Source organism: Nyctibius grandis, chromosome 25 (genome assembly GCF_013368605.1).
Source record: "Nyctibius grandis isolate bNycGra1 chromosome 25, bNycGra1.pri, whole genome shotgun sequence".
NCBI lineage: Eukaryota > Metazoa > Chordata > Aves > Nyctibiiformes > Nyctibiidae > Nyctibius > Nyctibius grandis.
The window spans coordinates 1,561,013-1,705,191 of record NC_090682.1 but is presented as its reverse complement, the minus strand read 5'-3'; the positions used below and the strand labels follow the sequence as shown (position 1 = coordinate 1,705,191).

Genomic DNA, 144,179 nt, shown 5'->3' with positions numbered 1-144,179 from the left:
TCACTCTAAGTAGATACGCTTCAAAACTTCTTTAAAAATAAAGTCATTGAGATTCTTATTTTTCAAGCATAGCGTATTTTCCAGATAGTAAAACCATTAGAAGTTTAATTTTCTACTAAACAATCTTGTCTAAAAATGAAAAAATATGTTTGATATAAATTTGTACGATCTGTCAGTTGTGGAAAATGTGAAACAATATGCGAAACCTTCAGCTTTCACGTTTTAGTTACAGTTTTCTCATCTCTTAATTCACCAGCTTAGCTCTCACTTGCAAACAAAAGTCAATTCTAATTGAAACCAGAAAAAAGTTTGCACAAAGTCCTAAGCAGATGCACCAAATTTTCAATAAAGCTGGAAACCAGTTCCAGGCTTTTTAGAAAAGCTGGAGACCAGAGGACTGTCTCCTGGTTTCAGGTTCTGCAATAAACATTTCGTAGAGGTTTTAATGATAATTTCATTATAGCAGAATCGTAAGAAGTGGATTTTTTTTGTCTGTTGGCTGGAGTCACTGCATCACAGGATCAATAAGAGAGTTTGTGCGTGTTCCTGTTTAAGGCAGCCATAGATGCCTTCCTAAACAGCTCGTTTCTGGCTTCCAGTAGATGAAAAGATGCAAAATATATTGCTATGTGTATTAAACCAGGTGTTTCATTACATTCGCGAGCAAAGAGTCACCGAGGAAAGACTGGTGTGTAAAATAGGTGTCAGGGAAGTCTACCAATAAGGCACTTTTCTGTCATCAAAATCAGCTGGGAGCAAGCAGCTTAACATCCCTTTGTCTCTGATAAAATGTAATACGTGCTGACAAAAAGCAGTTATTTGATGGCTGGCTCAGCAAGGAGCCTGGTTGTTCTGCGGCGCGCTCGATGGGAGTTGCAGCTTTCAGAACATTTCACTGCTCGCAACGCCGCTGATTATGCAACTGGAGCAGACGCTTCTGGCTCTGCCACGCTGCTAGGAAAAGTGGTGCTTGCTCCTGATTTCCAGGTCTTGTATACCCTTAGGTTAGCAGTTAAAATCAAACTTCATTATCACAGGGCAAATCTAACCGCATTTGCAGCTCTTTGGTGATCCAGATCCAGTCTCTCTCCAGCTGGTGGAGGATGAATATTTTCATCAAACATACCGTCACAGCCAGGACCTTTCCTGGCAGTTTAACAGCAGAGGGCAAGGGCAAGAGGACCACAAAGCATGATCCACCACCCCAAGGAATTGCCACAGGCTTCCATTTGATCACATCAACAGTATAGTTGAAGCTTTCAGTGCTGCTACACAGCCTGGACTTCCTCAGTGGGCACAGACAGCCCAACCCCTGGGGCTGTCGAGACAACATTTTTCATCAGCCTAAAATTAACTCTCCTCATTTAAATGCCACAGAGCTCAGTGATAATCTGCTGGCAAAATGTCATGGGGATGCTGACTGTATGGTAGCCATATTTGCTAGGTTCTCTCTGCAGCTCAGACACAGAAATTGCTGGAAGTGATTTCACTTCTCTGTCCTTGCTTGCATACACTAGGAGACTTTTTCCCTCGTACTGGACACACATAAAGCAGCATATTACACATGCCGCTCCTTCAGCTGAGCTCCACCTACACCACGAGTACAGAGAAAGACCCAATGGACTCAGAGCTATAGTGACAGACTGATCTAAGCTAGGATGGCAAGGAGTAGTTATGAAAATTTTAAGTTCCATCACTCTAATTAAGTAATACATGTCTTTAGCATCAGCATTTGGATAGTTATAAAATTTATTAGTCCCTTTGGGTTAATTAGACCAAAGAACACTGTAACCTCCAAAATGTCAATATTCCTCCAACTTGAAAAGGAATATTAGAAGGTAGGAGCATGGTCCTCCAATTATTTGTGCTTGTCTCCTTTAGAGGAGGACATGTCTGGGCTTGATTCACTTTGATTTTTATGCCAGAGGAGAGTAATAGGATTTTAATTTATCTGAACGCTCTCCAGGCATGCAAAAACTTGTAGGCACTGGAAATGGGGGAAAAAAAAAAAAAGGACCTTATGATTTAAAGATCTTGGATTCAATTGCCATGTCTTTATGAGGCAGGACCTGAGCACCAAGCTCACACCATGGAACGTTAGTCCCCTCACAAAGGTATTTATAGTGACTGCAGAGGCACCCAAGATGCCTACCCTGCCAACATGCACCTCTGGAGGGCAATTCAGCTCATGACAAGAGTGACTGGAGATGTCCCTTCTCTTCCCTATAATTACATAAGCAGTTTCTGTAACAGTCCTGCAAGGTCCTTCTTGCAGCAAGCTCATTTATATGCAAAATGCAAAACAAACCAACAAGACAACCCAAACCAGGCAATGAATGCATGGAAACTCCGTTGACTGATTTCACCCTCCCTTCGCTCTCCCATGAAAAGCATGATTAATTTCAGGATATCTTATGTTGTGGCTACCTCTTTCTATCCTATATTTACAGCCAGGAAATTTTACTGTGTCCTGTGTAAAGGTGGATAAATTGAGGTGCAAAAAAATTGCTGTTTGCCCTCACTCTCACAGGGACAGGATGAAGTAAATTACTTCGAATCCTTAAACCACTTTTTACCACACAGACTCTAAGCCAGAAATACACACGCTGGCCTTTCCTAAGAGTTTACTAAAACTTCGTTTAGTGACTGGACTAATTAGGCATCTGGACTGTCTCTTGTGGCTTATTTAATGGTGATGGGAAAAAGAGGTCATGAAAACCAGTGAGGACCAAGAGTGAGGTAACAAGACAATAGCAATGCTGGACACTGTAGATACAGAATGATGTTTTCAGGACAGAGACTGATAAATCAGTTTTGGTTAATTGTCAGTAAATAGCAGCAGAAGAGTAAAGCTGGAAGAGAAGAGAGCGTCTTCAAATGATCTGCCAGAAAGTCTTGTAGGAGAGACAGGCTGCGTCATCACATGGAGTGATGGCTTGCAGGGGAAAAAAATAATAAAATTGGACTCTCCAATGTTCTCTAATTGAATCAACCAAATTCATCATAACTCAGCTGACTCTGCATGCACATGGAAGGGGGGTCTGAACCTCTTGTACCTTCCAGCAGCCTTGCTTTATCCACTGTGTTCAATTCAGGATGAGGAGGGTAAGGGCAAGAGATCTGGCCAACAACAGCCTAGACCTATTCTGTCAACAGGACGGCTCTAGTTTTTTGTTGCCACTGTGGGAAGCAGAAAGGCAACGAAAGCAAAAATTGTATTCACTTTGCAGACAGATTTTCCACCTTTACTTTCTTCCCTTTTATTGCAGGTCAAATTTGGGCCAGCTGATCTTGACAAGTGTCCCTTTCAGATAGGGCAGAAGAGAATTAATTCCCTAAAGTAATCTCTGTGACCAATTCATTAAGCAGGCACTGTGAGTGATGCTGCTGCTTTCAAGACGCCCACGAAGCAGCACTGGAAGTCAGAACACTTGTCATCTATATTGATTTTGCCTTTACAGTGCTCATTTCACTCAGCAGTGATCACAACAGATCTGCCCAGAAACTTAGTCTCCCTTTGGTGTTTTTTAACCTCTCGTGGAGTCACAGTGCCTCAACCATACTAAAATATGGATTGGAAAGAGCCTGTCAGTGGGCTTTCTGCTGCAGCTGGCTTTGAGGCTTAGTTAGTGGGTCCCTGAGAGCTCTCACTAGAATAATACAATGTTTATTTTCTTTTTCACCAAAAAAACCCCATTGCATTTTAGGCTGGCTGGCTGGTTTCTTGTGTGTTGTTATTCTTCAGTGTGTTGTTATTTATCCTTTTAAAAATTCAAGTCAACTTGAAAACAAAAACATGGTTTTAAACCACAATGTTTCACTTTGTAAAAAAAAACAGCTTGGAAGTGTTTAGGAAATTCGAGTCTACTTGAAAACAAAAACATGGTTTTAAACCACAATGTATCATTTTGTAAAAAAAAAACCCAATGACTTGAAGTGTTTCAACTCTTCAGAATTTATTCGACACTTTTCATTTGAAACTATTTACCATCTTTGCCTTCCACTGGATCAGAATTAAACTTAAATGTCACTAAGAAGAGTTACTTGTTTGAGAGGAGATGATACATTACATTTGTGATATGCGTGTGGTTGGTTAAAGCTATTGGAAATAGTTACAAAATCGCTGTCCCAAACATTTCAGGGAAAAATATTCACGCTTTTAGTCAAGACATTACACTTAAATTTCTTTAGTCATTTGTACATTGACGATCGCCATTTTGACCTGCTTTCAAAATACCTTATGAAAAAATATAGGTGTCTTTCCCCCCCCAGTGCAGGAGGTATTCACAGTCCGATTTGCTGTTGTCTGTAAAGATGGGATAAGTTTCCATTCATTTTTCTGCCTGCCAACAACTGCTGAGCCGCCTGAGACAGCACTCAGGACTCGCCTGCCCCATGAACAGAGCTGTATGTGCTGACCAGTTGTACCTCTGAACTCTGTGATGGTGGTTCCTCATTTTTCATAGGGGTTACTAAGGGAACAAACGATCTGTTGCATTTTTATACTGCCCTGAACCTGACCAGGTCGTAACAGTGTCATGATTTAATAGAAGTCATGCTGCAAGTAAATTATACTATTCCCGAAAGCAGATGGAGCTTGAACAATACAACAGGAAGAAAAGAACCTACAGAATTTGCTTGGGGCAAATTTTAAGGTATGGAGATAGGGATTAATATCCCCCAAACTGCTTTACTAATATTGCAAAGTGTGAGGACAAAGCAGGGAAGCACAAACACTGTGTGGCAAAATATCCCCCCCGTAGTTACCATATGTCATTCAGAAAACCATCTCAGCCTCTGAATCAGGTAACAGCAGGTCCTGAGGTCCTCTCTGCTCTGAGTTCAATGCAAACTGGCTCTTCTAGCTCCAATTTTGGCATTTCACAGCCTGCCTTCTGAGACCAGAGTAATTCATTTCCCCAGATGCATGTTCCCTAATGTCATTGCACACTGGCCCATACAATCCCTCTGGGAGAAGAGCCCATTTGTAAAGCGATATTATTCCTATGCCATGCTTTTAATTTTGAGGTTGTTACTGATAATGACTTCCTCTCACGCACATCTAGCAGAGGCTGAGCTTTCATGAGAGGAAGGCAGTGCGGGAGCTGTTCAAAGAGAATTTGATGGTGTCACTGTGTGCTGAGGAAAGAGGCTTTGGACAAACAAGGAACTGCATTCAGTGCTCAGATTAGGAGGTTCTAGTAAATGTTTAGGCTACAAAATAAGCTTCCGTTACAAATCCTTCTCTTTGATAGTCTTTTCCACCCACCCCTTCTTTTGCTACATCTCTACAGTACTCTGCTGGGAAAGAATGTTTGCCAAGTCATGCCAAATGAATTCCTCTTGTACAACACAGTACTCTAACTCAGGTACAGCACAGTCTATACATAACCTCCCATTAGCTCTGCCTGGACAAGCCAGCTACTGCTATTAACCTAATGACAAAAGGGAGATACTGGGAAACTGAATTAGCTCTCTAGAGAGCTGTCTGTAAGAGTGAAGGTCTGGGATGCAGGAATTTGAGAGACTACTTCCCCTTACATCTGGCTGTTAGCAGACTAACAAGGACAAATCTCAAGAAGGGACAATATTAATAGTAAGCAAGGGCCAGAATACATGAGACAGGACACCGATATCACTGAGTACTCAAATCAAGCTGAAAACCCTTGCTAGTGTTTCAGAGAGAACCCATGCTTCATCAAGGTGGGAAAAAAAAAAATCCAAACATCACCAACAGAAATAACCTGGGTTCACAGTGCCATCTCATAACTAAAATCCTTAAACACCAAAGGGCAAAACTATTTATAAAAGCTTTTTTGCACCTCTGACTCTATGTTTCCACATCTCTAGATGGCAATTCTCTCCCCAGTGCTGCCTGCAGCCTCACTCCCCTTAGAGGCCTGGCTTCAACTGAGGCATGCCGCCAACCTCAGACTCAGCAAGCCTGCCTGAGGCGAGTGTCAGCATCTCAGGGTGCTTGAACACACTTGCTGTGCTAGAAGCAGAGCAGACAGAGCCTGCCAGCTCCTCCTCAAGGCCTAGGATAAATGAGTTAGCTGCAAGTGGTAAAATGACCCCATGGTGCCATGTCTTTTAGGTGAGGCTCCAGAGTAAAAGCCTCCTCCTCCCTAGGCAGACCCCTAGGAGACACAGTGCATCCCAGCTGTGGAAAGAAGCCCAGAGGCCCTCGTGGCCACCCATTCACCCAGCGGGAGAGGCACGCTGCCACCTCCCTTTCCTACACTTTGGAAAGCTGAGGCACAGAACTTTTCCAGATTTATTTTATATGGACATAGGCTGCTTTCGTCGCTTGCCACAAATACACCCATAGGAGGAAACTGGGAATCAGCTGAGTCTATCCCCTGATCTACCCATTACACAGCATTGTTTTATGCTGTTAAACAGCTGCTGGGTTCCAAGAGTCACAAAAGCAGTTTCTGTATTTTTCCTCTTTGAGCTCCTTTTGAAAATATGTCCTGCATCACGTGCAAGTCATTCCGTTTCAGCACATGCTGTTTTATGGGATACAGGAATACTTGGGCACTTCCTTCATAGCCTCCATTAAAAAGCAACACCACAGCAATACCTAAAATAGCACAGTTACAGCCAATCTTTAATACAGAGGAGAAATGGAAAAAGATTTGCACCATGAATTTTGATTACAGAAAACGGGACCATAAGAGACCTCAGGAATTCTTTTAGCCCATTCCTTTTTTCCCTATGGATCAATTCTAAGCGATTATGGATAGCTTCTTGTCTAACCCCTTTGTCTGAATCCTGGGCTTGTAAAAAGAGCATGAAACACTACAAGATGGGCTAAAGCACCCATCTTTTGATTGCTTGCTATCTCAGGCCACAATATCCCACCTGAATCAGTCACTAGAGGAGGACAACTCCCAACATGTTCTCCATTCAGAGATGTTCAGACGTTGACAGTAAAATCTTAATGCCAATCTGCCCTCCATTTTTCCCCTTCCCCCCTCAAAATTGTGACTGACTTTTGACAAGTCCTTACCTGTTGCTTCCACCATTCCTTCCAGGATGACCACAATTTCAAACTCCTCCTTCTCCAGTTGGGTGCGGGACATCTCCCAGAAGGGGCTTTTCTCATTGATTTCGTGCGAGATGATAAGAGGTGACACCAGGAACAATCTGTCGTCTCCGGTGTCAAATCCCACGTTGATGTCCGTTTGGTTCAAAGGGATAAACTCGCCTTCTTTGGTCTGTTTGGACTTAATCAGTTTGGCTCTAATGGAAGCCTCAACAATGTGGGAATTGCGGAGGTCTCCAACACGGAACATGAGACAGAGCTTCTCATCCCTCATGGAAATCACTGCGTTGTTAGAAAACATGAGGGTTTCGGCCCTCTTCTTTGGTTGGCTGATCTTGACAAACATGCATCCTACCATGAATGCATTGACAATGGAGCCCAGAATAGCCTGGATCAGGAGCAGTACAATGCCCTCTGGGCACTTCTCCGTTATGACCCTGTAGCCGTACCCGATCGTCGTCTCAGTCTCGATAGAAAACAGAAATGCAGAAACAAATCCACTGAGATTTTCGACACAGGGGATCCAGTTCTCATCTTCAAGGTGGTCCAGGTCTCCCCGGATATAGGCAATGAGCCACCATATGAACCCAAAAAACAACCAAGTGATGGTGTAGACCATCGTGAAGACAAGAAGATTAAAACGCCACTTGAGGTCCACCAGCGTAGTGAAGAGGTCACTAAGGTATCGATAGGTTTCTTGGACATTTCCATGGTGCACATTGCACTTGCCACTTTTCTCCATGTACCGCTGACGTGGCTTCTTACCTTCTGCTGCTATGAGGCGGGTTCGGTCAGTGGCAATGGGGACATCATCCCGAGCCTGTTTGGGAATCTTCTTAGGCTCTCTGGATGTAACTCCGATGTCCATGTCCTGGTTCATGAAGATCCTAGAATCTCCGGCCATGGCTGGGCTGCAGAACAGAGAAATAAAGTTTAAGATAGGAGATAAGAGGAGCTGAGACAAAAACTGTTTCATTTTACTCTCTGAACCATTATGACAGACCAGGAGAACAAACGCTGCAAATATTAATGCTACACTGACAAATGTTGCTGGGCTGGATACAGGCTGATTCTACATCAGGAAAGCTTCTCGCCAGGGCTGTGTCTTTCCTCCTAGTATTGTTTTGGGAAACACTTTGAAAGGTTTCAGCACTTCTCTCACAACAGCCACTTGCTAAATATAATGCTGCGCTGAACTGGATGTTAAACACTGATTCATAATACTCAGTCTCTTCAAGCATGAACCAGCTGCCAGTGACTTAATGCACTACTGGAACCTCGGAAAATATGGTGATGAGCATGGTCTGGAGTCATGAAATAGGTAAACCTTGTTATGGTGTTGTGTTTTGTTTTGCTTGAGATCACAACTAGGAGCAAAGTAAAAATACATCAACGTATATTTTCAAGAGGAACTGGAGTTTTTTGGTGCCAGACACTTTTAGAAACATAACAGAGAGCTATTAAAAAGCCCACTGTTGACATGCAGAACTGTGCTTAACAAGACACAAATAAATAACACCAAATGATGGCTGCAATGATTTTTGCAGGTTATAATGTAACATCCTGTTTACCGAGATTATTAGATACTCCTTTAAAAAAAAAAAACACACATGCTCTATTGAAAAATGAGAGTCTTGACTCTGAATGCAAGGCACAGACAAAGTCTCTGTGAAAGACTACCTAGGAGGCCTTAGGGATATCAAAGACAGAGCAGCAATATTCTCTGTGGCGTTCATTCTCTGCATTGTCCTCTGCAAATCCTATTAAAACCTAACTAAATCTATTACTGCTCCCTCTATCTTTAATCTTCTTATGCGTCCGTGAATGAGAAAAGGTGTAGAGATACAATTAAGAGTATCTTGGGAAAGACAATTTTAAGACTGAGCAAAGTAGCTTCATCTTTTCAGTATTAAAAAGCACAAAGGGTGGGCGGGAAGGAAGCAGAGGCAGGATGAATAAATGAAGCAACAAATTTCCACTTCCATTCTGCTGTAGCCAAGTCTGGTTAACAGCAAAGAATTACTCTTAGCCCTTGTATAAGTCACCATCAATCATTACTCCAGTGAAGCAGCCAGAGCCTGTTGCTGGAACCATACCCACTGGCTGTGTTCACCAGGGAGCCCAGCCATCTGTCCACAGCACAGCCCCAAAGCTGCTTCGTGCTGGCAGATTTGCCCAGTTTGAAGGGTTTGGGCCGGGGCTGAGCCAGTGCAGCCACAGGAAGGGGTAAATAATAGGGATTAATGACGCTGGGATGATAAGTCAGGAGGAATCAGGTTTGCTGCCCCCATTGCACATGACCCTGGGACATGGGATAGATGAGCCCAGCACTGTGCTGTTCCCTTCCTCAAACAGGGCTTTGGCAGAATATTAATCCCTACCTCTATTTCTTTCACTTCTGAAGGTAGGACCTCCTGAGAGCTGGCTCGTGGTATATTTAGATACATCTTCAGCCATTTTCTACTACCTGTTGCAAATTCAAATCTCCTGAAACGTTGGGCTGGCTCTCTGCTGCCTTATGGTGTGTGTCTATTCACACGCGTGCAAAGTGTCTGGTAGATGCTGTCAAATTATGAGGGCACATATTGACTCTCTCTTCACAGCATGTGAAAGCATATGCCAAGTGTAAGTCAGAACAATCACACGCTTTTTTTTTCCTTCTTTATAGGGAAAAGCACATCCCATCCACCGAGTCAAAAAGAATTAGCTACAAAGAACCTCTTCCCTTTCTTCTTATATTACTTTTGATCTCTGTTTGCATTGTTTGATTAATCTAAAATTACTCCACGTGGACTAAAATCTTTTCATCAATCTATGTGTAAAAATGTAAAGACTGGCAAGTGTTGCGTGTTTTCAATTTACAAAAATTGTTTTCAAGATAATTTTGTTGTAAAAGTTCTATCTGAAGCTGAGTTTCACTTACACTGACGCTATGTAAGAAACAATTTCAAGACATTAATCTATAGTGTAAGTTTTCATATTTTAGATTCATACCAAAGAGACCAAAAGGATGTTAAAACATATTAAAAAGAACAGAATAGAACAAAAACAATCAAAAAGCTTAAATCCCTAGAAATATCACCCTGGTGAAGCAGGCTAGAGGGACTGCCCATTAATGAAAGTACAGAGAGACCTGCTTTAACTGAAGCACCCAAGGGACTGGCAACATCCCTTTTCTGATGCTACTGATCTTTAACAACAGATCAAGTGAAATCTTTCTGGAAACCTTCAGGAACACCTTACAAGGGGTCCATTAAAGCAGAAAAATTCCTGCTATATATAAACTTTACCGACAGCTTCAGTGGCATTACAATTTCTCCTAATATTTAATCTTAAACTCTCCCAGCATAGTATAAGCATAACCTCAGTATGTGGTTATTGAAAATAATTAGCTAGATGAATCTTTGAATTAGGTTCTTCAAAAGGAATAATATTAGTAGCAGTCTGAGCACAGGTGTGGATGGCTGAAGGCTAGCCAGCTTTCTGTTCCAAATGATCTCAGTATTTTTTCCTCTAATTCTGAGCAAATCACTGCTTTTCCTCTGCTTCGCCAACTGTAAAACTTGTCATATGGATGTGACTGGTCTGTGAGATCCAAAGCACAAGAATCTTCTAGGAAATTTGCTATCATTCCCTTATTATTTTAACTGCTCTGGGAAACTTTAGCACAGGTGACAAAATATTACAAAAGGAGCACCGTACCTACGTAAGGATTTGGTTAACTCCATAGCAGAATATATGCCACTGCTCTCAAGCATACACATCTTTTCCAGATAATGGTAATTATGTGCAAGCATCTCACAGAGATTTAGACTCCAGTTTGTAAATCACTGCTCCCTCCAGCAGAGATCTGCGAGATGAAATTGCCTCTTATAGTCACACGCACCATCCTGTTTCATTGGCTTTTACCATCTTTGGTTAAACGAGGCCAGGATAATAAAAATGTCACTTCTGTACAAAGCTGCTTTCCTTTTGGACAGGCTACTGCAAAAGGAGATGTGAGTCAGTGTATTATCAACCTTGCAAAGAGGCTTTTTATCAGACTTGCTGTTGCTCAGCTTTTGCCCAGATGACAGACTCGGGGCGGGCGGTGACATTTAAGGCTCTTAGATTTGAGAAGAGTCGTCAAGCTGGGGTTAGCTGAGTGTCTTGAGGAGGCATTGTTTTGCAGAGCTGTCTACAAGCCCTGCCTGACAGAGCTGATGGATCTCCGGATAGCTCCAAGTCTTCAAGACAGAAATTTGCTGAAGACATTGCAGAAGGCAAACCAAGACAGTCTGCAAGAAATGTTTTCCCCTGCTGACTGGGGTGACTTTTTCAATTTAAATAAACGCTGTTCTTGCTTAAGTAAATGCCAGTTTCAGTGGGGATAGGATTTGCTTCTGGAGAGGTCTAAACTGGCAGGCAGGAGCTTGAAGACATGAATTTATCATCAAGTTTGTGTAAAAAAAAAGACTTCTTTTTGTTTTAAACCTGACGCCCATGTTTCCTTGCATTATGAGAATAAATGAGCAACTGTTTAGTAAACGCCTCACACCTTCCCAAATCAGGATTCTACTTAATTCTGTCATCTCTTTTCCCAGACAAAGTGTCCTGTGCTACTCAACAAGCAATCAATACAGCAGTAAATACTAAAAAGATCATGACTGAAAAATGTGAGCTGGTTCTTTTGCTGCCTGTTGGCCCACACCACATAAAACCGAGCCTAGGTTACTGTCCCCACATTCCTCTGGGGCACATATTCTCCTTTGGGTTACACTGCTGCAAGGGAATTAAATTCTTAATTGACAGATATTAACAACAAGGGAAAGTTGGTAGAGGAATGTGCATGTGAGAAAGAAAGGCAGGTAGATTTTGTACAAATTATGTCAGCTTTCAGTTTTCTGACTTATAAATAGAGATTGTGGTGGCTGCCTCTTTGGAAAGTGCTTGGAGAGCCATAGGGGGAGGGAATGATACAAAAAAGTTATGCTGTGCAAAACCAGGGCAAAACATTAAAGGAAACTGCACATGAAGGGAGACCCACTTCACTACTAAACATGTGGTTCAAAAGCTCCCTCATCCAAACAACTGCTTTTCAAAGTGGAATGTCACTCAGCACTGAAGGAGGGAGATGCCTCTCATTTCCTCTTGGAGTTTTCATTAAGTCACAGCACTGCTTCCCTAACATGCTGACAGCATGATTTTACAAGGGAGTTCCTCCGGGGCTAGAGGAGACACCCACCCACCAGCACACAAGAATGGGTGACTGATGATTAACTAGGCAGCTCCTAAAGAAGCAGGATGACTTTGTGCTTGTTACAGAGCTGGGCTGGTGACGGCGCCTGCCTGCTTTAGAGTTCATTATGCTCAGAAATACCTAAACAGAAAGTGTTCAGTCTTGCAAAAGAAAATTTCTGTGGATAGAAAGCTAATATGACACAAAGACAGAGTTTATAGACATTTGCACTTTACTTTTATCTGCTAATTACCTCCCGATTTATCCTCTAACCAGCAATGCTGGATAATCACAGTTCTAATATCCCTGAGCTCTTTCATTGTCAGTTGTGAGGGAGCAATGTGGCCCCCCCCCCATTCCCAGAGCATCCAAATGTTTCACAGTGTTCAACGCAGGTATTGCATGCTTTAAATTTTCATTCATTTATTTAAGATCTGTAAAACAAGATCTATTTCCCATATTTCAAGATGGGGAAGTGAGTTACAAAGACACTTGCTTCTTCCACACTCACACATTGAGGAGCCTGTGGCAGGGCAGGGAATTAAACCCAGAGTTTCCAAAATCCCCAGTGAGTGCCTGTAATCACTGCACTGCTCTTCTTCCCTTCCACCAACCCAGCAACGGTGAAAACAGCCCCTGTCTGCTTCAGGTGTGTCTAAAGATCACTCTGAAAAGCCTACATAGCCTGATCTATCAGCATGAATAACCTAGCAAGATGATTTCTAATGCCAAGAAATAATGTTTCTGTTCTCTCAAGTAGCTATGAGTTTCAAATAGATTTTTTCCCCCCCCAACTTTTTCTTGATTTTGAACAGTCAAATGATATTTTCTTTACCAACCAATAAAGCCTGAAAATAAATCAATTTGATCCTTCCATCTCCAAGGAACTGACTCTCTTCCTGAGGCACACCGCAGCCTCTCTGTCTCCATCCTTTTACCCCAGACTATTTTTAGGGAGACTTTATGGCATCATTGAAAATTTGACCGTTATCTTTCAACCAACACAACTGAACAAAGAAGAAGAGATACTTTTGTCTTGATAAGACAGTCCTGTTCCTCCTGCTACTGACTGTTTACACACAGCACACACCGAATATTGGGGAAAGCAGAACCTCAATTCTAAGAGAAAATCCTGCCCCAAGAGCACCAACATTCCTGGTCTCTGTTGTTTAGATATTTCACCATTATAGCAACTGGGAACCACTATGTAATCCTAGGAAGGATGTTAATACCACTTCACACTTCTCCAGTAACTTGCATCCAAACAGTTCAAAGATGAACTGATCCAATGCACGTTCAACAGTGCTATTGAACCCCCTGTGCAGACAGGAGATGAGTCACAGACAAACTGACCTACCTAATACCAAACTGACAGTTAATTGCCAATGCCCACCCCAAACGTCCGAGCGGCCCTCCTGACCTCAAGCTGAACAGAAAGTGGCTGATTCACATAAAAGAGTCTGCAGATTTGTCTCAAAACATGACTCCAAAACTCAGGTTGCCTTTTTCAGAGTCTGTAAATAATTGGGCTGGAACCTTCCAGAGATGGAGAACTTTCTCTCATGGGAACCAGAATTGATCCTGATCCTTTATCTCCAATTGAGTAGCAACAGTGGGGGAAAGAATCGAACCTCAGAAGTGAAATAACTCCCCCAACACAAACACTGCCAGGCACACTTCCCACTTACTATAGAAGATACTGGTTGCTTGGATTGGTCAGAGAACTACCGAGAGAAACCAGTTTTGCTTCTCTCCAAGCTACTCTACTATAAATCCAAGGTGGTTGCCTACTTAAGAGGAAAAGGGTGCAAGAGGAAGGACCTGTTTGATTACACAATGCCCAAAAGTCAGATGGCAAGTTTTTTGGGACAGGGACAGTTTCTGCCAATTCTCAATTGGTTCCTGTATCTCTCAGGTCAAAACCAAATGAGAGACACACTGTATAAAAGTTAGCACGTTACTCCCAACCAGCATGTGCCAATACAAAAAGGAAGGCTCCGGGTGCCTTTTTGACTGATGCAGCAGGACGTTGGTAAGAAAATTAGTCATGCTTTTACCTCTCAGAGCCATAAACACCCCTAGGGATTCCCAACACATTAAATTGTCCCCTCCAAGGGCTGAACGTGCCACTTCATTGTCTGGAGAATACACTGCAAGGGCTCTTTAAACCCCAAGCTGACTAGTAAATATCCTAATTATAAAAAAATTTAATCTTTGACTCTAGGTGAGGATTATGGAGTCACTCCATGCATTTCAGGGCTGCTTAGGGATCAGTCTCCCCCTACCCATTGTATCCAGTGATAGCTAATCATCTGGTACCTGAGCAGTTCATCATTTTTAATGTCTTTTCCTGCATAACACCTTCACTAGATCTGACAGTGCTTTGCCTAAGATCAACATCTAATCCCCAGCTTCCCAAAGAGTTCCCTAGCAGCCGGTAAGTTAGACAACAGCCCATCTCTAGCTCGCACCCTGTCAGGTTTGGGCACAGAAACCTGGTGTTCTGCTGACCTAATACCTCAGCCACTTGTCCTCCTGATCCTTTGCAACCAGACAAGAAAAGAAATGAACTGGAAAAAACAAACCAAATCAGGTAACTTACTTGCTAAGAGCGGCTCTGCATCAGTCTTGTGCCTTGGCACTTCGAGGATACTGGACGGTGAGAGGACTGAGAGGTAGGTAAAACAGCTGCTGGAAAAGTGTCCGATCCATGCCATCACCAGAGAGCTGGGGGCGTCTTCTGATCCCCGGGCTGCCTCCTTCCTTCCTCCCTCTGCCTGTTATTAGAAAACATGGACGTGGCACTGAAGATTTAAATGCACACACCTCTGTCCCTGGGTATCCCCGATTCCCTCGCTCTGTCGGAGCTGACACGGGGTGCTCCAAACCCTCACCCTCCACTGCTGCAGTGCTACTTTCAAATGCCTGCCTTGCCTTGCTCCTGCTCTCCCCTGTACAAATAAATTCTTGTCGGTATAAAGCTTTTTAAAGGGCTGGGGGAGAGGGGAGGGAGAGGAGAGGACTGCGTGTGATGGGGAGCATCATCTGTTCTGAATGAGCAGCAAAGGGAAAGGTGGCAGGAGTGAAAGGAAGGAGGGGAGGGGTTTAAGCGGCTGCTTTGCACAGAAAGGGCTGGCTGGGGAGGGGGAAGAGAGGCGGATTCAGTGCCTTGGGAACACGCAAGGCACCGCGCTCCCCTGTCACCACATGAGGCTTTGCCCTCCTCGCCAGTTCCCCAAGCGCTGTGTGTTTCCTCCTCCTCCCTTTGCCTGGGTTCTCCCTTCCTATGGGCTCTCATTTTTCTAGGGGGTGGGGGCTGTGTTCTCGTTTTAAAATCACACCAACAGAAAGCAGTTCCTAAAAAAATAGGAGGGCAGGGAGAATGCAGAAGTGTACACGCTCATCAGCATTGTGGAAACTCCCTCTTCCAGGCTGGACCAAGGAATTGGGGGAAAGTGGGGAGAAGGAGGGAGAGCATCATTCCTCTGGCACTCTCCCCTTGCCTGTCAACCACCAAGCTGCTGAAAGGGTGTTTGCTGACTGAGTTGTGATGTTTGCCTGTGATCCAGTCAGTCCCAGGGATGCTCTCAAAGCTCTTCAGTGGTTTGCTTTATTTTTTGTCTTTCTCTTTTTTTTTAAATCGTTGGTAATACCACACTGTCTCCCTAGCTTAGGAAAATATTCCCTCTCCTGAAAAGCAAATGTCAGGCCAGCTGCGGGTATGAGCTAGATCTGCCTGGTGACTACAGGTTCCCGTCAGGCTTTGTTGCCTTGCTCCCCTATTTCTGTCCCCCTGTCCTCCCTAATTCTCTGTTCCAGGACCACACACGTTACAGCCCATCACAAAGGCTTTCACACAAGATTTTCTGGTCAGGAAAAAAAGAACTTGTCAAAACTAAAGCACCGTACAGGAATGTGTCAGTATTGCTGGAATCTGAAAGCTATTTTTTCCACGTTCTGCTTTGAATGACTTTCAATTTTTTGTTTTTAAAGTTACACTATCGCTAATAAAATACAAGAGGATTGGAATGACATTTTTATTTTATTATATGGACATTTTGCAACTTATTTCCATTCTTGTTTTAGAACAAGAAAAAAAAGTGAGCTAGTGGGACTTCTTGTAGACCAGAAAATCTGATTCCTAACCATCTTAAATCTAGGATACGTAACACCTTATTATGGAAGCTAGACTGGAAAAATTCAAAGACAGACAGGCTAAAGAAAGGGAAATAGCGACAGCTTTGAATACCATTAATAGTCATATTGCACAGGGGGCTAGGCTAAGAAAGCACATCCCTATACACGTAACACCAGTGCTCTTGTTCCCTGATCTGTCCATGGAAGTCGGATCTAGCCAGACTCGATAGGAAACTGGAGCCAGACCAAGGACTCAGGCCATTAAAACTTAGTTTTGCAGATGTAATTTTGCTTTTCCACTTTTTATTAGTTTATAGTTCCCACTTCACCACAGAATGGGCAATGAGATCAGACCAGCCAGGCTGGCTCCGGTTTCCCACGCATTACAACAGTGCTACCCCATCTAGGTGGCAAACAGCACAGAGGACTAAATTCAAATCAGTGAATTTCAGCAGTGAAACTATTTTCAATGAAAGTAAAAGGTATAGTAATAAACTGTTGCTCAACTCCTATGAAATCAGGTTAGATCTGCCTGCTCATAACTGTTTGGAATGCTCTTTACAGCAATATTTATTTTACCTTTTAGGAGTATGTCTATGATATATGAAGTATCCTTATAAAAGTGCTGTTTAGGGAGGTACACTAAGTTTTATTTTGTTTTAATAAGCATTCAAACTTGCTTAAAAAGTACTAAACTAATTCATACAGCACGAGAGTCAGTTCCCTCTATAAATCATAACGTTGGCTTTCAGGGCAGGTTAAGTCCCGATGCTGCTTCACCAGCACTAAGGACAGTGTCACCTTCATAAAGGCATCAGCTCTGCTGCTTCTTTCATTTAATCTCTTTTAATAAGATCTAGAATTAATTTTTGTGCTAGGAAAAGCTGTCCAGCCCACAGCCTTGGAGGAACAGAGTCTCTGCAAGTCCACAAAGCCAGCGTGACATGGTCAACGTCAGGAGAAGCCTTTCTTCCCACCTCCTACACACGCTTCTCTAACACATCTCAACTATCACAGAATCAACCAGGTTGGAAGAGCCCTCTGGGATCATCGAGTCCAACCGTTGCCCTGACACCACCATGGCAACTAGACCATGGCACTAAGTGCCATGTCCAGGCTTTTCTTAAACACCTCCAGAGATGGTGACTCCACCACCTCCCTGGGCAGCCCCTTCCAATGGCTAATGACCCTTGCTGAGAAGAAATTCTTCCCAATGTCCAACCTGAACCTCCCCTGGTGAAGCTTGTGGCTGTGTCCTCTTGTCCTATGGCTAGTTGCCTGGGAGAAGAGGCCTGCTCTAAGTGGACTGAGGTCTCCCAGCCGTGCAAGAGGAGTGGGCTCACAGGATGGTGAGCTACACCATTGCACTGCTCACATGTGAGAAATGCCCTTGTGTTCCATGCAGTGTAAAAATAAAAATGTTTTTATGTCTTTTGAGCAGACTCCTGTTTCTCCAGGCAGGAGTGGGACTCTGCTGCCAGGCACTGCCACCTGCTGGCACCACATCCTGCCGCCCGTTTCCCTACAAAAAGTGGGGCACAGACAGGGTTTAAATCAGAGGCTGGATTTTTACAGCACCCCACTGCTTCCCCAACACCTCATGTGTATTATTTGTCAGTTCAGGAGCAGGCGTGTCATTTTGACCCTCCTCTCTCACACAGTGCTGCGCTCACGCCTCTGTCCAGATGTCAGCTCAGAGGAGAGACTGGGATTGCAGCACTGATACACCAGACACAGTAAAAAGCACAGTAAAGGCCACAGAAAAGAGGGCACTTGAGATGTAGGTGCTTCAATCAATGTTAAAGGCCTTTTAGGAGCCATTTATTTAATCATTGGAGGGGTAGTACCTCCTGCACGGGTCTGTATGAGCACATGCACCTTAGGCAACACCATTTAGGATGCGCTGGTCTAAAGAGACATGTGCTATTTCCTTCCTAACTGATGCAGAGAGACAGGTAGTATCAGAAGGCATCTAAATTAGACCCTTATGCTAGAATGGGATGAATGATCTAATTCCAGGAGCATGTGGATGCAAATCTCACTTCAGTGCAACATCTTGATTTTCCTGGGGGTGCTCACAAGCTCTAACAGCTGTGCTTCACTGTTCAGGGGTGAAATTATGGCAACCGTGGCATGCTTAGCTCCTGGATTTGCAAACAGAACAAGAAAATGCAGAAGAACAAACTTTAATCTCTTTATGGTATAACTAAAGAGCTCTCTGAGGACATTATGCATATAAAACACTTTCATAAAACAAACTGTTTGGATTTCTGCTGGTTCCTACAGCAGGGCAGTCCAATTTTTGAGCTTCCATGAACCAAATGGGGAGTAACCCTCCATTTCCCTGAGGTTTCACTGCGCATAAATGAGGCACCCCGCTGATGAGCACAGACTGGCCCACGACATTTATCACCCAAAGGGACAGTCTTCAATCTGAGCACCAGTGACAGAATCTATAGCTTGTTCTGAAACCAGTGGGGGCTGTCCTGGGCTCTACATGTATTGAGAGGAGAGGGAGAAACGGTGCCTTCAGGGAGTATTTTAATTTGTTGTGCAATTTGATCTCTGGAATGAGAGATGTCTCTTTCCGTTTGTCAACCATTAAACCTACCATCCCACTGGGAGAAAACAGAGTTGTAAGAGCCAGTGCTTGATACAACTTCTAAGATTGTCTCATCCACCTCCAACTCCTCCTCGACTAAACAGGATCTGAGCTTTCAAGTAAAGCTCTGAGAATCCAGATGTGACAGGCACCCACTCCGTCTCGGCTTCCTTTTGTGTTTTGGGGTTTATTCAACCCCCAACCTCAAAATGAAACTTGGGAAGTAGGAACAGAGGCAGACAAGGGGAAGGAAAAGTTTCTGCAACAAACCCAAACTCCCCCGCCTCTGTGAAGCGTGTGTGGAGGAGTCTGCTTGCCATCTCCTTTGATATGATAATGAGGAGCTAATGCTAACCTAGGGAGAGACAGCTCTTCTCACAGCTCTGTGGGGCCATTGCCTAGCGCTGATTTGCGTCAGCCAACACACATCCCAAGTCGGTGCTATCTTTTAACTTCTGGCTTGCCCGCAAGTGTGCTAGTCCAGTTCTTAGTGAACTGCTGTTGTAATTAGCACTAATTAAGCCCTTGTTTTGCAGGTACAGCAGCAGAACCTAAGGCTGAAGGGCACCCAGAGAGAAAACTTCCCACTAAAGCCCATGGTAGCTGCATGGCTAGAAAACACTGGCAAGAGGCACTGTTTGGGTGGGTGTGAACTTGACATTCCACTCCAGCTTCCAGAGTGCCTGGCTGTTCCCTGTGAGCTCAGAAACAACAACAAAAAAACCCATGCAGTCGTCCTAGCACAGTGCTAATAATGGCAAATTTATGAAAGCAATTTCCTTGCTAGGCTGTCAGAATACAAAAAGATTTCTGACAAAAGCAAATGCCTTGGTTCTTTCAGGTGGGAATCTTGGTGCGTTAACTTTCCTCCTACAAATGGACAACCTTCCCTTGGCAGAGAGGGATGGGTGCACACGGGATGTAACCAGGAAGGTACAGGCAGCTCCTGAAACTCAGCCAGTAGACCCTTCATTGAAAAAGGATCTCACCTCTAGCTTGTGTTTTTCCCAGCAATGGTAAGAGATTAGCCTGGAGAAGAGGAGGCTCAGAGGTGACCTTATTGCAGTCTACAACTACCTGAAGGGAGGTTGTAGTGAAGTGGGAGTCGGCCTCTTCTCCCAGGCAACTAGCGATAGGACAAGAGGACACAGCCTCAAGCTTCACCAGGGGAGGTTCAGGTTGGACATTAGGAAGAATTTCTTCTCAGCAAGGGTCATTAGCCATTGGAAGGGGCTGCCCAGGGAGGTGGTGGAGTCACCATCTCTGGAGGTGTTTAAGAAAAGACTGGACATGGCCCTTAGTGCCATGGTCTAGTTGCCATGGTGGTGTCAGGGCAATGGTTGGACTCGATGATCCCAGAGGTCTCTTCCAACCTGGTTGATTCAGTGATTCTGTGAGATAGATAAGAGGCAGAGCCAGCAACTCCTTCATTTAACTATGAGGCATCTACCAGGGTATTTAGCTGATTCCAAGGGATTCCACAAATGTCTTTTTGTGAGAGTGTAACAGACTAAATCTTGCTTTTGGGCACCCGTAGGAGCTCAACCAAAGCCCAGCGTGCACACTTCAAGTGCTGGATTGTCACCCTCTGTGAAACAACAATCCACTGAACGTCACAGGTCAGTGCAACATAAAACAGTCACTTCCAGCATATTCTGGGGTTACTTAGCAGAAAACAATCTATGGGGCAAAAATATCCTGAAGATAGATCTTAGGCAATGCACATCAGCACATCTAGTTTATTTAACTGGCGTATTTTAATGCTATTTGCAATCTACTCTTAGGAATTAAAAGCAACTCAGCATTTGTTAAAGCAGGTCTCACACGTCATTGCTCCGAGTTCACTTCAGGATTCTTTTCAGCCCTACTCTGGCTGCAGAAAAAGTGACCCCCACTGATTCTAATGAAATCTTTTTATTACTGTTTAATCTCATGTGTGTGTCGCTGGCACCAGCCTAGCGGCCCTGGGGACAAAAGGCCTCTATGTAGCCACAAGTGGGTACTGTGCAGCCAGCCTTTCCCCAGTGCTGCCCTTTCGTTATACCCCAAGTGTACTCAGGTGACTGGACAGAGCAGCTCTGGAGCCAGAAGGGGTCTGTTAGAGAGACTAACCATCACGATGCATGGTAGACAGATTAGCTGGTAATACGCAGGCAATTAACCCTTGGCTTCTCTATTTCAATTAGTGTCAGTGGTGGTGGAGCTCCAAGCCTTGTCCCTTAGGGTCTGACGGACATCATGAGGGATATGAAGCTTCAGTCATGGCTAACCTAGGCTAGATTTGAACTAAAGATCTAAAGGTGAAAAATCTTCAGACCCCATTTTAAATTCACAGTTTACACAGCTCTGAGTTTTACTAAAAGACTAAACTGTACCTTGCACTAGGATCCTTTTGGTGCCAGAAGGGTAATGGGAGGGTCCATAAAGGAACCAAAACGTGAATTCCTGCTGCCATAAGAGTAGCACAGTGGTTGCTGACCACACATGACCACAGCAGACCCTCCCTGCACACTCTTTTCCCCTGCGAGGGCTGGAAGTGCTCTACCAGGGGAATTGCTTTGTCAAAATTCCAGCACTTAAGCTGGGCAGTGGATCTCCTCTGCAATTCAGTTTTCTTCTTTTACACGCAACAGACCTTCAAGACAATTTCTGAGATGCATCTTACTACAACAACTTCGAGGGAGTCTTTAAGAACAACAAACCCAATTGTTCCATTCTTCCCCAAGTGTCTATGCCCAGTAAGCAATCTGCAGGGACCAGTTAAATTCAAGAACTCTGACTGTTTATTAGAAAATCCCAGTAACACTTAGGTAACTTCTGAGCTCTCTGATTTCCACATAATTTGCTAACATTAGGAAGATTTTCAGCAGTTTTTCAGTCATTTGGGAGCTTAAGAGAACCGTTTTACATATTTTTTTTCCAGACCTTGCAGCAGCATTCAATATTTATAAGGAATTCCCTGCCTAGGTAGCAACAACTGACTATTACAAAAAATAAGTACACTATAAAACGCATTAATGTTTTAAGCCTGCCAAAGACTGCTAGATGAAGCTATTTCCAGCTTTTGCCTGACTGGTTGATATTTAGTTCAAGCAAATAACTGACAAAAGGAAATATCTAGGAGGGAAAGGAGAGGGCGTATGGGAACTTGCAACAGCTACAGTAAAAGATTTTTCTGTGTTTACACAATAAATCAGCAGCAGAATCAGGAAAATCTTCTGGTTTCTACTGCAGCCATGTATTCAGTGAACAACATTGTCTATTATGAGCTCAGATATTGCTATAGCATGAATAAAACCTTTCCACATCCTCCAAATAAAATGTTGAGATCCTGCTGAATCTAGGCTTTTCCACAAAAATGCAAATAACTCACGTTTAATGATGCAATGGAGAGAAAAGATAAATCTTGGTACCACTGTAATAAAGTGCCTTTTTATGAATACTCCTGTATGCTCGCTGACAATGCTGGACACGATCCAGGTCTGTTTACAGTGCCAGCATGTCTGTGTCCCTGACTCCTGGCGCATCTGTACAGTTTGTTCTTGGCATATTTGTATCTATGGAGCCAGCTGACCTTGAAACGTTCATCAGAGGGGAAAAAAAATAATAAAAAAAGCAGCAGCCAGAAAGCCTACCACCTCCCATATATTTCATAGTTATTATCAGAGTATTTTTCCTCTGTTCGGTTTGCAGAGAGATGACATTCAATAACACTGCAAATGTTCTTACTATCCCTGGAGAGGCCTGTTCAGAGTAAAACCAAAGGAAATTAAAGGCCTATCAAGCAATCCCCTGATACAGGTTCATAAATATGAAACTGCAGGCAGTGACTGGCTGGAGCACTAAGGATAAAATGTGTTAAAACTCTGACTTGGGTCCCTCTGGTCCTGCCTTCCCCTATTTCCTACTCTGCGAGGAGATGGGGAGAGAGGTTCCCCACCGCTCGTTATCACTCATACTCACATCAACCAGCGGCTGAAGCGTTTGCTGTGGGACTGACATGCCACAGTGCACCGTGTCTGTGACAGCAAAGCTTTGCAGCCATCTAAAAATACACCCCTGCCTGCTGTAACAGCTCCCTTCCTTCAAGCAGTGGGTTGGTGGGTGATGGGACACACTCAGGAAGCACTCTAGGATGATGCTACAGACTGTGGGATCCAAATCCTCCAGAAAACCCAGGGAGGCAGACGCCTGCTATTGAGTCCTGCCAGACCCTGTCCCTTTACACAGTCTGCAAGTGGCTGTCATGCCTGGAGCACAAACCACAGAATGACTTTGGAGAGCCCTTAAATTGGAGACCCTCCTTCCTATAAGTGTTTCCCATCCTCCTGAAGAATGAATAGATGAGTTTTGCCGTGACCTGCTTTACAACTGCATGAAACCATGATGCAGATCAGTGATGAGGACCTTTCGGGCAGTCCTGAGAAAGAGACTACACTGCTGAGAGACAGAATCACAGAATCACAGAATCAACCAGGTTGGAAGAGCCCTCTGGGATCATCGAGTCCAACCGTTGCCCTGACACCACCATGTCAACTAGACCATGGCACTAAGTGCCATGTCCAGTCTTTTCTTAAACACCTCCAGAGATGGTGACTCCACCACCTCCCTGGGCAGCCCCTTCCAATGGCTAATGACCCTTGCTGAGAAGAAATTCTTCCTAATGTCCAACCTGAACCTCCCCTGGTGAAGCTTGAGGCTGTGTCCTCTTGTCCTATCACTAGTTGCCTGGGAGAAGAGGCCGATTCCCACTTCACTACAACCTCCCTTCAGGTAGTTGTAGACTGCAATAAGGGACAAATTGGGTCCTCTCCAATCTTCAGACTCCTCTGGAAGTACCCTGAATTCGGTTATGCTACCACACTCAGCAGAGTGCTCCCTTAGATGCTGTAATTTGTACAGGAGCCCACTAAAGTTGCAGCAAGACCGTTGGATTTACCCTGCAGCCATTCAGTGACTCTTCCCTTTCTGGTTGGATTTGCCTGAGGCTTATTCCTTTGCTACTCGATGCACCAACTCAAAATTTCAGCTCTGCCTAGTGCTAAAAAAGATGCTTCACCCAAAGGGATGAAATTTACTTTTCTGTTAGTCATGAAATGCATCCACTCTTTGATATATGTGAGCCTGAGATGAAGGAGATCAGCGTAATCTCAGGCCATTATAAAACTTTCTCCGAGCGCAACAGCCATAGAAATAACTCAGATGACTCAACGAGTCACACTGCTCTCTGTTGTAACAGCAGACATAAGGAATTATTGACTAGATTTCCCAGAATGTACCAGTGGAAATGAGGCAGAACACCAGCATTGTAGACATGTCAAAAAGCGTAAAAATAAGTTTTCCCAGGAAATATGCTGCCATATGGACACGGTCTTTGTTCTGGTGAGGCTTCTTTCAGTTCCTCAGGCTTTTCTATGTCATAACATTTTCTAGCAAGATGACTGGGCTGTGTCATCTCAGCACTTAAATTGCCTTGGGTTGGAGTGTTTCTACACTAACGATGCCACTGGAACTTGCAGGTTCAGTACCGTCCCGTTCACAGAGAATTGATTCATTTGTGCTGACAGCTTGCATACACCTTGTCATACAATAAAGTTATTGAAACTGAGTCGCCAGGAAGGCTCCGATCATTGCTTTGGGTGATTTATCAGGGACATATTCAGCACTCTGAGCCACCGCCAAGAAAATTCCCTCATGTACCTAGACCAGATGTTGTTCTCATCTGAACTATGTTAAACCTGAGATAAAACTACTAAAGCCAACAGACATGTAGTGCTACTATCACCCTTGTTTCAACTCAGCACTACACTCCCCTCTGTGTCCACCCCATCCCCCAAAAAATCAGCAAAACAACCACAGCTGGCCAAAAAGTTCAGCCTCTCTGATTTCACCTGCTTGCTGTGCAAAATGATTTTGGCATATGAGATTTTTTTTCAAGCAGTCCCTGCTCAGGCCAGTAGAGGGTGATGGGCAGCCACAGTGGTTTTTTCACTATCCTGACCATTCCCAGGGGTAAAGCCACACATTTCTGAATCATTATTTAACCATGCATCCCATTTGCAAGTACAAAAGGTTAAACATGAAGCAGAAGCTTTATTGATATAATAAGGTCTTTCCCCATAGCTTTTTCATGGAAATGATGCATGCCAAGTTAAAGTACTTTACCCATATATAAGGACTATATATGAGTTTACAGTTTTAGAAAGTATTTATGAGTTACTGTGAAGGACAAGCATGTTTTGGCACATCTACCATCTGCAGCAAAGGCTGTGCAACACTGAGGTTCATCTCAGTGTGGGTGATGGGGACCTACAGAGAATCTTGCTACAAGAGGTGAAGGTGCCTCTGTGGGCATAAATCAAGCTCCTCATGGCTCTGTGGAACTAGACAAGACAAAAACACATTGTAAAGGGGAAACTTCAGCACAAAGAGACTTCAGTATATGGACCTACCTAACCTAGTCATTGAATCTGTTATGGCACTATCATGTTAAGAGAGATAAGGAGCCAACCTTATTCAGAGTTGGCTAAATTCCTGCTTCCCATTCCAGCACTAAGGTAGAGCCTCTAAAGGCAGCTGCCTCTTGAAGGCAGCTGTGTATCACCTACAGCAACTTGTCCAAAACTCACCTAGGAACCATCCAGCGAGAGCTGTGCCCACTGTATATCGCTGCCCCTCAGGGACCATGTTTTCTCCAGCCTGCATATTAAATCTTACGTACATGAAGACACACCACTGACCATTTTCACTGCTCAGGAAAAACTAGCACTGACACTTCAGGCTGCTTTCTATTACCAAATGTGGTAGCAGCTCTCTGCTATCAAGCCTGTTCTTGCTGCCCTCCCAAGTGACTCATTTTGATGGGTTCACTCACCTGTAAAACAGTCATTCTTTACATGGCTATTTCTAACACCTTGACCTTCAAAAGCAAGGCCCAGGATTTCTGTGTGGTGGTCTAGTAAACGTATGTCTGTAAAGAGAACACATAGCCAAAGTACCCGCAGCTCTTTTGCAGGGCAAAAAGATCAGGATGCTTCAAGTTTTCTTCTTTTGATAACAACAACCACACACAAAATCAATGGCAGATTTTATGGGTACGACATGAGTGTCAGCTCACTCTGCTGCCCTTAGAAACAAGGACAAAGTTACCACCCAGCTCTGTTATTACTGGTGGTAAAGGGTCAGCTGTGGGTTTACCAGAGGGAGGGCAGGAACCACAGGGGCTGTAGTTCCCATTGGCATTGCCTACATGGCACACATACTCTTCAGTCATGCTTGCAGCTGCTCAGAAGTACAAACGTGGCTCCTAGATCCAGCTTTCCATATACAGGCACTGCCTAAATCTCACAGGGCCAGGCTCCACAGGACTGTGAACTAAACTCAGACAACAACCCATGGTAGCCCTTTTCCCAGTGAAAGAACAGAACAAAGAGCATAATGCATGTCAAGAGGATGTGCTGATTTCTTCACTACCCTGTCCTATGTCCATGGTGCCTCTGGGACCATATTCCTACTCTTGGGAAATAACTAAACAAACAACCACTCCACAAAACTTGCTCACTTCCTACTCTAACACTGTGGGCTCCCTCCAACCCATTAGCTGCACAGGGAACTCAACAGAGCTCTAATTCTTTCAGGCTATATGCTCTCGGCTTTCTTCGTGACTCCCATGAGAGATCAATGCCTGACTTCAGTGGGTCAGGATATCAAACCAGGCTTTCTACCTTGCTTTGCCTTTGTCTGCCTTGGTTATCTGTGAAAGATAGGATGACGACTGCTTCTTGTATCTCTCTCCCTCCCCTGCAGTCCGAAAGAGAGGGTGAATTTCATTTATTAATGCTGATAGAGTCCACGGAGACTTGCAGATAAAAAGACTCAATGTGAAGCAGAATATAATGTTCTACCTTGCAGAAAGCTTATGCTTGACTATTTCTTTTCAAAGCACCTACCAACATTGCTAGGCAACTGGGACATTGTCCAAAATAAAAACAGCAATAATAATCAAACAAACAAAACCTGAGTCTAGTAGTCTATAAAGTGCAGCTGAGGGCTGTCAGGTAAACAGGCAACAGATGGAGTTAATTCCTAAAGCTGGAAGAAAGAGAAGGCTAAAAATGGTCAATTGTCAGTTGACCTAAAAAGTAGGGTCATGCCTCAGAGGACACCAGAGGCATGGTGAAATTTGGGAGCTTCTGAGGCACAGCAAGATCAACTCATTGGACTGGCAAGGGACCTTAAAGAATGGCAGTACAGGGGATGGCTACTGTTGTACAAAGAATAATGCAGTGTTGTGTCTACATAGCACTCCTCCTTTCTTCATCTCCAAAGTGAAAAGTGTGGAAAAACTGAAGCACAGACTTACCTAAAGTTCATATTTTGTTCTCCAGAACCTTGTTCTCTGTTCTCCAGAACTAGAGTTCATATTTTATTCTCCAGAAGCTGAATTTTGCTGGTGATATTTAACACAGCCCCAGAAAGGCAACTGCAAGTAAGTACAATATACCCTAATCTGCTAACTCCTGTTCATACAGCTGCTTTCTGGCAGAGAGGAGACAGTCCCCACACAGGCATGCCTGGCTCTGCAGCGTGTGCCACCCTGCTCCTTGTCAAGCCATCAGGTTTGCTCAAGCAAGCAGGCTATCACATGCTCCAGAGAAAGCCTTGGGCTAGACACATCTGTGCTCCCAGCCAACCTGGACTTGATAGCCTCAGGGGCTCTCAAAGGTTGCTGTAGGGACAACCCCTTGAGACGAGCATTTTAGAAACATCTCATGCCCTTGAGAACAACTATAACTTCCACAAACACCTTCCTAGACCTTACAGAAGCATGTTTATTTGGAAAACAATGAGAGAGTAAACACAGAGAGGATGAAACGAAATGTGATCCCATTTTAAAGCTTCATATCATTTGATCAACTGCAGCTCAAAAACCCCTTGTTAGAGCACAGTACCCGAGACATCTGTGCTTCTTATTCTCTCATTGTTCAGAGCCATCACTAGGTTTGTAGCATCACACACTCGTATTTTCATCGCAGATTGCTTTGCTTAGGAGTGCTGAAGAGAAGGGGCAAGGTGACAAGGACACAGCTGCTGATGTAAGAATATGGTGCTTTTTATCAAGACAAGTCTAAGTTTTCCTCCGTGTGCTTAGCTTAACTTTTTAAAAGGAGGATTCAGTGACTAGAAAAAGGGAAGTGACTCATGACTTAACATTCCTCGCTGCATTCTGCACAGGCAATTACACACCCTCTACCCAGCTAAGGACTACTCAGAGGTGCTGTTACTCACTGATCCTGCTGCCCTGCTCCATGCCCTGTACCGTGCTGGCAGCTAAACAGCCTTGTGCTAAACACCCAGCTTACTACAACCAGGAAGGAAACAAGTGCCTTTGTTGCAGTCCACCCATGCCCTACATTTTCAGGGGAAGTAAGGACTTCCCTGGCACTAACCTCGTCTGCCAAGCAGCTGAATTACAACTAAATACAAGTAATGAGCTTTACTCCTTCCAGTGAGAAGTTGGCATAATCTCCTCCATCAACAGAGTTGCATAAACCCCACTTTCGCCACGTGGCATTATCCACAGAGGTGTTCTGGGCTTGCCAGGGGACTGGGGGGGATTCTAGGCCACAGTTTCAGGAAATCTTTCTTGCACCTACGCTGTTCTAGCATAACAACTTAAAGACAACGCTAAGTTCTTGTCACCAATTCTCTGGGCTTTCTGAAAAGCGTGTGAACGCATCTAAAAGACACAAAACTACTCCTCAGTGGGCAGCCAAGTTCTCTCTCATGCTATGAAGTCACAAGTACTGTTTTCCCCTCTCCCAAGCCCACCTGCTCTGTAAAGAAGAGGGCAGATAATACGAGGCCTCTGTTGCTGTTCAACTACTATGACTTCAAGGAGTTAAATAACACAGGTCTCTGCCTTTCTGTATTTCCACATGCATTGCCAAGCCAGCACTACAGCCAGCTTTGTTCCCGAGTTTAAATAGCCTATGCATTTAAATTTTGTCATTACAGTTAGCAGAGGAGGCCAAGGGCTTCAACTACCTGCTGTCTAAGAGTAAGGAAGGCTGAAGTGATTAGGAACCTTTCACTTTCATTAGTAGCAATGCTTGAAGGTGCCGGAAGGGATGAGGGATATAATCAACTTCATCTGTTACACTGTTCTTCCATTTCAGACACTTGCTGTCCTAGAGATTTACGCTTCGAGCTTATCTGCGTGCTGGCATGCATGGCTATTTATTTAAGAGTGTCAGTGACACTCCCTGCTAAGAAGGGCAAAAAACCAGTTCTCATATTTCTCTCTCAGTTATGATGGTGCTCGTTGACAGAAAAGAAAGTTTTGGAAATTAATCACAACCGTACATACATCAGCCTGAATATTCAGTCTCCAGTTACTGCTCCACACATCGCTACAGCACTATCTAGAACATGCTCAGCATTTTATTCAGAGAATGAGACGTAACTGGAAGGACAGAATCACGTCTCCTGGGACTCAGAATAAAATTGCAATGGATTTCAAATCCCTCCCCACGGTAAGCACAAAGTAAATAAGTACTGGGAGGCTGCCAGCCGAGCTAGACTGAGGTTAATGAATAAACAACTGCCTGCAGTACTGACTTGCCTACTATACTTCAAATATGTATCTTTGATTACATCTTAGGGAGACAACCTCTTCTATAAATAAACCTTCCAAAAGATAAGGGCATTAAATCTCTTTTCCTTTGAGAAAACGGAGATTTATCAACATTTATACAGAAAAACTACTATTAGGCAAAGAGGCTTTTCATAGAGGACTTGCTTTTTAAAGAAATGTTGACTTTATTGTGGAAAAAAACCACACTGAAAAACAAGAAAAAATTGCAAATCTACCATGGGACTTTCTGAAAATGTTATTTCCCCATTTCTTTATGGGAGATGCTCTCAAAGCACACATTTCCAGGAAAACAACGAAGCAAGGTCAGAAAAGGGGAGAGCGTTGTGAATTAGGAGAGGTGCTGGCATACCGAGGTCACTTCTGAAATCAGGATTTAATTGGTTGTGCATACTTTTTTACAATATTACCCTAGGTGAATAAAATAATCAGTTTAACAAACACAATAGGGCTAGATTTCCAGGAGTGTCTTGGGTGATTTTGAACATCCAACACGAAAGACAATGAAGATAAGTCATTTTGCAGCGTACTTTGCGGGAATCTCTGCCATTTAAGGGGTCTCAGACAGAGCACCTAGGAGTCATTTGTCACTTGTGCAAATCTAGGTCATTTGCTCCCCTCCTCCTGCTCTGCTTTTTTCATGCCAAATATAGAAAGAATTTTCTGGCTTCAGACTGAATAAAGTTGATAATTACACTCTTTCCTAAAAACCTGCAATTGAAATTCACTTGGGGAGTTTCTGAAAGCTGTGGAAAGCTATTCTTTTTTATAATATTCTTCTGACATGTCTTAGAGGAAAAAAGGAAGAAAGCTCATTTGCTTTTAATTTCTCAGTTTTGAGGATAATATTTAACAGAAGTAAATCCCTTTAAGGGCTCAGCTATGCTCTTTGAAGCTAGTGGGAAAAAATCCCATTGAGTTTCATTGCAGGAGAACTAGCTTGGTGCTTTGAAAAATTATATGAAACAATCTACAGTATGTTGTGTGATGCAAGAAAGTTAATTTGTGCCATCATAGGTGAAAAGGACAGGATTCCTGCATGTACTAGGCTAGTATAAAAATAACCAGATTATTTCAGAGTGTACCACATCAATTAGCTCCTGGTAAAAGTATCTGGAGTAATTCCATCATCAGTTCCTGGTGCTATAAAAGCCTAGATGTGTTGGTATCACATACCTGCCTCCCAGGGATGTTGAGGTGTAACAGATGGATTAACATGCTTTGGTGATGAAAAGTGCTGCTTGAGTATTGCCAAATTTATTGTTAATGACACAGCTATTAAAACAATGGGATGGCTAATAACAGAGCTTAATTCCTTATAGCAGTGCCTTTTGTCTTCAGGACACTCTGGGGCAAACGCTTGCGTCACTGAGTCACAAACCTCCCGTTGGTTTCAACTGTGCGAACAGATCTGGCTCAGCCCAAGCGTTAAATAACTGTAACACACAAATCCTGTTCCCAACGTCCTCCAAGACTCAGAGGAGCCTGTCTGCAGGATGTCTTCCACCCATTCCTGGTAGGCAGCTAGAAGCACTGGGTTCTTATTGCTGTATAACCAAGGCAAGATCAGCTTCCAGACTGGGGATTTTAACTGGGATGGAGGATAGAACTCATTTATTTACAGTAGGACCCCAAAAGATAGGGATATAAACTACTCCAGCCATCTGCTGATGAAGAAGGATGGGCACTTCTACAAGGCAACACATCCTATCTTAAAGCAAGAAGAAATGCCTTCCAGACTCAACAGGAAACCAGAAGAATTAGCTTGATTAGACATTAATTTTTATTTGTCTATAGGTAAGTGGGATGAATCCAGGCTTCCATCACTCATACCCTCATCAACAGGATGCAAAGGCACTCTACCAAAGGACTGAGAAATACAAGAGATGCACATTTCTGTCATGCAGAGAGAGTATCAGATGGACACAGGGTTTCAGCTCAAATCTAGGAAAGTCTAAGCAGGAATTTGGGCAATATAGTACAGACCAAATAAATCAAATCGCAGAGAGTTCTGCAGAATAAGGGAGGTACCAAGAGGCATCTGGTTCTTTCCAAAACCACGCTGCCCGTGCAAAGAAAAGGCCTGATCCTCACAAGCAGTCAAGACACTTCTGTGGGGCTTGTACTGGTGGGATGGGACAAGAGACTCAGATGTTGGTGACAAGTAAGAGTAACATCAGCTTCTTCAGGTAATATTGCACTACTTTCCCTAAATTTGGCAGCTCAACACTTCTGCTGTATTTTTTAACCATCCAGCAGCCATTCCTCTGCCTTTCACTTACAATATATAAACTGAGCCACAATGTTAATGAGCCATTGCATATAGATGAGCTGGCAACCAGTCTGAGCTGACACGGCCACACATAAAAGCCAAAGAGGGCCTTGGGCTCTCTTCTTTTGATACAGAAGCAGTACCACAGCACTGTGGAAATTGCATGGTCTAGGGGACACAAAGCCGGGCAGTTTTTTCCTCCCACCTCCCTTCTGCAGTCACCTTTACTGCTTAAGACACAAGGTAAGAGGCTCGGTCCATACTGTTCTCTTGATAGCTGATGGGAAAATCCACGGTATTTCCAGATAGACTGTCCCTTCTGTTTCCTTGCACAAAATTGTCGCTTAATAACTACAGCAAGGGAACCGGAGAGTCCTTTTTTTGTGGAACAAAATGTTTGGATTCTAGTCTGCTTCCTCACTGGCTTACTTTTCCTTGGGCAACCCTCTTGATAATTCTCTACTTCAGTTTCTGCTCCCCTAAACCAGGCTACTGAGGCTTAAGAAAACATTGTCAAAGAAAATCTCTGCATTTGCAGTAGTCAGATACAGAAGGCAGAAGATGGCAGTTCAGGCATCGCCCTTCTCTGGGAATGCTGAGGGGTATTTCTGGCAGTGACATGGGGCTGGAAGGGCCTTGAAGTGTGGCTGTGTAAACAAATAGGGTGGGATAAGCTGATACAAGTTCACAGCATATTAGCTGTTGTGGGGTAACTGCCAGTACTGTTGTTCTAACCCTGTATTAGTAGCAGACAACCTGTCTTCACCTCATAGTTACTTACAGGTTAAGCATCTCTACCTGCTCAGTTAACAAGTAGCAGCTAACAATTTTCAGAGCTATACCTTAAGTTCAATGTGTTTCAGTTTCGCTGCTGTAAGGTGCACAGAGCAGAAGCTCCGTACATTCAGCTGCACCGAGATGCTCAGAGGCTACAGTAACAAGTCTCTCAAAGCTACTCTTAAAAAAAGTAACCACCCCTAAATTATCTTCCTTTTTGGGCATGACAACGTGTAGTGCATGGCTCACTTCCTTAAGCTCACAGTCAATTACTTTGCTCAGCTCATATAAACATCAGCAGGGAAAAAGAAAAATCTGCATACGTGTTAGTAATAAATTTAAAAATCAGGGAATACCACTTAAGGGTTGACTTGTCAGAAAATGGTAATTAAAAGTGTTCCAGCTGACAGTGCCCCTTTAATGAATTATTAGTAACATTCTCTGAGAACATTTGATGAAAGACACCGTAAGAGTTCATAGTTAAACAAACCAATTTTCTGCATGATGCAACTTCAGTGCACAAGAGGGGGAAAATCTCCATTATAGAATCAAACGACAAAAATAACAAAGTAATGGTTTGAATGATCGGGAAGTAACAGGTGCCCCTTCTGATTGCCTCTATTTCCCATACCACAGCCTTTTTGTAGAGGTGCTTATCTAATAACTGCCACTGTTTTCTTAAATTCTGTTAAAAAAGCCCAGTAAGGTGTAGCATAAAAGTGTTTTGGTCATCAGCTAAGTGTTAATATGTACTACAGTGACTGACCAGCTCAGTTTTAATGCAGATACAACATTGCCCATGGACTGATCCATTCAGCTAATACCTTGGGCTGGGTGCTCAGGTTGAGAAGCAGGCAGCAAGCAGTTGGGAGGAAGAGTGCGAGGACTTGGAAACACAGCCCTGGTTAGCAGGAGCAATGTGTGGAGTGGGGAAGGATGAGGACAAACGGCACTAAGTCTTAATTGTGGATTTGTATTTGGGTGGGAAGGAGACAGGGGGTTGGGAGGTGGCGAGACAGGTGGTGGAAAGGGGCTCTCATGCCTCATTTCCTTTCACTGAATTTCTTGCTGGTTTCCAGCTCCATCCAGATCTGGTGTTTGTCCTTGACTGTTTGAGGAGAAATGTAACAGAGAGCAGCTCTGGGAATTCACATTTCTTGGCAGAAGTTCTGTGGACACATCCCTGTAGCTGGTAAGCAGGGATATTCTGGGGTAACTGGGTGGTTCTTGAAGGGGGGTGGTCACAGTGCAAGCACTTTCCAGCCACGGAGTTCAGAACATCCTGCACCTGAAAGCTACTCTTGTGTTTCAGCTGTTATCAGCAGCTCACTGTGACACTCAGTAACTAAGGTGCATCCTTAAGTCTCTGGACTACAGTGGGAATGAGGGGAGTCTGACACAGGAATGTAGGTTTACCTTCCAAGCCAAGTTGCTACAGAAGTGCCTGTTGTCTATTCCCTCAGCAGCACAATCCACCAGAAGACGTACTAGCACTGTACACCCTGAGGCTCTGTTTCTTGTCTGCGAAACAGGACTGTAGCTCAGAGAAAAGGAGCTTTATAGTTAAGATTCAGAGTTTTTTGCTAGCCCACCCTGAATATCTTCACAAGTCTTTTCTACAGAACAGGTGACTTGGAGCACATTCAGGCTGTGAGTGGCTGATGAGTTTGCACACCCCGTACTGAGCGCTCACAGAGGTAAGATGGTTTTATTCCTTTCTTCATTCCACAACGCAGGGTTTTGACGTGTGAGCATACTTTCTCTGCAGTATTCCATGATAAATGCAAAATAATTTAGTTGGCTCATACTTTAATAAACTCTCTCAACTACCTTATGTGCTATGGGGAGAAATGTACACAGAGTAACCACGAAACAGGTAACAAGCCCTAGGAATTTCTGTCCCAAAGAGAAAAACAAGCAGTTATAGAAGTGACACTTGCATCATAGGATACAGCTACTGCAATCTGAATGGCCACCCTGGATGTGAATGTTTGCTAATATCCAGAGATAAACCAAGGAAGTTAATCTCACTTTATTCATCTCAAATTTGGAGGTTATGTCTAATCTTGTCACCCAGGTTGCTCACACAACCTGGTGGTGGGCAGGTGAGATGAGATGCCATGAAGAACAGCTCCTCCAGTCCTCATATTCACTCTAACTCTAGTCTCTCTCTTAAATTAGCTGCCTGGGCTTTTCTAGCATTTTGAGGGGTAAAGTGAGGTGAGAGTAAATGCTTCACAGGGTTTACACCACTTTCCTAGGACTCTGGAGATGCCAAATGACATAGCTCTGCTACCTAATTGAATTCTTCATGAACTAGAGCAACCGATACAAGATTTTTAAAAGCTCGTTAATATCTGAGGTAAGAGCTTCACTTTTGGAAGTAATTTAGTCCCATGTTCAAATGAGGCACTTAAGCAGAAACTTAACTCAAAATAGGAGCCTTGGCACCTAGTGCTGCTTGTGTAGCTGAAGATACAAGTAAGTTTGAGAGGAGGAATCAGATGGAAGCAATTCACCTTGAGATGCCAGTTTCTGACGACTGAGAGGAACTCTGAGGCACCTGAGCTACTAAAGTGGGCACTTCAGTGAGTTCCCTCAGGTTGGTGGAATGAACAGACACCACAGAAAACTCCAACAAGACTTAAGCTCCTAAATGAAGAGGAAAGATGTAAGACGCCTGTGCAGGTTAAACTATATTTTCCACTGGAAATGAGACAGTAGGGTATTTGTGAAGGGTTTCTAGGAATTCAACATTCTTCCCACTTTTCTGTCTGGTTTTCTTTGGAACATAAGGACCTCCTGCAGGAAATGCATTAGATGCTGAATAACAAGAGGCAGAAAGAGCCACTGGGCACTTGGTGATAGTGTAATTTAAATACAACGACTTGCACAGTGTGAGAACTCATAACAAATCTAAACTTAAGACTTTCATTTGCAAAATGATCTGCAAATCAGCTTAATATTTGTCCATCTCCAAAAGCCATAGTATATTCCCCTCTGTTTCACTCCTTGCTGAGAAAATTAAGATATTATGAACACAGCTTTTCATCTTCTTAGATAGTAAACAAGTTTCTGCCAAGATAGCAATTGGGCATCTCTCATTTATATTCTCCTAAAATCTGAGCTCTATTAAAATTCTGACTGCAGCAAGATGATGGTGTGTTGCCAGTCCACAGCAATACATCCAAGAGGTCGCAAAGCTTTTTGCAGTCATTGAATTTATCCACACAACACTCTAGTTTCACTCCCATCTTATGAGTAGATGGGGAAACAGACACAAAGGGGAGAACACTTGTCCCATAGCACACAAAAAAAATGTGAAAAGCCAGGAACTGAGCACAGATATTTGGACTCTCCACAGAATGCTTTATCACTTGACTATGCTTCCTCAGTCCTGCAGCCAGAAGCCTTCTTATTAGGGCAGATTAGTTGTTTATGAGTTGAGAAACAATATGCTAAGTTTACTCTTCGCTGCGAAATAGCGAGGAACAGAATGTGCTGAATACTGGTCTCTGACCTTGGTAATAAGTTGATTTAATTGGATTTGATTTTTCAAATGTAACATCTCAAGTCAGCCATGAACTCTGGAATTAGCATATCACATCTCAACACGGGAGAGATTTTAAAGTAGCATAAGGAGATGAAGTCCATGCCCAATGAATTTCAAATTACACTGAGGATGAACTTAGCCATATGCATGTCAAACTAAAATTGTGGAGGCTCTGAGTGCATCCAGCAGCGAAGTTATTAATGGCTTACATTTGCTATTAAGAATGCAAAGTAGCTATTTTGCACCCAGCTTATTCATACGTCTCTTCACATCAATGACCCATGAGATGGGTCAATAATTCACTCACTGCATACTGAAAGCCAAGAATGTCTTGCAAGTCAATTACACTTATATAAATAATTAGGAACACAAAAGTAACTGAAGGATTGGGATAGAAAAAGCTCTGCTGGTGAAATACTGCATACTCCAGGGAAAGCAGACTCTGTTCCTGTCTTTAGATTTGCAGCTTGTGTTCCTCAATACCTTCAAAGGGCACCGTGCATGCCCCAGAAAGCAGAAATTAGTCTTAAAAGAGGCAATTTTGAGTTTCAGTATTTCAGGGAATAATCGGGTACTCGTGTAACTAAAAGCTATTTGCTTCCTGCAGGAGATGGGGAAAAAAATGTAGGACATTAGGCAAATAGCTTCCTACTGAGATTTGATCCTCAAGATTTGCTCCTGAAATTTGTTTGGCTTTCATGGCTTTCAATTGTAATAAATCACAGGAACATTTTAACCAATTTAATTCAGAGGGACAAAATTTGCTTCATCAGACCTTGTATGAAAGAACACCAAATGCCTTTAACACCTCTGACTTTAGCTGGAAATCTCTGAAGTCAGGCTTTTTCACAACCCATGTCTTGGGACCACAAATGGACTTTAAAAGCCATGGCAGGGGCTGCAGGCTATGCTACACATCCCTATAGAAGGCACTGGAATAATGGCTGTTACCGACGTCACGATGCAGCAGGCAGAAGGAGCTGAGGGAAGGAAACTATTGAGATGAGACTGTAATGGGACAAGATGTATCGAGACAGCTTGGGACACCACAGAAATCAGGCTTCAGGAACCAGAGGCAGGACAAAATCTGTCAGTCAAAGCTTGCAGTGCTGCCTGCACTTGTGATCGGAGCACTGTATGATGAGCAGAAATCTTCCAGACTACTGGTGTCTGATGCTCTTATTGTTGAACCTCAACTGATTAAACAAGCAAGTTCAAAAAAATAAGTCCAAAATGCCTATTAATGGGGAGCAAGTCTGGAATGATATTCCTTTCAACACACCTGCTGGAAAACTTCTGACAGACAGAACACAGTCAGAGGAACCTAACACATACTCATGAAGGAAATATGCTGTTAATATTCCTAAGAGAAGCTACAATCCTCAGCACAGAAATACAAGAAACAAGGAAAACTTGATTGCAAAACAATGACAAATCAAAGCAACTAGCAGAGAACCAGTGAACAGAAAAGTAGCAAAAGAACTAATAGTAGAAAAGACCTCTCTGAACTACCTGTGTGGGATTACCTTATGAGTACTAGTTATTAAAGTAAGGGGGATGAGAAGGGCTAAGTAATAAGCAGTACAGAACTTAATCTGCAACGTAGCATGCCTTTAATTGCTGGCAACTGAGACATGCAAAGACAGAAAAACTACTTTACTCACAGTTCAGTGATATGAGCTATCCAAGGAGAGAGCTACACGTACACACACTTTCATCTTGAGAGAAAGCCTTCCTCACTTTGTTCTTCATCTTAGAAAGCAATAAAGTATGAAAGAACTGCCTTCTCTATGGAAAAAAATAGCAATAATTTGTATTTATAGCACACCATTGCTCCTGAAAGATCTCAAAATACCTTATAAGTGACAGCTGTGTTCAGGGATCATTTCAGTTACTACTGAAGCAACATGCTACCCTAACAGGGCAGAGCAGTCCAGTCCAAAAGTTGCTTTGTAATAAAATATACCCTACATCATGAAAAACAATTGTCAACATTAAAATAGCCTCACAGTTGCATGTAAAGTAGTGGAATTATTCTTATTTCCTTTGCAGACAGGGAACATGAGTTAGAAAAATGGAAACAGTCTGAGAGCACAGAGTCAGGGCTACAGCTCAACAACTGCCTGTTTCCAGACCAATGCATCCCACTTTCTCCTCTTCACATCCTTAACCATTTCAGATGGAGCTGCAGGGTACTGCTGCAGAACGCAGCTACCATCTGTCATGTCATCTGCTACACCTCCAATACTTTTCTCTCACAATCCTGCTATCTCAGAAACACTCGGGACTGGGGTTCCCAATGGGAATCTGGCAAAGCAGGGATTTGAATCTGGCTTACCAAGACCAACGTGACAGTCCTATCCACGCTGCTATGGCTGGCTTATTGGCAACAAACCAGCACAGCCCGGTGTTTTTGCCAGTTTAGAAATCAAAGTCACCTTGATAACCACAAAAGACTGGGATATTGAAATTACAGCCTAGCTGAAGGTAAGGACTGCTATAGGACAGTGCTCTTGACACTGCATGAAACTATTCCCAAGGTGCTGACTAGGATAACCACCCCTGACACTGTTTACCCTGGTGCTATAAGCAGGTGAAAGATTGCAGCAGAGCAGTGTGCAATTCAGACCATGAGTTAGAAACATCTGGTTGGAGCACCAGCAAGCTATGTACAGTCTATATGATAAAGTAGCAGAATTTTAAGGAACTCTTCCCACTGCAGCACCATCCAGGTTAGGTGGTCATTTGCCTTTCCCTCATCTTCCTCAGGTTCACACAGAGGGAGTATCACAGACCTGACAAATACACATCGAATCCTGTCTCTCAGGCTGACTGAAGATGCAGTGTATGAGCACACAGCAGGGCTAGCAAGGCTGTTGTAGTCTGTTCTGAGTATTTACTGCATCTCTCCTCTGGAGCTGGAATATGCTATTCCCTGTGAACTACTGTGAGAAGATTTATATCACAGCAGCATTCGCTTTCTTGCCTTTGCTCCTTCAGCACTGCGCAGAGCACAGACAGCAACTTCATGCTTTTCTTGTGCGTTGAGTAAGCCAGAACCTTTTTCCAACTGCACTGAAAGAGGTTGCAACAGTGCTACATGTTTTCTGCCAGCAATCTTCCCAGAGCTGGCTCCTTTTCGGCGTGGTAGGAAACCACTATCAGTGTAAATTTACCAACACTTTGGAAAGAAAGAGTGTAGGTGAACGGAAGCTTTTATACGACAAGGTAATGGTGAGCACTGAGATACCTTGAGGTTAGATGCTGAAGCAGGGTCAGAACTGTCAGAGCGTTCCCAGGGGGTTTTGCCTTCTAGCTGTGTCGCTGATGCCCGAGTCAGCTGCCTCTCGGCCTTTGGGGCTGCTGCAGAGAGCCCTTTTGCCGCGCCACGCTGGTGACTGAGACTTGACATTGCCAACCAAATTGTGAGTTAATGATTCAACTCCTTACATACTTCAGCAAAGAACAACAAAATGAGAGAACACGACTCGGCTCACATGACTCTGTCCATTTTCCCTGTGACTTTTACAGTCGGTGTTTATGCAGTGGTGCCTCCCCAGCCCACATCTTACTGCAATTAGTTCTTTGGTTATAGAGAGCTTCTGCTCTCAGGTGTGCAGGTGAGAACTTAAAGTCTGCCTTTTCCACACATTGAGAGTGTAATGCCTTTTTCTAACAACAAAGAAGAAAAGTGACTAGGCAAAACCTGCCTTTCTGCTTTAGAAAGTTTCCACAAAAAGCAAAATATTTTATTTTCAAGACTTCTCTGTAAATCAAAATTAATTCTCTTAAAGTAGAAAACAAATCTAGCATAACACTGCTGGCCAGTTAAATCCCTCCTTTTTTTCCTCTTGCAACCACAACATATCACACACAAGTCCACAGCAATGAGAATTCTTTTTTTTTTCCACCAAATAAAAATCCCAATAGATGTAATTTCCTTGAGAAATAATTTTTCCCAGAGAGCCACTTCCTGTTGAAAATTTAATATTTTCAGTGGAAACCTAATTGTCTGAAAATAGAAATAGTTCTGTTGGGAAATCCTGCTGCACAGTGAAGACAGCTTAGCTCCCAGTTCTCTGTTCTCCACAGGGAAGGTACCCAGCACGAGCGTGTATCTCACGATGCACTTTGAAGGTGAAGCAGATCATCTGCTGTATGGGGATTCTCTGTCACAGCAGAAGGTGCTATGGGAGATACAGTCTAGTCGCAGAATTAGTCTGGCACTGCAAAAACATCCGATAATGAAGTTTTCTTTAGTCCCTACGAAGTGATCCTGCAGGGGAGAGGGCTGGCAAATGTTTTTACCTTGACAGAGCCATTTTCAAGTGCTGTGTTTCTGGTAAGCAGCAGAAAGGGGTGACTGTGGGCCAGGGCTGCCCTCTTGCCTCCGTGGCACACAGGGCAGGAAGAAATGCTACTTCCACAAGCTTACCAAACCCTTAACGGTGTTTGCTTGTACGAGACATGTCATTTGCTCTCCAGCCAGTTGAAGTCTTCAGACTCTCTCTCCCCCAGTAACTGCAGTTAGATTAATTTTTTGTGCAGCATTAATCACATTATTATTAATTGCTGACAATGACAGTAATGGCTTTATTGCTGTAAATCCTTTATTCATACACCTGAAGTATTTTAACCTTTGAGGACCCCAAACACTCCTCTGCTTTCAGGAAACATGATTTGCTTGAGTCTCCACTGCTGCAGTGCCTGTTCTTTCACTTATTCATTTGCCTGTGATCTCATGAATGAATTATTTCTTCAAGTCAGCTTTGTGAGGGGAAACTGCAGCCTATCTTTTCAAACCATGTATACATGGCATAGTGTGAGCAACATTCCTGGATGCAAATTACCTACTGTTTGTTATCACTGAAACCTTATGGGAGGTACAACTCCAAGGCACACTCAAGTAACACTAGGGTTGCCCAGCAGCAGGTCACATCAGGTAGTAAAAACTCTATAAAACATACACAAAGCATCACGAGAAGATCCATTTTGAAGGCAGAGGGTTGGAAAACCCCTCCTATAGGCTGGCAAGGTGTTACAGCAGTTTTCCTCAAGTGTCTTAGTCCCCTAAGTAACCAAGGGCTCTTGTAGAGTCCATACATCCCATATGTCAGAGCATACATGTTTCCTTCCCTTAAAAATCAGGACACAGGGGAAGCAAGGAGGGGGATAGTACACGCCCTTGTTATATCACTGTTGGGGTGGCTGGGACAACCCTGGTTCACCCGGTTTAAAAGACAGAAGGATGAAACCTCCCTCACCCCTATCTAAAGAGGAAAGTTAGGCACTTAAGAGGACTTCTTCATTAAGTACTCACATAAAGCTGATTAGATCATACCTGTGTGCTTACAGTAATCTGAGATGAAATACATCTACTGTAAAGACTTTTCATATTCACAGTGGATATTATGAAGTAATGCACAACCCCCACGCAGGCAGGTACCACGTTGCCTCTCCTGCTGAACAACAGCCATCACTGCAAGGGAAGAGGGCAGCTCTGACATCTTACAGTAATTCTACTTAGCAGGAGAGAGGGTAAGGCAGGGGATAAGATCCTTTGGTGTATCCACTAGAAATTCCAGTTGGACTTTATGTTGGCAAAACGCACTCACTTGGGCTGGAGCTGTGACAAGATTCCCAGATCAGCACGCTAAGCCAGACTGAAGTGTCATACTTCCCACATGGAACTGGCATTTCAGTCAACACTGGAGGCATAGTCACTGTGTTCAGATCTCTTATCAGGAACAAATGCTTAATAACAACATTGCCAGGTCCAAGAAGAAAGCTTGCCTGTGTCAGCTCCCAGTACGAGCAGGACTGGTCCCTTTGCTAACGTGTCCATCAGAAAGATGAAGTGGACATGGAGAATGGTATAAATCAGATTCTTTTTAGCCATATCCCTAGGGCTAACTAACTGGCTGCTTTGGGCAAGCTTATATTCTTGCTGTACTTGCAACTGATTCAATAGAGGGCCAGCTCTCTGACACTCCTTAATTCTGGTATAATTTTGATATAAGCAGCAAGACAGAGAGATGGGATGCTGCAACTGTCATCACTTCACAACAGGAACATTGCTGCTCTACCCAGGGCAGCTAGCAAAGACCAAATGAGCTATACTCCCCAAAGGTCTCGGTAGCAAAGCAGCCAGCAGATAATACACCATGAGACTAAGTGTTATATTTGCTTTTCTAATAAGAAACTATTTTATAAGGTATTAGGAATTGGATATTTCACATACTTTGTTCAGAGAAAGTTCAACAAAAACACAGAAAGGACAAAGAAGATCTGAGTTTTGAAAAGACCTGAACAGGACTGAAAGAAATAATCCTTTAACTCTGCATCCCCCTTTCTTCTACCTAAGCTGCTTAGAACTTCATCTGAATCCCTAACAAAGATGTATTTCTAACAAAAGCTGTGGGTTCAGTGGGCTGGTTTTCATTTATGCTGTCTCCTCCTAATGATTCAGTTCTGCTGCCTTTGCTCATACATCCATTGCTGCGAGGGAAGAAATAAGTGTGAAGCCACGGATATCAGAACCTCAGTGAAACAGCAGGCGACAGGACTTTGTTCTTGTCAGGCCCCCATCAAACGTTAAACACCTTCCCCTTCCTTCACTCGCTGATCTCCTCAAGCGCTGCACGTGGCTGAGATTAAAGCCATTTCCCTGGATTAATGTGCTCTGCACACAGCATTGCACAAAGGAGTTACCCAAAGAATAATTAAAGCGCCTGGTCATTATCCCCCACATTCAAAATTTTTCAAATCGAAACAATTGAAAGCAAGTGAGAGCAAAGAGAACCACTCAATTACATTTCTGGGTGAGCAGAGGAACTCCAGCTGGTATGTAGCAATCAGGAACTGTAATGATTGTTGTTACCTGCTTGCAGGAACGAAAAGAAAAGGTAGAAATGTATCTGTTAACAACTAACTTTCTGGGCATTTATCAAATATTCTGGGTGGAGGGACTGGTAGATTAGTTAGGAAAGATCAGGAATTTAAGAATGGAAATCTGAAATTTTCTGCTTACTCTAGTGGTCACTGAAATATGAGACTGGAACAGGGAAGTGGAAGCTCCTTGTTTTCATAGCTAACCTTGACATGTCATCTTTATTCATCGAGTAGTTTTATTGGCAAATGCCCCCTTGGTTAAGAATACAAGCAGAGCACCTTCTATAAACATATTACGCCTGGGGACAGCAGCAACTTTGCTAACTCCTGCAACACGGAATTTCACATGCAAGACAGACAGCAATACCGTGTTTATTTGGGCCCAACACCAAACATATCCTGGTAAATATTAGCTAAGATGTAGCTGGGTTACCTTTGATTTAAACCGAAAGGACTTTAAATGCTGTATTATATAACTTGCTTTATATAATCTCCTCTCAACAGTATATAGATACTTGCAATGTGCTTATATAGGAGGGAATTTTTCTCCTGCTGAAGCAAATCAACACTTCAGTTGTGTGTGGGAGCAAGAAAGATTTGTTAAAGGGAGAATTCCTTTGTCATCCAGCCTGAAGAAGGGTGTAATTCTTCTGCCTCTTTGATCTATTTGGGGGTAGCTTAAGCAGGGCTTGTAAAACAGCCTCTGAAGAGGCTATGTGAGATTTAAAGAGGCAGAAAAAGAACGATAAAGTCGGGGATGAGGAGCACAACTTATGATGCACAGGGTGTGACAGCCCAGTGTCTCACACTGATGACAGTCAATATTCACATCATTGCAGAAAAGGACAAAATGAATGCCAACGACAGCTGAAGCTGCACATTTTTGTGCAATAAATAGGGCTGTTAGGAGTTAAATACTGGAAAACTTCTGGGAATGGTGTGTTGCACAGGAATATATTATTTTTGCTCAAACTATGCATTAACATGAACATATTAAAAGTGCGCCAGGAAAATAAAACTCGAGGATTGTTTAGGAAGTGACCTCGTTCCCCCCCTTCCTCGGATACGTGCTTAAAGTTTAACCTTTGTCAGCTACATTCTCAACCAATAAATTCAACAGCAAAAGTTTAAAACAGCGAAAAGCTGCATTACAACAAGAGTGACCTTCATTTTTTTTCATTCTAATTTTAATGAGCAGAGGAGAAAGGTGATTTCAGTCTAAGTGCAGAAAGAAGGCAACTGTATGAGACAAACAAATTCATTCTCAGGGCTGTTGATACAAAGAAGGAGATTAAATAATAGAATTTACTTCTGGCTTTACAAAATGTAATTAACTTGTACAGAGTGAAGGAAGGAGGCTTTGCCAAACAGCAGTTCGTTCCTTCACAAAAGGATTGTGGTGACAAGACAAGGGGACCCTCAGAGGGTGCCTACGCTTCCTTCACTGTCAATGTGGGGTCAGATGTACAACTGCATAGGCAATGATCTAACAGAAATGGCTGAAGTTAAATGAGTTGGACTCGATGATCCTTGTGGGTCCCTTCCAACTCAGGACATTCTATGACACAAATTTCATACTAAATAACTCTCATCAGTACATCTAGTCCACTGGATGCCTATGGATTATCCCCAATTTGGATACATGAAATTAAGTCTTAAGGGAGCTAAACAACTCTTGCCACAGATATTGAAGCACATTATTAGACCCTGAAATCAAGTGAAATTTGAGCAGTCTGACAACAATTTGAGCCTAAGCATTTTGCTCCTAGCCAAAAAGGAATCACTGTCTCACCCAGGCTATGATGCAGGATTTCAGGTAAGTGCTGTAGCATATTTGGCTTGCGTCTAAAAAAGTAACTCTTAAGGGTTGTTTTAGTGTTACCTTCTGTTGGGAAGGGTAATGCTGCAGAAATATGATTACAGTACACAGTTCATTTTGGCCACATGAGAAGAATTTTGTTTATCAAGGGCTAAACAAATAGGCACACAAGGGTATGCTTTCAGGGTGGGTTAGGACTGTGCACTAATCGAACACATCCTCTCTGGCAATGAAACACATTTTATGCTTGAAGGGTGATAAACTCTGAGATCAATTTTTTCTAAGAACATTCCTAAGTTTTGGGTCAAAATCAAACCCTAGATCTGTCTATGAACGTAGCAGGCAATCTCTAACTCTACAGCAGATCAACCTCTCCCCACTCCTGCATGTCTGAATAACTCCAAGACTGGGAATTTTCCAAGTGTAGGTTGATCCAAATTCCAGTCTGAACACATCTGTAGCATTTTCTCCATCAGTGACTCTTATTCCCTGGGTCTCTCTTTAACATGGCCAATCAAAAAGGACAAAATTAACAGGGATGCAGAGCTATACTTTCCTTTAAGAATGGATTTCTGAGTCTGATCCTTTAGTCTCAGCCTTACCTTTGTGGTAAGTAAACACCCAGTTCTCCTGCTGCTGAAATTTAATCTTTTATTCTCACCTAAAAGTCCTATTGGAGATGTTTTTTGTGATTCCAGAGTTTGAAATTCACACCTTCAAACCCAATCTATAACCATGCTGAAAATAACGGCATATCTGGCTTAATTGTGCCTTCTGCATCTACTCTTATTTCTTCCTAAATTCGCTATCCACATCACATCCAGAGTCTCCTAATGCTGACGTACACACACGTATTTGCACAGACAGGCCCCACTTCATCTCCTAAAAGGCAAAAAGACCTCCTCAAAACCCAGCCACTCCCCACCAGTTTTCCCAACATACGTCCACGATGAAGTCACCTGCTTCTCTATGCCTCCACTTATTCAACTAAGCTGAGGACAATATTAACAGTTGACTGATTCAAAGTTTACTGAGCAAGCCAAAATGATTGTTCTTTGCTGGAATGCTCCTTAGGCAAGAAACTGTTAGTTTCCTCATATACTTACTGGAACTTTTCCCCATCAGCTGAGGGAAAATATGCAAATTTCAGAACTTTTTCCTACACAAGTGTCTTGAGACTTTGTCAGAACTTACTTCTCACCTGCAGGTATAAACAAAACCTGCATTACCTATAACGTTTATTATTTCTTACTCTCCAGAACACTATCAGCAGAGGGAATGTTCAACTACCTCCGGAAACGCTTTACCAGCCACATCAGAGAACGTAGCCGGCGAAGAGCGAGGCTTGTCTCTAAAGATGGAAGGTGTAACATAGAGTTTGGCAATGTAGAACAGTCAAGGTTTGTCTTTTTGATTGATATATGGACAACTATCCTGGATCTCAGATGGAGATACAAAATGACTATCTTCATTTCAGCATTCTTAGGCAGCTGGTTTCTATTCGGTCTCCTCTGGTACGCTGTGGCATACATACACAAAGATCTTCCAGAATTCAATCCTTCCATAAATCACACCCCCTGTGTTGAGAATATCAATGGCCTGACTTCAGCTTTCCTGTTCTCCTTGGAGACCCAGGTAACCATCGGTTATGGCTTCAGATGTGTCACAGAACAATGTGCCACTGCCATCTTCCTGCTCATCTTCCAATCTATCTTGGGGGTAATCATCAATTCCTTTATGTGTGGTGCCATCTTGGCCAAGATATCAAGGTCCAAAAACCGGGCTAAGACCATCACCTTCAGCAAGAATGCTGTCATCAGCAAACGTGGTGGGAAGCTCTGCCTCCTTATTCGGGTGGCAAACCTCAGGAAGAGTCTGCTGATTGGGAGTCACATCTATGGAAAGCTTCTGAAGACCACCATCACCCCAGAAGGAGAAACAATCATTTTGGACCAGGTCAATATAGAATTTGTAGTTGATGCTGGCAACGAGAATCTCTTCTTCATTTCCCCATTAACTATTTATCATGTCATAGATAAGAACAGTCCATTCTTCCACACAGCAGCAGAAACCATTCTGCAGCAAGATTTTGAACTGGTGGTGTTTTTAGATGGCACTGTTGAAGCCACTAGCGCTACCTGTCAAGTGAGGACATCCTACATCCCAGAAGAGGTGCTCTGGGGTTATCGCTTTGCTCCCATCGTGTCTAAGACCAAAGAAGGGAAATACAGAGTAGACTTCCAGAACTTCAGCAAGACAGTGGCTGTGGAGACTCCCCACTGTGCCCTCTGTCTCTACAATGAGAAAGAAGCTAAAGCCAAAGAGAAGAAAGGCTATGACAATCCTGGGTTTGTCTTGTCAGAAGTTAGCGAAACCAGTGACACACAAATGTAGTTCCAGATCTTCATGGGACTGTACCTTTTTTCATAATGAATTCAATCTTGAGAGGATTAATAACTTAGTAAAACAAAAAAAAAAAAGAAACACAGGTTTGTTTTTACTCTAAAACAGCATTTATCTTCTCAAAGCCTCAAATCAAAGAGGAAGAGAATACCAGTGATCTCCAGAACGCTATTTAACTACACTACATATGTATTTCATAGAATTTATATTTTTATACCTATGGGACATTTTATGAAGCTGCTATGTTGGAATGTCCAACTCACTTAAGTTCCCAGAGGCATGCAAGTCTTAAAAAGGCTGAAAAGATGGGAGAGAAATTTAAGGACATGTTAAAGATACACAGCTGTTGGAATGAGAACATGAAAAGAGGAAACAAAAGGCAAAGCTAAAGAAACCTAAGGGACTTAGGAGCCAAAACCCCCCAAAAAAGGTATGTTTCTGGTTGCCAAAGTCCTCTGTGAAAGCAGACTCTCCGGCTCCAGAACACTTGAGCACTTTTGAACATTTTGAAACAATTCCTTCTGTTGAGGCTGATATATGTACAGAAATGGAGCATTAGGGGATGCTACATGCTTAGGAAGCTAGAAAAGATGAAGCTTGGGCCATCCTGCTGCATCTAGAACTCTGTAAAATATGACTGCTTTCCTGTGAAAGCCTTTGATTCCTTTCAGGGAAAACCAGCCAAATGGAAATGAAAAGTGAAAAACCAAGGAGAAGCAGAGACCCACTATGGGAGAAGAAGAATTTTGCAGCTTATTCCCATCTCACCCTTCAGATACTCCACTTCCCCAGGAGCTGACTAACTGTGAAATTACAAAATATCTGAAGACAACTGTCCAGAAAGAAGGTGAACCACACTGGGGAGACGAACACATTGATTGCTTCACACCTGGCAGAAAAGCAATCCACTGGGAGAAGAGAGGAAATTCCCAGCTCTAGTTGTATCCTTCAAAAAAATCCCAACGCAAACACAGATTATCTTTTCCTTTGAAGCATGAAGGTCTTGTTAAAACAAAAACACAGCATAGGAGCCTCCCACCAACAGTGGGCTTCAGATTTAGTTCCAAACTGCTCATCTCACCACAGCAAAATGTGCATCCCTACAGGAAACAAGTTCTGCTCAGTGGTAGCTAAGTAATAGTGAACATTTTCCAGATTTGATTTTTGACGTTTATGTTTCAAGCGCAACAAGAAGCTCCAGTAACTTTTTGGTGAATTTCTACTTTCTCACAGCATTTTTTTTCCCCCCAACTAGTTCTTTTGCTGAGAGTTCAAGTAGCAGACCAAAGAGAGGTTTTTTTGGGAACTCTTCACAGTGATATAACTCAGCTCATCTATTTTCAACACTGTGGTAAAATGGAAGCATCTTTAAAAGCTGCTGGACTGAGTGGTTTTAAAAGAAGGGGAGAATTAAGCAGGTCAAATGATGACAAGACAAAGTTAGTTTGCAAATGAACATAATGTGAGTATGGAAATCAAACTCTGGGATCCAAGAGTGTTTAGGTCTCAGTCCCAATGTAGCATCAGCTCCTTTGTTGGTTCAGAACAAATCACTTCAGTATGTATCTCAGATTTGCCATCTGTAACACGGGACATAAAGTACTTACGCTGTACAAAGAACAATGTTATGAACAATTACATCACTAAAGCACTTTAAAAGCCAATTCTCAGCTGTCTCAATCTTTCCTCTTTTCAGCACACCATTGTAACACCCTTCTTCACTTCAATTGGAAAGGTCAGCACAGAAAGTTCTGTTCTCATCACACATTAGATGTGCTAATAACGGCTGCGCTATGGCTAGAACTACATAATGCTGGAACCACCAGCCGATACCTCCAAGGTTAATTTACAGATGTTGTCCAATATCTTAAGTGTACTGGTTTTGCAACTTTGCAAAATAACATTGTAAACTGTAAAAGTATTTTACAGTCCCAATCACCACAGCATCTGAGCCCCTCCAAGCATTAGTGCATCTCAGACTGCCTGTTTGGAAGCACAGTTGTTATATCCTCCACTCAATGGCACACCAAAGCACAAACAGCGAGCGATTAGTGGCCATCCACAGAACTCTAGGAGGGAGCAGGGAAGCGAAATGAAGTCTCAAGAGTCACAGACTTGTCTGAACCAAAAGGCTACTGTGCTGCTCAGTCCTTCCGTGGTTGCTGCTACATTTCCTTTCTAGGCTTCCTGTACAGTTGCCCTGTGTATGACTTCCCTAGAAAGCAGTACTGAGTATTCAAGGCTTACAAGGTATCCTCCTTAGCCCTGGGAGAAGAGATGCACCAAGGTGCCCTTAATAGAAGCAGAAAGATAGTCTTCACCATACAAAAAAAAGCACAAGTCAACAGGAAATCCATTTAAAAGGTCAAACCCAGCTACGTAACAAGGAGACAGGAAAGATTCCTGTTTTCTTTAAGTAAAGCTGGTTTGGCATGTTAGTGCTAGGGCTAAAAAAATAATTAGGTACTACTCCAGTACCTGTCCAAGTGGTAGTATACATCCTCCAAAGTTTAAAGGGTCCCTAAACACCACGCTTTCGGGCGCTGCCCTTGGAAAGCCCTCTCAAAATCCTAAACCTCTAAGTTCATAACAGCTTTTCTAGCCTCTTACCCCATGTCTCTACAGCACAAGCGTGAGGAGGCATTATTCCTGTCTAGAATAAGCACTACCACAACTCAAATAGTAGATACTTGATCTCACTGCAAGGATGATGACAGTTACACCACCCTCAAAAGCTAGCTGTGCTGCCCACAGTAAGGGAAAGGTGATTGTATTCTTTTGCATGTTGTGGTGTTCCAGAGAGGGGACTGGCTACTGCACAAAGATGTGAGTGGGGCATATCCAAAGCTGACACGGCCATGGCTGAGCTATCAAGCTTAGACGGGGATCATACTGGGACCTAAATGGGAATGTAGCAGTGAAAGCCTCCTCCCATGAGCCTGCTGCTGATTGTCACTTCAGGAAACGCCTGGCAGTCCCCTCCTGCCAGCGGTGCACCCAGCAGGAGATAGAGCACTGTAGTCAGAGCCCAGCAGCAGGGGAACAATGAGTGGAATTTCCTCTTTCTGTCCAGAGAGGGCTGTTTGTCACCAGAGAGATAAAGGCCCCGGGCAGGGAAAAAGGGTTATCGGGAGACACGCCGCACGCAGTGCCACTCAGGACAGACTCCGCAGGAAGTCTATTTTGGGGGCTGTCACCCTTCTGCCATTAAAAGAAAGTTCAGTTAAGAGGATGAAAATAAATTTAATCTTGCTGAGCAGAAGTGGCTGGAGGGAACCTCAGAGCTGATACTGGAAAACAAAGACTGGTTTCTTTACACGTGACAGTTTCACTTTTACATCTCCACAGCACTCAAGCCTTATGGTTCTCTTCTCCCTCCAGTCTGGAGACTGCCTGTCACAACAGCAATTAGTCCCTTCCACAAAGTGGAACACGCTATGGAGGCCAACAGCCTAGTCAATACAAAGCAAAGGACTGAAGAGAAAGTTCTCTCTCTTCAGGAGCACAAATCAGACCATGTACTTATTGCTGGGTTAAGGCCTAAAGGATTTAGCTGTGAAAGCGTTAGCCAAGCAGCTAGGCTCAGGAATAATGTGTCTGCACTAAACTTAATTTATCTTCTCATTTCACAAACAACATGTTTCTTCTACTGTATTTATTTTAAACATTCTTTCAAGCTGTGCATAATATTTCAATCATTTTGAAATAGATTTACCCTCCTGCTGGCAAATGAATAAGGCATCCTGCTGACTGCTGGAGAAAGGGCCATGAATTAAAATAACTGCTTTTAGTAAACTGACATGTGCTAGTTAGCTGTCTCCACACACTCTTTGGTAGTAACTGGTGAAAAGAGACCCCTAAATAATAATAATAATAAAAACAACAAACCCTGGCATGCTGTTTAGATACTCACACTGACTTGCATTGTTGCAATGTGGCAGACCACCGCTAACTAGCTCACAGCAACTGCCTGGATAACTTCTGCACGTACATGCTTCCTTGTAAACTCAACTACTCGCCCATAAACAAGTCAGCAGTGTGCAAAGCCCCGACACAAGTGAGAGCAGCTGAGGTGTCATATCCTCTTTCCTCACACCCCAGGCAGCAAACTGATGTGGTTAGACTCAGGCAAGTTCATCTGGGAAGAGCCTTTATTTCCCCTTCCCTTTCATTTTACCCCCCTCAATTCACCCCTGCCTTGAGCTGCCATAGCACTGACCCAATTCCTGTTCCCCACACAAGCAGGGAGAAACCACAGCACAACACAAGGGATGCGAGCAGAGCCCCTGCCACAGCAGGGACAGGGGAAGCTGAGCAAGTTCCTAAACCTTCTGCTGAATCTGCGCCTACAGCTTCTTGCTGCGGCCTGTAAAACCTCTATGACAACACTGTCACCAACCCTAAATCACATATCACCCTGTGACAATGTCACTGGAATAAGAGTGAGGAAGGCTAAAGCCCTCTCTCCACGCCTGCTAGAATACACAATATGTTTCCTGAGGCCAAGTCGACATTCCTGTGGTGGAAGCATCTGCCTGGGGAAGCTTACAACTTGAACAAACTCACTGCTGCACTTGAGAGACATAAATCCTCTCTGCTCCAGGGAGGTGGACAAGCAAGGGGAGGCTGGAAATGAGACAATCTCACTTTGCATCTCGATTTGCATGCTGCTAGCCAAATTTAAGCACGGAAAGTATTGAAGCCCTTGCTCTCCTGAGTGACCACATCCCAAGCAAGCTCTGCAGAAGCAAAGTTACTGCATTATTCTGTTATGACAACCCACCACAGAGGCAAGCTAGGATGCTAGGGACCACGCAGGGGTGCTGTCAGAAGGATCCCAGCGATCCCCTCAGTGTCTTCTGTCTTGCTGCCGCTGGATGGCATCCCTTACCTCCAGATCAGCACCGCGAGCTCCCATCTCCATACAGGCAGCAACCCTCAACTTCGCATTGGCAGTGCAGCAAACTTAACAGTGCGAACCACGGCAACCTTGAAAGCGTGAAGCTAGACTTTATTGAGACTGTTCCTTATTTTATTACACAAAGTTTAATGCCTTTAGTGACTTATTTTTGGCATGAGCCCTGCTAGCTGAATATATTTAGCCACTTCACAGAAGTGTTGGGAGACTTAATTCACTGCAATGAATTCAGAGGTGATGTGTAAGTGGAGGGTTGGGGGCTGTAAAAGTCACCTCTGCAGTGGCATCTAAAGCACCCTTAACAGAGTCTGCACTGGGTGGGGTAGGTTAGTAACAGCGAGGCTGGGTCTGGGGAGACCTATATTCTGTCTGTAACTTCAAGCAAGTCACCGCTCCCTGCTTAGAGCCTCAGTTTCCCCAGCTGTCCAAAAAAGCAACACCACAGGCTACCTCGGGAAAGCTTTGAGCTTGAGCTCTGTTAGTTTTGCAACAGTGCCCAAAAGTGTCTGTTCAGCTGAAGCCCCCCCTCTGCTTTGGAAGTGTTCCTGGTACATTACAGAGCCTACAGAGGCTCACACAAAGGATTCACTGCCACTGTAGCAGTGTTTGTAAAACCATCATATCACTTGACACTATCTAGCAGTTCAAATTACATCCTTTCACACTCCTGTGCCAGGAGCTTTGCAAACACCACCAGAGGATCCTTAGCCTGTTAATTCCTGAAGGGCCACTCTCCCAAAACACAAGGGCAGACCCCCAGCCCAGAGCCTTGCGAGGTTTCCACCCACTCCCAACCTCAGGCAGGCTCAGCCCCTCACCTGTGCCTCCAGCACACACCCCCACTTCAGGCATCTGAGGCCTAACCCCCCGCTGCAAATTCAGAGGCCTCACACCACATGCAAGCCCCCAGGCGGGGCTCCCTCCCCCTGGGGCAAGTGAGGAGAGGCTGGGGGGGGGTCACTAGAAGGGACCAGTCACCCCTTCACGGGGCATGGGGGCAAGGGTGGGGGGGCAAATCCAGCTGGCCACAGCAAAAGTTTCAACCCCTTCACAGTAACACCGACCCTAAACACAAACCGCTCTTAATTTATTTCAACTTATCTTAGCTCTACAGACCTTAACAGTGACAGAAACCCCTCAGTGGGGGGTTCAGGTCATTACAGGTACCATCTGCCAACATTCCCAGCACAACCTCCCTCCAGTAGCCACACAGGGACACTTGGAAAACCAACCTTGTGCTCCCCAGGGGCTGGAGCTGCTGTTCGTCCCCAGCACGGGCCTACAGCAGAGGAGGCTCCTTTGGCTTGTGCACAGGCCTTTGCAGCAGCAGGGAAGGTAAAGCAGATCCAGCATCAGACTTTACAGCTCCGGGAGCAGAAAGCAAACAAAAAGCCAAAGCAAATAACAAGCTTGCAGCAGTTCCTGGAAAGGAAGAAGCAAGCTCTTGTGTTGAAATAGCTGTGCATCAAACTGCCAGAGTCCCTGGGTCATTCCTCCTCCTTCAGCAACTAGAACTTAAAATAAGAAATACCAATCTTCAGCCTTTGCTGCCTACTCCTAGATCACTTGCCCAAACAAACCTTCTGGGGTGTTTGCTGCAGCTATTTTTACTGGTTGAAGCAGCAGCTCAGGTGCAAACACTTCTGGCCATCACTGACACACCTGCTTGCACAGTGCCTCGTTCAGGGCAGCTCATCCCCACTGCCCAGGTGCCAGGGATGAGGGATGTTGTGGTGGCCTCAAAGTTGCCTTTCCTTCTTGTATTTCTTTTTAGTGGGGTTAGTATTGGGGTCTGTTTGCTACTCTCAGAGCCTGAAGAGCTGAATTTTGCCAAAGATCTCTAATTCTCTTCTGATAGAAGAATCTGAGTTTTATGGGTAGGGATTTCTACCTCTGCAGATGAAAAAAATCATAACACACAAGCTAAATTATATGTTCTGTGTCATCCTTCGCCTGACCATAGTCTTAATTCTTTTCTAATACAATAGAAAAGTCTGAGCAAGGAGTTCTGCTTTTACAGTTGAAAACCATAATATACATGTTACGCTAGGTATTGTGCAAAAGTACACAAATAGGGTCTTTGAAGTGACTTTATAAACCACAGCCCCTGATGTGTCTCTAGACTACAGCTCTAATTAACACCAAATGCAGCAACAACTCAGTCTGATGTAGGAGAACTTACTTTGTTAGGAAGCGGGCTGAAGTCTAACACACTAATTTCACAGAGGTCATTAAAAATACTGTATCAGCAGAGCAAAGCGGCCTGTAAAAAAAATCTATTATTGTAATAGTATAATAAAGTGAAGCTGGCTCCTTTAACCCAGAATTTACAGACCGATGGCTCTTTTCTTCTGACAGGAGGGGTGGGAAACAGCAGCTGGGTTCATCAGTGCTTTTAATACACAGCTTCAGGCACAGTCATTGTGAACAGTAAGAGTGCACATGAAATATTACCAGATAAGTCCAGCTTCACATCCAATATTCGCACCAACAGAAGTTATGGCAAATTTCCCACGTAGTTAATGTCTCATTAGGACTGGAGTACGCTTTTTGGGTGGTAGTATGAGAAATACTTCCTTCTCTTTACTAACGGGAAGGTCTTAACAGGGGGAAATCCCTCTCCCTTGCAATAGTATTAAGTGTGTGTTAGAAATCCACTGTTGTTTGGAAATTCATCCTCGGGGTTGAAATGCGATTCGTAGGCATATAAAAGCAGTAAGCCACTGGGGTATACAGAGGATTATAGAAAGGAGTAATCTCAGATGCTTGACACTAGAAGGATTTGGCATCTCCTAACTTAGAGCATCTAACAAGTGCTTAAGCTGGGAGCTCCATCCTCTAGACCCTAAGCAGTGATTTAGTGGGGATAAAAAGCCTTCTTCAAAATAGAGTTGAGAGCAGGTTCTAAACCTGATGTCTGTAATTCAGCAGTAAGAATACCTTCTCGTTCCCTTTCTCTGCTCTGCAGACGCTGAGGCAGGTACATCTCAAATAGAGAAAAACATCACATAGATCCCAGCTAAAGGAGCCAGAGCTCTGAGACTGTAAAGCCATCGCTGATTCTAGTCAATATACAAGCTGCAGTATCTATTTATAGAAGGTGAAACGTAAAGCTAATTCTAGTCTGGCATAGTTAAGCTAGATCTCATTCAGTGTTTGAACTTGGGGAGTAGAACAGAAATACTGGACGAGTACTAGATCACTAGCCATTAATACCTGTAACCACTGATTTCAATGGGAGCTGGGTTTCCTGGTGAGGTTTGAATTCTGAGCTTCGATGCAGAGAAGATTTTCTGCTATCCCTGTTGACTCACAGCTCACAACCACGTGATCCCCACCATCTGTTTGGTAAACTTTCTGATTTAAGCCTGAAATACTTGAATTCCATCTGCCTTGTCCTCCTGGGAAAAGCAAAAAGTAGCATTAGTACTGTCATATTCCTTGTTTATTTTCTCTCAGTGTGTCCAGAAACTTGGGTTGGGAGGGGAGATCCCCCTGTTATCACCCCTAGAGCTTCCAACAAGGCAAAGTCAGGCTGATATCGGGGGGTACAGAGGGGCTACTCCGATCTGTATGTTATTACTTTTTCTTTACCTGAGGAATGTAAACTGTTAACATCTTATGAAAATGATAAAAGGTGCCTGGGAAGTGCCCTACCAGTCTGAGGCTGTCTGACACACTGGTGTGAGATCTCTTTACTCCAAGATCTCTTTATTCCATGGGAATGCAGCCTGCAGTGGGTGGCAAACTCTGTCTAAAGGTAAATGTTAGCAAATCCTAGCAAGGATTAATATCACGAAGTACCCTGAAGAGAAGGATGAAAGGAGACAGAAAGAACCTGAGCTGTGGATGCTGACGATCACTGTCCATCTCAATCTGGGCTCCTTTGAGATGTTGCAAGTTGGACAGTCAGACACAGATTCTTCCTTAATTGCTGGTTGTTTTCAAAAGCCCTTTTTCCACCAAGGATCCTGCTGGCCAAATTTTGCTATCACGACATCTTTGCTCTCTGACAACCTTTAGATTCTGCCTTTAGATGTTTTTTGTGCAATCTCAGTCTTCAGATTTTCCTATTACTGGCGACTGGGCAAGCACACTGTATTAAAAGAAAATACTTGATATTTCTATTGATTATGCATAGCCAGAATGAATCTGGATTGCACTAAAGTGGAAAACAATAGAGATAAGCAAAAAACCACTCACTCTTATGACTAAATTGAGCAACTATGGTTGAATACACAAAGGGAACAGCTCTGTGGTGGTTGAACACACTAACATGGCTCTTTTTCAGAGCCCAGGCTTGCTAACCAAGCCGGTGAAAGCTATTGTACCAGAACCTTAGCAACAAAAGGTTGTGTGCGGAGGAAGGAAATGGTGTGCTTGTGCAGTTATGTATTTCTAAAGGTTTATCGAATCGGCAGAAAGATCAAGCTATCTCTGAGGACCACTGTGTGTCTGCAAAAATACAGGAAGTGCCTTTGCCTGACCTTTATACACAATCAGAAGATTCCTTGGCAGTGCTTGTTTTTGCAGCCTCTTACTCCATCTCAGGAATGCTTTGGAGCACTGGCTTTCCCTGGGGTTTGGGGATAGGTGAGAAATATGAGCAGGCAGGCAGGCTGGGAATACATACAGCATTGCACATAGACATTCTGTCAATGACTTCTTGAGTACCCTAAAGAGCAAACAGACGGAGATGTCTATTAGGTCGGTTATGGGTCTCGCGGGGAGGCTGCGTGTCCTGGCACTCAGCACGGGGCTGTGACCCCATCGCTGGGGTCTGCTCCCAGCCCTGCCACCGTCCTCGTGCCGGACACTTCACCTCCTCGAGCTTTGGCTACTCTACCACTTTCTCTCTCTCTCTCAATCTCCATGGCCAAAAGATGGAGCCTAGGGTTCTGATTTAGACACTTCAATAACTAAATTGGGTCTGATAAACACCGGCTCCAGAGACACAAATTTTCTGCAATGAGGCCGATATTGTTTTCTGATTGCCACTGCTATGGAGCTGCTTTGTTTTCCTTTTTAGCTACATTTAATTTAGAGGCAAAGTTCATGCTTTATCTGCAGGTATGAGAGGGGAGGGAGAGAGTGGGACAATATGATGCCTTAGAGAAGAAAACTACCATTTATTTTGTCACATTTCTTTACATCATCTTCTTCATACAACAGTTTCCTTGTAACACTTAATACATTTTTTAAAAAACATCAAGATTACTTGCAAAATTATATATATTTTAATATCCAAAAAGTACATTGCATATATATAGTAGCAAAAGCCCCATTTCCATGGGTAATTTCTTCATACTTAAATTTTGCGATTATTGCAGTAATGTTACTTATAAACATCCCGAGAGCACTAAGACCTAAACTGATTAGCTTGATCTTCTTTTTCCATTTTGTTAAATAATGGCATCAGTGCTTCTGTTTAAAGTTACGAGCAGACTATAATGTTCTGGTTTCAGGCTCTCATCCTGCAATCGGATGCACATGGACCAAATCTTGCACCCACACAGAGTCCCAGAGGTTATGTCTAGACTAGATATTTGTGATCCTGTTAATTGGTTGCCAGTTAATACAAGTTAGCTAATCAGTTGTACATGTAAGTCTCACCCCCCTATAGACATCTGCTCTAAAACACAAATGCTTGTGGTTTACCCTTCCGTTTACGGCACCAAACCGCCATTTGTGGATCATCAAATTAACATGTGCAAAATCAAAGATGGCTGAGAATTTTCGAATGTTTAAAATTTAAATTAAAACCTCTAACAAAAGTTTTCAAAAAGATGTTATGAGAAGTGTTTGATAATTTTCTCTATGAAGTGGTTAAGATCTTTCCAAAGTTCAAGATTTTGGTGAAAAATAATCACAAAATATTTAAATAGTTGCTTTAAAATGCTGGTGCATGTTTTCAATCGGCTTCAATGCAAACATGTTAGCTAAGTGGAGTTAATTTGCAGACAACTATGACAGGCTAAAGAAAAAACTCTACTCTAGACAAACCCAGGGAAATCTGGAAGGCTTCTGACTACTTTGGAGGTCAATTATGGATCCAATTGCAGGACCAAGGCTATCTCCAACAGATACATTACTCATGTCTTATTTTTTAATTTTTTTAGCAAAAAGTACAAAGCTACAGCCCAAATGTACAGATTGAAAAGATGTACAAATTACATTAAAAAAACAAAAACAACCCACAAACAACTGAGCTGATAGTAAAAAAACAAACCTGCATTTGTGACCGAGGTCAACTCGTTTTATTTAATCTTTCTTTTAAAACTGTGAGATATAGGGAAAAATAACTCTGCATAATTTATACAGTAATTTGCCTTCTGATTTGTTGACCCTTTGGATGACGGTCTGACAAACGCACAGCGTTCGCGAATCGGTAGCATTTAGCGATCCCTAAGACTCCGGCAGAGCTCAGGGGTCTGCTGTCATTTATTTTACTTCACTTTTGCTTTCAAGGAATGTCTGTGCTCGACATTAGGTTACTTTTTGTTCTGGTTTCTGATGTTTCTGGAGTTAATACACAGTCTAATGAAGTTGTACAGTCTAGAAAAGTTCCTTCAATGCCCTTTACTTCTTAAAATATACATGTACATATATATATATGAATATATATATATATATTTAATTTCCAGTTGGGTGAAAATCCTCATCTGCCTTAAAGCTAAGATTCCAGTTGCGGTCCCCTGCAGCCCAACGTCCTCCACTTAATGGTCAAATTGCCTACCCTCTCCACAGCAAGAAAAAACCCCCATGTAGTCATCTTTTGCTATGACCCACAGTTGGATCTATGTCTTGTCAAAAGCCTTTGAATCCTTAAAAATTTCTCTCATCAAGAAGCTAATAATCATTCCAGGTAATGGTGAACAATCTTCATAGTCAATTCCTACAGAGGACATAAGCGTTAAAAACCAAAGAAAATGCAGGGTACTGGCCCAAAGAAGCATCATCCATCTCTCAGTTCAAGACACAAGAGGCAAAGTTACAAAAGTAAAAGGTTTGATCCAGAATAACCAACATCCAGTTTTAATTCTTCCCCAGAAAGGCCACAATTATCCACTAAGGGTCCCCCAAAACAACGTAAAAATCCCAGAAGTAAAGAAAAAGTCCAACCAAACTGATAAAGGCCACTTGAAGATAAAAGCATCTAGTAATAGCTGCCCAAGTGTGGTGATACGTGGGCGTTGGGATGGCGGGGGACATTGGGGTTTGGATAAATGCTTCCTGCAGGGGAGGTCCAATAAGGTGAGGCTGCTCCAAAGAAACTGGATGATGTGACAGGCATAGAAGAAGGGTGTGGGGGTACAAAGTTCACCTTCTGCTGATGGGCATGGTAAGACGGCATGTAGGAGAGATCTGATGGATACTTGTACATTGACGATTCAGTGGGGTGGGGCTGAAGAGCCTGGGCAATGCCATGAAAGTCAAATTTGTAGGCATACCTTTTGCCATGCACTTTGGTCATAATGTTCTTATCATAGTAGTATCGGAGGGCTCGGCTCAGCTTGTCATAATTCATGTTGGGCTTGCTTTTGCGTTCTCCCCAGCGCCGTGCCACTTCATCAGGGTCCGTCATCTTGAATTCCCCATTGGTCCCTTCCCACGTGATACAGCTGGCGTTGGAACTGTCCGACAGCAACTCGAGGAGGAACTGCCACAGTTGGATCTGCCCGCTCCCTGCGAGAAGCAAGCCAAAGAGGAAAGGAAATGACATTGTGTTTCCTGCTTAAAAGCAAAGACAAAGGCAGGAAACAGAAGGACTATCTCGATCTTTACTTGGAACTGCTCCTTCAAGCCTTAGAAAGTCTTATGTAGGAATGGATAAACTGTTCCCAGCAAACAAGTTAGTCAGCCCTTTGTTCTGTTCGTGAGTTTGAGGTCAGATTAGATTTCATAATGGTCGCCTTTGGCCTTAAAATCTTCAGGCTATTCATAAACAGGCTTTTTCCCGAGCATACTGTTCTGCAAAATTTTTTACTGAATAGTTAACACGGAATATTTCAACTCCTAATTGCTTACTGTTTACCATGGATATTGTTTTGGATACCTACAGTTTTCTTTCCAGTTGGTGATCTGAGTTACATAAGATTATTTCTTCCCCATACTAGATGACTCCTAGTTTTATTCCATTTGGTTATACTAACAGTAAAGAGCCTTATGAGGATGTTTCCTTACAAGCATTTGATACATACAAGTGTCCTACAAAACTCTTCTTAGGGAATGCTGGTTTTGGGTAAGAACATTCAGGATGCTGATCTTGTCCTGACAAAGATGATGTTGCACCACTTTCCTCACTTTTCTGTAAGGATTTTTGCAAAAGCACTTGTGAGACCACAGCTACTAAGGTCAATGGCTCTCACAGCCCACCCCGATCGTAGAGGACAACAGCTACTCATCCAGTACAGGCTGGAGCAGTAGACCCGAAGGAAAGCTAACCCCTTTGATAATGATGGTCTGAAATTTAAAGATGAACTCACCTGGATTGGCAAGACGGCTACTAGTGGGCCCCAGGATTTGATAGGGATCTAAAAAAAAACCCAACAAAAGCTATTTTTAAAATTGTTTCATCAAAAAGAAACAACAGTTCGTTATTGTTTATTCTAGAAACCAGTTCAAATTTTCACTTTCTTTCTTTACTCATACTGCTGCTTCTCCTAGGGCCTGGAACAGACTTGGTATGTTCCTTATTTCTTTTTTAGCAAACAACCACCAATTATTTGTGGAATCCAAAATGGCACAGTGGTTCTGGCACTGATTTCAGACTTGCCTGCTTTCAAAGATCGTAATCTTTTTGGACATACCCTACACTTACATGTCAACTAGAAAACATGAAATGTGAAAAGAGAAGTGTGGGATAGTAGAGCAGTAACAAATCAGGAGAGTGTATATTTCTCCTAATAAAAAAAGGGGGACAGCAGATGAGGTTTTCAAATTCACTTATTAGCAGTCCAGCTTGCTTCTCTTTGAGGTCAACGAAATGTTCACCCAGCTCTCACTTATTGAAGCAAGCAGAGCATTAGACAAATGGGAGTAACAAGAGTTTTGTCACTGGCTCCAATGAGGCTGAGTGTTTCTTGAAAACCCCATGATGCATTTATTGGGAATGAATTCCTTCCCTTTTTGTGGGGCCTCCTCAGTCCTAATCTCTACACTTCTCCTTTGCTTCTCGTTGGTTTTGGTGATTTGGATCTATAGCATTTGTTCGTGGATTGAATCAATGCCAAAAGAACCAACCCCCTAAAAAAAAAGGGATAGAAAGCAGCTGTGCAAAGCAGAGAAGGTGGTATTTGGCTTTTCAAAGGCCCCTTGGGAAACTAGCAGGAAACACTACTGCTTGCTGCCCAACAGGGTTTGCTTTTCTTATTTGGTTTTCTTTGACGCAGGGGAAGCCTGGTTGGTTCTGTTTGCGGATACTTCCCTTGACCATCACTGCAGCAGAGGTGAAGAGGTAACGAGCGGACGCTCCGCCGCTGCAGCACGAACAACCCCGTGCCCCTAAACTGCTTCACAACCTATTACACGGCCTGTCATGATGCTTCAGAGGAGATGCAACTGATGCTAGGCACTGCCCGTGGCTCAGCTGAAACAAGGATGTTTCTGTTGAATGGGGAAGGACCATGCAGTAAAACAGAAACCGTTGGGAACAACTGCTGTCACTGCTTGGTCACAGTTGACTCATTATTCTGAGACTTCCCTGTTTGTCCTGTGCCCACGATTGGTGCTGCTTGACACATTTATTCACCCAGTCTAGTACAAGTCTAATTACTTAGCAAATGCAGCGGGGACAAAATCAAGTTACCTGGCTGGGGCCGCTGCTGTTCTGTTGTCTTATTCACATTTTGCGTCCCTGCAACAGGAGGACCTGTAAAGACAGAGAAAGATCTTATACGTACTAGAACAGAAGAGGAGGAATGAACAGACAACAAGACAAGATCCATGTTTTGAACAGAAAATTGGATTCTTTAAAATGTATCATTTCTGACCTTCTTCCATGTTGAAACTTTTTCAATGTTTTTTGGAAATGGGAATTTTTTTTTAAAGCAACCTTTTAATGCAAAAAGTTTTGGTTTTATTAAATCAAACGTGTTGTTGAAAATATCACAGCCATTTCTATAAATCGCTTCAACGTTAACATCTGTTCCTCCTCTTCATATCGTTTCTCATAACATAAAACTGTAAGTCAAAGAATAGCCTTCACTTTTAGAGTGTGCATAGCTCAGAAAGCTGCAAAGCAAAGGAAGCATAATGTGCCAGCCAGGTTCTGCCACATCTATTTACACCTGGTAGTATCTTGTTGAGAGTTGAATGTGCCCGTCTTCCACTGGGATATGCACCAGCATTGGGAGCAGAGGAGAGTGTGGCTCGGTATCAGCTGGTTATGTCAGCTAGAATACAGTCTCTAGGGACAGGGAACTGGTATTTCTAAGGAGACATCACGCAGAGTGTACTGGGAATTCAGGGACACTATAAAACCAGTAAGAAACAAGAAGAGTTGTGCGAGTAGGGGCTCATGTAGTAGGGGCCCTAGGTGCCTGCTAGACATTGTGTAGAATCTTACTTTCTGAAAAGTTGTAAGAAACTCTCAGAATCTGCCCAAGCTGTCTATATCTCTCCGTAAAAAATATTACACTAGACTACAGGCAGGTGGTTAACATGGAGTCTGTGTTTGTACAGAGGTTCTGCTCCTGGCCCCTTAATCAAATCCTGAAAGTATTAGAGGTTCCTACTGTCGTCTTCAATACACAATTCAATAATAAAAATATTGGTGTCAATTTCTATTTCTTTTCAGAACATAATTCCAGCTCTTATCTTACTGACTATCCCCAAATCTTCCATCTTTCTGATGCTCATAACACAAGCCAGCCATGCCCGTCTTCTCCCACAGTCTCATTTTGATCTTCCATTGCAGAATTTGTCATTCCCACTGGGACAACTTACTTTTGGTGAGGCCAGAATTCATATTACTGCCCCATCCTGTTCTCCTGACTGCCTCATAGGAGGGATCTAATGACAAAAAACAGGCACAGAGGGGTTGAAATCAACTCTTCCCAGAAAAAACTTGCGAGACTCTAGCTTTGTATCTTGGTCCCAGCTGGCTTGGTATTATGCAGGTCTATTACTTTTCCTCTCCTGTATCTCCTGTGCTCCCTTGGCCCTCTGGAAAAGGGGAAAAAGCATCCTCTCAAGTGGAATTCAAAATGCCCCTCTGACCACGCCGCTGGAAAGGAGTGAGCACTGCCTCGTGCCCCGTTGGGCTGCACAGCTCCCCGCGGAAACATCCCAGGCACTTGCACATTCCTCCCGGCGCTGGGAAAGCCGCCGCAGCTTTGAAATTACAGCCTTCTAGTTATTGGCATGAAAAGGAAAACAGAGAAGGGATGGAAGAAGGAAGGGGAGGGGAAGAGAGGGAGGGAAAGAGGAGGAGGGAAGAGAGGGGAATGGGGGAAAATAGAGCTCATGTAATCTGCCTGGTTTTATTTTTATTTTACTTATTTGTTTTTGCCCTTTTTTTACTAGAAACCACAAACCCCACTGCAAATAGATCAGACTGAAAAACAAACCACTACGGTTTCAGCCTGGTACAAAGAGTGCGACGGGACATCTCTGAAAGAGGGAGGCGGCAGCCCCAGCCGTGCTGTCCCCAGAAGGGAGCCCTGTCCCCGCTCCCGTGGCCGGGCAAGGAGCTGCAGGGCTGGAAACTGGCTCACAGCCTGGGGAACTTTATCCCCAAGCTCAGTCCTCAGCGGTTGTCGTCGTTGTAAATAAGCTGCTGTTTGCACGGGTGGCATTTTCCGTGCTGGAAACTTGTCATGTAAATCCTGACTTCATCAGAGTGCACCCAGAGCTTGGGATCAGTGGCTGAAATGGGGAGAGCAGAGATGAGGTCTGAAGTAACCGCTGGCTTTTCCCATGTCCTCTTTGCAGCCAGTCTCTGACTTTCATTTCTCCCCTGGGATACCCTTCAGAAGTATTACAACTAGAGCTACTAGAGTGATGTTTTGGGGAATATTTTGAAAAAAACAGAGGAGTTTTGCATTGAGAGAGAAAAGCAAAACCTCCAAAATTTCCACCAACTGAGACGCTAACGTACATTTTGGTTAACTCAATCAGAAACAGTTTTGCCATTATGTAATTTTAATGGAAATGTCACTTACATGGTGGTCCTGTTAAAAAGAAAGGTAGCAATTAATTTTCCGACAGAGAAATTCTTCTCAAACTGAGGAAAAAAAAATCCTTTCCAAAAAGTAGCAGAACTCACTGAAAATTTTCCGTTTTCTCTGATTCTTTTGGGTCTGATCATTGACCAAAGTGAATCAACTGCTACAAATAGGTTGGTTGTTTCAGATGCATCAGCATGTTTGGAGTAAACAAATAGGCCATCATCTGGAGAGATGGTCATCCTTCTCCTCCTCCTCCTCCTCCAGATGAGAAAGTTTCTAACAGATGAGGAGCCTGCTTTGCTCATGGTGTCACAAAACCAGTGGGAAATGCATCTCCTGAGGGTTTTTTTAACCGATAAGGGACACTTACAATCAGATGTGCTGACCAGGTGTGTCTTGCTATGGCTGCTTGGGCTTTACAGGATCAAGGCTTGGTTCTCCAGATAAGTTTGGCTAAGCCTGGTCAAAATTATCACTCAAAAGGTCTCTGGAAGGGGTTTCCTTCTAGTGTATGTTTTAGGTTGCAAAATGCCAGCTTGGAAGGACGGTGTGCATGTGACTCAGCCCAAGTTTAACCCAGGCTTAGCGTCCCTCAGATGAGTTACTTTGCCTCAGTTTTCCCTATATAGTATGGATTAGAGAGTAAAGTGTGGGCATACATAGGGGCAGCCACACTTGTGTTGTTAGGATGAGACTTAGCTCTGAGTGTGACTTTGCAATGGTAAGAAGGGTTAAATATGGTAGTTAGCCATACAGGCATTGCTATTGAAACAACGTGTTCACTCAGCTAGTGCAAGTTTCCACTTCTTTCTCTCCTTCTCAGAAAAAAAAAAAATCAAATCCACTAAGCTATTTTTGTTTTGTTTTCACAAAAATCCGTGCAACGTGAAAGAACCACACCAGCCCTCCCAGCTTCCAGGCCCAGACTCTTAAAGCTGAACGTGTTTAAAACAAAATGGCAAAGGCAGAGCCAGGGAACCTTTCCAGAGACTCGGGTTTCTGCAAAAACAATATCGTTCCCAGGACCTGACGCCCAGTGGCTCGAAGAGATCCTACAGAACTCCAGCCAGATGGCTAGTTACAGAGAGAGTCTTATCTGTCATTAAAACCACTTGGATTTTACACCAAAACTTGCCACGTTATGGAAATTCAATTAAAAGGCTTGGACTGAGATCCTCTTCTGGTATAAATAGCTACAGTGAAGTTAGGGGCAAATTTATACCAGCTAAGGATCAGGTCCCCAAGTCTGTTTTAGACTTAAAAGGCCCAGTGGAACAACAGTCCTATGACAAATGTGTGTTCAATACAAAATGGAATTAAAGAGCAGAAAATAAATCATAGATGCTTTCAAGAAATGTCATTCCACAGCTGTCTGGTTTATGTCCAGAAATTCCCCACAATGAATGCATACTCTTATGACTAAGGTAAAGGATATTAATAATGCTTTGCACTTTCACAGCACCTTTCAACTAAGGATCTCACAGCTTTGCAAGCATTCACGCTCACAGCGTGCCTGGGAAGAAGGTTAAATACGATTTTATTTATTTACATGCATAAATGCGCCTTCCTCAGGGTTTAGCTGCCTATTTCAGATGAAGTGGCTTTCTCAGAAGTCAGCCTGTGTGGAACAGACTGTGTAGCGTTGGTCTCTGGACCTTGACTAACCTTGGTCTATACTTTCTCACCTCAAATCTCCCTCGACTCCTACCTTGCTACCCTCTATGCCATTTGGACGTCCTCATCCTCTGCTGTGCAATTCCCCTTTCAAAGTCTATTGAATCCTCTGGAATTAGATGTAAATCAGAAATAACACAGGAGTGAAACAGCCTGCTAGGCTATGCAGAAGGCTGAGAGAAGGCTTAGAGTATGGCAAAATTGGTGAGATATGGCAAAATCGGTGAGATCAAGACTGGGCATTAGGCAGGCTGTCCTGTAAAGTTCAAGATATGAGCTAAATTATGCAAATTTCTGCAGTTTCTTCTCGTCAGACTGTCTGGTGCAATAAAGGAAGGACATGACATGGGGAAGAAACTGAGGAGTGTGTCCCAGGGATCCCCTGGATGAGACTGAGGGACGTGGAGGAGGAGGACGGCTGCACGTTGTGCTGTGTAAGTGTAGGAGCTATGGCATCACGTCGGGAAGATAAGGCAGGCTCCCCTGAACCACCAGCCCACCTTTACAGACCGACCCCCCCTCATTGAGTGCTACTTCGCTCCTGTTCCCCATACCTCTGGGTCATATTTAGTCTAAACAGACTAATAGGATCAAATATTGCTGGGTGCAGATGGACAGACACGCACAGACTCATTTCCCTAGGAAACAGGGCTTAAAATCCCCAAGCAGATTTCCACACCCCAGCAAAGACCATCCCAGCTGCCCAGCAGTCCTTTCAGCTTGAATGCAGTCCAATAAACAAGTCATTAGGGAATCTGTGTTTAAGATATGATGTATTAGAGAGCAAATCCTCTCTGATAAGCTTTAAAAAGTTCTTTAAAATTAAAAAAAAAAATGGTGTTTTATAAATCTGAAAGCTTGGGACAGAGGGGAGAAGCAAGTGGGGGGGATTTCAAGTGAACAATAGTCTCACAGTCCCTGTGCTTCCTGAGCTGCTCGGTGAGTGCTGACAGCCCCTTCATCCTGCTCTCTCCGTAGGAGCTTTTTCAGTCAAACCAAATTCAGGCACAGTTTTGTGCTACCAGCCTTGATAAGGCTTTCCAGGAGAGCAATGGACACTGAGCCTGTAATATCCTCATTTTTCAGGCCTTTTTGTTCTAGGATGGATACAGTGGGGCTGGGTCTTTTGTGGACTGAATGCTTTATAGGCATTATAGGGAAATATTATTTGAAATGCTGTCTATGCTGGCATAGTCCCTTTAATGGCAAGCAAGGCTGGGAAGGAATAGCACGGCATATTTATCGTATTCATGGCATCACTGGCAGCAGCAGCAGCTATCCCCATCACATCTTCCTTGCAAGGAGCCCTGTCGCAGAGCTGAGTGTGGCTTGAAACCTCCCAGGCAGTTTCGTCCCCTGAGATGGGATTTCTTCCTGGAGTCAGAAGATGTCTGGGGAAACGCATGTGCAGCAAACTCGTGGGGACATCTAGATTCCCCAGCGTGGCAGCAATAGAAAGAGCCCACCAACCTCTGCCTAATGGAGCTGATACCTCCAAGGAAGCCAAAGGATGGCAAGTCCTAAGTCATGGGGGCAGAGCCAGAAAGAAAATAAAGGCAAATGTCCTGAGTCCCTGTGAATTATCTGTCTCCTTCTCCCTTCGAAACTCCCTGGCAGCCTCTGACCAAGTCTGACTTGCTGACACAGATCAATAACAACAGTAATGACTGCAGTCATTTAGCCATTGTCTATTGGATTCCTTACCACAGCATCTTGGGGTGCTTTACCAAAAAAGGTCGAATGTCCCCAGTTCACATGATGGAAAACCCCCCAAACCTGCAATACAGAAGGAACTGCTCCTGAATACCCTGTCTCATTTGGTTAGGGAACACAGGCACTATATTTCCAGACAGGACTTGGCCTTACAGATTTCAGTGAAGCAAATCAGGGGAAGAAGGCTGCGAATTTGAAGCGGGCTATGGGATCTACAGGCTTCTCCTTGCAGAACACAGTCTGGTTTTTGCAATGAGTCCTTCTGCTTCAGTAGGAAGAAAGGATCCTGGCTTGGTGGCTGGAATTTAAATTAGCTTCTCTAAATGGGGAAAGCAGAACCAGGTATCCTAGGGGATCCAGACTTGTGATTAATCTAAGTGGTCACTTGGGGACTATTTTGCAGCAACTACTTTAGAGAGAGAGAGAGAGAGAGAAAGGAGGGCGCAGGACCTCACCGCTTTTCCTCCCAAAGTGAGGTTGCGTGTGGTGGCACTATTCTGGTATCCTGGAAAAGTCCCAACGTAGGCGCATGGGAACAAAAAACACTACTGCTGCAAACCAAACATGTAAGCAAGGGCTGCCAAGCTGCTGAGCGTCCAGCCCTCACACTCCCGTCATTTAACCTCCTGGAGATCGCATTGAAGAGGTGGGGTTGTGTTTAAAGCCAGTTGGAGAGAAGAAACCTAGACTGTGGGTTTCTGGAGGGGCAAGAAAGCCAAAAACACCTCCAACTCCTCCTAGAAACATTAGACACATTGTTTTAAATGATGGCAGCAAACATAAAGGTTGTAGAGTCTGTAAGGTTCCTCCCAGGCCCACTCTGGCTCCAAAAAATGCTCGGTACATACAGTGCAAAACCTTACAACGTCAGCAGCGAGAGATTTGCTAAGTTTTTCTCAGCACAAAGCTGTGCAGGCTCTGGACGCTATCATTTGTCTGCAGGAGGTTTGACAGTGTGTGGCAGAGATGGTGGGACAGGGCTAGAAAGCAGAGCAGAGTATGAGGAGTCCTCTGGCCTTTTCAAACGGCTACAAGAGATGGCTCATGCAAGCCCATAATTAGCTTTCCTTAACATTTAGCCCTATGGCACACACCCAGGTACGAGTTACACGTGTGTCAGAGCTGGGTACACTGAGCCCTTGAAATCTCACCCACAGTATCATTTGGTTTGCAATGAATTACTTGTCAATTTACTATTTCTGCTAATTAAAACTTATCACGTATGCCATATGTCATCCTGTATGTCTTTCACAGCCAGTATTGCTATGCCTGTTCTCATGCCTACATAAGACTTTCCAGTATCTTCAAGCACCAAACTCATTTGTTGCTGCTTCAAGACCACAACATCCTGCTCCTTGTGCTAAAGAATCACCAGTTCAGGGATCACACGCGGAATTAAGCAATTCTAAGTCTCTCCACTAAGAGGAAGCAACTAGCTGAGTGCAGAAGTATTTCAAAATAACTTGTATTCTACATTATCAGACTATTTCACAATTTAAAAAACAATATTGTCAAACATCTCTACATTGCTCTTAACCTGTTTTACAGATAAGGCAGTAGCTGAGAGCCCCGTTATGCTTTGTTATCCTTATGGAAATACAGATCAGAGCAATCAAACATTTCCAATTTAACTCATATTCTAGATCACAGAATCACAGAATCTTCCAGGTTGGAAGAGCCCTCGGGGATCATTGAGTCCAACCGTTGCCCTGACACCACCATGTCAACTAGACCAGGGCACTAAGGGCCATGTCCAGTCTTTTCTTAAACCCCTCCAGAGATGGTGACTCCACCACCTCCCTGGGCAGCCCCTTCCAATGGCTAATGACCCTTTCTGAGAAGAAATGCTTCCTCATGTCCAACCTGAATCTCCCCTGGCGAAGCTTGAGGCTGTATCCTCTTGTCCTATCGCTAGTTGCCCGGGAGAAGAGGCCAGCATTGGATTAAAGTACTGTGGCTGAAGCCCACTTATTTCCAGCGTCAGACAGGATCTGGAGCTTAACATAGTGCACGCCCAGAACTAGGACTCAGGATTTTCAAAGGGGACTCATTCAGCTTGCACACACAGGGACAGGGTAGTCCCTTCTGAAACAGGTCACACCAGCTTGAGATCTGTGATCCCTCTCCCTCATTAGACTCAGCCTGGCAGGGTGATGTGAAGGAGCTCCTACGCACCACAGCTCCAGAGCCTGGAGCTCTGCTCCCCTACTCAGAGGAGGGCTCAGGCCTCCAAAGTGTGGAGTCACTCCCTGTTGGCTTTGAGCCATAGGCGACAGCCCCCAGTTGTGCGAGCGTGGCTAGAAAAACATCCCAGAGCTGTGCAGCGGTGGAACTTCCTGATTCACGTCTGAGTTACCCTGTGCGACGCTTACAAAGACACATTATGAAGAAAAGGAGGAAGTAATGAGGATTTTTTGTTGTTGTTGTTGCTTTTTTTTTTTAATATCAGCAGCAGAATTCCCAACGCACAGCGCACGAAGACTGAAGTATGTGTCCTAAGAATCCCTCCCAGAGCTAGATTTGAAAAGCAGCCGCTTTCCAGTTGACATACATGTTACTGAGCTATGCAGGGCTGCAGAGCAGACACGAGCAGCCCCGTGCAGACAGGCATATTACTGAGCAAAAACACAGACACACAATTGCATCCTCGGAAAGGCGCGTTTCTGAGCACCCTTCGCACACGTACGCACACACTCATCCAAAACACACAAGTAGTGCACAAATATGCAAACAACACTGTGTGTATTTTACCCCCCCCCCCCAGCACACAGGGAGGTAAAACCACCTAGTTTGTACTTATTGAAAAACACACAAATGCAGAAGTAAAGGAAAAGAAACGCATATTCATGGAGAAAAAAGCTAGACGCAGCACGAGAGAAAAGGGAAGGGAAGACACACATGCGCAGACATTGCAGCTAGAGTTTTTACAGCATTTGCCCATTTAACTCATTATCAGGAAACAAATTTACTCTTGTCTTAGGAAACAGCCAAAGCGCTTCCAAGAGCTTTTCACGGGAGGGACTGCACCCCAGCAGTCGTGTAACCCCCACACACATGTGCAATAACATCGCTTGCAGTGCACCTTAGGCAAAAAAATAATAGCTCTTTTGCTGGGAGAAAAGGAAGGATAATGGTTACTTAGAAAGTGCTCCAGACAAGCTGTCAGGTTGAATTCGGAGAACTGGAGTCTACTCTGGGACAGCGCTGGCTCAGGGTGATCCCTTGTGAGTTGGGTTTCCTGCCTGCTACAGCTTAAAGACAACGATTCTTTGTTTCCAGTTTTGCTGGTGAAAAAACACACGCCTGCCTCTGAAGAGGGTCAGGGAGAAAGCAGACAAAACACTAACTCTGGAATTTCAAAGGAAAACAATTAAAAAAAAAAAAAGAAAAAAAGAAAAATCCAAGAGCGCTAGCTACTGTCTCTCCTGAAATCATAAATCCCTGGTTTGGCCACACAGCTGAAATAAAAGAAGCACCAAAAAAGCCTCCCCTTTTTCTGCTGTGGAGCTAAAAATGGGATATTTCATCACCAGGCACACAAATATCATCGACAAATGTTTTAGCATGTACAATTAAGAGGGCATAAAAGCTGCAACTGCTTTTTCTCTGACACGACTGAGACTGGAGGGTTTATAACCTTTGCTGTGAACAAGGGGCCTTACTGACACACTCAAAAGAAGGGTTTACTGAAACTGGTCCATATTTTTCACATGACAACCTTTTAGACCTGAAAAATGGCCTTTTTAAGAGAAGAATTTTATGCAGGAATTTGAGACTATTTTCCTGTGGGAACCACGCTTATGCAATCATGCTGCCTGTGGTCTCTTTGCTCCTCTCTCTCCAGTGCCCAAAAACTTTTGAACCTGCCACCCAAAATTGTCACCAATTTGACATGCGAGAGAGATGAGTTTTAGAGTTCCTACGAATTTAAAGGAAACTGCTGGGCAAAGAGGGGAGAGATTGCAGCCTTGACTGCAAGAAAAGCAGCTGCTCAGACTCATATTTTGTTAGGTACCGGGGAACCTGCGTGACAGAGATGTTATTAATGCTCCGACATCAGGAAACTCTTCCTCAGGGACTCACAACCAACGTGGGTACAAACCCACGGGAAACCACTCTGTGAGTTTCAGAGCTCACTGATTTGTTTATCTTCTTAAATTTGCCAACAACCGAACAAAACATACAAGCAAACACAGCTCATACCCAAACATCCTTATTGTTCACACAAACACTTTTATAATGCAAACATAAACACATAATAGCCACAGACTAGATCCTTAAAATTCATCTGGAGAAGAGGAGGCTCAGAGGTGACCTTATTGCAGTCTACAACTACCTGAAGGGAGGTTGTAGCGGAGTGGGAGTCGGCCTCTTCTCCCAGGCAACCAGCGATAGGAAAAGAGGACACAGCCTCAAGCTTCACCAGGGGAGGGTCAGGTTGGACATGAGGAAGCATTTCTTCTCAGCAAGGGTCATTAGCCATTGGAAGGGGCTGCCCAGGGAGGTGGTGGAGTCACCATCTCTGGAGGGGTTTAAGAAAAGCCTGGACATGGCACTTAGTGCCCTGGTCTAGTTGCCATGGTGGTGTCAGGGCAACGGTTGGACTCGATGATCCCAGAGGGCTCTTCCAACCTGATTGATTCTGTGATTCTGTGTTCTCCTACATCTGTATTCATGTGTTCACGTACAAATTTCTTCTCTCTTTGAAAATGCAGATAGCACATCATTTTTTCCTATGTTCTGCTTGAATTTAGGTTGTATTTATGAGACTTTGGGCTAGCGCTGGTTTACAACTATTCTAAGCTAACTATATCACCTTAGGCTGAGCCTGACAGTGCTGGAGGATAAAGACCTGTGCTGAATCCAGCCTTTTCAACGAGGTCATACATAACCTGTAATCTGGAAGCAAACAGCCACGCAAATCCTCTAATTCTAGAGAATTAGGTCCACTAAATTCTTGCGTGTGACACATGGGTGTAGCCCTTATCAGCCGAGCCTGCCTTCATCCCGCTCTGCCACCTCACTGCACAAATACCCACCTTGCTGCGTACCAGCACTGCATATACCACACCAGACACTCCCACGTGCAATTTTACACATCAATACGTCATGATTCTGCCTCTTTGGAAGCTGCCAGCACTATCCTGCTTGAGTTCAAATCCTGCACAGCATTTAGGCTTGTATATTAAACACGTAAGTTGTGCAGAGCTCAACATGCTTGAAAGTAAGCATGGACTTTAAAAATGTGTTGGACTGAGGCTGGAATGCTCACAACCATACGAGGGACAGCCCTTCGGCCTCCTAAGCATAGTTGTATGTGAATATACTTTCAATTTTCCTATGGAAACCTAATTAAAATGCCACCATTCCGAAGGCGAGCAATTTAAAATCTCCATGAACTTGGGCAGCTAATGTAGTCTCAGATTCTTCTCCCATGTCTCCAGTACCTACAGTAGGTCAGTCATTGCTCCAAAGAGGCACGGAAAATGAAACAGACCATCTCTGCAGTGGAGCGCCGGGAGCAGGACACAAATCTTTCCATTCAGCAACGAGAGCAACCTCGTTTCATTTTCCAGAAAATTGTTCTCTAGCCAAAAAATACTGGTGATTTTCATTAGAGCAATTTATTTCTCAAAGGCAGCTGAAGACAATTTGTACCAATGACGCTAAATACCATACTTTTGAGTGTTTATGAGGCTGAGAAGCAAAGAAGCTCAGGCAACAAGAGGCCTTTGAACACGACAAGGTTTCTACCTGTCTGATCTGAGAATAAAATGTGTGTGCTTCGTCCACCAGCTGTGTAAGTTTATAGTATCTGTTTCTGCCATGAAAGCAGTTTAACTCTCCTAAAGCAGGTTCCTCTGTATGCAGAGCTGGCATTGAAGAAGAGAAGTGAGAGGGGCAGAAAATAGAAAGGAAAAAAGGGAGTGAAGTCTGCAGCTGCACCCAGCCAAGGCGGTTCTGCCTCCAGAGCCACGGCACGAAACCCAGCCCTGCGACAGCAACGCTGCCCTTGCCATGTAGGTTCTTTTTTACAGTACGTGGATGGAAGATGTTGTATAAAGCATAGCGTAAGTGTATGCAAAAAGCATGAATTTCTCCCTGGGATTTGCACAAGCAGGTTATTTGCATTAGCTATGGGATCTTAGGGAACGTGCAAGAAAAATTACAGGAGGAGCAAAGAAAATAAATAGCATTTTGTCTCCTGTCTCTGACATGTATTGTACTATTTCATCACCTCCTCCTGCTTTTGAATCCTCAAGGGAAGGTGGTTACAAAAATTTGTTTGTTTTTGTTCACGGGCATACAGAGAAGAAATATTTACAGGATTAGCAGATTCAAGATGCATTAACATAAAGGAAAATGTTTCACCTTTTGAGAAGTTAAGGAGGCAAGAAAATACTTATAAAAATTCATGATTTTTAACCTGAAATTCCTTTTCCGACAGAATATCATCATCTTGAAGCCAGCCCATTAAAAATCCTCAAAAGGAAGCAAGGAAAATGTTGCTGCCTAACAGACTAGACAGAGGCCGAGGAATTCCAAGTCCAGTTTCATGTTCATTGCAAGTTTCTTCTGTGATATTGGACAAGACACTTCACCCTGCTCCCCCAATTCCTTATGTGTCAGTCTGTTATGTTCACATGTCTTTTATCCCACAAATAGTATTTGGAGCATGAATCAGTGACAGTAGATTGAAGTGGGTCAGTTTATCCTAGAACAGTGTTCAGACATCAAATGCAGAGGAAATTTATGCATTGTAGGAAGAAATGGAAGAGGAATAGATGGGATTTCAACATTTCTGTGCTAGTTCTTAATTTTTATTTGACTATCCCATGGGTGTGTTTAGTCCTTTATTGACACATGATGAAAGTACCATGTAAAGTTAAAAACGCCGAGCTGACAGAAAGCAAATGTAGGCTTCTGTCAGCTACACTAAAGAAACACACTCGAGGGCAGTAAAAGTGGAGAGGGAGGAACATTTTTTCCCTCAAATTTCTTTCTGCCTGAGTGACTCGAGGCCCAACTTGCAAAGACAAAGGGTATAAAAAATTCAGAGGACTGCAATTTTACAGAGAACTTTTCTCTTTAATAAAAAAAAAAATGCAGCTTTCTTCCCTTTATTTTTAGCAACCACCTGGCCTGAGAGAGAAAGAGCACAGCCTTGGATGTGCGTGTGTGTTTACGGGGGAAATTGTGGAGGAACACGTGCACGTGTGTCTGCTTTATTCAAATAGGAGCAAGCCTAGCTTTTATTAATTATAAATAGATGACTGTTAGCATCAAAATAATCACAGAAAAGCCCGAAAGGCTTTGTCTCTGTAATGTACCGTGTTTTATCAACTAATGCCTATCTCATAAAGGGAGAACAGCATGCCAGGGAACAGACAGCTCAAGTGGATATTTACACGCTGGAGAAAAGAAGCTGCTGTAAAAAGCAGCGCTGACTTTGTGTCCAGGGTCCAAGACAGATGTTGGAGGTGAAATGCAGCATGGTGCAAGGAGAAAGGAGCGCTGGCTCTAAGAGCAGCACTAGTCAAGGAAGCAGCCAGACACGCCGTGCAGCAGCTTGTTCAACGTGGGATCTCAGTTTGCTGCAGCCTTTCAGTGAAATGGGGGGTTTTGTCTCTCCCCAGCTGCTTAAATAAAAGACTTTCTGCCTTTCCCCACTATTCTTTGAAATGCAAACTCGTGGCTCATCAATGAAGCCATGTTCTCCCCAAAAACATTGAAATGTTTATATATGAGGTAAGGAATCTCTCAGCACGAGAGCAGACTGCTTCTAGGTGGGATATCTGAGATGGCAGACAGGAGATTTCACACTTTTCCTGGAAGCTTTTCAAATGGAGGAGCTAAACACAGTTCCATGAACGAAAACTATGTTCCTGCAGTTACACAAAGTGAAAGGAAGACCAAACTCAAGGCTCCTGGTTCTACACAGTAAGTTACAGAACACAGGACCAGATTTTTGGTCTTTAACACCCTATTGGGCCTTTAGCAATTCAGCTGCCTGACTGTGACTTACTGTCTTATGTAGGTAAGGGATGTGCATCATGTTCCAAAATGAAAGTGTCAAAAAGATACACTTGGCCTTCCTTGCTGGTTGAAACTAGCTGACAGATTGGTGAATGGTTTTGGAAGACCTGGGCGGCCTTTATCCAGTAATGGAATTTATTGTGAGAAATTTTTATCCTTTCAACTATGAACTCACTCAGAGAGAAACAGTATCTCGGTCCTTGCTATGTATCTGAGATTTGAAACTGTTTCACATAAAGAACAGAAAATGTGCCATCAGTTCATCAACTCAGTAATACATGAGTGCAAAAATGACAGATACACATTTTATGCCACAGTGTTGGCTGGACAAGCAGAGATGTGATTTTCAGCATGGATGGGGCTGCAAATTGTGACTTATTCTATTTTAACCATGCTGTGCACGCATAGCAGATCGGTACATTTTCATGCCAAGGATATTATATAAAGGGTCTAGTTTTAACCCAACCAAAAACATCGTGAGAGCACAGGAAGCCAGGACATTTACACGTGAAAGACTGACCTTCTTTGGTGGCAAGACGTGAGGAAGCTTCTGTGTGGGACGGAGTATTGTAGACCAGCAGTGAGCTACCTATAACGAAAAGAAATGGAGTTATTGCAGTTTGAATGGCCTCTGCCAGTGAGGAATCATACAGGCAGGTAGCAAATGCTATCACTAGGATCTAAAGACCTAATTTTTCAGACATTTAGGCACACATTTTCTATGATGGCTCTGAAATTCTTTTAAAAGCTTGGTAGCTGATGTCACACGTGCTACTGTTTCTCCACTTGTAAATCAAAATAAAGACACTTGCCTCCTTCGCTGAGCTCCTTGATGTCCTCCATTCAAAACTGATATAAAAGGGTGAGGTTGTATAGTACATTTATACAGGTACAAGATCTATCACAGCAGAGACTCTAGAAATTACTGTGGCACAGATTGTATTGCAGGATAAGGAAGAAGCTTTCCTCTCTCTCTAGCTGTGATAGAGAAATTTCCTGTTTGAGGAACATACAGTAGAAGTGACATGAATTGCACTGTCAGGATCTGAACATTTTTAGTGTGTCACATGCTTGGTTCTGGGCCAACAGCTGCAAAAATCTCACTGAATTCCAGCATCTCCCATGCTTTGTGGAGTTTGAAAGTAGCTTTCTTGCCTCAGAGTGGCCTTTCCATCCAGCTCTACTTGAAACAAAACTATTCCAGAGCAGCACAAAAAAGAACCCATTGGAAGGGTCTTTGTTTTGCAGTCTGTGGTGGAAATGTTCATTTTTAAGCGTTTTACTCTGACTCTCTTGCAAATTCCTCTGAAAATGAAGGGGGAGGCCCTGGGAGCTCTTGGAAGCCAGCATGTAATACACATTTCATGGTTGTCTAGTTATATGTGTTTACCCTACGTAATCTTCTAGGCCCAACTTTCCTACAGCTCTTTGAAAAAGTTTCCACTGCATCAGGCGGTGACATTCCTAACAAGGTCCAGGGCCCTCCTTGGTGGGGACTGCTCATGTGAACTGGAGCGGGGCAGCGATCTCGCTGTGGATGGGTATGGACGAGAAGTGCTTTTACAGACACTTTCTCCTATTCATATCTACACATTCAGTGAGATTCTGTCCCTTTTAAGGTACTTGGTCCTAATCAACACACAACAAACAGTATAGATTTCTGTATAGCTGTGCTGCCCCTGAGCATCCCCAGATTCTTTGGCAGGGCTACGAATACCTCTCTTGCAGGTACTGTAATACTAACTGATTAGGATCTTGCGACTAAGCCGTGCAGTCTCCACATTCCTCTAATCCACATGATCCCAAATAACACTGACCTCACTTGCCCCTCAGTAGTATTCACAGTATGTCTGATTTTCCTGTGAGAGCTGAGCATTAGGCAGTTCACTGCCAGAAGTAACAGCCATTGCAGGTGCTGGATCTTATTAGCCCTGCGTTCCTATGGATTTCTTTTCTTCCCCAAATGCAAACAAAGCCAAAGATGTGCACAAGCCAGCATGTACACAGAAATAGAAGGTGCTGGAAAACTAAGTGTACTCACAGGGAGTGGAGGATGGATGCTACCAGATGCTGCAAGAGAGGGGATGTTTCAAAAGACCAGGATGGATAACGTGGTAAACTAGGAAGGAAGGAGTTCAAAGGGATCCCAAGGGTACCTTGACTGTGAAAGTTTTGTAGGTAACCAAAGTGATTGGGTTAAGTATTTAGAGATAGATACACACTGGTCTTTTGCTGCTGCTGGAGGAATTGCAACAGCTTCGTCCACCTAACTCATGTTTTCATCAGATGGTTTCTGGCTTTGGCATTTCTTTCTTGAACATCTGTGGGGAAACTCCTGTCCACCACTCTCTCCTTTTCAGGTTATTTGAAGTAGATCCTGAATGCAACGCCCAGCTTTGCTTGCCCCAGACAGGGAAGTGCTGGGGAATTCAGAAACACAGTTTTCTATGACTAAATAGGCTGCAAATGCCTGGTTGCACTGCCTGGCTGAGGAGGTGGGGGTGGGGTGATGAATAGTGTTGAACAAGCCTGTATGATCAACTTATAGCTACTTTACACTAAAAAATGCAGCCCAAGCCACGGGAAAGGGACGGCGCCTCCCCTACTTTAATTGCTAAAAGTTCTCACCTTTGCCCGACAGTCTGAGGTTTCTGGTGGGAACACCACAGAAAAGGAAATGTGTTTCTTATTAAGGGTTTTCAATGAAGGAGAAAAAGAGAGAAAGCCAGAGACACAGATCAGGACAGAGAGAAGCAGACAGACAGACAGAGGCCAGGCTGCTCCCTCCCTTACTCGTTCTTGGGCAAAACTTTGGCTGCGATGAATTTTCATTTTGTTCTTGTTCCCCCTACCCCTCGCTGGGTCAGTGACAGCTGAGATTAAATCAGCTCTTTCTGGAAACACTGGTATTATTAATAAAGTGCAGGGCTATTCCTATAATTAATATTAAACATGTTACCTTATGGTTCTCTCCACCTTTTCCTTTCTTCGTTTATTTCCCTTGCATTAATGAAAGAGGAAGATGGAAAAGGACTGAAAAATAAAGCCGGAGAGTTTTTCCCCATAAAGCCTTCATTTCACAAGGTAGCTCATCCTTCTGAGAGGCAGGAACATCTTGGTTTCACAATCTTGAAGTCTATTTAACCTGGAAATCTTTCTTTATCCTGACCTTCTGAAGGCCATGTGGCTTTTCCTCCACATCTCCTGGTAGAACCAGGGTTCTGCTGCATTTAGCAGTAGGGTTTTGTTTGGTATTAATATACGGCTCAGAACCACAAAGCAGTTTTCTGCTTCTCACCACAGTCTCATTCTTTCCCCTTCAGGCTTTTTTCGTTTGTACACACCACACACAACCGACCCCCCATCACTAGAGAGGAAAAGGACGGGAGGTGACAGTTCAGGCTTCTTTTGATGTTCATCCCAAACTTAGCATGAAAACATTGAAATCTCCTTTCCCACTGTCCTGTGGCTGACTGGAGAAGATTCACCAGGCAGACTGTGTTTGAAAAAGATACTGGCACAGCAGTCAGTCGAGTCTGGAGTCTGAAGGTGCAGGGAGATGAACGAGAAGAAGAAAAAGCCAAGATATGGCTTCACAATTTTGGAGAGGGAACTGGGAGAAACACTTAAAGAAAGATAATTGTTTGAGGGGGGACAGTAAGTTCCCTGAAAAAACTACTTGGGGATGTTTAGAGACTCCAAAGGATAGTGTGTGCTGCAGAGCTGGGTTCTGTGAGTCTGAAATCTCCTAAAGATCAGAGACATCTGAATTCCTGACTGCTGCAATAGGTTATGGAAAAAGGAAACAACGGAACAATTCTAATGGAGATCTAAGTTTTGCCTGAAGACTAAAGGTGCTGTGTTACGACTTTGGTTAAGTCTCACTTATATTAAATAACTCACCTCAACCTTCTATCTCCAAAACCAAGATTGAGCTTTTGTTGAGGTCTTGCAGATGTTACTGGTTTCTTTTTTTCAATCTGGACTCAGATGTGCCAAAATAACGTACTTCGTAGGCAGTTTTAAGAATGCTTTCACCCTGATCAGGAGCGTAAAATGTTGAAAACCTTCTGAGGAAGCGAATTTTCAGGGGATCTCCTTGCCTGGCTAGCAAACTGCCTCAGAAAGTTCACATCAGCTTTGTTTCTTGGAAAACAAACACCAAAGTTTAGGATTCACTAGTCATCACATATCCAGCCTAACATCCGAGAGGACAAACACCTTTCAAGAGAGAGACTGGGCAGATGTAATTTAGCCTATAGACCTACAATTCTCCAAAGTTCTCCTGAATTTTCTTGCCATCTCGTATTCTCCATCCTAAGCAGGACCAGAGCTGGATGTCTCTGAAACAAACAACCTTACAAAAGGGGAAAATTCATGAAAAAAAGACCATCTCCCCATGGCACTGAGCTCAGAGGCTCAGCACTAAACATCCGCTGGAAATCAGTCTGGAAAAACAATAAGCTCCTTTCGAAGGCGTTACTCCGCGAGGGAGTTAACCAGCAAGCCAGAAACCAGACTGTCATTAGGCAGCGCTAGGAACAGCTGCATGGAAAGGAATGCTCTTCAGAGGCTGCCCGACCTCCACTCAGACAGGAGCTTGCTTTAATAAGGACAGCACTCGCATGACGTCTTAGAACAACCCAAGGGGCTGAACAGAGAGAAATTTATAATCGTAAAAGCTGGGGATGGACTGGGATTGAATTCGCTTTTCAGATGCATCCACGTAAAACTGGAATAACTAATTTGTTTGAATCCAGCAAAGTCGCTCGGGTTTTGCACTAGCTTAACAGCATAGACATCACTGTAGGCATTCCCCTGGCAGAACATTATAATTTTATGATTATTATTCAGCATGCATTGCAGCAGCACTCAAAAGTTGCAACTGCATTAGGACTCTATTGTGCTGGGTCTTGAGAGACATGGGACATAATCCCTGTTCCACAGTTCTGCCATCTCAACAGACAAGACCAACAAGAAGGCAGAAAGTAAAACTGAAGCACAGAGGAACTGAAGCAAAGGTTTATTCCTCCTAATTTCAGGCATTTAAAGGCAATGTGTGAACTAGGGGACTACTATCCTGAATTTCAATGTGCCTTGTTGCTTCTTTCCTATAAACAGAGACCAGTGGGACCAGACTTCTAATTTAGGGACTTCAGGTATCTAAAGGTAGGTAGGATCCGTCAGGAATTTGCTCCTGAACAAATGGACGGCAGCAAATGGTAAAGGTGGGAATTGAATCCAGGTCTTCAGAATTATGCCATGGGAGTAAGGATGCAACTCCTCTGATGCTGTTTTTGAACACCCCAAGTAATGGGATCCCTAACGCTTGAGACTATCACTGGGGATGCTGCCTGAAGCTAAAGCAACAGAAGAATTCAACTCTTCTGCCAACCTTTTCAAATTCAGCCTGGTTCTTTAATTCGAAAAACATACAACTCCTTCTTCGTCTCTTTCTGTCAATTCTCAAGTCTTATCAATGAGACAGTTCAAGTGTCTCACTTGAGTATTTATCTTGTGGGAATTTAAAAACATTTCCGGTTACAAAGCGTCTGATTTGCGCAGCCAAAATCAGCAGGTTTGGCCAAAACAGCACTGGCTTCACAAAATTGCCTTAAGGTTTCCTGTAAGAATGTGTAATTCTGTATGCAAACCTTAGTTAGAAAGCTAGTTTGTGTCTGCAATAATCTTGAAGCGCTCTGTGAACCAGCAGCTCTTTGCTGATGAAATAGGATGAAATTTAAATTATTTTGGATGGGAAATTATCTGACTGTGAAGATGCAAGGGACAAAAACTGTTCAAATCCAACAATTCGGTTATTTGTCGTGAATCATTTCCTTGACTCAACTCCTCAAACAAAATAAAGGTGGGGCTTATAGAGGCACCCATCTAACTCTTGTCCCACTGTGATCTGTAAACCTCCCACGGATTTTAGCAGAGGCAGGGAGAGAGCAGCGCTGAACAGCTTTGAAGAAGCACCCTAAATAAATGCGGTCTCGCTGCTTTATTGCACTGGCCAGATGGAGACATCTTCAGCTGTCTTTACATCACAATTGGATTTCCCAGTGGAGAAAATACACTTTTTTCTTTCTCTCCCTGCCCTCCCACCTTGCTTTATAGCACCTTCCCTTGATTTTTCAGTCACCAAATAATTATACACATATAAAACTCTCACTTGAAAAAATATTGGATCATGTGAGATTTAGCTCCAAGTTCTCTGGCGTCATCATAATGCAATTATCCTTAGCACACCTTTGTGAAGAAAGGAAATGCTTTTACCTTCATTTTATAGATGAAGAGGAGACATTCGAAAGCTATGGATGTGCTCATGGTTACACAAAATACCTTAGAAAGGTCTGAATCTAAGACTCTCAGTCTCAAGAGTGTGTGCTAACCATAAAGGGATCATTCCTGTTTGGGCTGCTGCAGTGTGCTTTTCCAGAAGGGCTCAGAAGACTGCTCACAGCTTCTCTCTTAGAAGCTTAATACAGCAAAAAGGAGTATTGGGTCCATCACGTAGACCAGTGTGGGACAGACAGGAGCAATAAAGAGGCTCAGAAAAACTTGTTCTTTGAGTACCAGGTCATTTGCACGGTGTCTGCTTCAGTGCACTTACATTTGTGGAATTGATCTTACACTTTTTCCTCTTTCCAACAAATCTAGGCCTCCAGGAACACAGAAAATCTCCAGCTCTGGCCAGTTTTGGGTCCTATTTTGAAGCAGTCTTTACCAGAAGCCTCAGGGGAAAGGGCACAGCCCTCTAACTGCAAAGTTATGGAATAATTTGCCCGTAACCCATCAGTTAATGTTTGGCTTAATCTCCACAGCAAATTTATGTATTTTTATCATAGAGCCACAGATGTTTTTATTATCTCTAAGACTATCTAATCTTCTTAAGAGTCCTGCTCAGTTCTTCACCTCCCTGATAGCACCACTAACTCCATCTAAGTTAAAATTAATTTTCCAACCCACTTTTTATCCCTCCCTTCCTTTTTTGCTCTCTTTGCTTGCCTTTCTCTGTTCTTTTTCCCTCATCCTTGCTGCTACTTATCCTGCAAGAAGAGCCCTAAAAGGTCAATGCTCACGGCAGCTTATCCTATCAGCATGTCATGCTAGAGCTGGGATGAGTCAGGGCAATACTTACTTTCCCTGAGGTAACTGAGGTGAGACAACAGAACTTCTGTGTTGTAGAGGGAGGTGGTTCGGAGGAAATCATCCTTGTTCATTTTGCAGAGCTCCTTGCCATCCATGTTCTGGAAGATGGTGGTGTCGATCTCCATTAATCCGTACTCCTTTATCGCCCATTCCAGCCACTGGCGCACGTGTTCCTGGGTCCATAGGGTGGGATCTGGCAGGAAAGCACAAAGGATGGTAATGCTATACACAAGCCTCAAGTCTAGTACTCACTGTAGCCCAGTTAAAGAATTAACCATTGTTTCCACAACTAGATGGATTTAATTTACTGATGCCAACGCATTTTGCCAAGATGAACACATACAGTGCTATAACAGAGCTGAAGGTGCATAAATTGATCACACTGACCCTCTGGCAGGGCAAGTTCTTTTGATCTCCCACCTGCCTGAATCTTATACCTATGCTTGGGAACAATATCAGTGACATTTGACTGACTTTTCTGCCTCTGGAAAACAGCTTCCAAAAGCAAACTCATCCCTTTGACAGGGCATGCTCGTCACAGCTTCGGTTCTGCAATGCTATATAATTACATCAGCGCTGTGTAAGTCACCCCATCCTTCACAAGTGCATTACAAAGTCCCAACAGATGGCATTGTGAAGTCGGAGCATGGTAGTATTTATGGTCAACAAAGGGACTCTGAAAAAAAAAAAAAAAGTATTATTGCTTAAACAGAACAGCTTGCCATGTATCTCTGAGTCACATTTGTTCACCCCGCTGACAAGAACACAATTCTACCTCCGCTAGCCCTGTAAACCAACACAGCTAGTGGAGGGCAATGTGGATTTTATACTGTCTCATGCATCATTATCAACTGTCAGCAAAACTCCAGCTGTGGAATCTTTATTACTGACGATGACGTAAGAGAGAGATTGAACCCGGCTGGAGTTTCAGACCCCATGGTGATGGTTTGCTGCATCAGTAGTTAAAAAAAGAAATCATCCTTTGAGTTTCGAGAAGAGCATTAGATCAGAAAGTCCCAGCAAGAATTTGTGCCACGATACCATTTTTACAGAGTCATTTTCAGAGCATATCTGCATTTTCAGATGTTTCCTGTGCTGCTTCTCCCTGTGTATCCCATTTGAAAATATAAGCTGCAAATTCATGTTCCATGGCAGGACTGCAAAGTCAAGCCTTAACTTTGGAGATGTTTGATCTGTCCATCACAGCTGGTACGTTCCTCTAAGATAAACCTCAAACACTTCAAGTCCTGAGGCAGTTGAGAAAATGGATCAGAAACACATAGTCATCACCCAGCTGGTAGCTTGTGCTTTGGGTAGGGACAAGAAGTGCCTCTGTCACACATTTTACAGTGTATAAAATAATGCCTTGGGCTTAAAGTTGAATTTTAAACATGGAACTTACAACTCCATATCTTTGAAAGTCTGCTTTGGGAAAGAAAGATGGATTTCCCTTAAATTTTGGCAATAGCCAATTTAAATTCTGCTTTCTAAGCACTGGCAAAAGACTGCAGATTTTACAATGCAAGTATTCAAGGAAGGATTCCTTTTTTTTTTTTAATTGAAAGAGTCATTTGTCTTGAGTTTTGGAAAAAAAACCCAACATTTAGAAGGCACAGTGAATTTGTGGTCTCCCTTTAAACAAACACTTTTGAATTTCAGATATTCATTCAGCCTGTTTATCACTGCCAAAAACATTGAATGGTCCCTGAAAAACTTCTTGAAACATGGCTTAGAGTTCGTTACTATTACTCTTGCAAGCCTAATGTGACATTATTCTTGCCTATCTTCACTCTAATGTGCTATAAATCTTTACTCTGGATTATATTAAAATTTCCAAATGCCTTTCTTGGATGAACTGGGTCTCATATCCTGCAGCCAGAGATCTGGGATGATGTTCATTATTGTCTTCCAAAGTCTGGTAAATCACTGCTATTTCACAAGTATCTCAAGGTTTTGATTTGTGGATGCTCATGAGGGGAAAAAAAAGTAATTTTTTTCACTTTCCTTCAAAGAGGAGATTTTAAACCTTCTCTTCCACTGAGGGCACTAAAAGTCATTTCCCTATTTCTACAACAATGCTAAACTTTAGCCCACCCTTGGTCTTTCTAAATATGCAGGAATAGCATGGTGAAGGGCAGGATAAAAGTTCCCTCTTGAAGATCTTTAGTAATATAATGACTAGTTGGTATCAGCTAACACCTTTCTAGGCCATGTTGGTGCTGAAAACATATCTGATGCTGTCACCAATTAGGTTAGTCTCTCTAAGCAGATCCTAACAACGGCTTAAATGGTACTTTGAGATTTGCTGTCAATCTTTTATTGGCTTCCTTTCACTACATTCAGTTCAGGCTTTTCCTTTTCATCCTAAATGGCAAACAAATGCTTGGGAATTGTCATCTGTTCATGGTCAAGCCACGATCAGAAAACAGAGCTGAATTCCACGAGTACATTTCTTTCTGCCAACAGTTCATCTGCTTGAATCAGCTCCAACCCTCGGTGAAACCCTCACAATGCTGGGTGAAAAGATGCACCCCTTGACATCAGTGGAAGTTTCGGTACGTAAATTGGGCCAGGACTTGTCTCGTAATATCTCCCTTGCTGGAAACTTCCCAGGCTAACCTGTTATATCTATGGTGTTTATAAACTTTGCAGGGAAAAGACTCCCTCTCCTTCCAGGTTCGGACTTCACCGGTTGCCTGCCACAGCAGCTCTCATCCTTGACTATCCAAACGCATCTAATGCATCCTGCCAATTTCAGACAGCAGCTGTGGATAGCAAATACAAACAGAGAACTCGACAGGAATGTTTCTGTGTAACCATTTTTGGAAGGATAATGTAGTTCCTGTAAAATGTAATTTTTCTGCTTTTCTGCTTCTAACAAAAAAAAAAAGCAAACAAAATAGCTCATTTTGAATCAATATGACGTGAAAGTGCATCTGGATCCTGCAGAGCATCACGGGAGTTATAATTTGGGTCCACTTCATGCTTATTCTTGCCTGTGAACTGCACTCTTTGATCATACCATGCACGTCCCAGGAAGCGCTGCAGATTCTTCTCTAACACATGACAGGAGATGGATTTGGTTCAACACATGAAAACAACAATTCATTCCAGGAAAAAAAAAGAAAAAGCAGCACTAATTATCCACTTCTTTTTCTGATTCAAGGTAGAACATACACTGGGACACAGGAAATCCCCACTGGCCAGAAACTCTGATATTTTCCTTATTTTTTACATGGTTTGTAAGAAAGAGAATTCCTCAGAGAGTGGATAAACAAGGATATTTAAGACAGTGCAAGGAAATATGACCCAAAGAGTTTGATGGTAGTGGTACCTGCTGGGACAATGACTCTCCTCTCGTTGGTGGTCATGTTGGGAGGAGGCCCGTTCTTCTCATCCATGTAGGTGCCGTAACTCATTGGATTGGACTCTGTCCCTGCTCCGACAAGTTTGTTGCATTTGTTCACACTACAGTCTACGGGGGACTCCCTAAAATGGGAAAGGAAACAGATGATTTGTCATTATTACGCACCTTTCATCCCTGCTGTAGCAGAAAGAGGTTTGGATGACAGAAATGGCAAGTATCCCAAAGGTGAAAAGTTAAGGGGAGTTTCTTTACATGTGGGAGAGGCCATTCCTGGCCTGTCACATGAGTGTCATGAGGTGATCTATGAATCACAAGTCTCATGGAGGGGATCTCTGATAATGAAACCAGTTGGAGGAAAGCGAGTTGGAGGTGCAAAGTGACTTTCAGACAAAGGCAATGGTAAGGTCACACTCAATACCTCTGAAATATCAAAATTCACAAACCAGATAAAAAGCAAGTGCCTATCACATAGGTCTATCGGTTACACCCCCCACTCCCCCTTCATCCTGTATTGCTCAGCTGCATTTTAGCAATCATTTAGGTACAGCTTGATGCTCCTAGGAGCCCTTGTTGGACTGTTTCACCCTTGCATTGTGTTAAAAACAACCTTTCACACCATCTTTCTGTTACAGTGGAGTCTATTAATTGACAGAAAGGCAGTACTTCTCACCTCATGACCTAAGGCATTTCTGCAGAGCTAATCAGAAATACATCTATACCTCCCTTCATTTAATTAACAAAGAACACAAAATAGCCATGCCAAAATGACAGAATAGTCACAGGGGAATACTACAGTATCGGTGTGGTATCTAAAGAGTCTTATTTATACAGGGCTAAATGTAACTGATCTTGTCTGTTCTTAACAGTTAAACAGTCCCAGGCTTGTCTACTACTTGGATAGGAAATCTAGAAATCTTAGGTGCCTTAGGCGTGAGTCAAGAACTTCAGACCACAGAAACTGCATGTGAAAAAGCCTCTGGCTCCAGTTTTCCTTCTGAGGTGATGGAGTGATGAGGAGGGAACATTTAGCAACTCAGGTGGCACTCTGCTAAGACCTGGACTACACACAGACCCTTGGCAAGCAACAGGCTTTCTCTGTCCTGCTTTGGGAGAATTATGAGCCTCCAAACCACAGATAGGGAGCACAGATTTTGTTTTTTTCTCCAGCTGCACTAGTTACTCATGCTTTTAGCTCTAGAGGTCACTTAAAATACCAGTCCACAGCCTGCCACAGGCACAGAGCACATCCCAGCCCTGCAGAACGTACCGGGGAAGGGCAGCGTTATTGCCCTCACCTTTACAAGGGTGCAGCCTCTATGCAAAGAGAGAACAGAGCTCATATCCAGAACGGTTTAACCCACTGCTTTAGTCTCACAGCTGGCCTTCTTCCCTGCCAGAAGCAAAGTGGCTTGGGAGGAAACCATTCGCTGAAGGGTAAGAACTATGACAGTGCACCAAATCCCACCCTCTGAGTTCAGCTGGCAAGACTTCCAAGTCTGGACACTAAACAAATTTGTTTCTTAATCTGAAAGGGGGGGTGGAGGAAGAAATTACCAAAATTCAGTTATCATGGCTGGGAGATAAATGCTCCACCGAGATATTCTAAGGCAGATGGTAATTTTTTCCTCATGTCTTGCTGAGGGAATGTTGCTTGAAAATGGAAATAAGATGTATAACTTACACATGTTCAAATTTAAGGTTTTACTATTTCGCCTACTGTTTTTCCAGGCAGGGAACCAAAATTCGCCTTCAGAGAGGCAAACTGCTGAAGGTTTAATGTCCCCGTGGCAGAGGAGAGTCTGAGCAACTGCAGGGACACCAGGGTTTTCACAGGGAATGTGACCATTTCTAACTTGCTGTTGAAATACTCTGTGTCAGGTGTTAAACGCTGCCTGTACTGGCAGAGAAAAAGCCCTGAAGCAGCACAAAGGATCTTATTCTTTCCTGAGGTACAGGCTATCCTGAGAAGACTCTGTGAAAAAGCGAGAGCATCCGTGCATCAAGGTGTCAGACTCTGTTCAGCTTAGTGCTCACCGTCCCCAGGAGGTGACCGACCTCCTCACCTGCCCTGTGTGAAGATGAGGTGCTGACTTTAAATGGTGTGGGCAGCCCGGGTGGTGGGGCAGACCCCAACACACAATTCCCATCATATTTGGTGATCTTATTGCAGTCTTGGTGACCTTATTGCAGTCTGGTGACCTTATTGCAGTCTACAACTACCTGAAGGGAGGTTGTAGTGAAGTGGGAGTTGGCCTCTTCTCCCGGGCAACTAGCGATAGGACAAGAGGACACAGCCTCAAGCTTCGCCAGGGGAGGGTCAGGTTGGACATTAGGAAGAATTTCTTCTCAGAAAGGGTCATTAGATATTGGAAGGGGCTGCCCAGGGAGGTGGTGGAGTCACCATCTCTGGAGGTGTTTAAGAAAAGCCTGGACATGGCACTTAGTGCCATGATCTAGTTGCCATGGTGGTGTCAGGGCAACGGTTGGACTTGATGATCCCAGAGGTCTCTCCCAACCTGGTTGATTCTGTGATTTTGTGATTCTGTGATCCCCATGTGTGGATTCCCTCTTGCCTTTGGGATGAAGTTCTCTCTCCTTCAGGCACGACAGTAAAATGTTCTTTGCGTTCCCTGCAGTCAGCAGGTCCCAGGTGGTAGCAGTGCTGGCCCAGCTACCTGCTGCCTAAGGGGTTCACTCTCACCCCTCTGCTCTGTAGTTAAATTTCCCTGGAAAATAACCCTCGCAGCTGAGATACACACTATTTATGATAAAATAGTTACATATATTATACAGAACTATAGGATATATCCAGACTCTCAGATACTAACATCTTCTGAAAAGCTTATCTGCCTAGGAGTATGCATGCTTTCTACTGGCCTGAAATGACACACGTGAAAAGACCCCAGGGTCCTTGGCTGGGTCTACTCTCTCTGCTAAGCATCATGTATGTTCACATGACCGATACAGCAAAGCAATAAAAATAACACCAACACTGCTAAGACAGCTCCTCAGCAGTTTTGTGATGATTTTTCACTTTGCAGACTCTTGGTTTGGCAGTCAGGACCCTGCCTATCCTCTGCCTTGCTTTGTGTGTCTCAGCAGCCAAAACCAGACAACTAAGTATCAGAGACAGATCTGAAAAGAAGTTTAAGGGACTGAGGTGCCCTCACCAACCGCTGATTTACCACTGTGGGAAGGGAAGCCACTCTGTTAATCCTGCAGGACGTTAAATGTGCTCCGTGTACCTGACAGGGTTGTGTCCGTGTGGCTGTACAGATGCCTCCCTTCCCTCTGAGGAAGTCTGCAGGATGGTTGGATCCCGAGCTAACCCCAGTGGAAATCTGAGAGCAGAAGGACAGACATAACTGGGAACAGCATTACCAAAACTTAACTGGGCAGGAGACTGAACTGTCCTTAAGGAAAATACCATGAAATCATTAGTGACAGCAAGCAGGAAGATCCTTACTTTTGTGTCCTCTGTAACCCAGCATTTCCTACCAGACCCAAACGAAGCCTTTTATTGGGAAATGAGACAGCACTACCAGACCAAATCATCTTTGCAGCTCCTGGCCATCCATTACTGTACTGCCCTAGCCTAAGATGAGGGATTTAACAGTACCTCAGCAGAAGGGAGGTGTAGCGCTGGGCAACACAAAGAAGAATTCAGTGTGGGGAACAACTACAGTATCAAATGAGAACAGGGAGCTGCGAGTCATGAATAGTGTATTCATTGAATATGGCTCCTTTCTTAGTTCATGCATTACCCACAAGCCGACTTAGATTTATATAAAGATTTCCTCATTATTTGAAATAGTTTGTGCGAGGGGATTTCAGATGCCGGAATTAATCCTTGACTTTTCACAGAGACTTCAGACTTTCAAGTGGCTACACATGCTGGACTTGCTCAGGTTCTGGGCAGAAAACGTTGTAGACCTACCAAGGTAAATGGATATAGGCTGCTTTCACGAGATCTCTTAAGTGTATTCACTGTGGCAGTGACAGAGTCCAAGGAATATGAAGCAGCACTCATTCCCACTGTCCGTCCAAAGACTCTTCGTTCCAGCAGCTCCAGTAGCAGTCTCTGGGGATGCCAAGAGCTTGGTGTTTTGGGAAAGTTTATGCTAGACTGGCCAAAATGGACAAGCAGCTAGCCTGGCATTGCCTAAGAAACCCTCTGTACAGCTTCAGCCTGTGTTCCAGATACCTGAAAATAAAGCAATTACTGTCCCAGGGCCTCTGTCTAGGAATCACCTTTGGCTTTCTTTCGAAAGAGCAAAATAAGGGATTTCAGTGATTTCTGAACCTGACTCAGCTGTGGTCAGTGGGATATTTCCTCCTTCTTTCTATCCCTTTCTTCCTATCCTTTCATTCCTCCTCGCTTCCCATCTGTTTTTCTTTTTAAATTTGCCACTTTTTGGTGTTAGTCCCCATTTGGTCATCTCAGCTTCAATCCTTACACTTGAAACAATTAGATTTTAATATTTTTGTTTGTTTAGTGAAGGAAGTAAGAAGAGACATACTATGATTCTGCTTGTGGTTCCCTCTTACAGGCAGGGAACAGAGCTACCAGGGCAGAGTCACAGCTTCTCAAAACTTGCATCTAACTGCACTTTAACCCTGCCTCTCCTCCTGCTCCCAGGAATGCCTCAGGAGGAGGTTCACGCTGCGAAAGACTGTAAGTCTGCAGAAAGAAGGGACCGCTGTAAAAAGGATGGAAAAAAGACAGATTGCAAAACTGAAACTGCATGAGGAAAGCACAGAGGCTCAGTAGGGTCTGTTAGAATCGTGTTTCTCACACACAGGTAAATGCAAACAGTAGGTAATTGGGCAGTCTGCTGCTCTGGCTGGGGACTGGAACAACGCAGTGAATCCCACTAGAGGGCTCACACGCTACTTAAAGGGGATTTTTATTCTTATAGACATATATAAGACATATGGTCCCTTTGTTTTGTTTTGTGGCATAAAAAAATGTTCTGAGATCCCTGAATTTTAACATTATTTTAATATTCTGAAGCAAGAGAATGTCTCCAAAGCATTTTCAAAGCACTGACTTCATTACTTTAGTGAGACAAAATTCGTAACATGAGCTGGAATTATACAGGGAAGTTTGCCCCCATCCATGCACACAACATTAGAATGTTTTCACATTCAAAGTTCATACAAATTTTGTAAAGTCTTTTTAAAAATCAGTCTCTAAGTTTAGCTACGAATGCAGATCTGTAGTAGCTCAGTAAATACAGTCAAAATGTGGAACGTCTGTTGTTTGCTTCACTCTTTGCATTTGGAATTTATGTAAAACATAAGGAAAAATCTGTTATTAAAATGGACTGGGTTAAACTTTACCCAGCGTTTTTCTAAATAATCCTCCCCCTTCATTCACTGGGATTTAAAATATGAAAGATTTTTTGTTTTTTAAAAGTATAAATGATTGTGTTGATTTCACAAAAACATCTAAAGGTCCCAACAGAAATCCAGGCCTAGTATGCTGGGAACTGTACAAGCACATTGTAGGAGACAGATCTTTTGCTGAACGGGCTATAAATGAAATAAACAAAAGCCACAAACCCAGCACAGAACACAGATCACAAGCCATACTTCCAGTCCCTGAAGGGATGCAAAGAGAGATGAACCACGTACAGAATATCTTGCAGCAAACCCATGGAAAAGACAGACTTCTATTTTGGTGTGCAACGGGTCAGTGCTACAAACACAACACCATTTCCCTTTCCCAGTGCCTAAAGGGGTGTAAGAAGCACAACGACTTTAATTTTTCTATGTTGGATTTTAACTGGTTTGTGTTTGGACACTAATCACTATGAAACATAAGTGTAGCATGGGGTTTAGTTCTGAACAAGCAGCTGTCTGTGAAGGCAAGGACAGATTTCGAGGCCGTGTGCTGCACCCAGGTCTGGTAATACCAGAAACTTTCACAAAATTTCTACTACTGAATCTTGCAATAATACAGAAGTCCCATCTTCTCCCCTAAAACATAGATCCCTGCCACTGCCTGAATAGCCCCTATACATAGTTAGCATGCAGTTATCTGGGAAATTCTCTCCAATTTGGGAGTAAAAGAGGAAAACCTGACATGGGGTAGAAAGCTGGTCAGGGTTTCCATGTTGTTTAGCACCAGGAGGGACGGCTCTGCAAAACAGGCTTGGAGAAGTTCTTCAAAGAGCCCTTCTCCCACCCTGCTGAGGACCAAACCAACTCATCATGCTATACCTCATGGCAGTCAGACCTGGTTGCTAAGAAAAAGAAGAAAAGCTGAGCACTGTCCCTTACCATCACCCAGCTCCCTCCACTGTCAGGTTTCCTAGAGCTTTATCACTCCCTAGAGTACATAAACCATGCTCTCGACACGCAGAAAACACTAACCTTCAAGTACAGGTGAAACACAGAATAAAGGCTGCTCCTCTAATGAGGCAGCTGGAAGCCAGTAAGAGAGTGTGCTTGAAAAACAAGAGGGAGAAAGAGAGGCAGAGAGAGAGGGAGGGGGGAGAGGTTTTATTATTCGAGTTAATTTGTATTGGGATCAGTGTTTGCCGCTCAGATGGTGTGTCAGTTTTGCCAGGCAGCTGATGGGTGGAGGAACAAGCAACTGGAGAGGCGCAACCCGTAACAATGAACTGTGATGGACATGGAAAGGGCAAATTTTTAGCCGTGAATAGGAGGAGAGGATGGATAAGTCAGATGAATGTTCTCATTTCTTGGGTGGATCGGAGCTCTTATGCTAACAAGTTATCAAAAGCAAGGCTGGAAGCTACTTCAGTGCTTAATCCTGACATTCAAAACAGTCTTTTCTTTTTTTTCTAACAGGTTGGGAAGTTGTTACCCCTCTTTCAGAGAGACTGAGAACACTTAGTTTCTGCCTAAGAATCTTGGAGTCTTGAGCAAGCCCATAAAGAAGGATTTCCTTTTTGCCCAGAGTAAACACACTTCTGGAGGGCCTTTTCCTGTGGGTATCAGAGCACTTACAGTTAATGAATCAGTTTGTCAAAGCAGTATTATTTCCCTTTTTTTTCTGAGCAGATGAGGAAATGGTAGCACAAAGATCACAATGGAAGGACAGCCCAATTCATTTGATTCCCAAGACATGCAATACACATCCAAGGAGAACGTTACACAGACTTTTGGATGTACAAGTATATGCACATACAGAATCTACACAAGGCATGTGCTTACAGGGTCTGAAAAGCACAAATGTGTGCTGCCTGTAGTAGCTCAGCGGATGTGACAGCACTACTTGTTCTCTTGGTCCTCCAAAATTTGCTAGAGCGAGACAGACAAGTAGTATAATGGGAGGAAACACTCTCTGTGTGTTGGTCTGACACCATGGATATGAGCAACTGATGCGATGCTACAAAGGGCTTCCTCACATGATCGTGGGAGCGTGTTGCCTGTGCCATACATGAGGCTGATTCTGCCACCTCGGTTCTCACAACTGGTTCACTTCTCCGCAGGATGGAGAGGTCAGACCTGCACAGCACCATGCACAAGCCTTGCTCATTCGGTCAGGATCCCACTCTGCATGGCCCTCTTGAAGATTTGAGGGATGGCTTAGGAAGACTAGCCTTGGTAACCAAAGGTAGTCCTCATGACTATCAAAAACCCCAACCTGCTGGTGCTTTCAGGATCCCTCCATTTTGCCTGTGTTATCCAGGGATGGTGTTTTTCAGGAAATAAAACTCATTTTCCTATGTTTCAACCTCAATTCTGAGATTGGAAACACTAGTGCAAAAATCCGTGTAAGTTCTTCTGAAGTCCAGAAATGATACTAAGGTACAGCCAGAGCAAGATCAAATTCAGTCTACAAATGATCACCATCAAAGACCAACTGACGCAAAGACCTTTATCTTAGAGTAAAATCAGCATCTACTGTATACTTACGAGGAAAAAAAGAACATGCTGCTGTTTGAAGTCTTTAACACCATAATCTCACGATACAAGTCTGAAAGTGCAAGGCTGCTTTCTGTTTCAAACTCTACATTTTGCTAGGTTCTCAGAAACCAGGAAAATAGGCTGTTACAGAAGCCCTAAACTACCCCTAAAGAAGAAAAACTCTCCATTGTTTAACTGTCTTGTATTAACATTGTACAAATGTTAGAGATGTTTGCGAGGTTGAAATTAAAATCAAATTTAAAATTAATATGAGCTCTAAAAATGCTAAAAAATCAAATAGTTTTTCTTTATTGTATACATTTAAAACGGAAATAATTTGAAAACCTTATACCTACAGCTCTTGCCCAAGAGGGTGCAGTTTTCTCCTAGGCTTTTAACTTGTAGAAATGTTTTTGAAAGAGACAATCTGAGCTGCGATAACAAAATGTTTTCAAGTCTTTGAATTTCTCATTGAATAGGGAAATGATGTCCCCCAGCTCTAACTACAAATGATGGGGGGCAGGCCTCCTACCTCTTTGGCTAAAAGCTGTAGAGGATACCTCACAACCAGTGTCCCTTTGGTAGAGGATAGCTCATGACCAGTGTCCCTTTGGTAGAGGATACCTCATGACCAGTGTCCATTTGGTAGAGGATATCTCATGACCAGTGTCCCTTTGGTAGAGGATACCTCATAACCAGTGGCCCTTTGGTAGAGGATACCTCATAACCAGTGGCCCTTTGATGTTGACATCACTGCTCAAATCTACTCCTGAACTCTCCTTTTCACCAGTGGTCACATATACTCCCACCGAAGTCATGGGTATATGCCTTTTGTTTTGTTACACCTCATACACTGCCATAAAGGACCTTGGTCTCCTCTTTTTCCCTTCTCCATCAAATAGCTCTCTAGTTTCATATGATTGCGAGATCCTCAGGCCATTAAAAAAATGAGTGACAAAAGAACTCCGGGGGAGCAGGATATGGACTCGATGATCCCAGAGGTCTCTTCCAACCTGATTGATTCTGTGATATGATCCTACACAAAGAGTTGAGTTTGTTGATATGCAGGACAAGAGCATGAATGGACGATATGTGCTTTGCTGTTATTTCAGATTCAGTAGATGTGGAAAGGGTCTTTCCTTACCTTGATCCATTCATGTGGTCATATTCCCTTTTTACATTGACCCGGACGGGCTGATTAATCCACTCCTGCTGAGGAGGCAAAGGGTTGATTTTGTGCGGCTGGCCATAGTCAGGGTTCCCTGAGGCTGTCATATCTGCCTTGGGGAGGTGAGTGGCAGCGCCGTACGTGGAGTCAAAGAGGGACTGGTCGTCGCTCACCACCGACAGAGCCTCCTGAGGAGAAAAAAAACAAGTGCTCAGAGTCATGACTAAACTAGTAACTCCACTCTTGTTCTCTCTTTGAGCTGGTGAGCACCTGCAAGGGCCCCACAGCTGCCCAGCACTGTCTGAAATTGCCATCTGCCAGGATTGCAGATTGAATCAGATTCTTTGGGGTCCATTAAACCGTATGCAAAACCAGTGGGTTGCTTTGCTAGCTGCTGCGTTGCTCTGGGTGGGGCAAGAGTTAAGGTTAACTTGACTTCTGCAAACAGTAAAGGTGGCTGCTGGGTGCTGTACCATTCTCATCGCTTGCTATAAGCAGCTTCATCTGCAATTTCATATGGTTACCTGCCCACCTGCCTGCACTTGCTGGTCCAAAACCAGCCAAAGAGATATGGAGTATGTAACATTTCTGGAGTGTCGTTTGAAGGTCTATACATCTTCATTCAAAGGGGTTTGTGTGGTGTTTATATTTTGAGGTTACTAGCAAAGGAGAAGCAGTCAGTACAGGTCAGAGTTATGGGTGTTAGTGGTGGGATAAAAAATGCATTACTTTACGCTTTTTGTTTATTTTGTGGGAAATGTAGGACTGGTGAGTTACCAAACTGTGCATTTCTAGAAATGCTTAAAAACAGGAAATGGTTCTCCTTTTTTTTTTTACCCTGCTGAAACTCCAAATGTTGACAAAAAGTTTTGACTATCAATTTCCTTGCGTTGATGTGCTTGGGTTTTCTAAATGAAGCGTGCCAGGCTCATAAAGGCTTTGGCACAGTCCTGCCTTATTCAAAGTGCATCTGACAGGGTCTGCATGTTCTTTATGGAGCTGAGTTAACCACACATAACACAGCTGCCATTATGGCTGGCAAGCCAGAAACTGAGCGAGGAACCTCCCAAACTGCAAGCACACACTACTTTAATGTGAATTAATGGAGCAGACCTCAGAAACAAAGGCAGCAACAGACTCACCGACTCTGAGGAGCGAGCGTTCAAAAGACCTGTAACATCAATGTGTTGTAGCTAAACCCCCAATGCTCAAAATTCACAGGACACAGTCCAAAACATGAGCTTTTAAAAATAATAAATTATTGCTCTCTCCCCGCCTCCCCCCAGGAGTTGTTTCTGAGGTTAGTTTGAGAATTCTTCCATAACAAGAGAGGGAAACAGAAATTCTGAAAACTTAGAAAAGTGCAGCTGCTGGAATCCTCCGATTACACGAGAATCTAAGTGCAAATCAGATATTACCAGGCTCATGATATCATCACAAAAAATGTCAATAGTTAGAGTCTACTGGGTGAACATGAAAATCCCTCTCAGCTTGAAATTAACCCACTTAGAAAGAGTCAGGTCAGTGCTCTGCATTTACAAATATCAGCACTTTTCTATCTCAGATCACGTAACAAACCCAGATCACAGCCTTGTGTCAGAAACTTCTTAAAGGGATTGAGACTATCTCCAGGCTATAAAATTTACCTGTAGAAAGGCACATGAACACGAGATCTGGTGACAGCTCTTAAAAGAGAGCAAGCCTTTCCATGAGAGCTAAGGACATAGTGACTTGCTGCTTCTCTGATTTACTGAAGTCAGGGTGTCAGGCAGGGGTTCCTAAATGACACATACGTCTTCTGTACATCTCTGCTTCCTCTCAGTACAAAAAATGTGGGGTTCCCTACATTGTGGCAGGAGGTGGTAGGTGAACCTCAAATACCTGGGGTGCTGGACTGACTTACGACTCTCTAGACCCAGTCTCAGCATCTTACTGGTCAGAGGCAAGGAAACCATGAGTACCACTGCAAATTGATGAAATAAAATTGTAAAATGTTGGAGATTTACAGTCTAAAAACATACACAAAGTTGGGGTTTTTAGGGAAACAATATCTAGGAAAATGCTTTTACTGCCTAAAGCCATTTTTCTTCTGAAGAAAGGTTCTGATGGAAAAAAATTGGAAAGCAAGTATCTTTCTGGCTACACTCCCCCTCCCCAGAAAAAAACAACCCACCCCCAAGACCAGCCCTGGACTAGGATCAATGATTAGGGCTGCATCCAAGTACAACTATCTTTACACACACAGGCAAGCACACACTTTTCTCTGATATACAGAATATCTGATGGAGAAGCCTGCCTCCTCAGATAAGGATCTTCCTTGAAAGACCAAGCGGCTGCTGGGCCCTGCCTAGAGCAGCAACTGGTGTTAGTGGGGATAATGATAACCTCACAGGCAGGCAGCAGTGGCACCGAGAAGCTCTGCATTTTGCTGCTTGAATGCATGCAGACTTCAAACTCTATTGTCTTAAAAACTGTTGCACACAGGAAAAGAAATTCAAATGCGACGGCTGCCATCATGGCAGGCCCGAGCAGTTACTGAACCAGGAATCGTTAGAGCTAAAACCCGGAGTTAGTTACAGCCACAAAAGCTACAGACTGAAGGCTCTGGGGGAACTGAAGACACACAGAGCAGATCAGGCAGAGATAGCGGCTTGTAACACCTGCTTACGGGTCGTGCATGCAAATAGCAAACAAGTATTGCTGATTGCATGCAAGGGAAGTTGGGTGGTGTGCTGCCAGCCCCTGTTCAATCAGCTTCTCCGTGGTGTGTACATCTATGGCTTAAGACAAAAAAAAAAGGGTGGCAAGAAACAGGTGGCCTTTATCTGGCAGGGTCAGACCGCGGGGATCACTCAGATAACGCCCCAGCAGTGAGGACTACCTGGGACTCAGTTTACTCTCTTGGAAGAGGACAAGCCTCGGCTGGTCCTGCCGGTGTGCCAGGCTACAGACCCAGGTGGGGAACGGGTACAACCCTCCTTGTACTCACTATCAGAGGCCGTGCTTGGCTAGAATCCGTTTTGAAGAACTAATCTGTTCAGGAAGTGTTTGGCTTCAGTTCTGGCTGAGGAAGAGCTCAACAGTCAAATTGAATACCAGAGGGCAAATTTCTCTCCCCTGGAATCAAGAGTTACTTAGCGTTTGGCGACAGGCAACTGGGAAAACACATCGAGGCATTAAAGGTGCTAACATAACCTAACCAGACAGGCCACAGCTCACCAGGGTTCCCCCCACGCTGTTGCCTCCCGGGCTGTGTCCTTGAGCTGGCCAGGCTGAGTCTGAGACAGGGGTCTGTGTGTATTATTCTGGCATATATGTTACATTATATTGCCTCTGGGAATAGGCTAGCTTCAGTTTTTCCAGTTTTTAATCACATTCCTGGCATAAATGTGGCAAGTCCCGTCTACGGCAGCTTGCAGCTCAGCGATCGGCGAGTTCAACAGCCTCAGCCTCTGCAAGGCAGCCCACCGCTGCGCTGCCACGAATGAAAGGCTCCCATTGCTGTGACTGCTGAAACGGCTTTGCTTCATGCAAATTATCCTGATTCCTTACTGCAACATGGAGATGACACGCAAGCTTTAGTAAAAGTTTTCACTTAATGAATTGAGCAGGACGTTTGAGCCAAGAACGGAATGGGTCTGAGAAACAACCACTAGGTAAAAATCAGGGGCAACGGTGCAATGCAGATGTATGATGTGAAACATCATCATTTACCTCGATGTCCTTCCCTTCACAGTCCCTGGCACAGGCTTTGTTGCATTGATGACTGCACTAATTATAGATCTAGCCCCAGGGTATCCTAATGTCCTTCACTAACCTCTAGAGCTTTGCCTTGGGCAAGGCCCCTAAAAGCTCAGGTTTTTAACCTTATCCAAAGTTCACTGGCAAGGAAAGCTCGCTAGAAGTTCCCAGTTCCCTGGCTTCAGCTCTGGGAAAAACGACGTGAAAACAAGAGCTGGTGAGGTGACAGTAGTCAGTGCTTTCATCCCAGTGTAACCCAGTGTCTACAATAATGGCTCTTTCCAGGTGCATGCAATGCCTTTTCACTGAATATTGACTTTGAGCTCTTTACATTCACTTTTCTGGCCATAACCACATTTAAAAGGCATCGCTAAAGATCAAAGGTTCATCCTCCTCCACAAAATCCGACTTACAAGAGAAGAAAATGCTGCGTACTCGAACCATCATGCCATGCATGGAAAGATTACTTCCACCTCCTGAGGGGTGACTTTTTTCTCTTTTTTTTTCCCAATAATATATCTTTGCCACTTTTAGTCCTACAGGAAAATCACTCCTGAAATATTTTTGTAAAGAGAATGTTACCAACACAGACCCACCATGTGAAGACCCCAAATGTACGATGCAAAGCACCAAAATACGAGGTACCAGCAGCAACTAGCCTTACCCATGGCTTGAGGTTAGCACAGAGGATCTATTCCTTGAATAGAAATGACTTTGGCACTGCAGTTTTACAAGTCAGCACTTCTGCTGCCAACATCTCATACAAGCAGAAAAGAGATAACATCAGACTTACAAGAAAATGAGTCTGATATAAAACTTAAAAAGGAGCAGAGTCTGTGTTGACTTGGGGCAGCAAATTGGGACGGATTGGGCCCGAATTAGGAGTCAGGAAGGCAGATTATTACTCTCATCCCTGCCCTTGATCTTTGGCACAACCTTTAGCAAGGCACGACCCTGCCTGCGTGTTTTTTTCTCCCTTCAGTCCTCTGTTGCCCTGCTCCGTGCACACTGTGGGGCACAGACCCTCGTCCAGTGCTGTTACTGGAAAACAAACAGGAGTCTTTTGGGTAATTCAAAGCAAGGCCTGGACTGTAATCCCACACTCTAATACATCCAGTCTTTACAGTACATCTCACCAAAACAAAAAGGAAAACCTCTGCAGCTTTTTCAGCACGCTTTTCTTGAGGTTTGCTCACACCGTTCCACCTTCCTTGCAGGATATTATGTGATTGGTACAGGGAGTCCCCATGACTCCCCCTGGAAAATTATAATCACAGGCATTTTATTGCTAACAACCACAATCCAATCTTGTGCCCTTCACAATCAATTTAAGGCCTCCTGCTACAGGGCAGGATTTGCGGGCTGCAGCCAGCACCAGAGATCCATCACCACGCTGTGGTGAAAACAGGAGGCTGGCAGCAGTCACTGCCGGAGCGCGTTGCTCTGTCCCTCTTCTATCTACTTGCAGCATCGCACAGTGACCCACAAACCGTCCTGCTCACAGTGTTTTCCAGCTGAGCTGATGGCTTTCGGCTTGTGGCAACCCAGCTGCTGGTAAGCCATGCCACAGAGCTGTCCCTGCCCTGAGGAGGAGGGACGGGAGGAGATGCAGTCTTGCTTTCCCTGCTGCAGCAGGACTAAGGATTAAGAAGAAGGCAGAATACCTTTAAGATTTTTAAGAAGTTTCTGCAGATTTGAGGCTTTCTTTGGGGATAAAGAAGGGCTTTCATTTAATTATTTTGATGCCATCCCACACTGCAATAATTTTGCTTTTACTCTGCACTGGACACTTGCTCAAAACTACAAAGCAGGTCAACTACCCGGACAAATCGCGACGTGAGCTTTCCTCTGCAGCTCAGGCTGCCTTTCTTTCACTTTCCACCCAGAGTACTACATTGAAGTGTAACTTGGCAGTCTTAAAATACAGCATCATTTCTTCACAATTCAAATAAATGGGAAACCACAACTTAGTAACTCATGCTAGGGGGAAACAAAGCACGAATAAGAGCAAAACACACTAGAATTAACCAGCTGAAAAGTGGGGCAAAATGATTTTACAAAATTTCTCATAAGGAAATATATCTTTTTTGTTTTTGTGTTCACTATTTCCATGAAATTTCCTGCCAAGTGGGTAAAAGAAGGCTGCTAAAATCAATGCTCTGTTATTTTGATCTCAAGATCCCCAAAACCTGACTCAAAAAGGAAAAAAAAATTAAATCATGCTTCTGTACTTCACTTTTCAGGAAAGCACTTGACTTCATGCACATGTTTATAGGATCTGGACAAATGACTTTTTTTCTCAGTCTAGACTTCACATAAATTGGTTCAGAGCCTGTTTTGGTTTATTTCCAACAGGCGAAGTACCAAATGGGAATAACCAGGACACAGTACTCCTCCCCAGCAAGTTGCTGCATTAGGGCTGATGATAAGGAGGCTTAGAGGCACCAGCCCCAAAGACATGAGACATCTCCAGGAGACGCCTCTGTGCGCTCTCAGCACAGGACCAGGAGAGGAAGTGAAAAAAAAAATATATAACCTGCCCAAATTACTGCTGTGGCCTCTTGACCTCTTAAAGGTAATATGGTGAAATCTAGGCTGGAGAGACTAGACATGTGTGATTGATAGATCACATCTCAATCATACAAGGTCCTAAATCCTGGGAGCGTACTGCAGCTCTTCCTTTAAGGAGAACAGCAGCTGTGCTTTGGAGCCTGAACATCCCCACCAGTCTCCCCTGGCTTACCCGCATCCCTGGGCCTAGAGATTGGGATTCTGCACTCCTGATGTCTCGGGTGCTTCACACCCTGCTGTACTGATACACGCTGGGTGTAGCAGATGAGGGACAAATCATAGCTCCTGGCTTCTGTTCCCAGAAGGTTTGGGAGAATTCCTGCCCAGTTCTGCCAAGCAAGGCACGTGAGATGATTTCGGATGAGTACTGAACCTTGGGGGTAAAACGTTAAACCTGTGAAAGGTGCTGGAAGCTTTGCCATTGGCATGGCTTGAGCCAGGTTTCATTTTTCGGCAGCTAATTTCACTACAAAAGGATTGGCCTCCATGAATTAATCAGCATACCTCTGCTGTGGCAGGACTATATGATCTCTCAAGATCTTTTCCAAGCCACGTCATGTTTCCAGAAAATCAATCAGCCTTTGCCATGTATTAACACTCTCCTCAGCCAGTTTATATCACCACTGATCTCTACCCTCAGCTTTTCTGCTCTGAAGTTGCCCATGCTCACTAAGAATAACTTGACAGTGCGTGGGTTATTGCTTTCCAGAGCTGGGCAGTCAAATCCCCCTAGCTCTAGTTCACCTTCCTTTTCATTTTTTTTTTTCCTCACCCTTGTAATTGACTTGCACTGAGCAGATGTGTTTGTAAACAGAGACACATGGGTATAACTGCGAACATACACACTTCAGTAAATATTATTGTAGCATTTTTATGGTCTTTTCTGCTGAAGACACATGGAGGGAAACTGCAAGCTGGTTTCAGAGGCTGGCTTCCTGACAAACCCAAACTATCCTGAAGAATAAATGCAGCCTATTGCTACGCAGGAATTCTGTGCTGACCTCAGCTTTGTCCTGAAGCACCCACTGCCCGACTCCTCTCCTTGATGTAGTGCCAGAGGCTGCTTTTCAGTGGCTCATTTTTCATCAGGAGTTTGCAGACTGACCAAGCACTCTGTTTCAGACAACTTGAGCTCACTTTAAACTGCATTTGCCTGTTGCAGTAGGGCCATCGTTTCTCTCAAAGGAGAGCTTTTTGGTGGTATTTTACTCATACCAGAAACTGAGACTATATAACGATCTTGTTGTTTTTGTTTTCTGCATGCAAAGAGCAATCGAATCTTTTCTATATAAATGATTCAGCCTAGGAAGGAAAACAATAAAATGAGAAACCCAAAAGTACTGGGGGGGTTTGTCATGAGAGAGGGTATGTGACATCTATGTGTCTCCTCTTTAACAGGCTGCCTTGGAAAAAGACATAAAGCGGAGTGTTACATGCATGAAGGAATAGGTGCAAACCACAAAATCTTATCTTTTCAGTTTGGGTTCCTACTGCCAAAGCATTGGAAACTGTAAAAAGAGCGTTCTCCCAGGAATTCAAGATCTGGGAGGTGGCAGTTTAGAGAGACACGAATATTTCAGGTTCCTCTGAGCTCTGACTCACCGCTACCCCAATGCCCATTCATTATTTTTTATTTCACTTTGATACCATTGTCCCAGTTACATTCACAAACACCGCAATCGTATCCTGTTTTGTTCTCTGACACCATTCCCTTCACAATCGCAGGAAGCCCATCAGGAAACATTCATCGGGTGCTGTTATGTTTCCATCCGCAGAGAACAAAACATGCACTTTCAGCCCAGGATGACTTATTCCAGACTAAGGAAAAACAACAGCATGAAAGAATCAAAGCAGAGTCTCCAGGAGAGAGCGCAGTGTGTCCTTCTCCCCTGAAACAGGGGTAGGAGTCCTGAGCGATGCTCAACCCCTCTTACCCAGGGAGTGCTTCGCGATGGAAAGGTTCAGCCAAAAGGAAATAAAAGGCATAATCCATCACTGACATCTACAGAGCATATTGCAAGGTCTGGACGCTATAGCACACCGGGCAAATACAAGTCCAACACAGTCCTGCAGCTGAATCCTAAACCAGATGTGGCTTGAGATTTCAAGCGTTTAGGGCTCGAGTCTATTTGTGTTCTGGGTTTGGCCGCGGTCCCTGAGCTACGTTTGGATTGAATCTGTGTTCAGGGTCTCAGTGCTCATGATATTCAGAGCATAAATTCAACGTTTCAGCTGGTTACTTAGGTTTGTTGTCGAGTGCATCACATGAAGTATGGAGATAAGAGGAAATGGGAGAGGTGGTTCAGGACTTGTAGGAATCTACTTCTTCCCCAAGAAGCATATGCATATGCTCGAGAGAGCACTGTGAAACTGTTATCTGCCTCTTAACCAGAAAAAATGGCATTTACTGGGATGGACAAGTCCAGAGGTTGAGATTTTCAAAAGAGCCTGAAGCTACACAAATCGCACCCACATTTAGCAGGAGTTAGGAGCCACAGTCCCTTGAATCCCTCTAAAATATCAGGTTTAAACCTCGTGAGAGAGGCCAGCCAAAACAGGTGCAGTTAGCAACAACACCCAGACCAGGTTTTGCATTTCCTTTGCCCACTGATCCTGGCTGCAAATATAGGTGCCATCACTGCCCAGCTGAGTGCTTAATAAAGCCATGCATTGATGCCTTCTGCAGAACACCCAGCCTCTGCTGGCTCCTTATCCAGTTCCCAACTGGTCTCCTCCACTTGGCAGCGGAACTGACGGCTGCCACCCTGCTGGGATGGCATGGATCTGTGTTTTTCTTGCGCACCGAGCCCAGCCCCTGTGGCTCCAGTGACGAGATTGTTTCTGCATACGCCTATAGGAAAAGCAGAGATTTTGTGAACAAGCCTGCGCGTGGCATTCCAAGGAAAACAGCTCAGCAGGATTACACTGAGATATTTTCTTTGTCAATCTCAATCGAGATATTTGAACAGCAAAACCCAGTTTACACCACTGAAGGTCCCAGGGGCTTTTCATTTCTTTACAAAGAAACACTGATGTTTTAATTTTGGTGCAAGAGAAAGATCCCGGAAGGATCCAGGGACAACCATCACTCTTACCTCTTGGAAACAAGTTATGGGTCCAAATCCCATATCAGCACCTGGGCTGGAACCCAAAGGTAACATTACAATGCAAAAAGGAGTTGACAAGGTGCTGTTCTTCCCAGTGCTACCAAACATCACGGAGAAAAGACTGGTCTATAAACACTCACGTTTCAGGAAACTGCAGTAGTAAAATAGCTACTGATGCCTAATGCTATAGCAAAGATATTGCTGAAGACAAACATACAGACTAAATATATATATCTAATTCCATCTGCGGTGTCCCATACACTAGAATCAGCCAATGAGTGCTGCCTCCTGGCTAACTCAACAGCAGAAGATGTGAGAGTAAAAATGAAAAAAAAAAAAAAGGCTCTTTCACAGTTGTGTTACAGTCTCCATGTCTCAGTTTCCCTACCCGTATGATGCCTGCCCCCGAAAGAGCTCAGATTTTGTAGACTGCTCCAATGTCCTTGGAAGAAGGAGGTCAGAGAAGTGCCAAGTGTTATCCTGGGGCTAGAACTGCCAGACAAAAGCAAAACTTACTCTCCTCTGAGGCTGAGCAAAACCCCAAAATCTCTTATCAGTAACCATTAACAGAAAGTCTGTTGGTTTTATCAGCGTGGTACTGAGAAGGGCTCTGAGCCTTGCTTTGATAAATGAGGTCTCTTGCTACTGCCACCTCCAGAAGTCTCTGCTCAGGGATAGTTTTCCACACCTGTGAGAACTAATGGCTTCTCCTTCCCCACTCCCTTCGGCCCTGGCGAAGCAGAGCAGGGAGGCAGAGGCCGTCAATGAGTTCATGGCAGGGAGTTTCGAATGTTTTGCTGCAGGGAAAGCAGGCAAGACACAGAGCACAGGCTCACAGTGTGTTTGGGAGGGAGGGAGCTGGAAGCCAAGGCTGGCAGCAGTCAAATCCCAGCACTGAGACCGATTCAAGGCTACGGTTTTAGGTAGGTCGCTTAGCTCTGCATCCCAGCGTTCTCCTCTGCTCGAGGTGATGCTAAAAACATGTTTACCCAAGGGCCACTTCGGGGCTGATTCTGTCAGGTTTCTGTCATCTCTAGGACGTTTGCTCAGACCTCCACATGATCCACGCTATCCCTTAGCAAATCACCACCTGTAGCAATTAATGTCATGGTTTTCTTTGCTTTTGTTTTGGTTTGGGTTTGTTTTTTTTTTCTTTTTAAATGAAAATCATTATCTCTGGCTTGATAACTGAAGTATGGAGCTGTCAGGCTCCTACTTCCATGGCAATGTGCCTAATAAACAAAGCTGGTATCTCAGGGGTGCCACACAGACAGAAATGAGGTTGTTACATTGATTTTACGGCACTGGAACCAGTGCAAAGCAACCAAGTGCTCTGCTCAAAGTCATTTGGTAGAGTGTAGCTAAACTAAAATTAAAACCTAGACCCCCTAAAAAAGCTCACTTTCCTATAGAAAAGAGGACTGCCTTTACATGCAACAGTTTGTGGTGTTTTCTGAGGTGACTGCAGTATGTTTTCCTTTTGCTGAAGAGTTTCTTACACTCAGATCATGCTCACATAAATAAGAAGCAGGCCTCTCGGCACATCTCCATGTTCTTAGCAGAGCTGATACGGCTGCTCTTATCTCTAACAAGGCAAGTCCCCTGTGCTGTGTTGAAAAGCCTTTTATCAGATGCAATTTAAAGAGAGTTCTTTCTGCGATGTAGTTCTGCAGCTCTGGCAGGAAAGTGGGGCTTCTGACTAAATCTCCTCTGGTTTTGTTTAGCATTGGGGTGAGGGAGTGGGACAAGGTCCTATTTGTGGGGCCGGCAAGAGAGGGCTGCTCCTCGCGCCTTCCCTGAAACAACGCTCTGCTCCCTCCGTCAGAGGAAAACCCTGTCAAAAATGGCTTAACGATCTTCTAATATTTCCATGCAATTAAAGGCCACATCTGTCTCACAGACCCCGTCCTCCTTTGCTAATGTACAGACATGAACTAAACAGTCTGTCTTGTCGATTCGCCGGGTAACAAAGGGGCCTATTCATAACACAGGCACTTTGGCTATTTTGTGTGTGTGAAATGAAATAGAGTTTGCATTTGGAGAATAACCTGTGTTGGAGTTAGCAAGAGATTTCTGCTCTAATAAATCAATCAGCTTTACCGGCTAATAAAATAGCCCCCCTCCTAATTCTGACTGTGCTAACCAGACAGCCACCCTACAGAGAGGCAACTACGGTTTCTGTGCAACAGTGAGAACCTGTGCTAGCTTGCTATTAAAACTCTCTGGAGGATTAAAAAAAACAGGTATTAGCTTGGCTGGAATTTTTCAAGCAGCTGAAGAGAAGGAGTTATCCCTGGCCCAAGGAATTTGGGTGTCATCTCTGTGGCCTCAGCTGCACTAGTCAGTGCGTATGTGTTTTACCACTGTCTTTATCTGGCTCAAAGCCAGGTACAGTTCTGCTCTTGTCTTTGCTCAGTTCTTTCTGAAGAAAATGGGAGCATTGCAGAAAAAAAAAACCCAACAACCAACCACCCTTCAAAGACCCATTTCTGATTTGTTAGTGAAATTGAGGGCTTAAAAAACGAAAACAAATTGAGGCACATTTTGGCGTAGTCCCAAACCAACACCAACATGACGTTTTGCCCTGACTAAGAGTTTCAGGCAATACCTGCACGTACATCCAGACGGACAGGGCAGCACAAGGAATCTATTACTGCTTGTTTAACATTTTGCTTGTAAATGCCTTGGGGGAACGGGTTGTTGGGGTTGGGTTTTTTTGCTTTTCTGAGCACACATTGGCACACTGGTCCATATCTGGTCATGGTCTGTATCTCTGCCTTCTGAGTGCTTTCACAACACAAACAAATACACTAATAATGTTCACACCTCAACATACCTCATTTCCTCAGCTTTCAAGTGAGAAGGAAGCGTAGAGGAAGCACAGAAAAGATGGTCCTGTGGTTTCAATACTAGAGTGGTATTTGGGAGATGTGGGCTCGTTTACCACCTAGGCAGCACAATTGTTTGTTCAACTCAAGTGAAAGTTCTCTGTGTAAAATGAGGGGCAAAAGCGGGTGTCAAGGCCACCGGGTAAGAGATGGACAAACCTAGAGTGTGGTGAGATACCATTTTCATATCCTGAGAAAATTATGGAGGCTGTGAGAAATTTTCCAATCCTGATGTTGGACAGAAAGTCAAACTGATTATCCAGAGAAGTCCACCTTAAGTTAACTGGAATATTTTCTTTCAGATATTCTGAATGTTTCCTTGCAGTTTTAACCTTTTCAGTTTTCTTAAAATATTGCAGTTGGCTTATGTTTCTAAATGAAGAGTAGTTTCAAAACAAAACCTGGAAAACTTGAGGAAGCATCAAGAAGGGCTTTCAGCGAACTGTAAAATAATCAACCTTTCCAGTGAACAGGCAGGGCTTTGATAAATTTGCATCTTTCTAACGAAAAGGCACCAAGTTGAAAAAGGTCAGACAGTATCTATCATAGATCTTCTTATATACATCCCTGGTACAAACACAGAGTGAGTTCTCTTTCAGTTTTTGGAGATGGGGCCAAATTAAGTCTTTTTAAGCTTGCTACCATGCCAGCAAAGCCAGGAGACGTTTCACCTTTGTCTTTGGGCTGGTGTATGATTGAATCTTCTGTGTAGCTGTTTGCATATTTGTGCACTTAAATGTGAATGCATGAATGTCTGTAACTCAGATGCACAAAGTATGCACTATCTGTCCTGGCAAAATTTCATTATCTCAGCAGTTACAGCCTGTGGACTTTTAATTATATTTTTAAGACTTTATGCAGACAGCTAAAGAAGTAATTAGATGCTTTGAAATACTTTAAGAAAATCTATGTCGTTCTTAACTCTGGCTGATTTCATTTGCCTGCGCAGGTACCTCAATACCTTTAAGACCTGTCATTTTGATATCATGGTGACTAAAACCATGCCAGATTCCTGTCCTGGAGGGAAGTGGAGGTCTCCAAGAGACACACCAAGCAAGGACCAAATAAAAACCGCAGCTCCCTCCTGGGATACCTGACACAGAGTGGGCTGACCAGCTCTTGCAAGCCTGAGCTGCATCTTCGGGGGGTCAGATTCTCCTCCCAGTCCTCAGCTTCTCAAGGAGTCCAACACAATAGTGATCTGCATAAGGGACAGGTTCTTACTGGTTTGGAAAGGTACCACATGAACATCCAAGGGAAGAAGCATGTCTTCCTCATGGCGGGTCTAACAGTCACTTTCCTTGTCAGCATCCCCTTAAGAGCAAGATTTTTGCTGGCCAGTACTCAGTAATTCAGCAGTGCCTCTTTGTTAGCTGCCCTGTCCCTGTTAGGTTGTGATTATGATTAAGACAATTTCTTTTCAAAGGGGACAACAAAGAGATTTGAAATGTTGCTTCAGATGATGTTTATAGGATGAACAGTAAGACAGAAAATCAGCTCCTCACACACAAGGTAGCTTTGAGGGGATCTGGGGTCTGTTTGGTGACTTGGTGACAAACCACCTTATAGAGCTGCTACAAAATAGGGGTAATTAATAGTGAAAGTGACCTTTTGGGTAAAGCACTTCAGCATTAATGGATGCAAAACACTGTGTGAGAGCTAGGTATGAACAACCCAGAGAACACAGGAAGAAAGAGCTCTTATTAGCATGCCACACACTTACTCACAAAGCAAATGCAGTTCTCAGAAGAAAGCTACAAAGTGGAGATGGTGGTATCACAGCAGCACTTGGGGAGATTTTGAGAGATAGTAGGGCCTGTCCTGTGCCTTGGAGCTCTACCCATGCAACTCCTCCCCCAAACTCACTCCTTTGGGTTGGGAATGAGAAGGTAACATGGGCAGAAAACCCAGAGGCTGGCCTGCAGTAGTCACTGACTGAAGACATGGGCACCTGCTATTCGGCCGCACCATAAAAGCTGACAGAAGAACTTTTCATTTCACGTATCTTACACTGATGTAATTACAGATGCTCTACTCTCCCCAGCGACTTCTCCATGTCACAGTAGACGTAACATGTTTAGGAATGCCAGAGGACCTCAGGGTTAATCACCAGGGAAACAATTTTTTCAGTATCATCAAAGAAAAATGTTAGGTGGGTGTTGTTAAACACGTCAAAATGTTGCCTTGCTTTATCTCATATACTAAAGGTCACGTTTTGGGGTAGATTTCACACCACTTTTCTCACCTATGAAAAACTTTTCTTTGACGTGCAATCAAACAAGATGCAAAAACATCATTCACTGAAGGTCAAACAGCACAATTGTAGTAAAATCAGGCTGAGAGGCCAATTATTTGGATTCTCACCACACTTCATAGGTGCTGAGCCACAGTGTGATATGTAAGTAAGGTGTCATCTACAGGGATATCTTCAAAGGCATAAATACGAATCAGGCAAGCAAAATCCATTTTATCACTCATTTAAGGCTTTTGAAAATCCCACTCTCTGCTAACATAAAAATTATATGAAGGGGAAATCTCAAGAAGCACAAGGAGGAACAGAGCATTCTGTCTCTGTTTCATTCATCAGGCCATTTTTCCCTCCCATCCTTGCCTGCTATTCCCATTTCCTTCCTTGCCTTTCACATGAAACATATCCATTGCACACACCCACTCCGCCTCATTTGTTCACATTCACAGACAAATTGTTTTGCAATGATCTCTTTTTTAAAAAAATATGCTGCTTCTGAGCATTTTTTTCTTCTCACATGGACAGCAGCAAATGGATTAGCCTTTGGGTCCTGGATCCTTTCACAAACAGGGCAGTTTCTCTTCACTTTGTCCATCTCATCCTATCGTGGCAGAATTCTTTTCTTTAACCATTTTTTCATATAAACCGAAGGAACAATTTATAATTGCTTTTGTTGAATGAAGATGGGATTGACTATCTGATTAAAACTGACCACATACTTAAAAGACAGATCCAAGCCTAGTAAATCCAGGTAATGTAAAACTGGGTTTGTTTTTCACTTTAGGAGGGAGCTTTTTAAGACTTAAGCAGTACAATATCTTCTTTGGAGGTGCCCACCTTCTTTTTTATATATGGCCCTAAGTTTTTGGCTTAATTTAGATGGCAAGTATTCATAATCCAGGCTTTTAGTTTGTTCTGTGTAGTAAAAAGCACATTGCCAACACTATTTAAAAGAAATTATCGGTTTGAATGAAATTGCTGAGTTAAAAATTATATCGTTACAGGAACTTTCAGTCCTCTAAAGGCTTCATTCATACATCAGAAGTCAGGGGCCTCCCTCTGCAATTTGTTTGCTTTCTTCTCATTGTATTTATGTAATTAACAAGCAGATGTAAGTGTAACTTTTGCTCTGTTTTCATTAAAGTAACAAAGCCACTGAAAGAAAATATACAATTCAGTAAATGTCAAGCTGAAAACATTCCAGGAGGATTTTGCATTTTTCCTTACTTCAATTCATGTTTTAAGGCAGGTTTGATTTCCTTTAAGTATGACAGCCAAAATTAAGAGTGTGCATAAATTGAAATAACCTGGGATGAGAAGTGGATATGACTGTGACTCATTATATTCAGGTCATCTCATTGATTCACTAGCACAAGAGTTTGCCATTTTGCTGCCTTAAATTCTTTACATAAAGAAAATAATATTGCCTGATTCATTAATGATGTATGTTATGTTCAGTGGAAGAAACCACAGGTTAACTGACAAATAATGCATTTGTTTAGAAAGAAAAACACATTTTTAGTCAAGCCCATAGTACAATCCGGGAGAGAAGCGGCGAAGAAGGTTAATGTATGTGTTACTATGTGGATTATAGTCACACCCTCACCCAGACACAAACCCTGTGCAAGCTGCAGTTAAGAACAACAGGAAATGGCCTGGGGTATTTATAGCATTATTGTGTTTATCCTGAAGTGATGTTCTGCACAGATTATTATGAAGTTTTTCGTGGGAGAGGATACAGCTTGTGTCAGCTGGAGATTTGCATGTGCTTCACCCAATATGCTCTCTGCTAAACTTGCAGAGTGCCCCCTCCACCTTTCTTTGCTTTTTAAAGGTTTGCTGTGTACTAGGACTTCTCTGCAGCTGACACGATGGGCCACCCCCCCGCAGCGCAAACAGGCACCCTCATAACCAGTATGTTTGGCCTAAACCTATTTGTTTCACCAGATTTACAAATCCACGGTGAGATGTCATGAGAAAAAAAAAAAACAAACCCCACACACGTCAGTGGTCCTGAATTTCTGAAAAATTAAGTCCACGCTACACCGAGACAAAAATTCTTCCGTGCATTTTGGGCCCTATGAAAAAAAGAAATTGATGACACCAAAACCCTTTTATCAGAACCCAGGGCTCACTCTTCAGGACACATTAGTCCACTCCTGGGGTTCTCTTTGGAGAATCATTTCCATGTCCTTTATTTTCAAGTAGGGTAATGAAATACCTTCCCATTTATCCCTTTCTCCTGGGGAGGCATTCAGCAAAAAGAAATAATTTTCATGAAAAGATGATCTACATATTCCAAGCCTCAGCCTTGCCACCTTTCTGCTGATCTGAACATTGTAAAGAGACTTTTTCTAATTCATTCCCTTCGTCTAAATGTGGCCTGAAGCTTGATAGAGAAAAAAACCCCCACGCATATGGGAGATGAAATAGATAGTATAACAACTTAATAACTCTGTAGGGTTAAAAAAACCCTCCACCCACTCACAAAACCTAGGCAAGCATATATCCATCTATGCAGACCAGTTTATCTCAGTGAGAGATACAGAATAAGGAACATTAAAATAATAATGATAAAAAATTGTTTAACTCAGGAAGCAAAGAACCTGTTATTACTTCATTGTCGGAACAGTTTTTTCTTATCTTTGTCACATCTCCTGAGGTTTGTTCAACTGATGAACGTTCAGCTCATTTCTTTGTTTACACCCCATGATCTCGAAAAACCTCGATTAAAAGCAATCAGAAAAATCCATCACATGACACTCAGGCCATTTACAGCCTGTGACAGTTATTAGCAAATGTTAACCTTTCCTTTGAGAAAACAGGAGGAAATCCTGCTTTAATTTAAGCTTTCAACCATCACCCCCTCTCTATCTCTGCAGTAAATCAGAGCATCTCCATGATGCCATTGTTTGCAAATATAATAAGTCCCGGTTTTGTCTGTTTAAAAAACAAACAGCAACAGAAAAGCATCAGGAAGTCCCTGTGAATGGGAGCAACGCTGCATTTCTCTATGTACTGCATTAATTAATGCAATAAAGCTTGTTCCTATGAATACCGTTTTAATCATTATCAGTTCTATTAGCGCTTCATTATGGTTGCACTGATCAAGACCAGATTTCCTGGGCTAATTTGCATCATATTCTGACAGGTGCTAGTCCAGGTGTCCTATTGTCATTCTGAATTAATAAACATGATTCAATCCCCCTCCTTTTATCATTTGTGGAATAATAGAAATGGAATGGGCTTGTAGGAGGGGGGGGCAAAACAACTTATCTAACTTCATCTCCCAAAAAGGCCTTTCCTGCGGTTTTGCCAGGTTTAATTTTAAAATGACAAGTTCACACATCGCTTCCTCTCCATCACCTACCTGTCAAGTTACTTCCATACCCTCCCCTCTTGTGTCTTAACCTTTAGGCAGGGCTGCCCACAGGACAACTTTGCACAGTGCACCATATTAAGATTTTTTTTCCCTTCAAGTAAACTGATGGAGCACAAGCCACTTGGATCTTCTTGTAGCCCTTAAAGTCATCGTTGTGTATCCTTGGCATTAGACTCTGTCAGCACCTACAGATTGTACCTGTCTCCTTCCTTGCCAATTCATCACCCACAGCCTAAAATTAAACCCCTAAAGCCATCTCTTTTTAAAAAAAACACTTTTTCTTCTTTTAATGATGATCATTAGGAGGGTGTATACAGCAAACAATGAAGGGCTTTGGTTTACAGCCACATGGTCACAGTCATGCCATCCCAAGTCACCACCTTAGGTCTGTCAGCAGCACAATCCCTGTTCCTGCAGTTTTCCTGCTTTGCAGTAGAGCCAGCACAAGTGTCTCTGCATCTTCCAGCTTGAATGATTCTGTGATTCTGTGATCATGCTTCACACTTTTCTGGTTCAGAGCAGCTAGGAGTGCCCGTGTAGACATGCACCAAGGGCCTTCTAATTGCACATAATCTTCATTAAAAGTCTAATTGTATTTATAACTGGGTTTTAATCTTTTGAGGACGTGATTTCCAACTCTTCCCTGAACCCTAAGCAGCTCACTTTTACTAAATAAATGCTGATATTCTTATGAAATTAGAATGCAATTCAGGCTTTCCAGATGAAAATCAAATACCACAAGAGCTGGCAAGAGTATTGCCATGTCATCCAGCATTTCTCTTTCAGCCCTTCTACAGAAGTCGATTAGCCCCACGCTGTCCTGTTTCTTTCTTCTCTTTCGTACACTCTTATTTCTCAAAGCCCCTCTGGCCATGTGGGATCCAGAACCAAACGCCTTCTCACACACGCACTCGTATCATACAGAGTGTTTATTATGAGCCCAGCTTGGTGACATGAGAGTATTAATGCAGAGGCAGCTCACAACCTCAGTGGCCTTGTTTGCTGTTTTCACCTGCCTGATAACTCTCGTCAGCTGAATTGCTCCTCGGATTTCTCAGGGCTTTTCTGGCGAAGAGGAAATCAAGCCTAATACCAGGGCTTCCCTCTTAGCCTTTGGGTGGGTGAGAAGCTTCCCTCTCACTTTCTGCAGGGGTATCTCACTTGTTTCTTTGTGTTACTCGAGTCACATGCCTCTTTCTCTGCATTTAGTTATATCAGATCTCTGCTCTCCAGTGCTCATGTAATCTGCAGTATAATTGTCTGTCTAAAACTACAGGAGGCAAAACCCAGGCTTTCTTCATTACCTTCACTAGAATGGGTTTACAATTGAAGCTCCAGCTGTTAATGCCCAAGGAATATATCTGAATTTCCTAATATTTCTAGAAATTCATTCCACCCTCTCTCACTCCGCTAAGGTACGACTAGAGAGAGAAAACCTGGACTTCATGGTACATTTCTCAGCTTGTGCACCAAGATCCTGTGTGCCTTGACCAAGTGAGATAAGGAGCATTCATCCAAAACAGGCTGACGTTTATGCCCAGGAGAGCAGGTGAATGACCGTATCAGGTGGCCAAACCTATGCATCAGGTTGCCTGTCTGCCTTACCTTGTGCACCTTTTTATTTCCCTTGTGCATCTTTTTTGTTAGGATGAGTAAAGAACCAGCCTAAGTGACACATTCACATCTGCAGTCAGGGTTTCCACTCCCGCAACGCCCCCGCACCCAACCGCACTCGAGAGTGCCATGAAGCTGGGCGACAGCTCTGAGCTTGTTCAAAAGGCAAAACTCATTTTAACTGCGTTTTCCTCTCCCCTTTGTTTTTTAAGAACCAGCTTGCAACAAATGGCACTTGCTAAATGACTGCCTAAGATGATGAAACGGTGCAAACCCCCTGCTAGCTGGAAAGCCCTTGTCCCTAGCAAGCCAGGCGCTGCGCCCCCACTCGCAGCCGCTGTCAGGTGCGTGCAGAAGAGGTTCCCAGTTCTACAGAGCATTGAGAGACAAGAGCTGCTTCTTGTTATTGCAGCCTCTCATGAAAATTTGCCTGCCACGTATCCCAGTGTGATGTGGAAGCAGATTTGCACCTGTCTCAGCAGGCCGAAATCAAACAATAACGGTGCTGAGAGAGCAAGTTGGTTAGCAAGCAGCAAGGGCAAAGCGAGCGGGTGAGAGCCCCTCGGTACGCCTCTGCTCTGCTGCTGCTCATCAGAGTCTCTTAATCAGATCATCAGCGCAAGGATTTTTTGTGCTTTACACGCACGTTATATACCTTTCTGCTCAGGAAAAGCAACCCACAGCTAATGTGACCTTTGCATCTTCGCTTATCAAGGCTGCAAAGAAAGAAGTGTCCATGAGAGTGTGTAGTACTGAGCAGATGAGAGCCACTGCTCTCCCGTGGGCTTCTAGAAACGCAGTGGTGGGGTGCAGCTACAACTGAGGGGCTGCGACTATACAAGCTCACTACAAGGTGTGTCATAATATTTCTGTTAATATAATTGTTTTATGTTACATGGGCTTCAGAGCAGAGGCTGTTTTTTTCTGTGTTTCATAAGTGACTAGAATGTTTTAGCTCCTATAAATAGTGTCTTTCCTTTCCTAGTTGCAAAAACCCCATCTCTTGCATCCAGCTGCTTTGGACTTTATTTCAGAGAGGATATTCTAGTGATGTTTTAGGCACCTAGAGCATTCTTTATCCAGGGCTTACAAAGCTCTTTGTGAAGATTTGTCAGTTTTCAGCCTTACCTCAGAAGACCATTACCCATTATTATTTTACAATTAGGAAAAACAAGGCACAGAAAAATGTGATGGTTTGCTCAGGGTCTCTGGGTAAGAAAGAGGAATAAAGCCAAGGAGACTCCACTTGCAGGCTTCTGCTCTAATTACTGAACAGCATTCTTAAAAAAGTTCAGCTTTTTCGGAAGAAGGGACATGTGAGTGTGATCGTTATCTGCTGAGCAGAGTAGATACCAGAGGAGAGATCTTTCCTCTTTATCTTTTTACTAAATAATAGATGACTGATTATGATATTAGATGCTAAGAAAACTTTGTTACAGATAATTTCAGGTTTTTGAACGTGTTTCTCTTCTGGAAATATTCTTATCTATATGAAACGGTTGCGGGGTTGTATCATATATAGCCCATTAAGTTAGTGGTAACAAAGAGTGAATAACCAAGTACACGTCTTGGACACAATTCCTGGTGAAATACTCCACCACCTGACTCAGAATGAGTAAACCCCAAGTTGCCCCTGTGCTAGCGCTGGGTGAATACACTCTGGAGGGTGTCGCCTATTCCAAAGAGCTTAAGGTCTGGGAAGGCAAGATAGAAAAAAAAGGAATGATCAGTCCTGCCTGGCAGTTCCTGTGGTTGTACAGAAAGTCACTGGCAGAGCCAGGAGTGGAAGTCAAGTGTCCTGGATGATAATTTCACGTTTTAAGCACAAACCAGCTTTTTTATCTTCTAACATAGTCGTTACTCTTACAGCAAAACTACCTTCCAGAGCTCCTTTGTAGGAGTTCCCCAGGGTGTGGGAGCTGGCCATCCTGCCCCACTTCAACCCCTTATCAGTTAGAGATGAAACATCCTGCACATAAGCAGGTACGTAGCTGCATGAATCCGTATCACTGCAGTTCTGCGTTCAGCAACAGATTCCGATTAAAGACTAGAGCCAAGGACTTGTCCTGCAAAATTACTTTTGAAGCATTTCATGTGTACAATGCTACAGAAATCAACAGTGATAATCATTTAGATTTGCTCAACCCCTGACCCTAGTTTGAATCCAGGTGAGTTGCCATGCAGTCAATGCAACAGTAAAGGTGTAAAAGATGTGTATTTACATATATATGTATAAAATTAGCATTGCCTGAGACAGATCCATTTTTCAACTGTTTGCTTAACTCCACCAGTTTAACCTGAAATTTATACTACGAGAAGAACCATGATCCTTTGATCTACTGTAGCTGATGACAGTCAAAAGCACTTTGTGTACTTAGTATATTGCACCTTCATTGAGCCTTTTATCAATAAAAACTGAATGTGCTGACAGTATATCAAATACTGCTTCACAGACAAAGCTCATTTGCAGATACATCTAACACTCAGTTATGGTCTATTCCACACAGTTCAATTCCTTACAGTTTTTTGACTTGCTACCTAAATGAAAACTATGGCAAGCCTGCTGATCTCTGGTAAAAGAATCACAGACACACACTTACACCTGCTATTAAAGACCTACGTTCACAGAGGTAGAAAAGAGAGTGTCTACAAGCACTCGTGTATTTGTGAATGCGTGCACGTGCAAGGTGGAGGAGGGCTTGGAAAGGGGCATCTTGAAGCAGTGATGTAAATGTGAGGGAACCAGAGGGTGGTTCTTGTGTGGTAGAAGAGGCTGTGAGAAGAGCATGCACCTTCCTACCGTGCAGGTTCATCTCAGCAAGGCTCTCCCTGCAGACCTCAGCCCTCGGGACCTGAAAATAGCTGGTGTCACTCATCTCATGACCTGGGCAAAGAAAGACCTGGGCAGCATTTGGGAGTATGGTCTGTCAGGACTCAGAGGGATTTCTTTTCACAGCCCACTGGCTTTCTGCTCCTTCGCTACACAGACCTGTAACGTACATGTTTCACCTCTCTGCTGGTGTACACACACCTTCCACATCACACATTTCCAAACACGCTTGCACGGCATGTCAGCTAACCTCCTTCAGGCTGGCACAGAACAGTGCGTGGTGAGAGAAGTGCTGCTCACAAGATAGGGTTTCTGTGGTTTAGGGTTATGTTAATTAATTAATTCTTTTTTATTTTTAGAAGCCTGCAGGTGCTAGTTTTGAAACGACCAATCTTAGAGCTGCAAAAGCATGAAAGGAAGGGTAAGAAATCAATGGAAGAAATAGACAATCAGAGTGGGGTCCTGACCGTGTACTGGCTGTTATTTTTTAAAACACATAAAAGTTTGGCTTAGGTAAGAAACCATCTGGTATTTAGGCCTAGTTGAAATTTTAGCTGCGTGCGTGTGCTCTGTGTATGAATCAATGGAGCCGCTTCACAGGCGCATGCACGTAGTCTGCTGGCCTCCTTCACCGGGCAGTCCAGGGCACTTGCTGCAAAAATCTGGAAAACCTATTGGCCTTCACACCCTTCTCACTCCTTCTGGACAGCTGGGAATGGTCTTTGATCCAAGGGAAAACGTACCTGCCTGTCACAGCTGCAGTGCTACAAACCCACGTTACAAATAAGTACGTGACCCAAAAGATTGCTAGCCAGACCCAAAAGATTGCTGGCCATACCCATATCTCAGGAACACGGTAGAAAGTTGTTGAATGTTTATAAAGAACATAATGGCAAGAACCACTGGGTTTCTTTCTGTTCAGGACACTGCGTTGCAGGACGTGCCTGCACTGAGATCATTGTAGCTGCTGCTCACGAACAGAAGCACAGTCAGTCCCACCTCGTAAGAGCCTCTACTCCAAATCGATCAGCTGAGGCTGAGAGGAAAGGAAGAATTTGCTTACTTCTACAGATGAGAAGCTGAGATACAGAGAGATGAAGTGAAATGCCTGAACTCACACAGGAAACCTGTGGCAGAACAACTAACTGAACCAGGTTGGGCACTGCTGAGGACAAAGACTGGAGTGAATTAACTGCTCACAGATTTTTCTGACTCACCAGAAGTAAAAAAAAAGTCATTGCAATCCCAGTATTGCATCAGGGAGGGTTCTTCCAGTGTGTGTTACTGCCAAGCACTCGGAACAGCGTGTGCCACTCCAGTGACTGATGCTGAGAGAAGGCAAATTCAAACGGGAGCAGGTGCAGCTGAGGGCTAAGGAATAACTAGAAGAGGGATTTATGAAGGAGATTAGAAGATTTTGTTTATCTCAACAAAACACAGAGAGAGGTATGGCAGTGGTCTGTAAATACACTGGGAGCATAATATCAGGGAAGGGGAAGTGCTGTTTAAGCTAGTAGTGCTGGCATGAGAAAGGTATAAATCAGACATGAGCAAATGTCAGTCCAAAATCAGCAGAAAGTATTCAAACCTCAGAATGAAGAAGTTATAGAAGTCCTTTCTAATGGGGAGCAGTGGTGGGGGAAAGAAAATCCATCCATCCTTTAAAGAAAGCTTGAAGAGTTTGGGAAAGGAGTGATAGAGCATGGTCACCTCTGACAGCAGAGAGTGGAGCTCAAGAATTGCTTCCACTCTGGAGTTCAAATTAAGTGCCTTAACTTTTCTTCACTCCTAAGGAATTTAGAAGAAGAATCTCCTGTTACATACGGTGCTTAGCACAACAGAGACCACTCTGGTCTCTAGGCACTACCGTAGCACAAATAATTCATAGCACTAATGATCAACCATAATTACATCCTTCCTGAAGCAGAGATGACATACGAGAATACCAAAACTGAAGAGCAGGGAACTAACTGCAAGCTGATTCCATCCATTATTGACCACCCCATATTCTGTGAGAATGAGGAAACGTCTGCTCTCAGATACAGTGGGGCAAATCCAGAGGATTCACTGCAAGCAAGCTTGAACTTCAGGGCATCGCTTTCTAGAGGGGGTGAACTCCATCCATTTGTTAAAGTCTTTGCCCACTGCTCTGGAAGTGCTGTGAAAGCAAAAATTGCTACAACTGTAAAGCTGGGTTTTGGATGCCCTGCAGAAACCAGCAAAGTGGACCGAGATCAGTGTCATCTTTAATACTGACTTGCAGTCCCAGGAATGAGTTTGCTGGCACTGCAGAGTGGATATACCCTTTTCCTACCAAAAATTGTCATGTGGTGATGCACGTTGGGTAAGGTTTTTACACAGCCTTCCATATAACACTGCTCTAAATCCAGAGGACCCAGTATCATTGTCAAGGGGAGGACAGAGCTGCTTTTCAGAAGAAGGGACCGTGGCAAAGCCCCGTTCCCTACCTTCCTCTGTAAAAGACCTACGTGGGTAAGAAGTAACACTTCTTAGCCTGGACCTGTCTGTGCTCCTTCTTCCACTTTATGCAACGCAGAAGGCAGATTGCAGCACAAAAACAATGTACTGTGAGATTCTGCACAGACAATCTGCGAGGAGCTGGAGTTTGGGCCACATGCCACTGGAATGGTAGCAGTTTCCCTTCGGCTTACTAGGGAGGTCTCAGATTTCAAGTACGGTCTTGGTGTCACAAGGGAATTCACGATCGCTTGGGTAAAATATAGCGCACAAAACATTTGCATGCACACTTGTCTGGTGGAAAATGGGGTTCAGAAGAAATATGTGCAATTAAAACCACCCCAGATCCTGATAAAACACACTGGTTTTCTCTCTGCATCAGTTCCTCACTTAATGTAAGATCATTCTTTCTCTTGTCACAGTGGAGCTGTTACAGACAATTTGCAGGACGATACTGAGAGTTCTTGCCTAACAAATCACTTCAGTACATGCTTATCTTAAAGCCTGGTTGGTTCTAATGAAGTCAGATGTATTAGTCTATGGCTCTTAGAAATATCACCAAAATATAAATATTTGTGCAGTGGAAAGATCATATTAAATCTAATTAAGGAAGGCCATTACCACGCATGCCACAGGAATTTTGCGAGCAAGTTCAGATTAGGAGTGTCATCATCAGAAAAATTCTTCTTGCTGCAGCAAACCATCTCTGAAGGACCACGAGTTACACAGGCTGGAGTCTAGATTCTCAATATGCCTCAAAGACACCCACAGCAACTGTGACACCTACTCAAAATAACATTCAGTCTTTTGGGATCAATTTGTAAGTGGCGACCTAGCTGGCTTTTGAGCTTGTACCTGGTTCAATAATTTCTGGCTCTAGTGATTATTCTGTGTATCAGTGGTAAAACTCATGTCAGGGTGGATAAGGTCCACCCTCTGCTACAAATCCCTGGGTAATTCTAACGCCAGAGACTTGTGAACAGCCACCAGGACTCTCTGCATCTGTGATGGTGACTTGCTGAGTGACCAGTTGCTTCCTGCATTTCACCTCCAAGTTTTTTTTCTCTTTGCCTGCTTAGATTATGGGCTTTTATTCCATCTACGTGCCATGCTTCATCTTAGTGAGAGCCTCTAGGGACAAATACCACAATACAAGGAATTAATCATGCGAGTCATGACTTCTGGTTCTAATTGGGAGTCAGTCCTAAAGGCTGATCTGCAACACGACCCTCATGGACAAATCCTCAGAATTTAATAGGGATTAAATCAATGGACTTTTTATGGAAATTGAACTATACTGTACAGAAATTGTTCCATAAACAGAAGATCGCAGAAAAGGTGAAACTTCCTTGATTTTTCCCCTGGATTTTACAGAAGGGATATAATTTTCTGATACCTTTCCCTAGGTAATCCAAAGTTATTTGATTAAAAATGACATTTCAATGTAAAGGCATAGGATTTTGTTATTACATGAGAAATCCTCAAATCAGTCCACTGAAAGCTGCAGAAAGGTAATTCTGTAGGAGGGCAATAACATTAATTCTTCTCCTTGCTCCTCCCTTAGGCTGGGGTGAGCAGGGCTCCCTGGAACCCCTTTGTGTTAGCTGATGTGGTGCAGTAATCCTCTGCTGCTTCAGCCTGGTTTAACCATGCCTGTCTCTGCCCCCCCTCAAGTTTACACACCACATACATTAAGGCATATACAGAAAACAGGCCAAGTCCAGAATCTTTTATCCTATTCCATATTCTGCCATTGCTGAATTTTGATTGTTTGGATAAATGAACCTGGCATATAAGCTACACGTTCTGGAGAGGCTGAACTTGCAAATTCACTTTCCCTCCACATGCAGATGGCCAACAGCACAGTTTGCAGTTTCCCCTCTCCTTTCTAATCCCACTGAGCTCTGCTGTTTTGGATAAATGGGTAAACTTTAAGCATGAACAAACTACACTGATTTCAGTGGGAATTTGCAGATATATTTCTCAGAATTGGCAGTGTATATTTCTCAGAATCAGGCCCATGTAAGAAGAGAGTAAGTGCCATTCAGTGTGGTAGTTTAAGAGAATAATTCCTGTTCAAACGTATAGGGCTGCCAGCTGCAGTATGTACTAGGGCAATGCCATCTGTACTGTACATGTGTGACCATTTTGGGGAGCATTTCTGCCAGTGGCCTACATATTTCAGGATGCAAAGTTCCAGCCCCAAATTCAAACACCAAATACGTTCACACACCAAATAAGTTCACACATACAAGCCTGTGCTCATCAATGAGATCTCAACATCTGATTATTTGCTTTAGCAGAACATTAAAAATCCTGTATCTCTAGTAACACGCAGAGTCTTTGGCCAAGATTTTCCTTTCCTGCTTTATTTTGGTAGACTAGAGCGTGGTGGCTGCCCACTGCTCTGGAAGAGGCTTCCTTTCAACACCACCACAGTTCTTGCCCCTCCGGAGTTGGCAATGCAGAACTCAATTAGGTATGAAGAGGGCACTGTCACTCTAGGCAGCATGACTCAGAGACTGGGAGGAAAAAAAATAAAAGGCAAATGTTCGATGCTAACATTATATGAAGTCCCAAGGAGATTTGGAACAGGAGCAGCGGAGGAGTTACAGTTTCCTTTGTTCTGTTAAAAGGAAAAAGGAAACACATCAGGAAACCAGACTGTGGAGCACAGGAAGTCTCACTTTGGCTGATAAAAAGGAACTGATGTGAGGTTGGTTCAGATGCAGTTATAAGTCAATCAAGCTTGGAACAACAAGAAGAGCTATTCAGAAGAAACCAGAGAGCAAAATTCTGCTTTTAGCTGGAAAAAGGGTATTTTAACCTCTCATAATCTTTTCCTTATCTTCTTTTTGAAAAGAAAGCTGCTATAAAAAACGTTCAAATGAGGATTTTCTCATCGTACAAAAATCGGTTTCCTGAACTCACCACACCTTCCACTGACCCCACCGTACCTTACTCCAGTTTCTTTTTTTCACTCATCAACCCACTCAAAACCCTGTATTCTTGCTGCTTTATCTCCTCCCCTCAGATCAAAACCAGCACTAGTTAAGAAGGGCAGGTTTTTTTTGCTGAGTGAGAAATCAGCAAATGACTAATTAAAGGCTGTCCTGCCCGTTATGTTATTTTCACTCCCTCTGCATGAGTGACAAGGATGGGCCAGTACGCTAACGTCCAATTCCTGGGTGTGCAGCTTTGTCTGCCTGGGGTGTGGGAGGTTTATATATATAACTTTTTAAAATTGTTTCTTGCTCCTTTACAGGTTGGTTGAGCTCTAGGTTAGTCTACGCTGGAAGAACAGGAACAAGGTATATGCCAATAAACCAGTAAGCTCACCTATATCCATGGCATTTACTACAGGAGCCTCTACTGAGCTGTGTTTCTGAGTGTATTTTTAAAAAAAAAAAAGTCAGGAAAAGAAAGGATGCTTGATACACATGAAGAGCCAGGGTCATATTCTTTACAACATCACACCAGCACTGAAGAGAAGCGAAGGCTGAGATTTTGGAAGACGCCTGTGGGATTTAGCCTTACTTCTCCCATCTCTTTCCAGTGAGAGTTGCATATTCAATGCCCCTTAGTCAGTTTTGCAAATCTTAATCAACATGTTTACATACAGAATCAAAATACTCTGTTAAGCACCTAGAAAGCAGCCTGGTTTTCAGAGGGAACAATTACCTTCCAAAGCTAATGAGAGTTACAGGCTGCCAGTACCTTTACAAATTAAGCTGCTTGCTTAGATAAATATGAACTTACATACCTATTTTTAGGTGCTATTTGTCACCAGAGAAACAGAAGGGTTATGGGGACATACTTAAATGTCTTCAACAGTAACATACAGTAACATACATCCCTTTTGTTTAGGTCTCTGTCTTACAGCTAAAGGAAAAGCTTTTTGTAGCGGAGGTGGAGGAGGAGGGAGGTAACGTTTGTGGCTTTACTACAAGAGACAGGTTTCTAGATCAGTGTTACTAGCTGTGTAGATACGCATCAGTAATTATGTGGCCTGGGTAATGAGAGGAAGAAAGAAAACAAGCAGTGGATGCATTAACATTTTGAAGGCTTTGATATTTGGAACTCTAAAGTAGATTATACATTGTCCTGTACCATACTTTGCTGTTTATACAATTTAGGTTGGTGATAAGTTACTTGATCAGCACCCTGACTGATGATGACGCAGCACACAGGTTACCAAAGACTTGGGTCCACCATCAGGCGAATTATTTCCAGGAGGCAGAAAACCACATTTTCGTGGTGATATTTTAGTCTGTATTTTCAAAACCAGCTATAAATATGCGCTCGCAGCCTTGTAAGAAAACATTTGTTCACTCAGAAGCATTCTTAGGCATCACCTGTGGAAGTGTGGCGGGGCTGTGTATAACTGAGCAGTGCACTGCAGGCAGCTCTTTGTGCATGCCAGTGCTACATAGGCGTTTTGGGCTCATGTTCACATGTGCATGAGAGCATGAGAGGCACAGACACTGGAAATAGATCTGTTGTTCAATTCAGAACAAAAGATCTGAAGAGCATTTTACATGTGGGGGGAAAGTTGGCTTCAAACCAAGTTGTAGAGCTGACTTTAATGTAGTAGACCTGTTTTTTCTAGGCAAGCCATGCACACATGCATGCACGCTCTAGTAGTAACACCACGCTCCTGCAGCGTTAGGTGTTCAGCAAACCCACAAATATCTGAAAATATGAAGTTAAGGCTCCCTTGGCTCCTTTAATTTTCCTGCTTGTGCATGTTTGCAGAGATAGGACATAGGGTCTTTCTTTAAATGCTCAAGTAAACTCATGCAGAATGAGAAACTTTCATTTTTCAAAGGCAACTTATGGGATACTGTAAAAGAACTTCACATGCTGATGTTCTACTGGGAGAAAAAGAATGGAAGATGGTCCGTGTCATGAGGCTGTACATTAATAAGTTCTAGGCCTGATCCTTCTGAGAAGGTGGGAACTGAAATCAAGAGGAAAGCCTTCTGTTAGTCCAGAAAGGAGAGACCTGAAGAAAATAAACTCTGCTTCTTGCAACAATTGCTATAAATGCCCTTCCCCCAGCATATCTCACCTTATCAGCATGTCATCTAAGACCTCACTTCAAGGTGTAACCTCACACTTTGCTTCTCTTGATTTCTGTCCTTTTCTTATAATACTCCAATGAATAATTCCACTCCTACACACCAAGACTCCAGCAAAACTCTCTTTAGAATAAATGCTGCAAGGAGGGATAGAAGCTGGGCTTCCCCCTCCATCTTATAGCACGAGTATCACAAAATTAAAATAGATAACTAAAATAAAAGCATAAAATCCTCAAGACGTGCATGCTACAACTTAAAGTGACCACATCCTGTTAGGGTAAAATCCACAGTGGTAGAGAGAAACTATACAGGGCTCTCAGCACCTCTTTAAAGCCTCTGAGTGAAACCCCAAGTGCCTAAACCCTAAGCAGTGGGTGCTGGTTTGTTGTGTATTAGGTTTGCTTCAGACTAATCTTCTTTCCCATAGCAGGAATAATTCTACTACACAGCAGCAGAGTTACTCAGTTCACCAACTCCGAAAAGACTTTCCCAGTGTTTTACTTGTGTAGTAAACAGGAGTTAGCACTGAACACCTCGCATTGACATCACCCAGCACTATGGCACGATTGTAAGTTCATCCTAAGGCAAAAGGTGTGCATTGGCATACAGATCTTTGAGAGAAAATGAAGTAGAATTATAAAAATATCCCAATTACAAAACATTTCGAACAGGTTTTTGCTGTTGTGTATTCACAAGCCATTACGCAATACAAAAGTCACCTGAATAGGGACTAGGGTATCAGGGAATATCATCATTTATGCCTTGGAAATTTCAGATGGTTTGGTTCAAAATTGCTTTCGAGGGACAGCAGTGTGGAAAGTCTCCAGTGAGCAAACATCTCTGTGATTTTTTTCCCCTCCAATCTGGAGATTAAGAGCCTTGCCCCAGGAGTCAGTGCCTTTTTGCCAGGAACGGCCATCTCTAAAGGGCCAGAGCCAGGGCAACTTAAAAATGCCAAAACGGTTTTCAACTTGCTCAAAAAGGAAAAATATTTTTAGTTCAAGATCTTGATGGCCAAGTTTCAGGACAAGAGGCGAACGCCTACAGTTCACAAATGACAAGAAACAGCGATTGCAATAGAAACCCTACCCCACCCTTTGCTATAGCAACACCAACAGACAAGTTGTCTTCTCGTGGAAGGAGACGAGTACGGTTGTCACCTACTTGAGTAATGTAAAATTTTCAATGAATGTCCCTCAGATGGTCTCTCTCTTATGTCCAGAACATAAGGAGAAACATGTTTTCACAGAATGAAGGCAGCAGTTACACAAAATGTGCTTTTTTTTATTAACAGTCAGGCTTTGGTAAGTATATTTACTTTAATTATTGTCCACATATAAAGTGGAACTGAAACAATTAAACCAGTTTGAAACCACACCATTTGTTATTGTGAGGAAGTCCATGCATGGGCATCTTGCTGTGATTAGATGTACCCTTTTTTGATTTAATTTGAGGCAATAAAAACCAAACCCCCCAAACACAATGTAAATTAAGTCAAAGCGGGATGTTTAACCCAAAGAAGATGTGATTTGAAGTATCTGGAGACACACAATAAAAATGTTACCAACTATTTAAAATTAGTGCAAACATAAGCTGTCAGGAGTTTCACTGGCTCCCAATCATCTTCTGCAAGTGTTGCTCACAGAATATGAAATGAATATGGAAATGAACTAATAAAGATACAGATTTGCTGCACTTCTCTCTCCATAAAAGACCTTAGAGCGTTGCTCTAGAGGTCACTTTTCAAGCCACCCGGTCCACCTCCCGTGTCAGACATTAAACAGTTTATTTGAAGAATGCAGCACAAATTGCCTCCCACCACCTCAGTAAGTGATGTAATTCCCCTCAAGATAAATAATTATTTATGAAGAAATAAAGACGCATTCTAGACCCGGTGCATTGGCTCAGCAATACCACGTGTGACGTAAGTCAGTGTACGGTGGGGAAAGATGACTTACAGTCCTGAGCTGATCCTATAATATATATTTATAGACATGCCATTCCCTGAGCTTTGGGCTAAAAAACTCTGAAAACAACTTCAATTCACACTCATGCAATGTCCACAGAGGACACAAATGTAGCCCAGGATCATCCTGACCACATCTACCCTCTGTCCATGCTAAGTTTCCCTGGGAACATGCGATTGTGAGCCCTTAGGACAGCTCAAGGCTACACTGGATTTGCTCCTTTGCTGCAAAGTTACCCTGTGGTTGGGCAGGTTTGCACTTAAATTATTCCACGTAGGCGTCAGCGAGTCTGTTGTCATAACTCTTTCTGAATGGCATAAAAAGATTTAGAGGAAAGTACAAGCCAAATATTGGAGACCGCAGCGTGGAGGGTGAGATTTTTATAGTAGAGTGGACTCAGACTCCTTCTGCATCTCCCGAGCATGCAGTCAAAAGTCTTTGGCTCAATTAAAACAATTAGTCCATGGAATAGTTTTGCATAGACTTGAAAAAACAGTCACTTGTATGGTTTAAATTGCTCAAGAAGACGATCAGCTGGAATGCATAGCCCTTTCCTGTATCTCTTCTGCGCTACATGGCACTTATCTTCTACACAGACAGGTATATTTCTGAGTTTATGGAGGGAAGCACTTCTTAACAACATCCATACACGAATTTCATCTGGTCCCTCACCGTGTTCTTGCTCTAGATAATGAAAGAGCCTTTTTCTGTGTTTTTCTTGCTTTCTAGTCAGTTATCTGCCATATTATTTCCCAACACGAACGCACAGCTTTGAGATAAATCAGTGCACACAACCTACAGGAGAGCAGACCTAAGGATACGATTGCTTTTAAATTGCTTTCCTCTGGACACAGTACAGATTTGCTTTACTATGCCCTAGAATTTAGAAAATCTACCCTGAAGCACAGGTTATATACAGAGCTCAGCACATTAAAAACATTTAAGCATCTCAAGCCACATCCTCTCCCATTGCCCTTCACCTGAGACAAGCTAGGCAAGGTGGCCTAACCCCTTCCTTTTAGTGGTGAACTGCAGCAAATCTGTCAACGCATGGGTCTGATATTCCTTGGGAACTCACTCAAGAAAATTTGCAAGAAATCTCAATAATCCTGAGGGCACTCCCGGAGCACTGATCTAAATGCATGGTGCAGAAAAGGGGTAAATTATAGGAGGCGGCAAACAGGGCATGGGGACCTGCAGCAACTTGCTGATGATCCTGGAACTGCTCAGTAAATGAACCCAAGAGGAGATTCTGGTGTATCTGGATCCCACCTCTCCTAGCTCAAACAGCCAAATGATTTCTGGATTACCAGTGAAGCAGGCCAATACAAGAAAAGGCTGCAGAGCAGTCAGCGGGCAGATCCAGGAGCCGGGGCAGTGACCTGGGATGCAGCTGAGTTCCTCCTTTCGCCACAGCCTCCCCAACGTGACTGGAGGCCTTGCTAAGTGTCGCAGTTCCTCATCTCCAAACCGGGGGGGCTGTGGGGGGCGGTTAGCAATAATGCTTCTCAACACAGGGTGACTGGGGAGAGGAGGAGCTCCCAGTAGGCACCATGAGCTACGTGGGTCATGGGAATACTTCAGCACCTTTCAGAGGATGGTGCGGGGGGCTCGTGGCCTGTGCAGGAAAGCAAGTCCATGTGTGCAGCGCAGCAAATGTACAGATGGGAAATTTCTGCACTTTCACTGCACAATATTTAGGGCTCCACAAATCAAAGAAGGTTGTGGTGCACCAAATGGATCCTGAATGAGGCCCGGGTTACTTTTGCTACAGATCTGAGAAGGTGATGGGGGAAACACGTCTTATTCCTGCCATACCTCCCAAATTTTGTGCTTTCAATGCTCCTGCTTTCTCTCCTCCTTTCCGACATCCTTCCTTCCATTCCCTCTTTCTTTCCTCTTTCCATTTTCTCTTCCTGTCCATCTCCTTCCCTCCCCCTTCTTTTGAGACCCTTTCAAACAGTGCACTTGTCACAAACTGCAATCTAAGGGAGAAAGTTTCAGTTCCTGCCAGTTTGCAGCTTCTTTCTCCCCAGGTCAGCAAAAAAAAAAAAAAAAAAAAAAAAAAAAAGACAAAAAAAAAGACGACTTTTAAGAAGAGATCAACACCCCACCCAGGCGATAGGCATCTTTCGAAATCCTCCAACCCAAACACACCCACAGCGTCTCTCACTTCAAGGCTCTTCTGTTCAAGCTGCTTCTGTACTATAGCGCTCCCTCAAGAAGAGCCCGTAAGAGTTGCACAAGGGTCCCCAAAAGCAAGAAAGCCAACTCTCTGCTGCCTAGGCTTTGAGAAACAGTGCGAGCCACCCTTAGGGTGCTTGATTTATCTTTGCAGAGGCTGAAGGACCAGCCGGTTGGATGGAGGGAAAGGAGGGAGAACCACTCTCCAAGTCCCAGCAGCGTCCTCGGTTGCTCAAGGCCACCAGAGGTTGGTTATGTTCGTGGTTTTTTGCCACACTCTTTGCTTCCCCTTCCCCCTGCCTCGCCCCAAGCCTGGGTGATGTTTCTCCTCCAAACCACCCCGTCCCTCGCTCTCTCCCCCCCCCCAAAAAAAAAAAAACTGCTGGAGGAAACACACGAGCGACCACCAGAACCAGCAGTGCATTTCCAGCAGGGCCGGGTGAGGAAATCAGAGCCAGGGGCTCACATCTGGGGCCAGCTCGGAGCCACTCTCGCCTCCGAGCCGCCCCCCCGGCCCCTCGCAGCCCCGGGCGGCGCAGAGCCCCGGGGGCAGGAGCTGTCACTGCCTTTCCGCCGCAGCCCGCCGGCTCCCCGGGGCCCCTCCTCGGCCCCCCTCCGCGGGGGCAGGCAGGCGGCTGGCCCCGCACCGCCCCGACAAGCCGCGTACGAGCGGGTCGGCCGGCTCCCTGCGGGCTGCGAAGCCCCCCGAGCACCGGGGAGAGCCCGACACGCTGCGGCGGAGGAAGCGGAGGAGGAGGAGGAGGAGGAGAGACCGGCCGCTCCGGGGCGGAGGGAGGGAGCCGGACCCCAGCCCCCGCGCCCCTTCCTAGCACCCCCCCGGCCGGAGGGGTCCCCCAACCCCTCCCGCCCCCCTTACCTTAATAGTGCCGTCCATCTAGAATAACTTCCAGCCGGTACCAGCAATATTCCACACATTGACCCGGTTTAGCCTGCAACCGAAGCCTCCTGAAGTTTTTTTTATCCTTCTCTCTCTTCTCGCTTTTCTCCCTGTGCCCTTCCAGCGGTTTTGCTTCTCTCTCTGTATCCCCTCTCCTCCTCTCTCCCTCTCCCTCCCTCCCTCTCTCTCGGTCTCTCTCTTTTTTTAACTTTGGTTGTTGCAGCAGAGCGAAAAAGAGACAGTTAACCGGATGAAACGTTTTTTTCTGCTAATTTTGGGAAGTGAAGTCACTCGAGGAGGAAACTTTCGTCTCTCCGCTGGTCCTGCCTTCTTGATGAAAATATATATATATTTTACATACAGGATATTTGCTCCATTTAGATAAGAAGGGGCAGAACAATAGCTACCTCTGTCAGCTCGGTTGTCGCTAGGGCAGCCAGTCCAACGCAGACCTTGCCTTGCACCCCAGACCGTGTTAGCCAGCGCCGTGTGTCATCCCACAGTTTAGTTTAACATGGTTTTTGTAATTTTTTTTTTTTTTCTTTTGGCTGGAGCGGCTTTAGCCTGACTCACTGAATTTCCGTCTCTTCCCACAGATTTTTTTATTAATGCGTTTTCCAGTCACAGGCAAAAATTAAGGGGAGAAAACCGTAAATACAATTCGGTCGCAGCAGGCAGAGAGAGAAAATAAAAAAGTCTGACGATTAAAACGTATTTAAGACATACTTCGGCCCCTCTCCTTCACGCTTCCCAGCAAGGAGCATGAGACGAGGGTCCGGTCCCTGCCAGAAATGAGCGGTAAGTGCAATAATGCAAGACAGACAAACGACTCCAGCAATTAAACACAGGCTGGAAATGGGGCTGCGGGGAAGTGGAGGCTCTTTTCCACTTTCACCCCTTCCCTTCGCTCCCAGTCACCTCGAGGGTCGGGATATCGGGCTCTGAAGCAAAGATCCGGAGGTGGATGGAAGTCCATCCATTTCACCTCCTCTCACAGGGCGAGTTTCTCGCTAAGCTGTTAAAAGCCCACACAGACCGGGGAAAAAAAGACTTTGCGAGCTAAAAATTACAAAAAAATTTACAATAATTATCAGATCAGCTGAATTTTCCCTTCCCGGATGCCGTGCCAGAATGGGCAATGCAAAAAAACCCAACCACCAGCCTTTTAAATCTCATTTTAGACCTGGCGAGCCCCTGACGTGCGATTCTCTCTTTCATTCAAACGAGAGCGATCACCAGAAAAGAAACGCGCTTTCCTTTTTCCGGGAAAAGCTGAAACTCTCCGAAGGACCCGAGGAAAGGAGACAATACCCGCCCGTCCAGCTCACCCGCTTCCCCCCCTCCCTTGCAAAAATAACAAGCAGCTACCAGCGCAACACATCATGCAACACTTTGGGCGTCCTTTATTCCCCACTTCTGCAAACTGCTGCAACCCGAGGAAAAGAGCAGAGGGTGGAATAAAAGGAGGGTGAAGCCAAGAAAGAAAAGTGTCAAGGCAGGAGGACACTCCTGCACGTCAGATCTCTCGGTGGAGAGGGTTACCTTGTCCAGTGCCAGTTGTGTCCAGTCTTTTTGTTTCCCCCTGTCTTTAGTCCAACCACGGGGAGGGGAAGGGAGGGGGGAAATAAAAATTATATCCAAAGTTATTCTGTACCCGCCCTTTCCAAAAGGGCAATGCAATAATGCCACTAGTGTTTCTACTCGGCTGCGGCAGAGATGCCTTATTAATACTTTATTTCTCCAAGACCGAAGCTGGCAGGAGAGAGCTGTAGATCCCCCTTGCCCCTCCCTCCCCTCCCTCCCCCCTCCTCTGAAATTAGCCTCATCAATTCAGCTACAATTTTTTAGTTCGGATGCAGACACGGGACTGAACGTGACCAGACCTGGAGGTTTTGCCTTGCTGCTTGCCAGCGATTGAGGCCGTCTGCAGCCAGGAGGTGAAGCGGGGCGGCGGGGAAGGGGGGGGGGGGGAGCAGAGGGGACAGCCCGACCGCCTTCCCTCTCCCCCTCACCCCCGTCCTCCCCCTGTCTGCTTTACAATCCAGGGGTCTGCTCTGGGGTCCCCGGAGAGCAGCACATCTGGATGCTGCTAGCGGGGTCAGGTCCCCCCTTGCCTAGGGCCACAAGAACTGGAGTTCAATTAAAAGAAATCACGGTTAACCCTTTGCTTTCCTCATTACTCTTTCTTTTTTCCCTGCCCTCTCCCCCCCCCCGCCCCGCAAATACTCTCTTCTCCACTCCCCCTTCAACGTTACCACATGGCAAGCTGCAGCAACCAGAAAAGCAAGAGGTTAAAAGGAAGAGTGAAACGCATCCTTTCAAAACCCAAATAGTTTCCTCTCTAGACAACACACTCTACCAGCCCCGAAAAACAACGGGGGTGGGGGGTGAGGGAGAGGACAGGCTGAGGATCTTAACCGCGAAAGGAAAGGGGGAAAAAAATACCCTGGAAGGAGCCTCTGTCATCCACGGACCTCACAGAGCATTTTGGTTTTAGGCTGCGTGACCGGCAGGTCTTGGACGGGCTGGCGGTGGGGGAGAGCCGGGGAGAAATCACCTGAAAACGTGCCCAGCTTATGGGAGAGGAGCCCAACGTTTGCAAAACACCCTTTCCCCAGCTCCGGGCTGAAGGGACAAACAAGTCCGGCACCCGCAGGGGATCCTCAGTGCTCCCAAAGGCTGGCAGATGTGTCTCACCCCCCCCAGCTCCATCCCACCTAGAGATATTTTAGGAACCCGACTCTGCCTTTTATTGCCAGACGGGCACCATGACCCCCAGGGGCTTATTTTGCATGTCTGATGATGACTCGAAACGAAGCCTGTTCAGGTCACTTGTTAGCTGGGGTCCATCAGGGGTGTTCCGTGCTTTACCTCTGGTGTTTGGTCTAAAATAAGATTTGCTAAATGTCCAAGAGATAAGGTAATGAGCGAAGCTGTTAAACATCATAACAGACAAGCCGAACAATCTACTATTTTCCTCCCAAATAATGTAACAATAGAACATTTGCTTCATCTTTTTTTTTTTTTTTCCCTTGAAGTTATCTCAAACTTTTTGGAATAAGCTGGAATATTCATAAACTCCGTGCGCCAAGCTCTGAATCATCCTAGGTGATTGTTCTGCGACTTTGGGTATTTAACTGTTTGAGAGGAAGGGAGCAAGGACAGGCAGGGGAAAGCAAAGCCACCGCCGGGCACGGGGCTGACCAACGTGCGCAAATTCTAATCCCGTGCTCAATTTTTGGATGCATAAGTATATACAGTAAAGGAATATGATCTGTTTAATGTGGTTACCACCAGACATCTGGAAAATCATTTGATCTCGGCAACCACGGAAGATTTCAAACGCTGACATTGGGACAGGCTGGTAGAAATTGGTTACTCCTCAATTATTATTATTATTATTTTTTTACTCCGCTTATGAATGAAACTAAATTCTCGACCCAAGGTTTTAATTAGTTCAATATTGATCTACAGCGCTTGGCATGTCCCCACCTTCTCTCTTCGTCCTTATAATTGGGTTATAGCGGCTGCAGCCTCACACAGAGAAGGTGAAAACGCCGGGTTTGTGTGATCCGACTGAAATTAATAAGGACAGGCTGGGGGGAATTCGGCCCGGGACTATTTCATGTCCAGTACCAAAGGAGTTAACCCCTCGCTGTAGTTCAATGCCAGTCCTTCGCGGGACTACATAACCTCAAAGATATGGATTGTCTGTCTGTAATTCACGCGGGATTCGTGGTCATCACTTCATAATTAAAACCGTCTAGTTATTCTATAGGAATCAACATAATTAAAACCTTCCCGGGCCTCAGTTGCAGGTCAGAAATATTCTTTGCGGAGGACGGGAAAGGGGTTTGGCTTATTTCACCCTCTTTTACCCAAACAGCATCAGCTGAGCTCTCCTTAACCCCCAGCCTGCGACTGTCGCTTTGAACTAACGCGGTAAATAGGGGAGGGAGCCCCAGAAACCAGCAGCCCCACCCTGACTTTGTCACTCGAAAATGGCTCATTTCCCACTAACTGTGACAAAGTGTCCTTTTTTTTTATAAACTGGCTTCATATATATATATATATATATATACACACACACCTTACTCTAGGTATATTATCTGTATATATTACATATATATATAAAACTTCCTATATAGACTATCCTCTGTAAACGTATTTACAATATTTACCATCATTCTTTGCTCGAAGCTGTATTTGCAGAAGGTCTATTCTCTCCCAGCCTTTACTAGAGAGAAAATCTCCACCAACTTCAGTGAATGTTTAAAATTTCCGGGTCTGAGTTTCCTCTGGCACAAACTCCGTTGCAGAATGAAAAACGCAACGTGTTTTGTTTATTTTCTAAACCCACATTCTTACAAGCAAAAAGCCCAAACTACAGCCCTGGGATTTGATCCCCAGAAACAAATCCCAATTCTAAACTAAACTAATTGGGCAAACCTCTGCTTTTCAGCAACAGCAATAAAAAGGAATCAGTAGAGTTTTCCAGCCCCACAAGTGAAGGATCGGGTCCCTCCTACCTCTTGGGCTACAGGAACAGCCCATGGGATTTGGGAACTTGGAGCCGGAAAGTTATTCACTGCTAATCGGTACTAAGTAAAACATAATGTCTTAAGAGTGGTGAGGAGAAGATGCAGTAGCTTTGAAGCTGCATCGCAATTAGGCGAAGAGTGGGGTAAGCAGTGTCCTGGCTAGTTTTATTTGAGCTCCATGTCCCAATAAAACAGCCCCCGCCCTCCCCTTCCTCCCCCATCCCGCAATTATTGAAAAACTAAGGCACAGAAAAACAAAAATACCGAAGGCCAAAAAAACAGACTGCAGCGCACTAGCTCCAAACGTCTGGCCCCTCGCTTGAGGCCATAATTAATTTGAGATTTATTTTTATTGGAGAACCCAGTCTCGTCTGACCTTAGCCAAACAAGACTTCAGCTAGACCCTTGATGCGCTTGAATGGAACAGAATATTTCTCTCTAACTTCTCTTCAGGCGTCCGTGCCTGCTTTGAATTTGTTCCTCAGACTTCATATATTTGGAGATTTGCAGGAAAGATTTAAAGCATTCTTGCCCCCTTAGCGTTCACTTTCTTCCCTTTTTGCTCCCCTTTCCCTCCACACCTCCTCTCTGTCTAAACACAGGGCTGGAAGAACATAGGAAAGGGTGGAATACAAAATTCCCTGGATCCAGCATATTGGTGGGGGGAGTTTTTCTGTAAATTGTGAAAGAATTGAGCCGTTAGAAGCTGGTGAGGGGAGTTGGCTGCTTGAATGCTGCTGTCTAAAGACAGGAGTCACTGTAAAAACTTGTCCCTTGTGCCTGAGTGCCTGGTTTATTTTAGAAAGCTCCAGCGTGCTACATTTCCAGGAGAGAAATAACGTTTCTCCTACCTTCTCCACCTAAATTCAAACCGTGGCTTGAAGGTAAAGGTGGGGAGAAACAACGCCAGCCCTTTCCCACGCAGTGCTGGGGTTGAGCACGGGGAAAAAGTCATGCGGGATTCACTGGAAAGGGAGTTTTCTATTTGAAATAGAGAAGTAGGTGCAAACAAGATCTAAATCCTTAAACACCAAGTTGTCATAAGGCATTAGGCGGTGACTTGCTAAAGTCTATCAACTTAGCAACGCTTCTGCCTCAAGAAATGAACATCAATTTTAAAAACAAGAAAAAAAAGGAGAACGATTCGGTGTATACGTAGATTAATCATGACGAAGTGTGAAAATGACGTAAGAGTTCATGCCCTACCCTTGCCGACAAAGCTACTGCAATTCCCACCTTCTCTGGAGGTGTCTGGTCCCGTCCTCCCCAGCCCAGCTGGGAGGAACGGGAATTCTGCGGGACGCCAAAAAAAATGAGGCAGAAACGGATAACGCGCTAGAGGATGCTCTCAGTAGGAACACCAGCATCTGAACTGGGGAAAAAACAGTCCATGAAGGCTTTGATTTTCCCTTTTCTGCCAGGCTAAGGCTCTCTGGCTGTTCCTTAGAGCGTGGGGCAGGTTTCTGTCTGCTCCACCAGCATCCGTGCGTCCCTGAGCACCTGCGGGATGACCCGTGCACAGGTCCCTCGGCTGATTCATCTGGCTCCGCTGAGAGATTTCTGTCGTAAAAAAAATGAAATAAAGGGATATTCTGTCCTAGAAACCTGTCCCCGAGCAGCCTGTGGCTGCTGTTGTTCAGCAGGAAAGAACGTGTCCGTGTCAGGGTTTGTCAGTAGCCGTCGTATTGCCCACTCCAAAGAAAATCTCACTGTTTTGTCCCTAAAAAAAATTTTAAAACCCCTCTCTTTAGGGCTTCTGTAAACTTTCCAGGCAGAGTGAAAGCAAGAACAAACCAAATATTGTTTCCAGCCACCCAGACTATTTCGCCTCCATGAATATGCTTCTTTGTACGGTACCACAAACGTTATGGCTGCATGAAATCCATTTTTAAAGCGAGAAGTCCCGCGCTTGCACGGTGGCTCCTCCCTGGAGGAAAGTCCATCGTGGTGATCCTTCAAAGCTCTGGGCTGGAGACCGTTTCCCGCACAGGTTTGCAAAGGGGACCCCGCAGCTGCTTTGTGGCTGGTCCCCAAAACTCCCCCGGGGGTCGGAGCAGGGAGCAAGCGCGCTGCCTCCCCCACGAGTGCCGGGTTTGCGGGGTCCAAGGAGTCCCAGCGCGTTACCTGAGCTGCTTCTGGGGAACTACCCCAAACATCCCCCCTCGGGAGACTTTTAAATATCATCCCCGGGTGCGGCAGAGGGAAGGAAGGGAAAAGCAGGGGTGACACCAGGATGCCCGCTCCCGTGTGATGGGGAGAATTACCGCCCTCTCCTTTGACTTCTGCACAGGCCAAGGGACCCAGCGCGTCCTGCCTCAAGCTGACAGGGCTGGTACGTGGAAAAGAAGGGGCTCCAGGAGAAGGGAGGTTCACCCCGGCCCGGGGATGCTCTGCAGAGACCCAGGAGCTTCAGGAGGGCAGGAGCTGTGTTTGCAAGCTGGGCAACCGAAAGCAGAAGCAATGACTTTCTCTGTGCAAGGAGGGCAGTGATAAAGAGGAGATAAGCGTTGGGATGTTGCCCCGGAGGGCGTAAGAAAAGCGCGAGTAACACACCCCCGAAATTATTCTTGTACCGCCTTTACAAACACATTAAACCACAACCTAGCAGTGCAGGAGGGGAGCGAAGACCACTGTGGCCCTGAGTAGCTTGTGGCAATGGTAATAATTAAAAATTCAGTATTCAGAGGTCATGTTGCTTTGCTTATAGCCCTAATTCTTTCCATATCCCTACAGTCAGGATTCCAGTGCTGTCTTTGAAAATTTAATTTCCCAATTATATTACATGTTTCATTCTCTGAAGTCAAGTACTCATGTTTAGATGAGATTAGCACCCTCTGATAGACTGTAAATTATTAAGTACTGCAGATCAGTAAGTCCCATAATGGTCTAAGGAATAGAAATACTTTATCAGTTATGGAGAATAAACCAGTAAGCATCAAAAGGATTTTTTATATGTATGATTTCCCAGCCCTCTGTCACGTTAAGGCCCATACAAGAAGTGTGTACGAGAGAATGGGTAGTCCTGATATGAGGTTCTATAGGATCTTTAGATACAGATCCATGTGCCCTATGTGGTTGTGATGTAAATCAAGGTTACAACACCAAGAAGCTGAACTTTGCCAGTATGACTCAACATAAACCATCCTTGTTAAAGCAAACCATTTTAAAAATGAAATCCTCCTCTTCCTCTTCCAGCTACCTAGCCCCACCCCTCTCTTTTGCATTTTGAAAGCCATGGCAAGAAAAACAGTGTGGCCTGAAGGTGGTCACAGGCTATTCTGTACCCCACAGGTATGACAGCAGATTTGTTCCCCCCCTGGGAACACCCTGCCAGCAATCCCCTGTCAGTTACAACATATAGAGAAGAGGCATTTTTCTGTACAAGGCACAGAACAAACATAAACCTTACATAAATGATGCATTTGTTGAAGAGGATTTATAGAAGACATTGATCCCAATCTTGCTTTTTCTGCTCTGTAAGGGGGGTAGGGTACACATAGTCAGCTGAGATCCCACAAAAGTAATAAATAAGATACTTCTCCCTCCCACACCACAAGCAAATAAGTTTCTCTGGAGAAGGAACGACATGAAAAAATATAATTTAAGAAAAGAGCTGAGAAGAGGGAGGAATTAGAACTCAACCTCTTGCTTTTCAAACTTTCTGCTCACCACAATTTGGGAAGTCCTCAAAGATCAGTGTGGGGAAGCAGGAAAGAGAAGGCAGGTGCTGTCTAACCCTGACCAGTGCCTTGTTTTTACACAGCACTTTCATCCACACTTCGAAGATGGAGAAATGAAGAAACAGAGAGTTGAAATATCTTGCTCAGGAGCACCAAGCCCCCCCCATCAGGGCTTGGATTCACATCCACATTTCCCAACTATCTGCCTAGATTATTAATCAATCCCACCTCTTCTACAAATAAGAATCACCATCAGAATCTCTCTGTTGGCCCTGGATGCATTTGAGTAAGTGGAAACTGTCAGCAAACTCAGAAGGGACAGAGATTGACCCAAGCTCTGTGTTTGAGGCTCTGATTCCCCTGAATTTAAGCATGCTCCCACTTTTAAGAACAGCCTCACTGATCTGAATGAGCTACCCAAGTACTGTTTTGCACCACTGGTACTGAGCTGCCCAACTTAAAAGTTTTTAGAGTCAACAGGAGATATTTCCATTGTCTTCAGAGGACTTCGGATCAGTCCTAAGAGACTTCTGTCAAAATCCTGTTGAGTTTTTTCAGCACAGGAACAAGTCATTTCCCCAATGACACTGGTGTGAATGAAGCTTTACAGAAAAAATACCAAAGACAAGGTCCTTGCCCAAAATAACGACAGCTGATGACGAAGGGTTGTAATAAAAGGCAGAGTTCAGCATCACACAGCTCAGTTATCCCTCCACTGCTGAAACACTGGATATAAGTCCACCCTGAGGAGTTCTTCCTGGTGGATAAAGCACATACTTATGTGAAGAGAACTTTGTCCAAGCACTTTGCCTGCAGGATTGTACTTAATGAGAAGGCTATCCCGACAGTTACAGACAGGCTCACTCAATCCTGCTGGAATGTTAAATTATTTAGGCCCGGATCTTGGTTCCACTTAATTCAAAAGGAATTTTGCTACTAACTGGAGCGGCAGCTGGATCTAGCCTCACAACAAAAGGCAATGATACCGTAATATAGGATGTCAAAGGGCCTTCATCTCGTCATTGTAAACAGAACACATCTCAGATCAGTTCCCACATACAAGAACTCCAAAGAGAAATTAACGCTAAAACTGGGCACAGACTGAGTAATATGTTTCTCTCACGAAAGCAAATTCACTCAAAGTTAGAGTAGACTTGAATTTCATTCATTTTCTATGGAGTTTCTATTCTTCCAGAATCTGGTCTAAAGCTATACGAATTTAATAAGCAGAATTAAATCACCAACATTCCCTGAAACACACCCCAAAAATCACACTCATAGCTCAGTATCAACTGAACGTGGAGCCTTGACCATTCCTGGACAGGTTTGCTCTAGAAACCTGGTCCAGAGAGCTGCACAAGTTCACCCCATCAGGGAATACAAGTAATGCCACATGACTGAGTAGTTATCCCACCAACCTGGCATTTCAAACACTAATTCTCCTAACAAACTGCTCGCAAAATGAGCCATAGCCTAGGGATTATATACAGAAATCATCCAGTGAATCACTTCCAATAATATGTATGTACATGAAAATCACAATTGGCGCATGGATCATTGACTAAAGGAAAAGGAGACACAAAATTCCTGTAATAAATTATTCATCACAAATTATCCACCCAGGTCTAGTTAACACCCTTCTGTGTTTCTTCAGCCTGGGAGAGAAACAGCTTGTGTTTTCGATTTTTCCTAAGTACTGTTGCATGCAGAGTTTGCCTTAAACGTGTAACCCAGATGTCCCAGGCTTGGTTTATTTACATTCTTGGAAACTGTTGTGGAAAAATAACTATATGATGTCAAATATAATATAGTACTCAATTGAGTTATAAAGGGACAAGGCTGTGCCAACCCTTCTTTGGTATTTGTTTTAATCTTGTGAAAAAGAAAGAGGCAGAAATGGCCCATCAAAATACATTCCAAGATCCATTATCAGTAAAACCAAGTGAAGTCAGTTTGCCTACTAAACTGTATGGAAGCATTGCTCAAGGAAAACCATAAGTAACCCTGTGAAAGAAATCCCAGTATTACATAGCATCGCCTGGTGTGACAATCATTTCTTCAGTAACTGAAAGAGATGTTTTGGTTTAACTCATTAAATATTTTTTCCCCTCTAAATCCATTTTGAAATGTACCTTTCAAAAAACATAACTTCAGATATCATCTTGCGTATTGAATTCAGTAGTTGGTGCAGCAGAGAAGTAGAGGGATATTAAATGAAATTTAGCTCTGGTTCAAGACTAAATGGTATCTAGGAAATCAGAAAATTGGAAGGCAATTTAAGAAACCACTATGATATAACATTGGTAGCACACCACCACTATCATATTAGTTTCAGAGCAACAAACCACTGCTATAATGTAATTCAGGACCCCCTCACTATAATACTAGTTGTAGTATAACCCACCAAACCAAGCATCAATGCATTATAAAAGACAAGACCACTTTAACATACTGTTGGTCCCTGATGATCCAACTTTTGACTCAACCCTGCATATTTCCAGAATGGTAACTGTGATGGTTGAGACTCCCTCTCCCACCAAAAGTTGTGGGATTTTTTTTCCCCTGCTAAATTCAGTGAGAATGGGAATGAGATTTTCAACTAATACAAATGATTGTGAATTTTGGAGGATTGTAATTTTTGACATTACCTGTTTAAAGATGCTGTCATGTCTTACCTTGACGTAAGACGAAGTGTCTGGTACAGTCTGAAACATCCTTACTTGTTTAATAGATATATTTAAAGGTCCTAAAATTGACCTGAAATAAAAAAAAAAGTCAAATCATATATATGTAGATAGAAAAGTAAAGAAACAAAGCATTGTTTAAAAAGTAAGATTAGTAATACAATTTAAAGAGAAGTGATCAAGTGTATCCTTTAAAGGACACAGAAAAGCATCCACCACAGCAACTAAGAGTCAAGTAGTAGACAGGACTTCATAAAGCAGGATTTTATTTCTATGCTTTAACAACGGTTTGGGTTTGCTTTTGGATTCCCCCTCCCTCAGAAAAAAGAGCTCTCTTCACTTTGGACCAGATCAGAGGGAAATGTTTGACATTTGATTAACTGAATTTCTTAGCCAACAATTAAAAGCCAGCTGAAATACTCGTGTTTTCATGTCGAGACTAGTTAACCCTATTGACTTGTATCCAAAGGTTTCACTTGGCTAAATGAAGGGCAATTGCGTTTCGTGACTCATTGAAACCATTCCGAGCCATTAGCCTGCCGGCCTCTATTGATTTAAAGAACCTTTCCCACCGATAATAATTAAACAATAAATTAAAAAAAAAAATTAGCGAACGGAAGTATCATTCCAAATAGCAATAACCCCCCCCCAGGGTTGTCAATCTCAGCCCTTCTACTTCGGATAGTGCCGTTACTCAGGCAAACACAGCGGTGCTTTATCTCAGGCTTGCATCACTGCAGTACATCTGTTTTTCTGTACTTCTAAGACTTGATGATCTCCTCATGAACAAGGTTTTTTTGTCTCTCCCCCCCCCACCCCGCCCAAGTCATCACTACAGAGATGCAGAGATTAACAACGAGCGTGAAAAACGTAATGGTGTGTGGGAAAATAAACCTGCAGTCCCTAAAATATCCGACAGCTATTTTTTTCTACCCGCTCCTCTCAAGATCTTTAGCCCTCTTGAAAAGCGCCAGCAAGTCATTAGCTTGGTGTAATTAGTGCCTCGTTAAGAAGCACGAGCCCCCCGCTCCCCTTAGCATGCAGCTCGTAAATGCTGCTATTCTGACCGTCCCATTTTCCCGGAGTGGGAAGCGAAAAGTGAGAAATCTACCCAGAATTTACTACTAATCTACTAATACAGAAGTAGAAGGATGCATAAAGAGTTGCGCACAAGTGGTCAATACTCCTGGGTTGGTTTTGGTTTGTTTTTTTCCACAAGCTCTTCAGGAAAAGCTGTGGGGTCCTAACTTTGCAACTCGTTCACTTTGTCCAGCTCTAATACAACCCAGACGCCGCTGATTAATCACGAGATATCCTTCGTTTGATTAATGAAGAAGCCCGTGCCGCGCTGGAGCTGTCTGCTCCCTGCTCTCGGGAGCTGCCACCCCGCCGGTGAAAGCCCCTTCCTCGCCTCCAGCAATGCCAAACAGCCAGGGAAACACCTCCGTGCCCCCAAAGCCAGCGCCACTGCCTTGCTTTGAAACATCTGCTGATTTAAGAACAAAAAAATAGAGAAAGAAAGCAAAAAAAAACCCCACAGCCCAACAACTCAGGAAAATAAAAGTTCTCTATCTGTACGTAACCCCCCTTTTATTGATTTTTAAAGCATTTATTACGCGGCCAGCTGGCACAGAAGGGCAACCGATTATAAAATCGCCAATGTGTTTCTGATCAGTACAATTCTTTTTTCTGTCGTCCTCCCTCCTAACACATTCCAGTTTCTTTTGCTTCTGAACTTGCAACGGGGGGGGGGTGGGGGTAGACAGAGTTGAGGGACAAGGTAATTTTGCTTAGCCAGTAAATTTTCTAGGGTCAAGGATTCCCATATCAGTTTCCCCTGCTCCCCTCTTTACCCCTGATTAGGGCTCCCGCCACCCCCGATTACCTCCCTCTTATAATTACGCATGTTCATATAAATAAATACATCTACATCTTTGGAACCGGTCTTAAGAAGTCTGCTGTGGATTATTTATCAATCGTATTGCCCTGCCAGCATCACTCGCAATATAAAAGGGCCTCTTAAACTACTTTTAGATTCGCCTCTTGCTTATTCTTATTACTATTATTTAAATGACTCACCTTTTATACCCTTTCCCCTCAACCAGTGGCAGACCAGTTTGTAAAGATCCAGGTTGAGACCAAAAATAAAACTCCCCACCAGTTCTGGATTACTACCCTGCCGCTGCCGTTTTGCAAAGAGGAGAGATTAAACTTGTTAGATCCAAAGCAGCGCTGAAGTTAAAATTCCCAGCCCATCCAGACAGGCTGCATCAACCAGGCATTTCCTCAGGGGGCTTCTGTAATGCTCGCAGCTCCGGGACGTGCTTTCCTTTCCCTCTCTTCTGTGCCCTCTACTTTTCATCTGATTTCCGTTTTCCCCCTTATCAATATTTCAGCTCTTCCCTCAGATTAATCACGGCTGTGTGACATCTTCTCCCAATGAACCCGCCTGGTGCTGCTCGCAACTTTAAAGAACATAAAAAAAAAAAAAAAGAACAAAAAGGAAAAAAAAAATTCACAACTTTCTTAAAAAAATATTGCTGAGGAGTCAAGCCGAAAAGAGACGCTGAGTGGAGCTCAAGTGCTACTTTAAATCCCCTTTTAAAATAAGGAAGTTTCAAATATCCGTTTTTAAATCATCGTTCCTTACTTCGAGCTTTTTTTCCCTGCCTCTTACCTTGAAAATACTTAACCCATTTCCCCCTGAAGCAGAACTGAAAATATTGCAGACGACGCTGCAGATGCACACGGCTGGAAAAACGAGATGAAATCGGCTTGAAACTATTCTCTATTGCATCAAGAATTCAGCCTTTCTCTCTGCAAGC

General features: G+C 43.8%; 3 protein-coding genes across 5 annotated transcripts in view; 1 reads left to right on the top strand and 2 right to left on the bottom strand.

Moving 5' to 3' along the window:
* Positions 1-14,918, bottom strand: part of KCNJ5 (potassium inwardly rectifying channel subfamily J member 5) — an 18,428-nt gene extending 3,510 nt beyond the window's left edge. Inside the window, exons 1-2 of the mRNA XM_068418264.1 lie at positions 14,872-14,918; positions 7,016-7,962 (exon numbers count right to left, since the gene is read on the bottom strand). Of these exons, the coding sequence (XP_068274365.1) occupies positions 7,016-7,955 (940 nt within the window). The 5' untranslated portion in view covers positions 7,956-7,962; positions 14,872-14,918. The remainder of the gene's footprint in view (positions 1-7,015; positions 7,963-14,871) is intronic.
* Positions 14,919-46,252: 31,334 nt separating this feature from the next.
* On the top strand, positions 46,253-47,368 carry KCNJ1 (potassium inwardly rectifying channel subfamily J member 1). The gene has a single exon (XM_068418373.1). It carries the CDS (start codon positions 46,253-46,255, stop codon positions 47,366-47,368), a length of 1,116 nt encoding a protein of 371 aa, XP_068274474.1.
* A 10,032-nt stretch (positions 47,369-57,400) lies between these two features.
* On the bottom strand, positions 57,401-143,841 carry FLI1 (Fli-1 proto-oncogene, ETS transcription factor). 3 transcript variants are annotated; one of them, XM_068418317.1, is made up of 9 exons: positions 143,434-143,841; positions 141,319-141,427; positions 95,437-95,648; positions 86,379-86,533; positions 83,034-83,237; positions 76,410-76,478; positions 62,104-62,166; positions 60,782-60,829; positions 57,401-59,981 (listed from the first exon to the last, which is right to left on the bottom strand). In XM_068418317.1, the coding sequence occupies exons 2-9, from the start codon at positions 141,382-141,384 to the stop codon at positions 59,452-59,454; spliced, it is 1,347 nt and encodes a 448-aa protein (XP_068274418.1). In that variant the 5' UTR covers positions 141,385-141,427; positions 143,434-143,841; the 3' UTR covers positions 57,401-59,451. The 3 variants fall into 3 exon arrangements, with proteins under 3 accessions (XP_068274418.1, XP_068274419.1, XP_068274420.1); XM_068418318.1 differs by having other exon boundaries at positions 141,346-141,427; XM_068418319.1 differs by lacking the exons at positions 141,319-141,427; positions 143,434-143,841 and adding an exon at positions 130,429-130,634.
* Positions 143,842-144,179: the final 338 nt, after the last annotated feature.

Bases quoted from the DNA above. Each gene is read 5' to 3' on its own strand.
- KCNJ1 (XM_068418373.1), top strand. From the start codon at position 46,253: ATGTTCAACTACCTCCGGAAACGCTTTACCAGCCACATCAGAGAACGT.
- FLI1 (XM_068418317.1), bottom strand. From the start codon at position 141,384: ATGTTTCAGACTGTACCAGACACTTCGTCTTACGTCAAGGTAAGACAT. The intron at 83,238-86,378 runs GTACCACTACCA...CTTTCCTGCCAG, and splicing joins GAGAGTCATTGTCCCAGCAG to ATCCCACCCTATGGACCCAG. The intron at 59,982-60,781 runs GTGAGTTCATCT...TGCTTCTCGCAG, and splicing joins TAGCCGTCTTGCCAATCCAG to GGAGCGGGCAGATCCAACTG.